This window comes from Anopheles moucheti, chromosome 3, assembly GCF_943734755.1.
Source record: "Anopheles moucheti chromosome 3, idAnoMoucSN_F20_07, whole genome shotgun sequence".
NCBI classification, from domain to species: domain Eukaryota; kingdom Metazoa; phylum Arthropoda; class Insecta; order Diptera; family Culicidae; genus Anopheles; species Anopheles moucheti.
In genome coordinates this window covers 69,368,764-69,472,447 of record NC_069141.1, presented here as the reverse complement: position 1 = coordinate 69,472,447, position 103,684 = coordinate 69,368,764, and the positions used below count along the sequence as shown (strand labels likewise).

The 103,684-nt window shown below is 44.8% G+C and overlaps 14 protein-coding genes across 17 annotated transcripts; 4 read left to right on the top strand and 10 right to left on the bottom strand.

Moving 5' to 3' along the window:
- Positions 1 to 1,181: 1,181 nt before the first annotated feature.
- On the bottom strand, positions 1,182 to 27,707 carry LOC128305082 (death-associated inhibitor of apoptosis 1). Of its 2 annotated transcripts, none has more exons than XM_053042370.1 (2): positions 27,547 to 27,707; positions 1,182 to 4,557 (listed from the first exon to the last, which is right to left on the bottom strand). In XM_053042370.1, the coding sequence occupies exon 2, from the start codon at positions 4,316 to 4,318 to the stop codon at positions 2,747 to 2,749; it is 1,572 nt and encodes a 523-aa protein (XP_052898330.1). In that variant the 5' UTR covers positions 4,319 to 4,557; positions 27,547 to 27,707; the 3' UTR covers positions 1,182 to 2,746. The 2 variants fall into 2 exon arrangements, with proteins under 2 accessions (XP_052898330.1, XP_052898331.1); XM_053042371.1 differs by lacking the exon at positions 27,547 to 27,707 and adding an exon at positions 8,349 to 9,236.
- Positions 27,708 to 27,916: 209 nt separating this feature from the next.
- On the bottom strand, positions 27,917 to 30,884 carry LOC128302221 (protein KRI1 homolog). 2 transcript variants are annotated; one of them, XM_053038992.1, is made up of 3 exons: positions 30,656 to 30,884; positions 30,439 to 30,573; positions 27,917 to 30,383 (listed from the first exon to the last, which is right to left on the bottom strand). In XM_053038992.1, the coding sequence occupies exons 2-3, from the start codon at positions 30,566 to 30,568 to the stop codon at positions 27,952 to 27,954; spliced, it is 2,562 nt and encodes an 853-aa protein (XP_052894952.1). In that variant the 5' UTR covers positions 30,569 to 30,573; positions 30,656 to 30,884; the 3' UTR covers positions 27,917 to 27,951. The 2 variants fall into 2 exon arrangements, with proteins under 2 accessions (XP_052894952.1, XP_052894951.1); XM_053038991.1 differs by lacking the exon at positions 30,656 to 30,884 and having other exon boundaries at positions 30,439 to 30,632.
- LOC128302224 (autophagy protein 12-like) lies at positions 30,749 to 31,456 on the top strand. Its single transcript, XM_053038994.1, has 3 exons — positions 30,749 to 30,924; positions 30,988 to 31,124; positions 31,191 to 31,456. The coding sequence occupies exons 1-3, from the start codon at positions 30,807 to 30,809 to the stop codon at positions 31,311 to 31,313; spliced, it is 378 nt and encodes a 125-aa protein (XP_052894954.1). The 5' UTR covers positions 30,749 to 30,806; the 3' UTR covers positions 31,314 to 31,456.
- Positions 31,420 to 32,236, bottom strand: LOC128302223 (NADH dehydrogenase [ubiquinone] 1 beta subcomplex subunit 5, mitochondrial). The gene is made up of 2 exons (XM_053038993.1): positions 32,127 to 32,236; positions 31,420 to 31,978 (listed from the first exon to the last, which is right to left on the bottom strand). Exons 1-2 carry the CDS (start codon positions 32,221 to 32,223, stop codon positions 31,506 to 31,508), a joined length of 570 nt encoding a protein of 189 aa, XP_052894953.1. The 5' UTR covers positions 32,224 to 32,236; the 3' UTR covers positions 31,420 to 31,505.
- A 3,526-nt stretch (positions 32,237 to 35,762) lies between these two features.
- LOC128306008 (rho GTPase-activating protein 68F) lies at positions 35,763 to 56,742 on the top strand. Of its 2 annotated transcripts, none has more exons than XM_053043674.1 (9): positions 35,763 to 35,812; positions 36,921 to 37,337; positions 50,421 to 50,585; positions 51,913 to 51,998; positions 52,074 to 52,219; positions 54,445 to 54,607; positions 54,683 to 54,837; positions 54,927 to 55,129; positions 55,454 to 56,742. In XM_053043674.1, exons 2-9 carry the CDS (start codon positions 37,280 to 37,282, stop codon positions 55,969 to 55,971), a joined length of 1,494 nt encoding a protein of 497 aa, XP_052899634.1. In that variant the 5' UTR covers positions 35,763 to 35,812; positions 36,921 to 37,279; the 3' UTR covers positions 55,972 to 56,742. The 2 variants fall into 2 exon arrangements, with proteins under 2 accessions (XP_052899634.1, XP_052899633.1); XM_053043673.1 differs by having other exon boundaries at positions 35,775 to 35,812; positions 37,139 to 37,337.
- Positions 56,743 to 58,578: 1,836 nt separating this feature from the next.
- LOC128301845 (importin-7) lies at positions 58,579 to 65,362 on the bottom strand. Its single transcript, XM_053038492.1, has 9 exons — positions 65,085 to 65,362; positions 61,847 to 63,796; positions 61,648 to 61,779; positions 61,390 to 61,566; positions 61,190 to 61,326; positions 60,786 to 61,107; positions 60,558 to 60,717; positions 60,341 to 60,484; positions 58,579 to 60,261 (listed from the first exon to the last, which is right to left on the bottom strand). The coding sequence occupies exons 1-9, from the start codon at positions 65,166 to 65,168 to the stop codon at positions 60,197 to 60,199; spliced, it is 3,171 nt and encodes a 1,056-aa protein (XP_052894452.1). The 5' UTR covers positions 65,169 to 65,362; the 3' UTR covers positions 58,579 to 60,196.
- Positions 65,363 to 66,038: 676 nt separating this feature from the next.
- Positions 66,039 to 68,448, bottom strand: LOC128302472 (membrane-bound alkaline phosphatase-like). Its single transcript, XM_053039301.1, has 3 exons — positions 68,060 to 68,448; positions 67,566 to 67,909; positions 66,039 to 67,310 (listed from the first exon to the last, which is right to left on the bottom strand). The coding sequence occupies exons 1-3, from the start codon at positions 68,220 to 68,222 to the stop codon at positions 66,093 to 66,095; spliced, it is 1,725 nt and encodes a 574-aa protein (XP_052895261.1). The 5' UTR covers positions 68,223 to 68,448; the 3' UTR covers positions 66,039 to 66,092.
- Positions 68,449 to 68,921: 473 nt separating this feature from the next.
- On the top strand, positions 68,922 to 88,516 carry LOC128302295 (uncharacterized). Its single transcript, XM_053039086.1, has 2 exons — positions 68,922 to 69,037; positions 88,209 to 88,516. The coding sequence occupies exon 2, from the start codon at positions 88,243 to 88,245 to the stop codon at positions 88,471 to 88,473; it is 231 nt and encodes a 76-aa protein (XP_052895046.1). The 5' UTR covers positions 68,922 to 69,037; positions 88,209 to 88,242; the 3' UTR covers positions 88,474 to 88,516.
- LOC128302293 (aromatic-L-amino-acid decarboxylase) lies at positions 69,392 to 74,838 on the bottom strand. Its single transcript, XM_053039084.1, has 6 exons — positions 74,347 to 74,838; positions 71,998 to 72,182; positions 70,932 to 71,854; positions 70,726 to 70,865; positions 70,193 to 70,376; positions 69,392 to 70,122 (listed from the first exon to the last, which is right to left on the bottom strand). Exons 1-6 carry the CDS (start codon positions 74,474 to 74,476, stop codon positions 69,975 to 69,977), a joined length of 1,710 nt encoding a protein of 569 aa, XP_052895044.1. The 5' UTR covers positions 74,477 to 74,838; the 3' UTR covers positions 69,392 to 69,974.
- LOC128302294 (uncharacterized) lies at positions 79,434 to 80,895 on the bottom strand. Its single transcript, XM_053039085.1, has 4 exons — positions 80,594 to 80,895; positions 80,354 to 80,517; positions 79,724 to 79,850; positions 79,434 to 79,647 (listed from the first exon to the last, which is right to left on the bottom strand). The coding sequence occupies exons 1-4, from the start codon at positions 80,893 to 80,895 to the stop codon at positions 79,527 to 79,529; spliced, it is 714 nt and encodes a 237-aa protein (XP_052895045.1). The 3' UTR covers positions 79,434 to 79,526.
- On the bottom strand, positions 83,676 to 84,660 carry LOC128302951 (uncharacterized). Its single transcript, XM_053039803.1, has 4 exons — positions 84,324 to 84,660; positions 84,089 to 84,249; positions 83,890 to 84,016; positions 83,676 to 83,826 (listed from the first exon to the last, which is right to left on the bottom strand). The coding sequence occupies exons 1-4, from the start codon at positions 84,599 to 84,601 to the stop codon at positions 83,676 to 83,678; spliced, it is 717 nt and encodes a 238-aa protein (XP_052895763.1). The 5' UTR covers positions 84,602 to 84,660.
- Positions 85,545 to 91,768, bottom strand: LOC128302292 (aromatic-L-amino-acid decarboxylase). Its single transcript, XM_053039083.1, has 7 exons — positions 91,402 to 91,768; positions 89,279 to 89,349; positions 88,959 to 89,195; positions 86,663 to 87,368; positions 86,331 to 86,583; positions 86,167 to 86,256; positions 85,545 to 86,088 (listed from the first exon to the last, which is right to left on the bottom strand). The coding sequence occupies exons 1-7, from the start codon at positions 91,766 to 91,768 to the stop codon at positions 85,890 to 85,892; spliced, it is 1,923 nt and encodes a 640-aa protein (XP_052895043.1). The 3' UTR covers positions 85,545 to 85,889.
- A 7,476-nt stretch (positions 91,769 to 99,244) lies between these two features.
- LOC128300389 (ribonuclease P protein subunit p25-like protein) lies at positions 99,245 to 100,794 on the top strand. The gene is made up of 2 exons (XM_053036424.1): positions 99,245 to 99,560; positions 99,622 to 100,794. The coding sequence occupies exons 1-2, from the start codon at positions 99,283 to 99,285 to the stop codon at positions 100,253 to 100,255; spliced, it is 912 nt and encodes a 303-aa protein (XP_052892384.1). The 5' UTR covers positions 99,245 to 99,282; the 3' UTR covers positions 100,256 to 100,794.
- A 26-nt stretch (positions 100,795 to 100,820) lies between these two features.
- On the bottom strand, positions 100,821 to 103,093 carry LOC128300390 (MOB kinase activator-like 4). The gene is made up of 4 exons (XM_053036425.1): positions 103,027 to 103,093; positions 102,623 to 102,786; positions 102,315 to 102,524; positions 100,821 to 102,241 (listed from the first exon to the last, which is right to left on the bottom strand). The coding sequence occupies exons 1-4, from the start codon at positions 103,084 to 103,086 to the stop codon at positions 102,007 to 102,009; spliced, it is 669 nt and encodes a 222-aa protein (XP_052892385.1). The 5' UTR covers positions 103,087 to 103,093; the 3' UTR covers positions 100,821 to 102,006.
- Between the last annotated feature and the right edge of the window lie 591 nt (positions 103,094 to 103,684).

Genomic DNA, 103,684 nt, shown 5'->3' with positions numbered 1-103,684 from the left:
TTCCAATTACCCGATAACACCTCACTTACAGAAAAAAGAGCGTACCGATTGCAAAATCTAACATCCGGCGCAGTACATTGATTTATGATGATGGCGCTATGAAGTTCTGACTCATCGGAAACGGACAAGAACGGACTAGTCTAGGCGGATGGCCAAAAGCAGCAAGGGTTCGTTCATAAACACGTTCTGCGTTCTTCTAACAAGCGTTCTGCCTGCGCTTGCTGGAAGATAAGCTGCCTTAAAGCTATTAAACCAGGGAAGGACAAACACGTGATAAGCTGTACACAGCCTACTATCGCTGTACAAAGAGCGAGCGAAGATTTTTAGGTTAATCCTCCCAGTGGCGCGCCAGTGTCCCGCTGTATCGCTGGGTACTGTGTGTACCAACATATTGTGTGTACTCGAACAAAAACAATCTAACTAACAAAAGAGCCGCAACTCAAAACAAATAATGCCATCTGACGACATTCTGCTACCCAAACATGACGCATGCACAATTCTAACAATCAATGAACTGTTGATTAGAGCCGGAAATGAATTCATCCTGGTGCGATCGTAGCCCAAGGGGCACACTCGAAAGTGTAATATGCTGTGCGGTTTGAGTGTCTGACTTGATTTCCCCCGGCCAGACAATATAAGTTCGCAGACACGTGAACTCTTTCTCCGGGTGTTTGATCTTCTTCATCGTCATCGCAACATTGCGGAAACTGCCGGCATTGCCTTTCAACCGCGGCCCCACCCAACCGGGTGCAGCGTGGGGGGAGGTACACTAAATATAGCAAAGGTTTAAAATAGTTTTCATCCCCGTTCCAGACAGCCAGCTTAGTAGAATTCGTCTGCGGAATCCAGACACCGTCTCGCCGACAAATGACGAATAATGCACAGCGCAACGACCATTAAAAGTGCGGTGTTCCCTTGTTTTGGCCTAATGATGGTGATATTTATGGACCGAATAGAAAGGGGAACCGCACCCAGACGGACCCAGAGTCTGGCCGGTTAGCCGAATATGCGCCAGCATGCGTGCACAGCGCAGCAAGTTCACCTTTCGCAAAGATGAAAATAAACTGCTTGATTTGCCATTTGCAGCCCCCACGACCACGTTACCCCCCCCGAATGGCCGTTGTCATCATGTGGGTTGGATATGGAAAGGAAAGCCTACCGGACACGGTACAATATGTGTATAGCAGTTTCAACATTATTCTTCACAATGCAATTTATTGTTACGTTAATATGACATTAGCTTAAACTATATCCACACTAGAATCTTCAAGGTTATTCGAAAGTCGCTATATTTTAGGTACTTCAATCATACACAGCTGTGTTCCTGTTTCGTCTGGAGAGATCGTTTTCGGTTCTGCTCGCATTAGTGTGAGTATGTGTTTATCCGTTAATGTTACTGAGAGATGGTTTTACTTGAAATCATTTCGTTTGCATAGTTTTTTGTATTTTTTTCCCCGTGTGTGTTTGGGTGTGTGTGTGTGTATATTTTATCACTGTGTCCTGTTACCTGTAACCTAACATTTCAAATACGAACTGGAGCAAAAGTTCTTATTAGTTCATTGTTCATCTACCGTTGCCATCTTCCTCTCCGAGGTGGGTGGAAAAAAGCTTAACCGCTAAATTAAAACACGCAGCCTAACTTTCAAGGATAATTTTTTTTTTGCTATACCTAAATATGTTCTTATCATCGTCAGTTATCTACCACAGTACACGGTACCGTTAACGCACCGCAAGTTGCCCCACCTTTAATAGTAAAGTACCAACACAAAAATGTCCTTCCCTCGAGGGCGGCTTCTTCAGGGAGCTATGGTTTTCACAGTTCGACTGTAAAAAAGTTCCAAACAAAAAGCCCCCCCAAAAGGAAAAGAGACATTTGATTGCAAAGTAAGCTTAATAAAAAGCTTACGATGTAGTAAAACATGAGAATTTGAAGAATGATTTCCACCAGGCAACCGAAGTACGTTCACGATCACATGCTTATGGTACAGTAACGCGTGCACATGCGGGTTCGTTTCTTTATAGTTTAATCTTCGTCCAATCGGATCAAAATTTCAACATTCAGTTACTTCCTATCTGTACAGACCCTGGCAATACCGATCGCGTGACTGCCAAACCGCATACGGAGTGTGTAAATGCTGTCTGGCATCAACCGATATACATCCAGAGCGAAATGTTGTTTGTTTGTTTTTTCCTTCCTTCCTTCACAAATATTTACCGCACTCCCTGATACCTCGTTCTCTTGCATATCCTTACTGTATAGGAAAATTTTATTTTCCTAGTAACACATATTCATCATCCTGTACCACGACCTCGATCTCATTCGATCTTTCTTTTTATGTCTGTTAAAGTTGTTACTCGGTGATAAAGGTGAGACGCACCTATTTGCCACTCATTTCATGCTTCTCCATCGCCCTATCCTTGTTGGCGACGGCAAAACTGTCGCAACCGTAGCAGAGATGGCGTTCTTTCAACTCCCAATGCGAACCACCCGAAGATCGATATTCCCGGCACGTAAAGGGGTGGTGTTAAGGGGTTTTACTGGTTAGACAATCTATTACACGCACGAGGTTAGTCAACCGTTCCCTCCTTATCGGGGAACAATTGGATCCGCAACCATCATACATAGGCACAGCCCAGGTAACAACGGTGGGGGATTGAAACGACGACAAACCAGGGATCGATTTTTCCCAAAATCTTTACCACACCCTATGGCTGATCGATGCCGATTTCGTTGCAATAAGGCTCCTTACGACAGGTACAGCCGTAGCACATTTATAAACGGTTGCTGACAGAGCGGACATTTGTTGACGGACGAGGCACACTTCGCGCAGGCCACCACATGTCCGCACGGCATGAACGCGGTGTTGTACTCGTTGACGAAGCAGATCTTACAGATCTTACCGTCCGACGGTACCTTCCGGTTGTTGCCGGTATCATCCTCACCCTCATCGCTACCGGACGAAAAGTGGTCACTGCAGCGCAGCGTGCGCTCCTCATCCGCGGCCGGCGTGGGTGAGCTGAAACCGCTGGACGAAGCGGGCGAGGTGCTCATAACCGACGACGACGCCGAGCTGATGCCGGACGTGGACGGTTGCGAGGAAGCGGACGACATCGACGACGAGGTGCCATTGTTAGCGGCGGCCGCATCCTTCTTTTCGTTGCAATGTTGAATGAACTCGCGGCCCTTCATTAGCTGCAGATAGTGACAGTTGCTGTACCAGATTGCGTGCTGCTCCCACGGCTCATCGTCCTGCTCCCAGTCCTTTAGGCCACCGCCACAGCTGAAGCACTTCACCCGGTCGCTTTTGCCGGTGTAGAAAAAGCCGGCATCGCTCAACTGTTGCGGCTTTTGCTTCAGTGACGTTGGCCAATCTTCGTACGTCTTCAGCCGGTCCGCTTCGATCGCGTAGTTCGGATACTCCGGACGACGCATTAGGCTGTGCTCACCCATCAGCACACCATTATTCCATTCGGCCGCCGTCATCGACGCCCGATCTTGCTGCAGTCCACTAGCTCCACCGGCCATCGGTTCCATCTCACCAGCCCCATTGCCGCTGCTGCCGCTGCTGCTGATACTAATGTCACTCGCTCCACTCCACGAGTCACCGCTCATGCGGTCCAGATCAATGCGTACCCGATCGTTAGCATTCTCGGCGTAGGAATGCTGTCGCACGCTAATGCCGCAGGTATCGAAGCTCGGTTCCGGTACCGCATCGAGGTAGTTCGCGTTCAGCGGCACATTGTTCGTGGGGCGCTTCTTCAGCAGCGGACAGAACGGCGACCAGCGCAGGTGTTCCTGTATCACATCGTCCTGCGGTTCCCACAGTCCGATCTCCACCCGGCAGAAGTAACACTTTACCGTGTCGTCCGTGCCGACGTAGTAAAACCCGTACCGGGCGAGCACGCTCGAGCTGACGAACGTTACCGGCCAGCGGGCAAATGTGCGTAACCGGTTCTCCTCGATGTGAAAGTATTCCGGGGACATGCAGGCCAGATCGTCATCTTTCTGCTTGTTGTCCGGTATGTCAATTGGCGCGGGTAGTGATAGTGCATGGGCCATCTCACGCATGTCGCCGCTGTCGGGCGCTTTCGGGTTGGACGATGCGACAGAATCCGCGCCGGTTTCGGCCAAACTTTCCTCAACACCTACTCCACCACCTCCGCCGCCACCACCACCACCACCTGCTTCTGTCGAGCGTTGCACGCAGGCTGCAACCACCTTCAGGTAATTCTGCGCCCAATGGAGCAGGAACGTGAGATTGTGGACAAAGATGGCCAGATACAGCAGGAAGCTACCTTGATCGTATTGCGCGTCCATGAAATGGGTTCACTCACACACGGTGCACAATTGGCTACTCCAACGCGCTTTCGTGGCAAACGATCAATTGCCCTCCGGGTGGTACTAGGGTGGTGATGTTATTGGTGTCGTGTACTAATACGTGCGTGAAAACACTATGGGCCACCGCGCGCAGTTGCAGTGGACAGAACAGTTTGTAGATTGAAGCAACTTGGGATATTCGTGTTTGCACAGCGTTATTGAGAACAGCAGATAACAATCTGAAAGGGTGATAAGATAGTGGGAAGAAGAAAGGAAAAAAAAACATTTAGAATTTTGTATTGACAACAGTAACCCACTATGCAATTAAGACAGGGGATCTTGGTGGCGCCAGTGACTGTCCCATATATTGTCAGTCACGTGGACTATAGATTTACGCGACCGGAAATAAAACCCCCCCTTACTGATAATTGTCATGACTCATGGAAAAAATATGTTCAATCTCTGACAGTGTAGTCGTATCGTGCAAAACCCACGCGTGTACCATCCGTACGTCACTCGGTCACGGGATTTGTTTATCCGGGCGCAGCTTTTTCGATGACACGATGAGTCGGATTGCGAAGTAAGTGCCCTACAAAACGCAGACCTCGACCCCATATGGCGTTGGCCGGATCGAATCGATCTAATCCTTCGCGGAAGGTGCACGCGTGCACAGAAAGGACCCAAAAGAGTGAGCCGTGCACAACAGCTGATGGCAGCGATAATCCTCTTTCCAAATAGGAAAAGGAATAATGTACGAGAGGACTATAATGAAACACAAATGTTCTACTGAGAACTGTCCGCCATCAGGCGAAGGGAACACGTGCCCTTCTTGCGCGCACTCGCTGTCTGAATTGACAGCCCAGCAAAGGCAAGCGAGGAGACATTTGTTCCTTTTCGGGTGTTGTTAACGGTGTGGTCCCGAAACTCGCTTTACCCTCAGCTGCTGCACTGCTGTGTGTGTGTAAGCGGTGCGTAACATGAAAGAAATTCTATTTAACGACCCTTTTCTTCTCTCCCTGCTTGTTCCGTTTCGCGTCGGACAAAAACACAAAGTTTCCAACAAATGTTTTCCAGCAGGCGGCAGCTGCAGGATGAAAGTGGTCGAATAAAAAGGATCACGGATCATTTGGACCGGTGTGTGTGTGTGTGTGCGACGCTCACAACCTGCCGTTTTTTTTTGTTTTGTTTCATCCCCTCGAGCTTCGCCTCTGCCCACATTATCCACCACCACCCCCCCCCACCTAACCAACGAACCAATGAGGGGAAATGGTTTTTCGGGGCTGCAGCAGCAGTACACAAAAACAGCACACACGCGAGCGAAAAACCTTCACGCAGAGCTGCAGAGGGGTAAGGATGAGGCTGGTTTAGCCTGTGCTGGGTTTTGACAAGCAGCTGCCCGGCGGAACGTTTTTCGGTTGTTCGGAATAAGTGAGGCAGATGTTTTCTGTGGGCACACGGCCAGATCATAAACACACACGGTGCTGATTGCTATTTGCTTGTTGAAGAGAACTTCGGTTTGGGCCTGATCGTACCGCATTTGGATGAATGTTGAACCGCAATGAAAAATGAGAGCTCCACGAGAGCAGCTGTGATATTCCAGCGTCTGGAAGATCTGTACTACATCATGACACGCGTGTCGAATTGAGTCGTAAAACCTGCTGTAAGTACTGCTGGAAGCCCTTTTTTTCGGCCTTTTTGTTGTTAAGACATTCCACGGTGGCTCCAACGATGCCCGCAGCACCTTCCTGAACGCTTACAACTTTCCGGAAACTTGGTACGACGAGTGCCCAGTGTGCGCCACCACCAATGGGGCGACCTTTCCAAACACCTTTTCCTCCTCTGCGTGTGCCACGGAGCCATCAAAAAGCGCCATTCTTTCTCTCTATTTATCTCTCTCTCTCTGTCTCGGTGTATGTTTGCCCTTCCTTGGCAAGCCTTCTCGCGGGTTAGGGCACGGCTAGAAACGCTCGGTTTGCGTCGTGACCGGTCGAAGTCCGCATTCCATTCCCACAGATCTCTCACGGTGTGTACCACCTCTCGGGGCCTTATACACCCCAGGGGAAGGGGGGGAACGGAGCGGGCACCGTTACCACCATTCACACTCACAGTGGGATAGTAAAACAAAGCGCAAAATCAGAGCACCGTGGTAGAGGTGTTTGGTGGTAACCGTAGGGCAAATCCCGGGGAGATGGATCTGTGGTGCGCTTCAGACAAGCATGATCGTAATTTTTTTCGTAATCGTAAGGTAGAAAGACAAGCAGCAGTGGGCCACATTCCGTGCAGATTGTGAGCCACCGTTCTACCAATCTTTCTTTCCTCAAACTCCGAAGGCGTGACAGAAAGGGGGACAGAAATAAATAATGAGTCCTTCCCCCCAGGCTAAGAGTCAAAAGTTGCAATGAAGCCAAAGCGCACGTCTATCGCAATGGTGATTGTCAAATAATATTTAATCTTTGACATCATTTCCTGCATTGCATTTATTTGTTCGAAACTTATCCGCCACGATAAGGCAAGGACATTGACTGACGACCTTTGGGACGTTGTGTGTGTATCTTAATTCTATTATATTTCTTATCAATTGTCAACGTGGATGACGTTCATTGATCAAATGTAAACCCCTTTAGCAACAGAGTTCCGATAAGCGATAAGCGACGAACCTTTCTGATGCTTTGCTGTTCCGTGACATTTTTAAACGTAATATACAGGGTTTCTTATCATATAAGGAATTTAGCAATTCACTGGATATTTGCAGTCGATGAAAAGAAATTTGCAATCATAAAGAAGAAAGGTACAAACGTACAGGGCTTTGGAGAGCTATCAGTCAATTTCCATCATTCATTTTCGGGATTGCTTAACTTTTGTCATTAATTTACTATATAAATATGTTTAGTTATATAATAAATAAATAGGTACATGAATTTCAAAATTCCCGTTGTATTGAAATGTTCCCTTATATGATTCGAAACCCCTGTATTACAGTAATACGAACGATCCCACCATGTTTGATAGTTTGAATGGAGGAAAGAAAATACTTTCGCCTTTCTCTATCTAATTCTTCCCGCATTGATAGTTTTGCTCAGCATAGGGCACCTCGCCCCCCTCCCTTTTCCCTCCCTTACGAAGGGGCCCAGCATATTTTTTTTATTTATTATTATGCAGGTCGTTCTTCCCTGCGTGTATGTGTGTGGCAAGCCAGGGCAGCAGCTGGGTGCATGCGCTGCACCCATCCTACTAGAGGGGGCGCCCCGGAAGTATCGTATCGGTAAATCGTTTTCGGCATCAGATGTGCCGTGTTCCCACCACCACCACCACAACCCCTCACCAGCCACCACATACACGTCTCGAGCACGACGTCGTTCGCTCATGCGTCCCAATGGGCTTCCGGTAAGTTCCCGAACGACCGAGGTGGCAAAGGAAGGGACAATTCTGCCCTGTGTCTTCTCCCTATTTTTTCCCCGTTTTGAGACGCACCCCAAATTACACGAGAGGCAATATAAAAACAGAATGAAAAGGTCCACACAGTGTGTAGAATGATGGCCCGCGCTTCCGGCGGATGTGCGTAAAAAGAAATCCCCCCCCCCCTCTGGGACAGTAGCAGCCATTTGCATTTCTGGATTACACACGAGCGTACCGGAGGCCAATGTTTGTTACCCTGGAACCGAAAAAAAAAACCGAGAAAAACCGTCTCCGTGGTGTATATTTTCGGTACGTTACACACTGCTGGGTAACAAACTTTGCATAAAAGACGGAATTATGCATGACGGTTCGGAGTATGTTTAGCGTACCGTAAAAGTCCGCCACAAACACACATACTCTTTCTCTCTATCTCTCTATCTCTCTCTCTCTCTATGTGCATTTTATTGTTTGCAATTGAAAGTAGAGTGTTTGAAACAATAAAAAAAATGCGGAGCACTCTCTAGACAGCAACGAATTGGCCCCATTCTGGTGCCGAATTGCACACCGCAGAATTTAATCAATTATCAAGCAAGATAACACATCACCCGCACCGCACCCCAAACAAGATGCTTACCTTGAGAAACGTCCGGAAAGGTGTCGCGACGTGTGGAAGGTTTTATCAATGATAGATGGATAGGACCTTCCAATAAATAACAGCTTGCCTCTATATAGATTAATCCTTTGGTGTTGTGACTGTGTGCATAAATACGGTTCCAGTTCCTTCGTGCTTTTTTTTTTCGTTTGTTTGTTTCCTCCCTTAAGCGCTTAGCATGATTGCAACACTCTTATCGTGTGCCGCGCTCTTCATCGTTATCAATATCACAAAACGCCTCCCTTATAAAAGGCTCCTGCTGCAAGCTTCGTGCAAGCAGTAAACACACACTACTCTCCACAGCTTGGATGGCGGCCTTCGACAAAACCACCGGCAGTCCTTACTACGCAGTTCTCAACCGTTTTTTCGGGGGAATATTGTACTTGAAAACCCGGGGGTTGTTCCACTTGGACGAGGGCCAATTGCGGTCCTCTAGCGCGCGGCTTTCTTCTATTCTCACCCTTACTCTGTGGGGCGGCTGCCTTTTACGCCACACCGGTTTTTGCGCACTATATTCTTTGCAACTAGCGTATACCGCTTATAACAACGTTAATTTTGGCACCAACACTATAGCCGTAATGCAGTGAGCATATTATGGGTGATCATTACGGGTTTTTCTTGTTTTTTTTTGCCCTACACACCACACTGGGCAGCTGGTTAATTCTCACTTCCGCCTTCCGGTAACGTTAATGTTATAACGCACTCTTTTTCCCATATAAGAACTCACACTTCCGCTTCAAGCATTAAAGTGAAAAACACTTAACGTTTTCACACATCTACTACCAAACATCGAGAGGGTGGGTGGGTTTGATGATTGCTTTTTACCATACCAACCCCACACTCTCGCAGCTGTGTTGTGTGCGGCGGCGTTCGCGTGTCGCGTGAAAATGGATGGAAACGACCTTTCCGAAGTACGTTCGACTCCGTACTAACCGCTCCGATCGATCGTACACTGCCACACCAAAGAGAGACCAGGGGCCTCTGAGGAGATTTTTTTTTCCCCCTGTTGTTTGCTTCTTCTTCTCAACCGTGCGTATGGAATGCGGCCCTTCAACCCCTGTGGTCGTACCGAAAGGGTCGTCGTCTCTTTGTCTCTCGCCTTTTCGCTCTCACTCGCACCCGTCCCAGTCGCACTGCCGTGCATCTAACAACAAACAGATGCGCCCCCTTAATGCACCCTATCTCACACACACACACGCACACTATTTTGAAGTACAACTAGGCCTGCGAGTGTGTGTTAGTGTGTTGGTGTGAGCATAGTCGAATGTAAACAGATCTCACAGCTGCGCATTGGAGTGGAAACCCGCAGCACGGTGGTGTGTGCTGTTCCATCGTAGTAGTGGTGGTGTTTGTTGGCAGGGAAAGAAAATTTTACACACATTCGTGAAAGGAATTTTCTCGTGTGAAAAAAAAAAATACTACCAAGCATTAAGCATTTTCCATTGCAGTCGCTACTAATTCCGATCTTTATTCGGTGCTTTTAGGAACGGGCATTTATAGCTTTATTTACCAATCTTTTGCACCACTCATTGATGCTTGTTGCTGACTTTACGTTCGGAATACTTTCGTAAAACCCCGGTTGAAGCGTCAGGAGGGTGGTATCGGTATAAATCTCCCAGTTTGGTAAAAACTGGTTACTTTAGCAGTGTGCCACAACTATAGCCAACTACAATCGCGACCACACGACAAACACACGGACGGTGTGTGTACACGGTCACCATTTGTGCAGGGCGCGCGCTTCGGTGCAAGTTGCACAACGCGAATGCCTTTTTACGGTCATGCGCAGCGCCTCGCGAATGTGTGACCCTACAGCAAGCAAGGGGAACCAACATCAAAAGTCCAGTAACAGTCCGCTCCGAGACAGTGGATGATATGTTGCTACCAATACTATCTACCGCCTTAACTAAGCGCCCCCAAAAAAGGCAAATCGAGTTCTTCTGCTTGGTTTGGGAAGATAACTGCTCCACCACACTGTGAAGCGAGCGAATCGAGCTGGAAACTCTGGAGCAATGCTAACGCTTATAATAACCTTATCATAAAACCAACAACTGATAACGCACACATACGCATGACAATATGTTTGCTAAATGTTGCAGATAGCAGCAGTACAATTACAAAAGCAATATGTGTAGTGCTTTGGCTTAGTGAAATGAAGAATTAAAAACACTTAAAAGTAAGACAAAAAAACACAGCATAAAACCCAGGCGCGTCCACTCGCCCCAGCAGTGAGCCCTTTTGAATGCTGCATTGCACAAAACGGGGATGAGATGATGATGATGGGGGCGCCTCTCGCATTCTTTGGTATTTCTTCTAAGAAACAGACAATTTATGTGGTGAGGTATGAATGAACTCATTCTACATCACGGTCGTCGTACCAACACACAAACACAGTGAAGACGGCGTCTATTGCTAACAACATTCTTTTCTAATGCACACACTCACACCGATGCACGGCTGCATTTATGTTTACGCCGAAGAATGCAGTCCGTACAACCCCCCCCCCCCCCCCCCCCCCCCCCTTTCGGGTGATTCCATCTGTTTCTTTTTCCTTCATTTGTTTGTTTTACTTTTACAAATGTATCCCCCCACGATACAACTTTTAATGCATTAAATTGCAAGTAAGAAAAGAATTGCGTAGCAAGAGTTGAGAAAAAAAAATACGAAAAATCACCATATTTGCATAAAACTTATTCCTGCCAGCTGCCACTGTGGTCAATTACCGGAATAAAAGTCGAAAAACCGTTGGTTAGTTATGTTGGATTACATTTGTTTTACTTCTTTTACAGGCTTTTTAAGACAATTCCAAAACATGGAACATCTTTTTCATTAAAAGTTTCTTTTCTAAAGATTTTAAAGTTGGATTTACGAAAAAAAATCTCAACAATAGTGTAATGCAATGTATTTTTTATTAATCTGTGAATTGTTGTAACTTGTTCTGAGTATTTGAGACATTTGGATAAACTCATATGATTTGAAAAAGCTTTAAGTTGTATATTATAGTAAAAAATTGACCAAGAGTATCGTGTGATTACATGAGAGATTATTACAATATTTTCGAATAATTTTATGCAAAATTTATATTAAATGTTACTTAGGATTGTGCAACTTGGCACACTTGAATTGTTAATTTTTTTGAATTTATAAAATATAAAAAAATTAGACGAAATATTTTACGAGAAAATTTTTAATACCAACGATTCTTAAAATGTTAATCGTACGTATATATATAAATACAGATATTAGTCAACGAGGAATGCGAATAATAAATCATATTTTCACTATGAAGTATGTACTAAAATCACCATCTTCACACAATTTTTCAATATAATTTACGATATAATAACAAATATAATAATAATCAAACAAAACAAAAAAAAAGAAATCATTTCAAAAAATTAAGAAACCCCCATTTAAATGTTAAAATAAAGAAATTCATACCTTTTATATATAACAGAAAAGAAAATGATCGTATAAACTGCAAGTGCACTGCTCTACCACAAATTTTCCACTGGTAACAGAGCGAAAGTACAACAACAAAATAACACACGCTCACACACCGAATCGAAGTTGGAATGTTTCAGCGAGCACTCCCGTCGTTAACTCGGGAGATTGTTCTGTATGTTGTGGGTGGTGGGTGCCTGGTGAGAACACGGCGCTGAACCACACCATTCAATAGCAAACATAATTAAAAAAAAGTAAATAAATGCGATTATGCGCCTCTCACTCACCCAGTCGTGCGATAAACAGGGATGAAACATAAAATGATCGTCTTACAGCCTTTTACGCAGGATGGTTGAAGGGACCCGCGGCCGGACCCGACCACACGCACCACCCAAACCGGAGGAGGAAGAGATCGAGAATGGAATTCTTTTGAAATTAACCCCCGAAACGAACGTGTGTGCGTCTGAGCGAAAGAGAGGGTGAGAGGAAAAAAAAGGAAGCCGACAAGCATAAAAGTGCTAACAATAAGATAGAGCAGTAAGCGAGAACGATAAAGCGCATATACGGGCGCAACATTTACAAAAAAATGAACAAGGGAAAAAACAAAGTGAGAAAAGAAGAAGAAAAAGAATAAGAAGAAGAGGATGGAACATAGGAATCAGGGCAACATGAGAAATACCAAATTTGTACGAGAGCATAACACAACCAAAACAACACACTGACGATGAAGAAGATCCTCCACATTCGTTTCATTTGCTCTCTCTCGCTCTCGCTCTCCCTCTGTGATTTCCTGCAATGGTGCTGCCTGTCGGTTTTTTATGTTTCATGTTGTTGTTCATTCTTCTTGCTATGTTACGGATTCATTCTGTTTTTCATTCCTCTCTGCCGCACTCTTTCATTCACTGTTGCCTTCCTGCTTTACTCTTTCACATTTCGTTCTCATGCTTTAATCTTCCTGCATTATGTGTGTGTATTATTTTTTTTTTCTTTATCTTTCATTTCCTTTTTGATGATATTTCATTCTTGATTACTCTCCCGTTCCCTTCGATCGCGTGTACTTTTCTCTATACGGTTCCCGTTTTTTGATACTTTGCTTGCTCCTTCTCTCTTTTTGCCTTTTCGTAAACTGCAGTTCATTTTCACATGATTTTTTTTTATGCTTTTCGCTGTGAAAGTTCCCTACTTTATGACCGATTGCCACAGGCGCACAGGAAAGACTATGGGTGCTGGCTTTTTTTCCCAAGGGAACTTTTCTCTCTCTCCCTTTAGTGACGATCATTGGTTTTGCAAACAGCAAAGGACCGGAGTTAAGTGGAAACCACATTTTCCGATACGTTATTGTTTTTCTTTATTTTACTTTTCCACACACAACATTAGTGTTGGGTAAATAAAAAATCCGCAAAGATTCATGAACTCTCAAGCTGCATGAATCCTCAAAGATGAACCTCTCAAAGATGAATGAATTTTCGAGCAACTGTTTTGTTTTGCCCTCGTCTGCGTTAATTAACGCCATCGTTAAACTTAAGGAATCAAATTTCCCAAGAGATTCATGAATTTTTGAGGAACCTCGTTAAAAATTTATACGAATAAGTCTTCGCAAAAGATGCATCAAGCACAACGCTACCCAAAACACACAACTTTTAAGCACCCGGAACGAATTGGTCAGCTTTCGTTTGGGCACCTTTACCCAAAAATTCGTGCGAACGCGATTAACTCGCATTTGCTTAAACGCTATATCCGCTTTCCGCGCGTGTTTCTCCTGCATTTGCTTGCTTTTTGTTCATTCTTTTTGGTGTTTGTTGTTTTGCTCTACTTGCGTACGTTCCCTAGAGAAAATTTTGAGTACGGAAAAGAGGATGATAAAATGGGAAGGAAGAAAGTATGGGAAACGTTTCAACAATCGTCATTTGAGTGCTTATCGAAGAATGGTATGTTTTTCTGATGAAAGATTATGACATTCTCACATGAAAAATTGTCATGAAATAACTCCAAGACGATCGATTAATAGAACAGTAGATAAACAAAATATCGATCGAAAATCATGAGCGGAAGTCAAAAAAAGAGATAGCAGTTATAGATTAGAACCCAACGTGTACACGAAGGTTAGCATACCAGAGGCATGATTAAGATGAAATAGAATATAATTATTTTAAAAACAATATTTAAATTCTATTAAAAAAGAAAGAATTTCAATCACTCATAAAGTCTACTTTTTTCAAGGTTAAATGTAATTTTTAATCGATAATTACAAATGACGCAGTGCCATTTATTGAGCACAGTTGCGAAAATGATAAGATAAATTGCTAAACTTATCTACCAAACCCCTTTATTTCCACACGAATATTTTTGATAGCGTCCAAAACAAGTCTATCGATCTTCATTGAACAACGACAAAGAAGGATGATGATGAGCAAATTTTTTGTTGTTGTTATCTATGCGATCATCAAAATTCTGCGTAAACAGAACCGACCTAAAAAATCAAAGCGTAATGACCCAACTTCCGGGACCGTCCTCCTTTGAGTTGCTTTGTTCCTCTTATCCGGCTAATAAATACTTCCGGGTCTGATATGGCAGCATTATGAAACCTATTTTGTTCCATCCACACATTCGTCACCTTTTTTGGGGCGGAAGTAAGCAATCATCGTTATGTCGCTTACCTCGTGCAATTCGTGGAAGGATTTGTTCATTCGGAATGGGCCGTGTTTTTACGCATGCATAGGAATTTTCTGAACTTCTTTGGAAATAACAATAAAAATGCACGATTTAAAATAATGCACCAATTGTCTTGGTCATAATTGTTCTAAATTATTTCCATTTTCTGGTTCGTTGCATTTGGAGTTTTATTTTTTGTTTTGAGATATAAACTATCCTTTAGCAGCCCACACATGCAACGTTGCCCTCGGGAGAGGCGTCGCCGTTGGTGGTTTATGATGTTTTTCGAGCATAGCTCGGATTACATCCTTCTTACATCTCGTTTCTCCATCCAAGCATTCGCCAGACGCCGGGGGCAGGGGACCAATCCAAACGCGATCGATGGGAACATTTTTTGTCAATCATCTCACACTTGAATAATCTCTCCGCAGGGAAAGGCGGTGGTAAAATATTGCAATCATACAACAACACGTAAAAAAAACATCCACCAGAACTTATCCATGAAGGTCTGCGACCGCATTCTGGTAAGCATCGGTTTCTGGTTGCATCCGCCGGGTGGCACAACAAACAAAGAATTCCATAGTACCGCGTGAGGAATGATGAAGGCGATGTGGAGAGAACAATCGACAATCAAAGAAAATTCCATAACCCAAACAAACTCATTCATCAGAAGGAAATTGGGTACTGAGAGGAGAATTAGAAAGAAGCAAAAAGCATTTATTTACGAATACGAATACATGCAGATCGCTTTACATTTTTAATGAATGAAGGCTCAAACACAACAAGCACCGGCGGCACCGATTTTTCTTTGTCAATTTTCTCGTTTGTCCAACTCGTACACACACGCAGACATTTAATACGTAAATTATCAATTCATAAATAAACAAATTTCGTGGGTACAACAACACAAAAACCTTTTTTCCCAACCATTCCTCGGTACCGTGTACCGTACCGATCATTAATGCTTCAATCGACGGAAAATGGTTTAAGCTGAATTTATTAGAAGCCAGATAAGGTTTCCCCACAACAACAACAAAGATTCAAGCGCGAGGATCATGAATGAAAAACAATGTGTGTTTGTGTCCGCAGGGCGTGTTCTCAGTCCGTGCACGAAACATGAATGAAATTAAAATGTTTGGTTTCCATCCAGCTTTCCCATCCCGGGTACTCCCGGGAACGCCGAGTGAACGCAACGCAGCAGCCACGTGAAAAGGACATCCCACTTGAAATCTTGGGCGTGGGAATCGGCATATGCTGCGTGAAAAAGCCATTTTTCCGTGGAGGACTGTCGCAGCCATATGGTTTCAATCATGCGTCTTACCCGCTCCAGCCTTATCGTGAGAATAAGCAGAGTGTCGCCGTCGTTGGGGACCACTTTAAAAACCGATCGATGAATGAATCGGAGAGCGCAAAAAAAACAGAAAACATAAACACGTCCAGGGCAGCAGTGTGAAGTGTTTTGGGCAATCCATAACTCAACCACTTGGGTAGTTATGCTTTTGTGTAAAAGGAAAAAAAACAGTCATCGGTAAGGAGATCATTGCAGTCGCGCATGCATTTACAACCAAAAAATATCTCAGAAAAAAATACAGCAAACGCGTATTCCAACAGGCAACTATTATTCTCCACACTTGTCAGCACCGGAAACGGACCAGAACCATTCATAAATTATACGACCAGAGAGCTCGTTGCTGCTCGGCGAACGGCTTCACCTCCCCCCTATGTGTGGGACACATAATTTGTTTGGAAGTGTTTTCGGTATGCATTGCTGTACTTTGTTGCTGTTATCGATGCAGCAATAGCGATGATCGAGATCGATCAAGTGGTGAGCGGTATGATTCAAATGAGATTCCCTCATGATCAACACATTACGTAACTGTACGATCTTGCGTTCAATTCTGGCAAACAATTTTCTGAAGAACTTTAGCACTCGTTTCTTTTTTTTCACTGGAAAACGATCAAAGACAAACAAACTCCCTAACACTGCTGAAGGATCCTTCCCAGAAGGACGGGTGTACCGGCAAAGAGGATGCGAAAGACAATAACCGGATAGCAGCGCAACATAAATCGGGATCGTTTCCTTCTGCTAACGGTATCCGCCGGTTCACCGAAGGGCGGAGGACCTTTTAGGTGATCTGTTTTGTTCTATTTTTTGTCGCAAAAAAATACGATCGTAAACAGTATTTGTTGGCTTATAAAAATAAAAAAGGACAGTATTAAATAGTTTTCTTTAGTTTGGCTGTTGTAAAAAAAAATATATTGATTATTATACAAAAAATACGTAAACAACTTGTGGATGAGTTTCACGTTAGCACGTTGCACAATGAGATTGGAAAATTGCAAAAATAAGTTAATAATGTTTCGCCTTAATCTATGCAATCGGAACGACAAATTGTTCGTTCGTTTGGAGCTGTCTAGTGATGGGCATAATAAATCATTTGAGAAGAATCATTCATATGAATCTTTTGAAAAGAATAATTCATATGAATCTTTTGAAAAGAGTAATTCGTATGAATCTTCTGAGAATAGTTATTCTAATGAATCTTCTGATAAGAGTCATTCATATGAATCTTTTGAGAAGAGTCGTTCATGTGAATCTTTAGCGATTATTCATTAGAATCAGGAGTCGACACTAACAAGATTGAAAAAAATATTGATCTATCAAATCAGTGGCGAATCGAGGGCGGTGGAGTGAGTGTTTCACTAGCCGAAAAGCTCCTTCGTTCATGAGGATGCATGAATCTGTGGAATAGAGATTCAGATTCATAAATTCCGCTCAAAGATCCATTCTGATTTCTGAATCTGAGCTGTCACACTACGAAAAGGCACCAATTCCAAGCTGCACTAAAACTCCCAAAGCTTGTAAATATTATGATCGTCCAATTTAAGGACAAAAGCAATATCATAATCATTTGTGGTTAACAAAAAGAAACCCACATTAGCATTTTGATTAGCTAGTTGATGCAACACATTTGGAATATCGAAAACATTTGAAGGAGATCCAAGGAACATATCGAAAAGGAACAATTTATAGCAATATTCCATAAATTGGAGAATATTCTAATCGTGTTCCTTTAGTATCTACCGGTTCCATAATCTCCAATCGATCCTTAATGGTTCGTTTAGCGTCAATCCTTCGCCTTCTTCAACGCGCGCCATCATCACCACCCACAGACGGTGATTTTCTTGTGCGTGGAGGCGTCACATTCGATGGGAAGAAGCGGAAAACCGATCGATAATGTCTAAATTTCACACTTCACACGGTCGCACACCCCGTCGTCTCCTGTGAGAACGAAAAAAAAAACACTAGAAGAAACATAAAATACAATCTTGCCTTGGCTGGTTCGTTCCGATTCTGCCCTTCGTCAAAATTGTAGAGCCTTCGAAAGGGAAAAGGCAATCATAAAACCAACCTTCGACCAAGAGCTGTTAAAAATCCCATGGTGGATCAAAAATGGAGAGGAGACGGTGACGATTGAGGTGGGGAAACGACAGAAGTAGCTGAGGAGACAGTAAAAAGAGGCGCCTTCGCAGGGAAATTCCCTCACATACCAAAACCACAACGACGTGCCGCATAACGAAAGGCAGACACAATTTGGCTTCGAGCGCTTCGACGAAACCCACGTAAAGCATGGAACGAGGCGGAGGTGCCAAACGCAAAGGGCGATATATCTTTGAGAGGATGCAACATAAAAGCCGAGCAGAATGCAATCGCGATGGAAGGCAGAAGATTATTTACTCCTTACCCGGGGCCCCGTTTTTCCCAACAGTTCCCACCTTCCCCGTTCACAGTGCTAAGAAAGAAATGGGTAAAAAGGGGGAAACAAATCGTACAAACAACAACAAAACCTTCTCGTTGGCTCCTCGGCGCACGTTTTTTCTTATCGATCTTCGTGGTCCAAAGATGTCGCTCGAAGTTAAGGCTCCGGGGCCGCGTCACCGAAGTCACCCTTTCTCCCTCGAACGCACTCTCTCGCTCAAGAGCCTTCCATAGTTTTTTAACACATGTCATATTGGCCGCTCAAAAGGAGCTAATCATAAATTTTTATGCATTCCCATAAACCGTCCAAAGATTTGATGAACGCGTCCGCCGGCCGTAGGCTTTTTGTTGTTGTTGTTGTGCGTCGGGGCGTTATATGTGGCCCTGGTTTATGGCGAGTGCTGTGGGTGGGCTGTTTATGGACGCCGGTGAGCTGAAGGAATGTGAGCCTTTTGCCGGTAAACGATGTCATCCTGCCGACCGTACTCTCCTCCAATTTCGATTAGTCTGCCGGCTATTTTCGATAACATGTACGAGAGATAGGACGACAGACCAGAGGCAGAAAACGATACAGACATATAATTAATATACGACCTCGGAAGATCTTCACACTGTATGTACAAAACTTTGTATAACGTATCCCATTGCATGAACTAAGAAGCTCTTTAGAGATGGGTAAAATCCACAAAAATCTGGAACTCTTTCCGAACGATTCCAAAAATTTGTAGACATAGTTCCAGAAGGTAAGCGCAATTAGAACCATTAGAATTCCTAGAATTCTAATTCTTTCGAAATCGTCGAAATTGTCTGGAATCCTCGGAATTGTCTGGAACTGGAATGGCCTCGACTTAAAAGATTCGATTGCTCTATACGATTCTAGACGAATGCGAAGATTCTTACGGTTCCGGAAGATTACGGACGGTTCCAGATGAATCCAGACGATTCCAAATGTTTCCGGACGGAACTTTCGGGTCTTTTGCTACGGAATCGAACGCTAGCTGGAACCGATTCGGAACCGTAGGTGCGTTCCAGAGTATCCATTTAATATCTGCGATAGATATCTTAATCCCTTAAAATATTCCTGAGATATTCTCAAAGTAATTAATATTTGGTGAACTTTTTTGCAATATCTCCGAAATTCCAATGCCGTGCACCAATTTGGTTTGATAAGATTACCGAAAAATATTTGTATGTTCCATAGCTTGTTTTCAAAAATAAACCATTATCGTCAAAGTACATGGGATTTTACCACCGCTCAAGCGCGTTTGATAAGATTTGACCGGACTTATGTCACGTACTTTAAACCATTAATACAAACTGATACGGTCTATCAAAGGGCCAAACAGTGTCATGACTTTCGGAAAGTATTTAAGCTCCTCCTACTAGTAGTCTGCTGGCTCACAAAGAAACAACCAAATTTCAGATCCATTGTTCCCCATATAGGCATTCCCAGCCCCAAGTTACGCCACTCTCGGACTACGTGACCGTTTGCAGACATCTTCACTGAGCTTTCCTTTCCACGCATGTGAAAGACGCATGGTAGAGTCGCAAGAATTCAAGATGAACAGATCTCGAACGAGAGAATGCGATCGAGGAAAGGCCCAGGAAACCACGGAGCTGGAGTGAAAAAGTAAACAAAATATCTTAAAATATTCCAACGTCTTGATACGTGTTCCGTTCGAGAGGCGAACAGTGCGTTGGCGAACGAAGCTGTGAGCCTGTGGCAAACGGCACAGAGAAACAGGCAGAGCCAATGGCAATCCACCCCGAACCGCCAGACAGATTTCCAGGAAGGACAGATTTAGCTTTGGCCGCGGTGGCGGCAGCGGCATCCGCTTTGGAGAGGCCACTTTATCACCGTCATGTGTGTGTGTGTGTGCCCCCTTCTTCGTCACTCGTTCTCGGCGAGTCCTTTTACGCTTACGTCTTCCTGTCTGGCCGACTGCCGATCCTCCGCTTGGTGTCTCCGGCCTGTGTGTCCTTAAAAGCTAGCGGGCGCACAAGAGTAACACACACAAACGGCAAGAACTGCTGCTGCTTATGTTCGCACCGGTTTCCCTTATGCCCTTGTCCTTCGGCAATGCTGGTGCTTTCTGCTTTTTTTTTTTTGGTCTCAGTTTCTTCCCGTCGATCACTAACGAGAGAAATACGGTGCGAGAGATGTGGAAACGAGAATCAAACATCGCGGCAGGTACACAACAAGATGATGCTGCACACACGTTCCACTGCTTTTCTCATCTGTTTTCGGTCTGCTGCTTCGTCTGCGGATGGTTCTTCGCAGAGATGTGCCTTTGTTGTTGCCCGGTGGATGGTGAAGGTGAACGGGGCCACTCCTGTGTGTTCCTGTGTCCGCCGCAGCGCCATTTTTTCCCACCGAATCAACACGTTCTGCCGCCACACAGCAAGACTGTAAATATGCCCAACATTTCTCATGTGAAACACGGTGGCGAGACGATGGAGGTGGCGTGCTGGACCAGGACGGTTGGTTTATACAGTGCATTCCAAAAAACCAGTTACCTTTCCCGTGTGCTTTCGCCGGACCAGAAGCGTTGAGCATGACCGGTCCATGGTTCTGCTTCTGGGAGTTCCCAAAACCGGTGCGCACCTTCTTCACGAGTCAATCGTGCCCTCAGAGAAACGTGCCTCAGCATATTCTGGCATCAAACTGCGGTTAGGAACAATCCTCAAGTTTCGGCAAGAAGCGAATTCCGTGTTTTTTAAGTAGAAAACTCCCGAATTTTATATGTAATGCTATTGCTATTACTTAGTTAATGCGCTAATAAATTAACAACATCTTCCAGAGCTCAGGGTGATGTACGAGTATAAGAAATAGTAGTCCAACACTTTTACATACCTACACCTTAGATTACCTCATGTTATAATGTGAGATACTACTATATAGCAGCAGCAGGAAGTAAAAAAACACTGAAATGCCCCATCAGCAAATAACTAAAAATAAAATCCCTCGTTCGAATACACCCGAGATCACCCATCGATCGAAGGACATTAATCTTCATCTCCTGGCGCGAGATCGAACCACACATCAAACGCCAACCGGCCGCCATCACCTTCAACGTCCCGGACGAAGTATAGGGCGCTGAAGAATAAGCCACCATCGTCATCCCACAAACAATAAACCCCGGGTCAGCAAAGAAGAGAGCTAGAAAGGCAGTGGCAAGCCCGATCGAAGCAGCCCGGTCAAAATATCGATCAACAGAGATCAGCGGTATTCGATCGAAAACGATCATAAAAACTTGAACCTTAACCGGCGATTAAGGTATCCCCCCCCCCCCCCCCCCCCCAACTTCCAGTTCACAAAGGGGTATACACGGACTGCTTGTTGGTAGAGAAAACACCTTTAAAAAGGGCGTGCTGAGATCGGTAATGGATCATCGGATCTCGATCGTGAGGAGCATTGCTATGGCACGTTGCAATAAATCGAATCGTCTTTCACGTTTGTGGCTGTGTTCGTACGGATGGATACTCGGGTTTTTGTTTAGGGTGCTGCAGTTTTTTTTCTCTCGCTCCATCCCGGAGTTTCCCGGCGTAGTAATCGATAAATGGTCACTGTTCCCGGAATCTGGATGGTGGCCACCCGAACCAACAAATTCTTTACCGCTTCCTATCCCATCTGACGAATGCCCCGGGAAAGATCATCAATCGATCGTAAAATAAGCGATCGAAGGGTGAGGAGTAATTAACCGATGGATTCCCATTCTGACTTTTATCAGCAGAACTTCTTCTATGTCTAGGAGGAGGCTGCTGTGGAAAGCACCGACATGGGAACGATCGGGAAAGGCTTTTATGGACGCGCAAGGGTTTTGAAGAAACATTCTGATAAGAATGTATTTAATGATGCATGGAATGAGATGGAATTCTCTCTGTATCGTTTTATGTTTCCTACGACATCACAATAAACTTGAACCGGCTTGCAATTAATGGCTCAATCCTAAGCATAAAAATCCTTTCGTTTATATTCATTTTAGTGCTCAGATTTCCGTATCTTCATATAACCAGCTGTACCCGACCTGATCGTTTGCAAAAAAAAAGGCTTTATACTTGCCTGAACCTGAACTAAATTCAGGTCTCCTAACGGACCATCAGTTCGAGTTTCGGCATTGAAAAGCGGTCTGCCTGCACACACCACTCAGTATCGACTTTTGCGCCGATATAGAAGAATGCTTCGTACCAGCGTACACAACAGCCTGACACGATCGAGGGTGACATTTAATGCAATCTGTTTTTTTTGTCTGTTTGTATCCCGTACTTTTTCTTTGCAATTCAATGGCTTGCGCGCATTCACTTCCTCTGCAAGTTAACCACTTTTTCATCTTTTATCCATTATTCCGACCGATCGACCCGATGAACGGGAAACGACGCGAATGGGACGCGATCGCGATTCGTACGCAGTGCGAGAAGCTCGGTGCACATGCACTTGGCAAACCGCTTCCAGTTCGGTTACTCGTTTGCCTGTCCTTCCCCTAGACCCCGCGCGAAGTGCCTTGTTGGCGCATGATCTTTCCAAGAAACGCGGCGAGTTTTGCTAAGCATTTTTTTCATAAAGGGCACTTGTGCCAGGGGGTTTTCCCTTCTATTTTATGCACCGCATCATTTGAAAGCGGAAAGCGATGAAATCAATTGATAAATTGCAATCCAGTACAATTGCATGAATAAATAAATATTAACGATCAAAATACGATCGGTATTTCAGCGGCAGAGAAAGGAAAAACATTCAATTCCACCCGGCCATCCATGGGGTTGTACAAAACGAGATGAGCCAACCGAGTCGTTTTGTTCGGAGGTGAATCCTACACGGGCGAGAACCACAAAAGCGGCAACGATCATCAATTCTCACCCCGCATGGCAAAATAAAATTGTTTACGGGGCGAAAAACGACGACGATGAGATCACCCACTTCTCTCTCTTATTTCCGAGAGTTCGGTTTGAAACGTGATGATGTATTTACGCGCCACAGACTGATGGCGCAGTTACGTGTGTTTTGTACGAAAAAAAAAATAAACGGACTTTTGTTAAACACAAAGTAAAACAATGTCCGAAGTGCAGCAAGCTAATCATTCGTTCCCATTTGCGCACAGTTCGATGGCGCCTATGTTTATGCAATTTGAGGGGTAAACTAACATTTTACTCAGTCTCAAGTCCAAACACACTGTACCATCATCGAAAGCGTTCTTCATTAGCCGAACAAACCCATTGATTGTGGAGCATTTTTACACGACCTCAATCATTAAACGATTCCACCGTGTACTGTTATTAAACAACGTATGAGCGAACAAACACAACCATACCGGGGCAGAACAGAACCATCATCACGTCATATTTTGATTGCCTGGCGCAATTATCACATTCCTTCGGACTGTTGTTAGCGCGCCCCACACACCACATCCACGGGGTGAGATCGTTGGGGAGATGACTAGGGGGGGGCTAACGGAAGCTTTTCCAAATGAAGGTGTGTTTGGGGAATGGCGGAATGAGGAAAATTAACAGTGGAAAAAAAAACCTCGCAATGGAATGTGCCACGCGTTGTCACGATTGGTGCGTGGTTGTGTACTGCGTGGAGCGGGCCATTCCCCAAAAAGCAATGTTTGTGAGCGGCCCGGGCCTCACAACCACTAGAAGAGCAAATGGTTCTTTTCCATTCACACGCTCGGGCTTGCACGAATACTGAATCAATGAAATGCGCTGCTGTTGCGTGTGGATTTCGCCTTGTTTCGCGCGCCTACTTCCAGGCGGTTTCGGTCTGCCTCCAGTATAATAAGGCAGCGGTGGTTCATTCGTTCGTTTATGCACGCGCATAGGGGTGTTTTAGCCACAGCACGAACAAGTATAGAACCAGATGACCTGGTATACTCCCCCGCTCTTTCCAGTGCTCCCTGACAGCGTGTGCCGTTTTGCACACATCTACCAGCTTTAAATCATTCCGCAGCGACGTAATTCCCATCCGGAAGTTGTACTTTATAGCAGACAAAGCACTAAAATGTTTATAAACAAATGTTATTAATAAGGAAAATCATGAACAAGTATATATCATGGCAATAACAACATAAAACATAAAAATATCTCTTCATTAACACAAAGATAATTTAATTAAAAAGGCCAACAGAAGGAAAAAACGATAATAACTCAAGTGATGTCACTTTCCGGGGTAAGAATGTGTAAACTCAGTTGTTTCGACAATAATTGAAATCATTATCGACTAGAAAATGGATAAATAATAATGTCAATCACGACACGATTATCAAAAAAATTGGGGTTTGTGTTTAAATCTCAACTGGAGCATACCTTCCATGCAACCATTCAACAAATAATGGGTAAGTGAAGTTACAGAAGGTTATTAGCCCATCATCAGAATCGTCATCAGACCACCACCACAAACCGTTTCTTATAACATTTTACCAACAGCAGCAAGCAAAAAAAAACAGTCCCTCAGTTAAGTAATAGGGTTTCCCAGCGTTATAGCTCACCAGGATAGTAACATCGATGCCAACGCTTTCCCAGACGCTTGTGGGCGAAAGGTTGGATCTCACACACCCACGAGGTATATTCGTTGCACAAAGCACAGTTTTACGACGGCAGCGTTCGCATCGTTAGGGCAATCCCTTTTCCAGTCATCTGTCTCCTTAAGCCTCGCGAACAAAGCCTACCACCCCAGTGAGACGAGGAGAGACAGAGACCTGGCCCATTGCATGATGCTGATGCGCCGGTTCGCTTGCAGAGCTCCACAGCGTTGAAAACAAGGGTTACCAGATGTAACAGAAGAGCCCCGCGGGGGTGAAACGACCAACGGATGTTTCTGGATTTTTTGTACCCTGCCCGCAGATGACGGGAGATGGCCGGGACCACCAGAAAATGGTAATCGAACGCCAAACGAAGAGGTCCTGTGCTGTTCGGTGTTCGGAAAGGCAAGAAAAGTCAATTTCCAGAGAAATAATAACAGTCGGCAAGTAGAAACGATGCGCCCTTTCGTGCCGGTGGACTGTGAGGACCACACACTGGCAGATGGGCGGGCTGCTGTCGGCTGGGGGCTGATTTGCCCAGGTCAAAACATGGCCAAACCATCATGCCGATCGGTTGGACGCAGAACAATAATCGCCAATTACCCGAACAATTTTGCACAGCTATAAACATGCAAGCAATTTGAGGTAGCGAGGTAGCAAAGGGATTTGTTAGTTTAAACATTTGCGCTAAAATGTTCACAGTTTTGGTGATACATATTAAAACATATTAAGCAATACGAACATTGCGATGCTTAATCTATACTGCAGGATCATACTTCTGACCTTTTATGCAATCTGCTGGGCTCGTCGTGGTTGGAAATCGTGTGCACCACCGCGAACTCCACACAAAAGGGCCCAATATAAAACCCTTTGCCCGCAGCAGAAATTCCACCACAGAGCAAATGAAAGAAGCCCAAAAGCAACATACAAGAAGCGGCGAAATAAAAACCTCCCGTCGACATTAACGAAACGGAGACGGATATTCCGTGGGTCGCTTGGAACAACGACCTAAAAGTCAGGAGGAACTGGAGCAAATGTGGGGAGGCTGGCCGCTTATGCTTCTTATGCTGCTGTACGTGTATAACCATACTAGCCGCGGACCTCGATGGCTGCTGGATGCTGCACATAGCCAGGCACACGGTGCACGAAATCGAGACCGTGAGAACGTTGGAATCTGTCTCGTTTGCAAAAGCATGCTGCCCTTCTGCTCCAACTCCCGCCGCGGTTTGTGTATCTTTTCGGTCAATGTTTTTGCCCCCTTTCACACACACACATACTCTGCTCGGGTTAGCAGTTGGTGGGCTTCGCGCGTTGGCTTTTCACTTTAAGGGCGCAGCAGACATGAGCTGTGGCGAGATTGCCAGGACGAGTTCCTGGTGGGACGATTACCGAGCGGTGGTATGAAAATAAAACGCCGAGTTCCATTTCTCGTTTGCAAAAAGCATAAGCCATCTTCGTCTGAACCCTTTTGCTCGTGTTCTTCAGTGCGCCTACGGGTGTAACCTTTTTGCATTTCCATACAATCCCGCGCGTTTTGCGGGGCGGTTGAGACATACTGCTGTCGCGTGAATGACTCAAATGTTATTTGTCGAAAGGGGCTACGCTGTTGTGGCAGCAAATTAACATTGAAGCGAGCTGCGAAATGTTGTCACAGGCCTTCAGATCAACCGCGGACGTAGGTTGCCAGACTTGGCCAGACTTTGCCAGGTTTTGTATGTATCCGTGATGGCTTTTAGCCTTCTCTTTCCGTTTGCAATGAATGTTTGACCGTCCAAGTATTCAATTCCCGAAGGTGGATCTAAAATTTGCTCAAAAAATTAACAACTCTTTCATCATTACGACGTTCATCATTTGGAGAAATTAAAAATAAATCTTTGTGAATAAAAGCCACAAAACAACAAACCTTAGACTTGTTGGAAACCATTGGTTCATTAAAGCAGAAGAGAAAGCTCATACATAACAGTAGAAATCAAACTTTCCCCAGTATGAGCTTGGATCGGAACTAGAATTGCGTTAATATTACCATTGAAAAATACATTTTATAAAATGCTTAAACGTTGGCTATACAATACAATTTTACAATTAACTCGTCGATTCGAGAATGCCTGGCCGTAAAGGCGCTAATGCAAAAAGCCGCCAGGCTGGCGTTTTTACTACGTTACTCACGTTAGGACTTTACGACACGATCGCAGAACCGGTTTAGGCATTTAAGTTCAAACGACCTTAAACGATACGTCATCATCGTATATAAAATCTGCCTCTCACACACACACACACACACACACACACATACGCATACGATGCGAGCTGGTATGCTAAATGATCGTGTGTGGTCATGCTGTTTGATCATGCATTATTCCCGGAAATAGCAGACGCTCTCGGTCATCCATTTTTGTTTTTGCGAAGCATCGAGTCCAAAAGTACAGAACAATTGGCCAACATGCTACTTCTATGCTGGATTTTTCTAACAAAATGCAAAAAATCAACGGGGCAATGACAACATCAACCCCTTCTTTATTGTGGTTGCCCCTGGGTGGATTGAAAGGGTGAGAAAATTGTACTCTCCCATTTGTGTTATCTTTGATCACATAACCATATCAGCAATTCTTCGAACAAAGACTGTACTAGTTACTAGAGGAACTACCTTAACAAATAGGAGAGTAATCAACTTTTGCAACATATTTCAATGTGAATACTTACGGAAACAAGCCAAGAAAATCGCTCATAGTTTGCAAGGTTTTGTTCTTTTTCCTAAAATAGCTACAAAAAAGGCCTTCCCTACTACCGCCACATGGGTAAATAAAGCACTTACCTTCGGTATTGTAGTTCAACCAAACAGCAAAGCTGTTAGCAAACCCCAAGATGGCCTCGTTCCACAACTGTTTTCATTTTGCAGAAATATAATTTTAACTTCACTGAGCAGAAACGAAACAATTTAGCACAGTTTCACCACCGATTACACTTTTGCGCACGTTGGAAATCCCTGGCACGAAAATGCAAATCGTTTTTGACACAACGTACCATTCGTTTATAACTTGCAGTTGAGCGATTGAATTTGCCCGTTCCGTTCAAAGTTCCTTGCACCACAGGATGTTCAACTCATCAGGTGGGAACAAATGAAACAAATAAATAAATGTTGCCACTAACGGAAAATAAGAACCATAATTAACATTCTTAAAACGGTTTATTTTAATTCTCGCACGAAGCTCATTTCGTTTTACTCAAACTTTATACGTTTATTCGCGGGTTCCGCATTTAGCGAGATCTTTGACGCTGATTTGCTGTAAACTTGCTTATTGCGGAACTTGGTAGGATTTATTCCGAACGCTCGCAGCCGCTGATCGGCAGCGTTTTCCACCTGCTTTGGTCTGCTTCCACCAGCACCATTTCCTCGACCCTTGCGGTCACCACTAGAGCCCACATGGTCAAAGCGAGCTTTTTTAGAACCATTCCAATGTCCGTTCTGCTTGCTGTTGTGGGTTCCTTCTCCGGACTGATCCCATTTCTGCTTTTGCTTTTGGTTGCGATTATTTTGAAATTTCGTTTTGTTGTTAGAGTTGTCTAGCTTTTTCTCTAAATTGGGTTTACTTTTCATCTCTTTCGTGTTGCTAGAACTGGTTGCTTCTTCCGGTGCAATGGTTCCACGAGTTTCCTTGATCTTTTTCGTCTTTTTCTTAGGACGCAAACTATTCTCTTCCTTTGTTTCGGTTTCAATGCTTGTTCCTTTATCTTCTGCATTAGATACTGATTCCGCTTTAGGCGTATGCTTATTATCATCTTCATTAGCGGATAATTTTTCTTTTTTAATTTTCGTTTTCTTCAATGGACTACCGTTTGCCGCATTTGTTTCACAGTCGCTGTGGTTTCCCGTCCACGCATTATCCTTTTCGACTTTTATCGCGACGTTTTTCTCTTTTTTGATCATTACGCCATTACCATTCTTCTCCGCAACCTTTTTCTTGCGGTTCTGAATTTCTTCATCCATCTGTTCGTCGTCTTCATCTTCGGCATAAAGGCTAGGCAATATTTTTCGCTTCATAAACTCATTTGCAGCTTTGCGGCGGTACATCTCTATTTCGTTCAGCTCCACGTGCTTCGGACGGAATTGAACCGCCTTCTTAACGCTTGCCCACTTGTTGAGATCTCTCGTGTTTGCCGTCAGTATTTCCTCTATAGTCAAACCGAAATCATTGGGTACGGTTTCAACGTACCGAAAGCGGCATGGTACATCGCCGATCTTGTCCTCGTAGTCTAGCTTGTAGTACTCATCGATGTACTCGCCATATGTTTTCTCATCTTCCGGGTCGAACAACGGTTTCTCGGCCTTTAACACCTCGCGGAACTTTGACTGCCGACGGCCCTTTTTCTTACTCTTACTCGTGGATTCCAACAGTTCTTGCTGAAGCGATTCTTTAGCACTCTTGCCGGATTGCATCTTTTCCTCATATTCACAATCCATCACGAAATCATCATCCTCACAGTGTGGACCCTCTTCTGCATAATCGTCATCCAAACGCTCGACGTCATAGTTTTCCACACCTAGCTCTTCATCGAGATCCGGGAATTCGGGCTTTTGATCACCTTCGTCAATCCCGTAGTACTCGTCGTTAAACATATCTTTCATGCGCCGATCGTGCTCCTCCGGATCAAACTCTGATACCAAATCTTCTTCGTTCATGGCCAATTTTTCGGTCGCTGCTATTTCCTTTAGGCGTTGAATTTTCTCACGAATTTCCTTCAACTTTATCGCCTTCAGTTCCTCGAGTTCTTGCCTTTGTTGCTCTTTTTCCTTCTGTTTTCGTTCTTTCAGCGCTTGCCGGGTTTCCTTGCGCTTGTTGCGTTCCACGCGCACGGAATCTTCAACCACGCGTGGAAATTGCTTGATGAAGTCGGAATCAGGTTCTTCAAACCGGAAATTATACTTTCGTTCGTACTCCTCCTGCTTATCCAGCTGCTCTTCATCTTCAGACGTAGCCACTATGTCATCATAGGTCGGCACCTCCCCACTGTTCTGTACAAACCGCTTGTTGAGAATATAATCCTTGAGAAAAGCATCTTCCTTCGACAGCTTTTCATTGCTCCAAAAGTGTTTTAATGGTTCCAGCACCTTCACTTCCTCGCTCGGTGGTTCCTTGGCTTTCTTATCCGCCAACCATTGGATGTAGTCCGACTGTTCTTTTTCGGTTTCGGCGACGGTTTTCTTCCGGTGCTTCAGCAAACCTCCCCCCTTTCCTTGCTGCAATTCCTCATCATCGCTTTCTTCATCACCTAGTTTGTTCAGGGCTTGCTTAATTTCGTCCTTAATCTTCATTTCTTCCTCCACTATTGTTGGGGAATCGGACCGGGGTTGTGGACGTTCGTCATCTTCATCCTCAAACATGCCCCCCTTTTCCAGCATCACCTTCCGCTCGTAATCCTTTACGGTCATTGGTTTTTCTTTGTGATGACGCTTCGCTAGTGCCACTTCCTCGATAGGCTTTACATTTTCGAAGAACGTCTGCTTTTCGGTGTATTTGTTCTTATCCTTACGCTTCAAAAAGGCCAGCGTCCGAAAGAACTCCTTGTCGAAATCCGGGTCAACTATCTCCTCATCAGTGGTCTCATCATCGCTCGAATCCGACGAACCGATTTCTTCCTTTAAGTTTTTCACTAAAATACGCAATGAATGAATGAATTGATCGAACAGGTTCTGGTGAGCACTTACGTTGACCGAGTATCTCTTTCTTGCGAAACTCTTCGTAATGTTTGGCGTAGCTTTTGTTGGTTCGAAATTCAAGCTCATTTAACTCGGTTTCTTGGTCAGATTCATCGAACAATATCCTTTTATTACTCATTTTACCTAAAATTGTGTGCAAATGCACCACAGGAAACAAACATGCGCTACCAACGTGTTTTTGTTATGCCCTGCACGATGTCATTACTGTCAGAAATGCACTGAAACCAGAGTTGCCAGACGCGTAGCCTACGGAAAGTTGATTGTAAACAAAGGCCACCATTCGCGTTTTTCACGGATACAATTTGATAAGGTTTTTGGTGCAAAGGAGCTCCGGTCTCAAAAACTCGCGAGAAACGATGGCAGAAGAACCGGAAACAACCGGTATCGATAACAGCAACGATAAAGATTTGGCGACAAATGTGGAAAATCTTTCTCTAGCTGGCCAGAAGGTTGAAAAACAGGAAGTAAAGAAAAGTGTGTATCCCTATCGCGAATTCTGCTTCTAGTGGTACTAATGATAATCACCCTTCATTTCAGTTGATATTGTACTTCATGCCACCGGTAGCGCTCCTATTTTGAAGCAAAAGAAATGGGCAGTAGATCAGGAAAAGCCCATCAGTGCTATTGTAAAATTTATACATAAGTATCTTAAGCTGGACCCGGAAGAACGATTGGTATGTCTGAAGGCAGTATAGTCCACGAACCGTATGATTGTATATATCATTTTTCTTTCTTCACAGTTTCTCTACATCAATCAAACGTTTGCACCGTCTCCGGACCAGATAATCAAAAATTTGTACGAATGTTATGGAACCAACGGAAAATTGATTCTCCATTACGCCAAAACTCAAGCCTGGGGTTAGAGTGGACGCTCCTCAGAATCCTTTCAACTTTGGCTTCATTCCGTCATACATATGCTACCACCAACGTTTAGTTCATAATCGATTTCTTGTAAGCTTATTCTGAACGGGAATAAAAATACGCCATAATTCGCTTCGCTGCAGCACCATTACGTCTATTTAGACAACATATTCTACATCGTTGCGGGTCGTGTTTTAATCACCACGCAGTGCCTCCAAATTTTCGGCAGCCTCCTTCGCCACCCGGTGATACTTGCCGATGGCCGGTCGGTAATAATACGACTGGTAATCGTTCCGTTCGGCCATTTTTGCGCGGACATCCTTCTCTAGCGCACGGATCTGTGCCTTTTCGTTTTCTTCGTAAATAATGTGCAGAATTTTTTCGTACTCTTGCTGTGGGTTGGGCAAAATGTACCTAGCGATGAAACGCGTAATCGGATGCCGATGGTACTCCCAGTGCTTTGGCGTGTAATCTTCCGGTGTTTCGGTGAGCGTTGCCGGGCCAACGAAAACGTTTGCATAGAAAACAACTGCACCGACTGGGATCAGCCCAACCATCACGTAATAGTGGAACATATCCTTGAACTTGTGCCACTGGAAGCGGGATGGCGTGATGGTAAAGTTCTTCGGTCCATGGCCACCAGACATCGGGCGCGTACCGGTGAGGGCTACAACAAACGCAAAGCAATGGCATGGAAATCATTTGTTTTGAAGTTGCATAACACACCACAGGCCAAGGGAAAGTTTACTATTGGGAGTTTTACAATCCAAGAAATACGTTCAACTCGCTGAATACTACAGTTAACAGTTTCTTACCATGTTTTCTAGCCTGCAACAATGCAGGATTGTTCACTAGGGCTCCCAAACGGGCCGAAATTTGCCCGGAACGAGCCAAGCAGCTGAAAATTGCCATCTTGTTTGGTATGTTTTCGTCCCAAATGACAATGTGACAGCATGAAAAACAGGGCAAAACTGACAGGATCGGATTTTGGTTCGCCTTGAATCAAAATCCGATCTTCTACCAGTGAGACGCGAGAGCGATATGATGAGATGAGAGCAATGAGAGCTTGAAATTGTGAGAACCAGAACAAGTGAGAAAAAAACTGGGAACGAAAAAAAAAGTCCGGGATATTGAATTTCTGTGGCCGTGCGTGTGTGTATCAATCATCGTTTGTTTTTTGGAGTCCTCCTTAGCATCGTAGAGATTTTATAGAAGAGAAGCCTGTAAAGAAGAGAGAAGAGATAATATATTTATTTTTATTTGAAGGGACTTACCTGTACATTATCGTCCGAACGAGGTACCATGAGCTTAGCATTCCAGTATCATTTACGCTAGACCACTCAGTCGCTTGATGGGCAAATCGTTAATAGCGTAATAAAAACTAGGAGCATCAGAGCCGCGCAAAATAATGAACATTAGAAGCATATGGAAGAAACTGCAATCGTTAGAATCGCCTTGATGATAAAAACAAATTTTAGCAAAGCAATTAGTATTTGCAAGAAAAAAAGAAATTTGCAATCATTATTGCAACTGCAGCAAGCCATCGAAGAAAAATAAAATTATATCTACAAGTTTTCGAAGAAATAATATGCAATGTTATTTGATTGCATTGAAAGCTGTTCAAGAAAATGCCCAGATGGTTTTAGAACGTTAAACGGTGCAACAGATTTAGACGAAGTTGATCGATAGATATATAAATAAAGCATAAAGTTTATGAATGGCTTTATGGCGATGTGAAAATAAAAAAACTGTATACACATTACACGTGGTAGGATCTTCTACCGAGAGGTATTTGGAGATTGACGCTAGAAACATGGTCTGTCTTCTATCCCAGATTCCAGTAGTGAGATTCCATGTGATGATTATCAAAAATCTATTAGAGCGTTTCCCTTCAATTTGCAGCAATTCATACAGTCAGGCCACCGAAAAGTACGAAGAAGAGCGAAATTTAACTTCGGTTCGTAAAGATTAGGTAATTTAAAAACTCACAAAGAAAATAAGCCAAAGGAATCCATATCTAAAATAATTTAGAGTGAGATGACGAATCTGTACACTTGCATCCTGCTTCATCCTTCTTGTATATAGTTACATTTATTTTCTTTCTCAATAGAACACTTACTTAGTATTTTTTAGAAAATTGTTTTCTGTTTGAAACATAAAACAAACATAGAGTACAAATAGGAACTGGTTTAAATAGATTTTTATTTTACTTACTTTAATTTTAGAATGATTGCTTGTTATGCCACTAGCTACAATTAAGTTACTTGATTTTTTGTAGTCATAATTATTTTTCGTATAAAAAGAAAGCCGTATTGGTTGCCATTTACCATAATAATTACAAAGTAATACCCTGACGATGAAAGCAAATGATATAAATCTTCTTCCTAACATTACCTATCAATCTTACATGATTGGCTGCAACTTATAATAATCTTAAGTAATCTATACATTAGGATTAATTCCGCTCCGATACCGAATAAAAACCGATTGTACCGATTCTGTCTGTTGAAAGATTCCACTAAAATTTCTTCTCTGCTACAAGCACATTGCTGAGAAATATACAAAAAATGTGAATATGATTAAAAATTACACACAACTATAAAGAAAGAAGTAGTTTACCGGAAATAATACAGCAACGATCTTTTCATTATTCACGATCTTAGTTCCTGTGAAAGAGATGGAAAAGAGGAAAGAGCAGATATAGAATTATTTTCTTAAACATTTTCAGGGTTTAAACACTTATCTTAATTACTATCATCGTTGAGGATGACGATGCTTCAACGCGGATAGAGTGGACATCGCCAATATCGTCTAAATACTCCTTTCAGACATATTCTTCTTGTAGATCGCGGTTTGCACAAACATTTACACCTAAAGGAAACAACATACTAATTAGTGAATTGTTGAAAGACCAATAATAACACTTTAAAATAATTACCTTATGAAATTTGTAAAGTTGTTGATTGGTTACTAGATTCGGCTAAATTAAACAGATGAGCCCACTCTTTTTAAAACTGCACCTTTAGAGCTTGCAAATAATAGCACCTTTATAAACTCTTAAAGAAACATTTATACGATTAACAGTTGTGCACTTTCTAGCTCAAAAAATGCAGGAAAAAACACTTTCTCGAAACTTTCATCTTCAAAACAATTAGGTCCGGCTAGTACTAATTTTTGGTATAGCTCACTGAAAATTTGTGCTAACATTACGATCATTTGATCGGGAAACGTTTTCTACCAAATCGGACGAACAATTACAATAACAAAATCGATATTTTTCACAAATTTTGTGATAATTATATCGCAACAATTCTTGCTCAGTCTAGAACCAAAACAAACTCGCAACTGATTGTCTCAGTTGTTCATACACACGCTACACATAGCCACACAAGGGGATCGTCCGTACAGCAAACAGCTCTACTCGCGTGAGCAAAATGTGGGGGTTGTCCACACACACGCAAGACAAAACCACACAAGGTGATCATACCGAAGAGCAAACAGTTCCACTCGCCTGAGCAAAATGTGGATGCAGATCACACACACGCTATACATAGCCACACACGGCGATCATACCGTACAGCTAACAGTACAGATGATGTGAGCAAGATCGGATGCCGATGCAAAATCCGATCTCACTACCGTGTGATAAAACAGGTCTGCGATTGAGAGAGTGGATTCTTATCGCCTCATGAGAGCATTTTTCGTTTGGCAGTTTGCTCCCATATAAACATTATCGTCTCACCATGGCGGAGAGAAACAGAATGCGTTCTCACTATGGAACATACAGCCAGTCGCAGCTGCTCAGTATGGAAACCTTCTGCTGTCATCACGCTCGCCATAGTGAGATGCTGTCAAATTGTCATTTGGGGTCGGATCGATTTTGACAGCAGACCAAGGTGGTTATAGATGTGGTTTCGCAGTTTGACATATGCATCCCAGAAGAAATCGTTTTGAGCACACAATGCTGGAAACCGATGTGAAATCCTTGTTGATAACCACCTGATAAAAAGTAAAAAAAATATTCATTGGAAAAAAACGTACAGAAATTTAAATTGCACATTTTCAGGTTTTATTCGCAGGTCATCGAAATAAAAACAGCGTCCGATCTGGAGATGATGTGTTGGATGCCAAGTCGGATTGTATTCCGACAGTAGCTAACCAACTGCAATTACAATTCTTTGTAATTGCTATTACTTTAGCTTGTATTTGTTTATTGTAAAAATGAATACTATCTTTTTTTGCTCATTTGCATTCATCATCAGTAACTTCTTCAAGTAAAATAAGAAATTAAAACCGAATTTTAAAAACTGTCCTCAGCCGTTGCTGTCAAAATAGAACGCCAATGTACTGACCCGCTCTACAGTCACGACGGTTCGTTCGCTCGTCGCGTTCCAAGGTTTGTTTGGTTGAATCACACGAAGAAAGAAACTGGCAAAAAGCGAACCATTTTAGCCAGCGTTTCCAGCGCGAGTGAGTGCATCTAGCTTGCATCCCGTTCATGGTGCGTTGTGCATAAAGGTTGCGGGTGTGATAAATGCGCTGTGTGTGTGTTGAACTTGATTGCTGTCCGCTTTTTTTGTTACCGCTATTAACACCAACCCCCTGTCGGAATCGTTCGAACCACCCCATCAGCGGGCGTGCAGGACAGTGCAGCAAAAGGTGAAAAGGGCCGAAAAGGCAAAGAATGCGTGTGCCCGCACGCACAATATGTGATTATCACGCAATTAAGATAACGCGCCATCGGACCAAATCCGTTGGCAAGATTGTATCGAAAGTGTACAGGGAATGCATAGAACTGAGGAAAAAGTTCTACCCATGCGTGGGGCGTTTTCTCAACCGAGGGAATCAACAATCGAACCGATAAGAAGGAAGGATAAGAACCAATAAAATAGAGTAATTTTGTGGTTATGAGATGATTCTAATTCTCAATTGTCTAGTAGAGAAGTTTGAGGAATAAAGAATGTTGTACCGTTGTACTATTGCGTCCTGCGACGAAGTTCTCCTAAAAGGACATTGATCCTGGAGCAAAGTTTATCTACCTTTTTTGAGCAAGATAAAATTTTGTACGTTAATTTGTATTACTCTAGATTAAATAAGTCAAATTTTTCCTCAAATGTTCCTCGAGTTCTGTGTTTCTGTGTCATTCGTTCGTGTCCGTGAAGAAGTAGAATTTTCGCATCCCAACTTCCACCACAGCATCGATTAATCGACCTTTTAATCTAACCAAATCTCCAGTCGCTTGCCTTCTTCGTCCAACCAGACGACCTTGCGTACATTCGCGGTGTTTGTGTATGTGTACCGACTGTACGTGTGTTTCGCGTTAAAAGTGCACGTCGGTTCGCGGGATCTGTGTGGTCGATGTTTACTACCAACGGTTAAGATGGTATTTACCAAAAAAGGCAACCTGTCAGCTCTGCAACGGGTGGGGCAACGAGTGAAAAGGGTCGGAATGGGAATGGCACGGTGAGGGGTGGCTTTTTTTAATAAAAACATTCTTCACGCGACCCTTGCAAGGGAAAGGGTGTGCACTTGTGTTTGTGTGAATGTGTGCGCGTGTCTTTACCCATCCCACATGCTTCATTTGTTTCTTCGTTGATCTTTGTTTGCAGCACTAATCAAAACAAGGATGTGAAGTGTTATCACAATGAGCGATCATTGTTGAATGGAAAAGTCTTCGATGTGCTGCGTAATATGTTCCAAAGGGCCTGAGTGTTGTGTGTGTGTTGAGTGTGTCTTTCTATGTGTGTTGTGTACCGTTCGGTCTCCCTGTTCCGCATTTTGAGCTAGTGCACGATCAGTGTATGATCCATGGTTCTCGTTCCTCCAGAAAAGCTTCACCCGTCAGCGAGTGATTTGATAGGACACGTTCTTATCAACTGTCGGCAGTAGTGTTCCGGTAAAGCAGAATACATTTGGTTCCGTGGTTCCGTATCGTCCGACAAACCCGCACAGGGCACCACCATTCACCATGGACACCACTGTCGTCGATCAAAAAGGCAACGCTGGTCTAGCAATGAAGCTGCCAGGTGAGTTGAAATTCCACTACCAAACCGGATTGACACGCGGATCACGACCAGGAAAAACCAATTGGGCCTTGTTGTTGTTCGAGCGAGAGGGAGATTTGCATTACAAAATGTTTTGTTGGGTGTGTGCGTGATTATGGTTTATGGAAGAAAGACATCGAATTCCCGTTCCGTAATCGAACTCACGATCGTGCATGTGTTCCTTTCACTACGCGCTTGGGCACAACGATTTGCCAAATAGATGGGGTGAATGTAAACAAGGTTTAACTACGAACGAATTCCCCGCCATGACCCATCCGATCAGATTGTTCCTTTGTCGAGCCAAAGAAGACTTGCTGATGACGTATCCTGCTCGCGAGAACCTTCACACGCGGCACAGATGACGAAGATGCGGACGATCATAATGATGATCGTGTCATGCGCTGCCGCCGTTTGTTGACGAGGCACACGTTTTGCAAATCGTCAGCGTCAATTGTGCAAACAACACGCGACAACATCCCAACCAAGCGAACGATCGTTTCTCACTGTGTATTTCTTATGACTTGTTTATTCACATAACAGAATATTTCATCCGCAATATAAAACAGTGACCACTGACCAAATGGTTTTAAAATATTATTCCATTTTTTTTTCAAGCAGAAGAATCCAAATGTTAATCGAAATCTAGCTTTATCTAATAAAAAAAATATAATATTAGAAATGCTCAAGCTTAGAACAATTCGACATTAAAACCACCGAGCACGTCCTGACGAACATATTTTGCGGTTGCATTGTTCCATTCCTTGGCAACTTTCCCGGCAAATCTTTGTAGCCCGGATAGGGTGGTAGTTGTAGGAATAGGGCTAATCGCTTAACAACACTTATAATTCATGCCAAACGGCGCATTGCGGAATGTTTGTGTTTTAGTTTCGCAAAAACCACGGTGAGAACAGAAAATTTACTATTTCGGCAGTATTTTGACGTTTAATCAACTCCCCGTGTACAAGTCGTGGACAGGATGGACCTGCTGAATTTGGTCTAAGTCTCAGTAACACACATTCATTCATAAGACTAGTAACACCCGGTTTTAATAATACAAAATTGGACTGATTTTGAATGTCGTTGAAAATACAGCCAATTAAGATAACTGTTTGCAACAAAGCTTGCTAGAATTCTAAGGGTTAATACAGCCGGACTGGCTTCGTACGAGTTTGCGGGAACTTTTAATCAAACGCCTAACTAATTGTTTTTGCTTGTAGTTCCATATTTTCGAAGACTTGATGATTGATCCTTTTGTCCTCCAAATTATTTGATGAGATCCTTGAAGTTCTAATCTGAGGACCTTTGGGAGTGTTGGTGCTCTTCAATATTATTATTCTCTAAACAACTCATGGGTGAGTCCAGTGAATTTTCTGCATCCTTACTGATTAATTTTGAGAAGAAAGTTGGCGGCTATATCTCACTTCGCAATCCTGAAGAAAAAATCCTTGTAGATGATCGTAAAGACCTCAAGGATTTCTTGTAGATTATGGAGCTGTGGAGTCACTTAACATTGCTTTATGGTGAAGGACGTAATGTTACTTCTATACGACGGATCGACACTAGAGCCAGACACTAGAGACAACTATGAAGCTGTGGGTCTGACACTCCAAAGGCGGTTTAAGATACATGAAATAAGTGACATCTTAAGCCTAGTTTTGTGCTTAATGTCTCTTTTAGGAAGAACCATTTATATGAATCTTAGTGAGGAATCGACTTCCAAAAGGATTCATGAATCCTCGGAGCAGTGGCGGATCAAATCCCTAGAGGCCTTCAGCGTAAAGGTAGTTGAGATCATGAAAGGTCCTTCGTGGATCTTTGAGGACAGCCGATGATGAGACGATGCTGATTCACATGTATAAATTATAAACAGTGTCGTGGTGAGAAGATTTTGTTTTGTTTGGAGAGGTCTCTCAAATTTTTCAATCTTGGGTAGTTAAAATCTATTGCCGGACCGGAATTGGCACGGTCGGCCGTACTTTGACGACTCCTCTTCTAGACGATTAATTGTAGTTAAGATCGTCAAGACTAACTCTTTCAGATAAAAATGTCGATCAACTTTTGGCCGGTTGATTCGATCTCCTGATGAAGTCACTTTTCATTCAAACTTCATCTTGAGTATTTGCTGCACCTTATGTTCGTTATGATGGACTTCAGCAACTCGTCTTAAAGATCGCTAAAATCAACCCATTTCTTTTCATGCATACATAATGCAAATAGATCGCACGTCCCCAATTTTCCCGGCAAAGTTCACCCCCGGCCATGAGCTATTGGCCAGCTCATCGTTTGAAACCCCTTAATCATCGACCAACAGCGCCATACACCCCGTGCCCTGTTGCGTGAATTTACCCGCGCACACATTAGATTAGTGTATCGTTGTGATCTATCGCTCCCCGGTGCACGAACACTCTGGGCCAAGCCTATTTTTTTGTTGTTGTTGTCTACCCAAACCGGAGTCCATTCGTTACGGTTACTCCGCTCCCAAGATAACTTTATGACCGATGCGAACGAACCATCGCTTCATCGTGCTTCACGCTTTAAACTTTTGCTCCCCGTGAAGGGGGAGGGGGGGGGGGGGGCAGTTCAAAACGGAGAAGAAAGCGTTTCCACTAGAGTAGTTCGAGGTCTACTTTAAGCCCTCTGCCTTACCTTTTGCCAGGTTGCGCACAGTGGAGTTCCCTATTTCCATTGCGCGAACCATTGTGTGGCGCAGGTGGCGAAGGTGAAATCGCTAATAGATAAGGCAGTCGAAGCAACCTTAATTGAAACGACGACGCTGAAGACGGTGGTGCTTTATTGTGCCATTGTGGAGGAAGGATTGGGGAACCCAGGGGGAGTAGTAGAGCCACGGTGTGTATGCTGGTGGATGCACCTGACATTGTACCGACAAACTCCCCCAAATGGCCAGGCAGATTGTGGTAATCGCGGTTGCATTTGGAGAGTTTTGTTCACCGCGATAGATGAAGTTCCCGTGACCATTTTGCTTAACTTTCCTTCCAGATACACCGGGGGTTTTACAGTATTCCGGTTTTTTTTGTTGCAATTTGTTATTGATTTATCTTAGACTTCAAGAAGCACTGTGGAGAAGAAAAAAAAAACCGTGATTACGGTAGCCGTTTGTTGGTTGGTTTTTTTGATGGCTTTAATTGTTAGCATTTTGTTTGGAGATTGCAGCAAAGCAACAAAAAAAAACATAATAATAATCATTTTACTAATGAGCGAAAGTTTATTAATTTTTTAAAATAACATTAGCAAGTAGACTTAGTTCGAGGTCTTCGATTTGCTTCTCATAAAGTGGTCCAATCATTAGTTATTTCTGTTAAAGAATTACCCCAGTTAGCACCTACGAATTGGCTTGCGCGTGGGACAAACGTGAGTCACCTTACCGCGTATTAGTCACAAACACTAAATTGGAGGTGTTCCCTTTGCTGTTCATACGCATAGCAAGTCTGGTTTTGATGATTTGCTGTCGTTTAATTTAATTTAGTAAAATTTATTCCACACGATTCATGAGGGGTTGGCCAATAAATGCTGGTAGTTGGGGGGGTGGCTTCATGTCGTCTATTATAAATGAACCAATGAAGGGAACTCGTACCTTTTGGAATTAAACATGTGCATTTAAATGGTTTGACAAAAATTAAATTAAATACGGGATGACGATTCAGTATGGTGATTAAATATAACGCCGGAACAAACACTGTAGCAGGGGGTTGATTTTTAAATGTGTGTCAGGGAATCCGCTCAAAGCTTCTGGCGTGTCGAAGGTTAAAAGCGGCTGATCATGTATACCATTGCCGGGAGGGTTAAGGTTGTACCGGAACCAGTATCACACTAACGGGTGTTTGGTGTACCATGTTCATCGGTACGCCATTCTTATCATCACGCGAAACTTTCGCGTGTGACCTCCGTACAGAAAGGAAGGTATCGCTTACTGCAGTGTGTGCAGCGTTTGCTGATGCAGAAATGCGCTTACAAAGCGGTCGGGCAACGTCTTGCGAGACAGATAAGCAATTATGATAGCAGCAACCTGTGATGAGGAAATGAAAACAGACTTGGAATCAAATAGGGGGGAAAACCTGAGGGAATATACTTCCCATTTTCTTGCCCCGTTGATCACACATACCAAGGGAAGATAATGAATTCTTCTTGCATGCGTTCCATCTAACACACACACACGGAATAACACGGGAAGAAATCCATCCGAGACGGTGGAAGGGGGGGAGGTTGGCTAATTTCTCATCCGAACACACAACCGGTAAGGAAAGGAACAGCAAAAAAATACAAAAACAAAATGACACTTGGTTTATTTCCTGCCGTACCGAATTCCAGAAGCGCGGTACCGGAGACACCTCTTCCTACGGGACTGCTGATTACCGTTGGGTCTTGTGTTTTTATGCTTTACTTCAATACGACAAAAAAACACTACGACCGTCGACTAATACACCGTACACACAACTGTCAACTGAGGGAAGAGGGGGGAGGGGGGGGGGAGGGGGCTGGTATGTTGGCCAACCGGAACGGTGCAAATTTCTTACTATATTGAAGAGACAAGAAAATTTCATGTGCTTATTACAGTGGGAACTGCGTGGAATTGATACAGGAGAGCAGAGGCAGGAGGAATGGAAGGAAAACGTGTGACACACATACGCACAACGACGTGACGATTTGTATCTCTGGAATGGAACCAAGACACGTGTGTGTGTATGAAGTGCCGTTTAATGCAAATTGATCTGTGGAGTTTAAGTGAGTAGGACTGATAAGAGATAACCACCTACCCCCCATTTGAGAAAATCTCATATCAAAAATATGATCGATGTTAAACCTATCATCATCCCTTCTCTCTTTAAATGAAGTTTCTCTCAAACCTGATTGGGATTCGAACTCACGTTCTCGGTTGCCGCTTACCTACGAATTAATGCGTTGCCCTATCGAAGCATACGCAACGGAGAACGTTAAAAGTTGATCATGTTCAACCGTTTATTTTTGTGTTTTTAAATACATATTTAAAATATTTATTTTATCGGAACTTTTTCCCGTGTTGTATGAGAAATAATAATTAATAATTAATAATCTTGCTTAAAAAAAACACACACACCGAATACAGGTGCGTTTTATCCCACCACGCTAGAAACATGAGTAAAAGTGAAATGTACAAGGTTACGAACACGTCATAAAATAAATGCCCCTCGATGCTTCTCCTTTTCGCTCCCTGTTAATTCCACCTGATACCGGGGTGCTGTGGGTGCGTTCCCCCTCCCACCAGAAGGTCAGATATGTTAATCGTCACACAATTTTTGGTTAACCTTGGCCACCTTCTTATACCCATACCGCCAGCAGCAGCTCCAAAACAGCTACAGTGCGCCTTGGAAAGTTCGACTGGGTGGTTTTCTCATACCTGGCTTTTGGGGGCATTTTTTGTTTGGCAAAAGAAAAAAAAGCTCGATACTATTACGGGTTAACATACACCTGCCGGTAAACTTGATGCGTTAATGGAGCCGACGGCGGTGAATGTCGGTGGTGATCGATAAAGTTCGTGTGTGCTGGAACACCACTTCTTCTGGAAAGGTTATAAGTTGGGGTTTTATTGTAAAATTTAATTATATTTGGTATTATTTTTCCCAAGCCATGGAAGAAGTTTCAAAACATTGCCTTTTCAAAACGGGGGAACTGTTAGCGTTCGTGTTGGCGAAACGTGTCCAATGCGTAACCTGATTGCGGATTCCTTATAATGGTTTTGTACGGGAAGAAATTAAACGCCAACAAAAAATCAAACTAGCTCCCGACTGCTTCGTTCCAAACATTCCATAAAGTTACGCGTTGTCATAAATATGCAACAGCTTACTGTACAGAAGGGGAAGACAAAATGTGAATGTGAACATGTGAATTCAACATGTGAAGTTGAATTGTTCCACCATCTGTACGCTACCGGGTTTTGATGCGAACGTGTCAATCCGTCGACAGACAGTTTGAATTCTTTGGAATCTTTTAAGCAGCTTCATTACGGGCGGCACGTTACGCCATTGGGAAGGAAGTTTTTGTGCTGTAAAAGAACAGCTTGGTGAATAGGTACAAACGAGATCGCTATTGCATGAATTTAGAGCATTCTTTATGTATTTATGCTTGTGTTTAGTTGGCTTAAATTTATATTCCAACAAGCTCAAAAATGATCTACCCAAGGTGGATAATAAATTAGAGTTGACGGTTGTTTGAATAACTTAATAAATTATCCAGCAGTTGCTTCAACGAAGCGAATAATTATTTCCAAAAATGTAATAATGCTGACATGAAAAAAAGAACACAAATATTGCACAATTATTCCCATGCGTTTCGGTGGAACTCACGAAATGCGTTTCACATTTCCTGTGCGAGGATGATCTACACAATTATTCGAATTTAATTTTTCACCATCACCTTCACCCCGTGTGGATGATGTCCACCAGATAATCGCACCTTAGTTTTCTCGATCGATTGATCCGTGGAAACCGGACATCACCACCACCGCTGCAGCCGGAAGGAAGATGATCCACCTTTAAACCTCCCCGAACGGATAGGGAACCGCAATCGTGCCCCATCATTGCATCGTGGAACTTCCAGCCGGAAATGAATGCTTACATGACGATTTGCTTTCGTTTGTGTTCGAAGAGACGGCGAGAAGTCTGCTAGTTTGCAGTTCCATCCCAGGGTATGGGAAAGCAGACACCGGACAAAGAATACCCTTCCCGTCCGTGGGGAAGCAATACCGAACCGGATGAGATGATGCAGGATGGTTTCTTTATTCTACGTGAGTTTGATGGGCAAAAAAATGGGAAAAATTGTGCCATCACGGGTATTGTTTGCAAGATGTCTGCTGCCATGGAGCCCCGGGGGTGGATGTGGAAACCGCGACAGAGTGACACGCGAGAAAATGGTTTTGTGACGCTTCCGAGTGGCGCGGTTATCTGGTACCATTTCTCGTCAACATGATTATCATCATTAGCATCATTAAGCTCATTTCTCGGTTTGATTCGGAAAGTCAAATACGGCTGTGCGTCGTGGAAAGTCGTCGCTTTATGATGGTCACATGATGCAGACGCATAGACGTGTTCATGCTGCTGGACGGTTCTAAAAGTACATAAATGTGGTATAGAAAACTAAAATACTTGAACAGCTCGTCTCTGAAATCTAAATCGTATTAGAAAATTGATTTAACTTCAGTCTGATCTTCATATCACTCCCCGGGGAGAATCAAAACGATTACCAAATTTATGTTTTGTACCCTGTACCCTGTAGGAATAACGCATACACTTGGGATAGGCTTTTCCGAATACAATCCTATCCCCTAATTTAATTCGCTCAAGCGTTGATTGAAATTGTTCTATTTTTCCCAGTTCCCTCTGCCCAAAATGGTTGTCCCCTCGTGTGTACAATTTTTCAACTCTCTCTTTGTTGTGCAAATGCAACATTTCATACAGCCTGTACAATCAGGGAAAAGATAAATGTATATTAGGTAGGAACTTGCTACACGTGTACTGGATGGTGTAAATTAGGGGATTTTTTTCGCGCACAAGGACGAAAGGAAAGGACAACGTAGTAATATATGGACATTCGTTGTTGGGTGCACCGCTAGCCGTGTTATTTGGTTAGGTAAAAATAAATAAATAATTTAATCACTTTGTCTGCAATGCTAGAAGTGAACGAACCCTAACGATACCTAACCGGCCAGAAGGATCAATGTCCGAACTCTCCATTACTGGTATTGAGGTGGGATTTGTCTGAGCTCTTGAGGGAGTGGTGACGAATTCGCCAAGGGTCGTAATAGGTTTGCAACATCAGCTTTTAGCGAATTCGTTAACGCGTTCATGTACAATGGACGATTCCATCAATGGACGAGAATTCCAGCTTGAAGTTCATGTGGTCTAAATTTGAAAAAGTCGTCCAATTAAAGAAAGATGTCTAATCTTGGAGATCTTGTGTTGAAGCGAACTATTTCAAGTGTCAGACATTAAAGACATCGAGGAAGATTATGTACAGTTCCAAGATGTCCACAGACTTAAGGTGTTAAAAGTTTTGGCTTTGTTTTTAGGATATTGTCGAATGTGATGTTCCTCCATTGTCTAAAACTAGTAATAGCTGTCTTATCATCTTCTCGGTTGCTTTGAAATAGCAAACTCTGCATAGATCAGCACAGAGCACTGAATGCAACTGCTTCAAAACAACCATTACGCGTTAGTTTGTACCAAATGTGTCAATAATAGCACCCAACCACCAGTTCTCACACCACATGGCGGTTATTGATGAGCTGTTTGAGAAAAACCAGCTCTCCTGGTACCGTGGAGCCGATTGAAGTGCCGATCAAAATGACGAGGGGATGGAAATCTCAGCAATTCCAGCGCCTTCTTACAAGAACAGTGGTCGGGCTGTGATGGATATTCGGAAATGTCAAGAGAGAGAAAGCACTCGAAAGCGAACTTTGGTCCCAAATCTAGTAGTCCACGAAGTTTCAAGTGCGTTTGGTGTCGATAGACGTTCAAGATATGATGACGTTCATGTTTGAATGATGATGATGATGATGAAGTGTCACGCCAAGGTTCACCCCCAAGTGCTTCCTCCACAAACACACATACTCACACACACAGACACTGTCACTTGATAAGTGATGGATGCCGGTTTGCCCTTCGCTGATGTGAAAATGACGTGACATTGGCATTTAGCATTTGACCCTGGGAAGATCACGGTGGTAGGATCCCTGCTAAGGGGTGGGGAATGCATTTTTGTATATTTTTTCACTAACTTTCCCACATTCAAAAACTATAGTGGGCTACAGAACAGCACTCACCGTAGGTCGTACGAAGGTTAACCACCAGCATTTGACTTTTGTTGATCGTGGGGGGCTAGAGGAGCGCAAATTCCACCGAACAGCAGTGTGTAAATCTGTCCGCAGCAATCGGCACTGTTTGCTTTCCTTGACTCCAGTTGATTCCGTTTCGCAGTTTACCATGTCGGGGGGTGTTGAAACCCAAACAGGTTGTTGTTTGCACGACACGGCTAGAATCACAACACACAAATGCAACAGATGCCCAAGAGCTGGATGGGTGTGTGTGTGTGTGTGTGTGTGCGCCCCTTTAAGATAAACATTCTCACCCCATGTGTGTGCGTGCTTGTTTTTTATTTCTTCTTCCGCCCACCCTCCATTGTGTGACACAATAAACCGTCATAACAACGTAATGCAGTAACGCGAGCGACGCACCCATCACGATCAGCAACATTCGCGCACGCACATTAGTGTCATCAGGTGTTTTCGGGGCGTCTTCTTTTATTATTAGCCAGTGGCGGGAGAATGCGTTATGTGATGCTTCTGTTTTCAACCACGAACCCCCTCGGAAGGTGTGTGGAGTGTAGAGGTGCGTCCATTAGAGAGATGGTAACAAAGAAGTGAATCCACAGCAACATAAGGTTGCATTTTTTGTTTGTTCGCTGCACGTTACTGTGGATCTGGTGCAGCTTATTTCCGCATTGTTTGCGCCAGTGCGAACATGACGCTTGAACAGGTCGCAGCACAGAAGCGCAAAAACACCGGCAAAAGATATAGAGCGGTCTGCGCATAATTAACATGTGCGCAGTCCCTCCCTCCCCTGCATCGTGTCGGTGGCCAGTGGGTTAAGTAATTGTAATTGTGCAGTATCTGCACAGTAAATCAATATCTAAACAGAACTTTACAATCGTTTCCCAAGTTACGCGAATCTAAAAATTCTGACAGTTTGTTTAATTTTGTATATTTGTCAAATTACAATTTTTCCCAAAATACGTTACATTTTTATATTCTAAACAATTTTTGCTAAATATTTAACCTAATTGTCGAAATAAATGTAAAAATGTCAATTATTAACGCGCTTTGCACCGTGAAAATAAGCGATCGATCTCTGAATACTTAATATAAACGAGAAACGAAAGGGAATTCGAGTTACGCGAATTGCTCTGGCACGCATCTAACTCGGGAAAAAGACTGTACATTTTGATTTAATTTGTTATCAAAATTCAAGTTTTCTAATTACATTCAACTGTCAATAATTTTAATAGTAAAATAGTTCAACATTAAGCTATCGAGCCTACCAAGTTTCGTTAGATTACCCCTAAATCACCCTTAGTTTACCGGATAATTTTAGGGCCAGTTAAGGCAAAATTAACAGTTTCAATTTATCCCTTTGAACAGTGTTGACATGTTCACATTGAGGCACGTTGATTTTCCTTTAATGTATCGCTTAATTAAACACTAAATTAAGGGAAAAATTTGCACCACGACAGGGAGTTTATGTTGTGAATCGTTTTAAATTCTTTCTAAAGGCATAAATATGGCACAAAAACACTTTTCTTTTTTTATTCTTTCTGCACTTTTTCTTCACTCGTTAACAGTACACGAGCGAATGATTAAGTCTGACAAAGAATACTGCCGAATGTCTGACAGGGTAAGAGTTACTAAAGCTGAAAAATTCTACCAGAAGTTAATCTTAATATAGGTCTTATTAAAAACGTTAAAACAGGGCTTTACATGAAATTCAACCCAAAAGCTTCGTAATACAATTCATAACTCAAGCGAAATTCAAACACACATAGCCCCATGTGTTGTGGACCAAATGCAAAAAACATGCATGCAGCCAACCTTTCCGCCAGCATGTTGCAGCAGACAATTATGCAACGGTGGTGGAGCAAGCCCAAACGCCCAGTCCCGGGCGCTTCTTTTAAACCAGCTGCCCAGCTGCATGTAACTAATGGTAGCTAATGGTGCAGCCCCCCCGCGCCGGCTGGAAGGCACCCACGGCCAATTTGCGATGGGCGATACATACGTGGGTAATCCACCGGTACGGAAAGGGGAAACCCCGCACCCGTTAAAAGCAAGTGTAAAACCAATGCACTTTCCCTTGCATCGTCGATCGCAACCACAGGTGCCCACACGACGGCCTTGCCGCCGGTTCGAACATGACGCAGCGCGCCCACTGTATCCCGTGTTTTACATGATGTTTCTTTTGACGCCCACTGATGCAGGGTGTGACGACGATGCAGGAAGTCCATAGGAACTCTGGGCGCATTTTGCCTTCGTTTTTTTATATTCCGACTTTTAATTAACAAATTAAGACTTCTACATTATGTTCTTCGTGGGTAAGTCACAGGAAATGGACATCCTTTGTCCAATGAGCGATAAAGGACGTTGTATCCTCACCGTACTATACGAAGGAAGGAAAAGTCTCGAAGGCACCATCACTCCACTCCAACACCGGGTGGTTTAGTAGTAATTGCAGCGAGCCAAGCAACATCACGACATTTCGTGGGAGGTACACCCACAGCAAGGACACTTGACGATAAGGCGACAAAAAAAAACGTACAATGTAGGTCAATTCGTCCCTTTGGATCCACGGGCGGTGGAAAGATTATCGCAGTCGGAGTTTGGAAACACTTTAGCCAGGCCGTGCGGTACTTAATGCTATCGGAACTTAATTATGTTTAACATGAAAGACATTATTGGCGGCGTGGATTCATTCCCCAGGCAGACGTTACACCATTATTTGACAAGCGATCTCTAAGCGTTGTTTGTTGCAGTACGGTTGGTAGTAGCCAGGGACGAGATGCTAAAAGCTTTCTATAAATAGTGGGTGCTATTGATTTTGTGGGAAAAAAAAAACACCAAGGAGCATCAAGTTTGGTGACATTTGAAATTTGATACTAGCTTCGGTGCGCTAATCGAATTAACTTATTTGGGAAATTATTTGGTGCAAAGTTCACTAATTAATGGATGGTTATTATTGGATTAGTGAGGTGTTTTTGTGCGTAAGATTGGTTTACTGTTGAGTCATAAAACATGTCAACGCACTTTCTACTAATACATGATACTTATTCTTAATACCGAACCATAATCATTCTACTAAATTTCCCTTTTTATTGTGAATTTTTTATTATTTTTTGGGACTCTCTCATATCTCTGTTTGATTTATGAATTGTTTCCATGTTTGCTCTACGTCAAATACAAAACAGAGATATGAAAACACGAAAGTCGTAGCTATATAAATCCAACACACTCAACAAATTTCCCCCAACTCTATTACCTTTCACCGGCACTGTATGGTCCTTCCAAAACCGATGCCGATGTGCAGAGCATGAACTGTTGCAGTCGTAAAGCAGGGAAATAACAAACATATAAATCTACCAGTTGCTGACTCTCGAAAGTCGAAGACGAACACCCCGAGAATTCGTTGGTTCGTTCGTGGCAGCAGTGCGTTTTATGCTATGCTTTACATAAAAACGTGTGCGGCTTGTTGTTGGACAAGAAATAAAAATCCCACCCACCATGTGGCGCGAGGTGCGCGAGACACCACCTTTTCGTGGTTGGTCGTGTGCCGTTGGGAAATGGTAAAATAGCCACCAACGATGATGGGGGAATTCTAACACCTTCGTCACGTTTTAAATCGTACCGTGGTCATTTAATGCCTTGGAATTCATTACGACACAGGTGGGATGGGAGTGTGTGCTAAGGGTAACTCCCACACATTTTAATAGCGAACAGCGTTGGGTGAATCTGATTCAGATTTAAGGAATCTAAATGTCCTACCACCTCCTCCTCTGTCTCAATGTGGACGACCTAAAAGGATTTTATGGGTCGTCCGGTGTCATTCTTATGACATAATCAACCCCACGAGTTCGTGAGTCCGTCGTACAGCTCTCGTAGATCTCGTAGTTGTAGTGGGTCCTCCTCCACATACGTGGTCAAATATCCTTCGTAGCCATCTTCCTCTAGAACTTGGCTTAGAGGGGGGTTTTGTCAGTTTTGGACAAAGTCTATGTAGATAGTTTCATGAATCCTACAATATTCATATAATCTTTATGATCTCCTCCTATGAGCTTGTCCAAGATCTAGATCAACCCTTGGTCCGACCTCCATTCCACTTTAGGCCTGCTACAAGAAGCATTGCTCAAAGGATCTTTTGAAAGTCGATTCATGATTTGAATGACTCCTCACTCCATAAATGAGTAACTTTTCTCAAAAGATGCATTAAGTATAACACAACTAACGAACATTTCTTTCCCTGTTTTTATTTTCAGGTGCACCATTAAATCCACCAATGATCGATTCAACTGAGGATCCACATCCGAGCTTGTCCGATTGGCATGACTACGAACCGAACCTGGAGTTTGACGACACCGAATTGTCCCACCCATCGCCAGAACCGGGAACGACAACCGTGTTCGATGATATCAACTATTCCGGTAAGAGCTCGGTGCAGAATTGGGACTGAACTGTAGAGCCTTACAACTCCCAGAGCCCCCGATAAAATTCGGGATGGTTTCATTTTTGGCAATCGTTCCGAGCTGTCAATTTAATGGCGTCGGTGGTTATACAGCAGACAAACGTCATTCAGAATAGAGCATCTCCCATTGCCTTCATATGGGGGAAGAACTTTCTATAGTTTTTTTTTCATACAGTATACCTGTTGAATGTTGTAGTAGAGCAGATCATCCACCATTGAGTTGATACGCAGACAAGTTTTTCGCTCTTTTTGGCCTTCAGGTGGCCAGTGGCTTATGCTCAATAATTCACCAGTTGGCATCGGTTCAAATGACAAATTATGTGCTGTTATGCTGTGCACGGCGTGGAAGGTTTTTCTGTAGCTGGGAAAGAAAAACTAACGCAAAAAGCTAAAAACTACTCTAACACACAACGTATACGAGCGTGAACCCTTGTTTAGATCCATTATGGTGAATTAGATGTTGATGCCAGGAGACTTTTGCCACCGTAAGTGGTAACCTCGTTTTTGTCTATGCGATGATTTAAATTGGCAAATTATTGCTCCACCCCATAAATTATCAAATTAAAATGTTTTGTTTTGTTTAAAATATTTGTCCTTGGGTATGGAAGTGTTAAGCCGCTCGGCTTATAGTTGAATAATGGGATGTACCTATATGTATCTATATCAGGCCAGAAGATCGTAGGGTCACTCCTTGAGGAAAATCTTCCCGTTGACGCACATTTCTTGGCAAACTTTGTAGGGTTCTGTAACTTTAATTCTTCCGGACATCAAAAATTGCCCTTGGCGGCATAGAACAATAGCCCCGGAGCAATGATGAGACATTAAACATTCGCCAGCATCTGATGGTGAAACGATTTTCCACATGTTTGCTCAAACTGTTTACGTGACGTTTTTTTTAAATTTGACACTTGAATGTTTTTCCCAATATTTGAAAATTTGACATTTCAATTGGCGTTTCAACCCTGATGGCATTTGATGTGGGACACCCTTTTACCAAAGTACAAGTTCCTCTTCGACTCCATCGACTGTTAAAACTCAGTCAATCGATACAATCACCCGGTTGTTATCTTTTCGGTTCCAACAACTGTCATGTGTAGCCCGCGTACTTCTTCTGCCTACTGATAAGAAACCCCCGAAGGCTTGTTCCAATAAAACCCTGACAACACCCCTGTGTAATGATGATGTACACTCGATACCTAGTGTCGTGTCATTACACGTCGTCGACGGACCTTTGCGGTCCGTAATACTGTGGTACTAATTTTATTCGTGCAAATTTTACATTCCAGCCGAGTTTGAAATCCCGTCAGAGGACGAAATCATCAAAACCACTCTCGAGGCGGACAACTACGAGGAACAGCTAACGATGGTTGGGGTAAGTGTCTGAACGGCGCCAATGTACAATGTACTTTTCACCCGGTGTACTAATATCCATTTGATGTCCTTCCAGCACGACGAGAACGCCATCCGGAAGGATTTCAAGCGGCGAAAATTCATCGAATTCATCGGCACGGATAAGCAGGGCCAACCGATCATAGCAATCTACGCCTGCAGGTTACCGGAACGGAAAGATCTGAACTCGAATATTTTTATTGAGTGAGTAGGTCGTTCGTGCGAAAGATGCGAACTAGCCAGATGCGTTGATGTAGGCCGCGTCGTGCACAAGGGCAAAGATGAGCGGAGGGGGAGATCGCAGCACAGCATATGTTATCGTGAAAGTGTGACTCAATCTGCCGTCCCGCATGCGAACCGGTGGTTGCTAAACCCATCGCTTGCAACGCGCCGCTTGAAATAGGTTGCTTCCTATCGATCAGTTCTTGCACGATAAACTCACTCACTGTTGAATCACATCGGTTGGAAAGCACAGTGTGTGTGTGTGTGTGACTGTGCCCGGGGGTGCGGAGTACACACGATGATGTAATGAGTGTCACCCCGAAGCGGTGTCATCGGATATAATTATAAGCAACAGCACGGCTAGCGAGAAAGAAGGAAGTAGAACCGGGAACGTTGGACTTACACGTCGGATAATGGTTTTCTCCTGTCGAATGTGTTACAGGGCGACACCCGTTTTGGGGTGATGTAAATTTGACCAGTGTTTTGAAAAGAGAGCAACACACCAGCAACACGTGCTGGCCAAATGTGTTCAGTTGCGTCCGTATTTACCAGCCGGGTGAATGTTTTTTTTTGTAATGGGGTTGAGAATTTCTATTTTATTTTCTCGACTCTTAAGAGGAAGCGACGAGTATATCTTGCTTCGTTTCGTCTTATCCGACCCAAATCACACTTCTCCGGGAAATTTGCACAATTTGACCCAAAAGTCATAAATTAAAGTTCACCAGAAAGTAGTTAAAATTAATCCCTTTTTTCACTGTACCCTGACCTACATTTTTTCGCACTGTGGACTATTTTCGTGCAAGAACAATTTTCCGGCCGTCGTGAATTCTCCGAACACAACGTTTTCTCGTGGATGAAATGGACATCCTTTTTTTTCTTCAATATTCAAAGAAAAGCATACAAACGACGCAGAAAATGATATATTGCTCGCACAACTCCGGTCCGCATAGACACAAGACGCAAAAGAGACGGTTGCCTGACCGGAGCAGATCGTTCTGAGAAAGTGGCGTGAAAACGAAATTTTCCGTCGTGCGAAATGGAAAAGCGTTTCAAGAAATGTCTGTTTTTATGTCCCTTTCTAAACGATGCGATCTTTATCCTGGAAAGTGAGTGAAAGATAAACATTGCTGATCGCGCCGATTGGATCGGCGGGAAGCGTAACGAGGCCGTGTGGACGAAAATAAAATACCCCTCGGGGTATTCCAACCGCTTGGTGGCGATGTTGCAATAGCCGAGGGAGACATCAAGGTTAGAACACAGGGCCCAGAGGCCGCATGTAGGTGACGAAAAGAACCCGTTCTTCCCAAAAACTATCGGCGAAAGGGCGCGCACTACCGGCGCATCCCGATCAATTAGCAACATTACCTAAAAGACGACCTCCACCGTGCGGCTGCCTCACGGCTTAACTGCTCAAATTTCTTTCTCCGAGGGTCGAGGTATGGCCGCTCCTTCGGTACACGCGATGCCCTGTGCCGTGAGTGTTAACATCTTGTTTACATTTGCGGTTGCAACGGGGGGAAAAAAGCAACACATTTCCGAGAGTTTGTTGCGCCACCAGATGGACCGGCGGCGGTGGCAGGTGCGGTGTCGAAGATGCGGCAATTCGGAGGACGCCTATGACGTCCGAACCGTGATGTTGCTGTTTTTGCGAGACACAACCGTGCCTCGCCCTTTCGCTCTCGGTGCAACGATAAATCTGTATTGCGTGTGGAGGAGAGGACCGCTCGTTCTGGGCCGCTTGTGTCCCTGCTTCCCGGGAGGTAATGTTTCGTCCCGTTGCTCACCCACACGGCGCACTTGACTTTGCCGTTGCTTATTTTTATTTGGTTCGCTTGACTTCACTTCTCTCCCACCGAGAACTACGGTTACGGGACCATTCGCTTCTTCGGCGCATCCGCTCATTATCCGTTGATGAGCGATTCGATCTCGTGTCTGTCTGAGGTCGTTAAACAAAATCACCCAGTAGCGCAGCAGTACATTAGAACGAACGCTAGCGTGAAGACGTGCACCAACGTGACGGCGGGACCGTTAAACAGTTGGGCCGTAAATAGGTAGTGCCGTACAGAGGCGTTGCATAGTGGTAGAAAGACATAAGTGCATAAGACTTTTTGTATGTAAACCATATCTTGTGAGTTTAAAGCCTTCCCACAGCGTGGCCGAAGCAGTGTTGTGATACCGGATACTTATATGAGCTCCATTTGTTGCAGTTTTATCATCAAATCGATGGAAGAATTCGTCCAGAATGACTACATCATCGCGTACTTCCACCAGGGCATGAAGGATAACAGCAAACCAGCGCTCCAGTTCCTGTGGAATTCCTACAAAGAGCTCGATCGAAGCTTTAAGAAGAATTTAAAGAAACTTTACGTGGTATGTAGTGCGCCAAATGGTTCCCGCGGCTTTGCTCCTGCATTTATTGGTAATTTCATTATCCTCTTCAACCAGGTCCATCCAACCACATTCATCAGAATGGTTTGGTTCTTCTTCAAACCGATCATCAGTGAAAAGTTCAAGAGCAAACTTATCTACACAAGCAGTCTGGACGAGCTGAAGCAATCGCTCGGGCTGAAGACGCTGAAGGTGCCGGATCCGGTGCGAGAGTAAGTAATGCGTATTGACAACCACAGCTGGACGTCTAATCGGCCAAGGGGTTCTGTTTACTTTCTTCCCCCTATTCCGTTCCGGACAGATTCGACGAAAAGATCAACAACGGCACCCGGTACACGCTGCGGGGCAGTAAATCTAGTCTGAAGAGCAGCCGGTCACTCGAGAACCTGCCCAAGTCGGCACAGTTCGGTGTGTCGCTGCGGTTCATCATCGAAAATAGCGCCTGCCTCAACTGTATACCGCCGATCGTGCGAAAGTGCGTCGACCATCTGTCACTGCCGGACGGTAAGATGAGTTGTATTTGTCAGATAGTTTATTCGCAACGCCTGAATGAAAACGTGTATTAATTAGTGCTTGTGAGTAATGGTCAATTTGAAGGAAGATTTGATGATGGTGTCAGTCAGTTCGTTGGCGCGATGATTAAGATGCATCTTAGAGGAATAATTTTAGTAGATGAGTTACATATATTGTGTAAATGAGTTTAATCATCACGGGTTTGTCTGTGGAGACATTAAGAAGTTCAGCTTAGCGGTTCATTAGACAGCATATAAGTGATCTTTAGGTTACACCTGCGCAACCTTCTAACTCATTCTCCTGTTACGCTTCCAGTGGTCGAAACGGAAGGTATTTTCCGCCGGTCCGGTAACTACGCACGAATAAAAGAGCTCCGCGCCAAGATCAACGCCGGCGAGGAGGTGCAACTATCCAACGAAGACACACACGTCGTCGCCTCGCTGCTGAAAACGTTCCTGCGCGAGCTCGAAGAACCGCTGCTCACCTACGAGCTGTACGAAGACATCACCCAATTTAGCGAGTGGAAAACGGAGGAGCAACGGTCACGCAACGTGAAGCAACTGTTGCGCGAGCGGCTACCCGAGGAAAACTACGAGCTGTTCAAGTACATCGTCGAGTTTCTGGGCAAAATAATGGAGCGCAAAGATTTCAACAAAATGACCTCCTCCAATCTGGCGATCGTGTTCGGCCCGAACCTGATCTGGCCAAAGCAGGAACAGATGTCGCTGGACGAGATTGGCCCGATCAATGCGTTCATTGACTACGTGCTGCAGCACCAGGACGACATCTACTTTGTGGATATCAACAAAAAGGATCGGGGTGCGTACGATTAACAGCGGCTGATCTAAGACGGTTCTCACGGGGAACCATCTTATGGCGGACGTGGCGAAAACGCCAAAAAAAAACACACACACACAAACACACAAACACTGGAACGGAAACATTCTATTTCACAAGCGATAAGTACCAAGTATATCATAGCTGTTTTTTTGTGTAGCGGGGTGTGGCGTTGTGAGTGAGCATCTTGCGCTCGCAGAGGAGCCACTCCCCAGCCAATTTATCTAGTGTTGGTCAAGTAATAAGTAGTGTTAGCAGAATGTGTTAGCTTTAAGGGATTCTTGAGCGGAAGAATGAGACTGTGTATAGGCGAGATTGTGTTTGATATAGTTGTAGCGCAAAATGGGACACGAGGAAGCAGCAAATCAGGGAGCGATCGTTTGGAAAGGCACGAAACTAAAGGGAAGCTGCTTGGTGTATAGGTGGATTCCTTTTCGTTCTCTTTCTTTTCCTTCCATTTGTTCTAGTTGTGTAAGCGTGTAAGATGATTTTAAATGCAATTGAAACAGAGAGTGTAATACAGTTAGGTAGCTAGTGTGTAATGGGGTTCGGTTGGAATTGAGGTTACGCAGTGGAAAAGGGCAGAACGCAGATGGACCGATCTGGGTCTGCTGGTCCGCTGTGGTATTTGTGCAAGTTTGTGGTAAGATGATGGTAACATGTATAAAGTAGCACCGTTGGTAGGCGTATATTGGCAAGAGAGATAGTCAGAGAAATATGAATTGTTGATCATTTATTATTATTATTATTTTTTTAGCGCAATAAATTCTAACGAGCAGAGCAAAGGAATGGAGGTGGAAAAGTAACGAAAAAGCAAAGTTAACCATAACAAAAAAAAAACCCAGAGTGTCTGATTTTAGCACCAGATGCATATCCTCGAAGAGGGACTACCAAAGAAACAAAACACGGTAAACACAAACAGTCAAGATAACCAGCACAAAACTTAGGGGAATTCACTTCCTCCCGTACGTACAACGCCAACATTCGTAGTAGGTTCATAGAGTGATGAAGTCAGCGAAAATAGCGTTTCCATTACTAATTCATTAGGGCAAAATTCATGCAATAGTAGCGAGCACAACACGATAGCAAGAAAGCGAAAGGGAAATTAACTGACGAAGGCCAAAACCACACAATTTTAATCGAGAATTTTAATATAGTATACATAACAGTAATGTGAGCGAGCAAAGGAAATGTGTTTTGGGTTGGAACAAGAAACCGAAGTGCCGGATGCTGTTACACGACTCAATACTTCAAAGTTTGTTTGCTTGGCACTTTGCGTCGTGTAACCACACCCAGTAAAAGGCGATTGGGTATCATTCAAATACGGAATGAAAGATTCGTTATTGTCCGGGACACACCACCCCCCCTAACTAAAAGACACGTTACGGGGGGAAAAAGATACAAGTATTAACACTCAAACTCAATTATTCAATGATAGCGAGGTGAAGAAGGGCGTAGAATGTTATCAAAAACCATCCAATCGATCAAGTAAAACATATACTATTCCCTACCCCTTCTCGGCGCATACACGGCGGGGTTGCATGCCCTGGTGGCACATTTCCCACGGAGGATTCATGAAGCGTAACAAAATCATGTGAGATTCAAAACAACAACAGCAAAAATCAATAAATTTACACGTGTAATGAAAATAGCTTTTGGCGATTGTTTCTGTCTTCATTGTTTGCGTGAGACGAATTTTCGAATGAACTGAGAGAGGAGTTTCTAAACTGCTTTCTTTTTTCCAAATTGACATTCTTGTGGATTAGATTCTAATTTCGTTATCATTCGCATGACGTGACCAGACCAATTATTTGATCCTTTCCATTCTCAATCCTTTTTATACCACGTAACCGTAAGCAGATGGGCGAAACCCGTATCGTTTATAATCAATATATATTTTTTTCATCCGACAATCTTTACTCTTACAGTGCGCGCTTCTTTCGTTTAGTATGTTTTCGTTTGTTTGTTTGTTTGTTTGTTTTTTCTTTCTTTGCATCATACTCTTTTACCGTTACTGGTTTCTTTTCTTGTATGTTCGGTAAGTCGTGTTTTATCTCTTGCATGTGATACCTGCTAGTTAATCGTCACTTTTTAATTCCTGCCGTTTGTGTATTACGTTCTATTGTTTGCTGAGCTTTGCTGCTCGTTAAAATGGGACCTCTGGCGTACTTATCTATTGTTTTATGGAAAAAGGGGGGAGGTGGTTGGGATGATGGTATATATTCACAATGATGATTTTACTGCCCTTTCAGTATCTCACAACAAGTAGCTGGCTGTATGTATGTCTGTGTCTCCATTTTGAATTTGACCGTCTGACCGTTTAGTATGAGCTCTGTTGCGTTAGCTTTAGTTGATCGTGTTGAGTTAATTTGGATCCTATCGAAGAAATCCTTCGGTAGACGTTTGGTTTTGTTTCCCTCCCCTTAAGGGTACCTTCTCCTTAAGCGGAAACAACCGAGTGAGAAAGGTTCAAACACTATTGCAAAATTCTATTCGTCTTCAAGTTGGTTGTGAGTTCTTCCTTCTGTCGTTCGTATTATTCCGGAACGCAAATATTGTAAATTTCACTGTTTGCACAACATGCTGTTCGGTATAAACGAAGCTGGATGCATCATATAATGGATAATGTTCGTTTCCAATTGTTTGATACTTCTTCTAACACAATAATAATTGATTTTAATCTTTTTTTTTTTGGGTGTGCGTGTGCGATTGTGACATTTTATTGTTGCCCTTTTTGATGTTCTCTCCCTATCTTCAATTGAGTGCCTTTCCAGCTTAGAAAAAAGGCCACCGATAACATCATACGTGTCCCCCCCTAGGGCAGATTACGAATTTTGCATTTACATTTTTTTTTTGCTCCTAAAGCTTCAATTATAAACAAAAACAATCGATTCGTTTTCCACCATATCCTGGCTGTACTGTCGCGTGCGTTTCCCCTTCCCCGCTTTTCCCCCCTAATTAAACAACCACAAAAAATAGGAAAAATTAAATATCGAGCCTAGTACAGTACTCTGTTCTCGCCAAGAAACTCTTCTCCGCGATGTGGGACTATCTACAGAACTTGCCCCCCTGGCATCGCGGTAGACAAGAGTTGGGATCAATATATCACAGTTGGATCCAGAACTAAGCAGGGACGTGGTGTGCGAACGAGCGCGCCCTCACTACTTCTGTTCAAAATTTTACGTCGGAAGTCGCCAGCGAAGCGTTTCGGACTAAGTCGCTACGCTATGCGATTTGGCGGGTTTTGCGCTTCCTAATCGCGCGCTCCTACCTTTCCATTCAAAGCGAGGAACAAACGATCGTATGTTGTGAATTGTTGCCAGCCTTTGGTCATGAGTAATGAAGGCACGGCGAAACATTCGGACACAACGCTTTCCGCGACTTTCAACAAATATGTAAATAACAATTACGCACAGTACACCTTCGTATGCTAGAAGCAGCTGTATATTGGAGCTGTTAATAAGTTTCTCAATGCTAAATAACGACGACAGAATGATAGCAATAGCTCTATCGCTACGCAGGTTTAGCAATTGGGTGTGCAATGGTTTCGCTTGCCTCGGGAAACAAATTCCATTCAATACCTGCTTCGGGAATATAAGACATCCCTGATCTTCGTCCCACTTTCTGATTCTGATGCTGAATCGATCGAGTAAAACGTTGCTAGAGTTCGTTCCATCCTATCTACTCCCACAAACACACACGCACACTTGTTTTCTCCGTGTTGATACAATATAATTGGTAAATGTTGATACCGTCGAGATAAAGCATTCCAAGCGGGAATCAATATCGGATGTTTGACTGCGCCCGGATAGCAAACAAAATTGATAGTACAAAACATAGAACATTATAAGCGTACTAATATGCATACTCGCACACACACAAAAAAAAATCCGGGCTCCTTTCCTTCGCGTCCGGTTCACCACCATTCACGCGAGCAGGCAGCGTTGAAGGAGAGGATATTGGGATAGAATGAGATGAGAGAACCAGTCACTGAGTGAAGAAACAAGCGAGAAACGACGCGGAATGACCACGAATCTCGTATGCATCAAAATGAGGTGTGTTTGTTGCCGCTCAGCTTAAGCGGACGGTAGCTGTAGTAATAGTAGTAGCAGTAGTAGTTATAGCGATTACTGTAAGCACTAGTAGTGCATGTTGAATGCATCGACTAGAGCGTGCACAACACTGGTTTGGCTAATGCATTTCCTCGCTACCAAAGCTCTATTACTGTTGTTGCTGTCCCGTAAAGCTAAAGCTGGTTGGTATCTGATGCTGCGTGAACTGATAACCTAAAACAAAACAAAACGAAAACAGACGATATTGTAGTTATGATCCCAAAATGTGTGTATGCGGTGTGATGGTTTTTACCTCCACTCTTTTCAATTTCTTTCGAGCGTTTCGTTTCCTTTTTCTGACCGGCCAACACTAACACTTCTTGTAAGTTCTTTCGCTCGGATGCATTCAAATTTCTGGTAAGCATCGTATACCAGTTCGGGTCAGTGCTGGGAAGATCTGCATCAGGGTGAGAAAGTAAGTGTTATTCACATTCCCAGTCGAATGTAGCTAGCTGTGCGGGTAAACTTACTGTTCATAATGTCTTGGAACATAATGTACTCATCAACCGTGTTCGGATTTTCTTCATCGTCCAGTGGTGTTGTGTAGCTTTCCAGTGCAGTTTCATCGATTTCATCACCATCGTCATCATCGTCGTCGTCATCATCGTCTTCTTCATCGGAATCAGCATCCTACAAGCATACGCAAGCAACCACATTAGAACTTCCATTGCACCTCCGGGCAAACCTTTACCACGTACCTGAATCGATGCAGTAACTTCGAAACCGGCTTCCGCTCCTCTTTCCTGCACCATCTTCGACATGTTCTTGAAGTATGGATTAATTTCATCCGCATCATCCTCGTCGCTCGACAATCCATCTTCCAGATCTTCGCTTTCGTCCTCACTCTCCTCCTCTTCGCCCTCGGCTGCACGGGCGGCATAGGCACGCTTCAGTCCGTCGAAAACCATCAGCATCGTTGGAATGATTTTGTCCGGCAGCTCACTCAGTACGGCCGGTTTGCGTTCGCCCAGCGACAGCAACGTGCACAGGCCAATAATGCACAGCTTACGATCGTGAATGCTGGGTGTAAAAGTTCGAGGACATTATTAGTACACAGTTTTATTCGATCCAAACAACCCGACTCGGCAGCGGCGATCCATACCCAAGGAAACAATCGTAATCGTGCAGCCATTGTCGGATGAAGTGAGCTGTAATACACGAATCCGGTACCGGTATGGGAATTTTTTCCAAAATTTCTAACAGCAGGGTAGGATTGTAATAGATAGCTGCAATAACCACCTGCAATATAAAGTATACAATTAGCAATAATCAGTTTTTTCCATGTTTTAGCTTTCCACTAACCTGTAAACACATCGTTCGCAGCTCGGACGTTTTCACTTCTCTCGTCAACCGCATCAATGCCAGCTCAACGAAGCTCGGTATGAATTCATCAATGAGCCCCTTGCACTGTAGAACAATTACTTCTAGCAATTTGGCAGCACTACACTCCGACTCTTCCGTAGCAGTACTGGTGAGGATCTTCAAGATAAAAATGCGCATTTAGTATTCACCCGTATTGCATTCAGCAAGTTACACCAGCAGAAAAGAGAGCATTCTTACCGACTTGCACATGTTGTACATCGCGATGACGTGATTCGGGTTTGAAAGGAAAGCGCGCGTATCAACCGTTATGTAGTTGTGCAGAGCTGGCATCATATCGACAAAGTATTCGGCTCCATTTTTCTGGAAAAGCTGCACGAACAAAGACAAAGATAGTTGTACTTTTCAGAACAGAAAGTTGAATTGCCACTAATTATACCTCATAAATGATTTGCAGCATCTTCCACATGTCCGGGGAGATACTCTTCGATGTCAAATCGCACACTAGCCCGAACGCTTCCTCGTAAAACTCGACCACATTCTGCTGCAGCACATGCCCGATCACCTGCAGCACGATCGGATGCAGTGCTGCCAGCACCTGCGGATGTTCTTCCATTACGGCCAACAGTGTTTCCATCGTGCTCAGCAGTCCCATCGCAGTAATCGCCTTCTCGTCATTGTTTTCCTCCGTTTCCAACACCTGGCTAAACGTGGTGGCCAAATGCTGACAGATGTCAAGCGCTATCGGCGGCAGCTGATCTGAGTACGTGCAAACGATCTTTTGCAGAACGGTCGTCAGTTCTTCGTTCTCCGTCTCGCGAATGATCCTTAGCAGCTCCATCGTGATGTCCTTTATCTGACTCTCCAGAAACGGGGCGGCATCGTCCTGCGAGATGAGGAACATCTGCATGGACATGGCCGATTCCACCTTCACCGGGAGATCTTTGTCGGTGAGCAGCGCGTTACTCAAGTAACGCATGATCTGTTCCAGCACTTGCGGGTTCTTCAGCTTGATATCGCTGAAATAATGCATCACCCAGCAGGCCCGCGCACGCAGATGCCCGTGCGGACTGGCAAACTCCGGAAAGACGTACTGCATCAACAGCTGCTCCACTTGCTCCTTGAAGATTTTCTTCCTCAGCAACACTTCCGCCAGCGAACCAACCATGTGCAAAGCGCCATCCTTCTCCTTGTGATCCAGCCCGGGCGTGTTGATGATTTGCATAATGATTTGCATCACCTGCGTCAGGATGCCTTTGCGCGTTTTGCAACAGTTGTGCAGTAGCGTTTCGGCCGACTGTACCGGCGACACGAAATCATCAAACACGTCGAACTTCTTGCGGATGTACTCGATCGGATCGTTCTCCCACAGCTCCTCGTCCGCGTCGGTGTACGACATCAGCGGGAAGATCACGTCCCGGATGATTTCGATCATGTGCGGTTTCAGCATCTTCCACGAGAACGCGTGCGAAACGGCCGTCTTGATGTAGTCGAGCGTGTTCGTCATGACGCGCGGCGACACGTAGATCTTGTTGCGATACTGATCCAGAATCTTCAGCAACACCATCAGCAGACCGCTGGTGAACGTTTGCAGGAACCAGGTGGAAAATTCTTTGTACTCCTTCGAGATGACATTGCCGGGGCTGCCGTACCTTTCGAACATTCGCAGTATGATATGGGAGGCCCACTTTTTCGTTTTCCACGCAGGATGCTGTGGCCGTTCCTCTTCCTCAATGTGCGAGGCATCCGGTGCCGGCCGTTCCAGGACCTGGCGGCAGATTTCCATCCAGCACGAAAACACATCCTTCGTGATCACCTCCAGCGGTAGCGAGTACTGCGTGAGCGCGTAGAATATCTTCAGTATTTGCTTCTGCAACAGCACACTCTGCTCCGACGGCTCGTTGATCACGTTCATCATGATGGTGTAGATCTGTGGCAGCAGCAGATTCATCGCCTCGGTAAGCGGGCCACGTTCGGCTGACTTCTTGTATTCGTAGTGCTTCACCAGCTGGTACATGCAGAGCAGTGCACCGTGCCACGCGTTCGGATCGCTGTTCTGCAGGCACAGGCTCACCTTGTCCACTACCTGCGTCCACCGGCCCGGAAAATCGTTCTTGATGATGTGGCTCAGGCAGAAGCACAGCTGCACCTTGATCACCTCAGCTGGCACGTGCACGATCGCTTCGACGACCGTGTCACGAATCATGGCGCGATCCTGCTCGTGAATGGCGAACGGGATCGGATTGCCACATTCCACCTCGCGGTCCTGCCAGCTGCTGTTGATCAGGTTCTTCATGTAGATGGCACCCGCCAATCGGACCGGTATTTCCAGCTCATTTTGCATAATCACCTGCATCAGGCTGGGCAGGAAACCGATGATCTTGTGTACCTACATGTGCAACACATGCGCACGTGGATGTATGAACCGTACGTATGGTGGAAGATAGGAAGAACAAACGAAATCATGAGTCAGCATGCTAATTTCGAACTTACCGCCACCGTGGACTCTGCGAACATCACGATTCTGGCGTGTATTGGTAGATCATTTATATTGTTACGTGCCGTGATTTTGAAATTGGGAATGCGTGTCCCAATTGCAGCCCGATCATGTTATATGCTAGAACACCTACAAACCACGTGATTTTATAAGCTTGTTATAATCCGGTGGATCGGAATATTGTTTATCGATGGATATAAATTGCAATTTGAAATAATCGATTTCATTGATAAAATATTATGCTTTGTCTTATGTTTTTTTTATCACAACCTCAAGAGAAAACATATTTTCGTGCTACATTTACACTACTACCGCAAATATTGCAATTGCCTTTATGACAACCGGGTGAAACTGGGGAATTGGATTTTATTTTGTTTCATTTACTACACCAGAGGCTTTAAAAACGAATGAAACATTCATTCAATATTTGCACAGATTTCATCATTATTCTCACGATTCCATACGACTAGAAAACAGCTCGAGCTGGACTATTCTAGAAGAAAGATATGCCTTCAAACGCCCAGTGACTAACGCATTTCGCATTGCTCCTCTTTTTATATAAATGAAACAAGGTTAAAGATATCTCTGGAATAAGCACCGAGCATAATCCAATAGAACCGCCTCGTCGTACAATGTATAGCTCCGAACGGATGGATTTATTTCAACTTGAACCGTTGTAATGGCAACATCCCTGGAATGAGGAGCTTTTAGTGTTTGGTCAATGAATTCGTTCGCATCCACAGGTAGGAGCAGCTACCCCGGTGGGTGGTAGCCGTATGAATGGGAGGGTGGTTTAATAAAAACACCACCACGTTGACTGTGCTGTGCTCCGCCAAAGAGCAAATTTCAGTGAAGTTTGATTTTTCAAGGGTAATCCAAGGGTTAATCATTTTTAGTCCAATTTGTTTACAACGATACGAACTTATGCGGCGGCGAGAATCATCATTTCTTGACATTGAAAGAAAAACATAACCATTGCAACCAACTACGGCTCGTTCCAGTGTTATGCACTTGTAAATATTTTCCTCCACCGATGCGGCCACCCTCCGCCGGTCCGACCGATCTCCGCATCCACGTCGCGAACACCGCGTCACAGATGCTCGACACGGAACGAATCTTCCAGATTACGATAGTTTTCATGCGCGTCCGGTTTCGCAAGGGGATTGTTTCGCATTATCACCTGATTTAGCTGCTCCTCGGCCTGCAATCGTTGCGTTGGGTCGATGGTGGCACGAAGCAATTCGCTTATCTTGACGGTATCCATGTTCGGGGCGGATTACGGATGCAATGCACAGGTGTACCACAGACGAAGACCGCTTCCTTCAATCACACTTCCACTATACAGCAACGCTCCAGCAAGACACTTTGTGACGGCAGCTGCGATTGGCGGGTCGCAGCCGATGCACGCAGATTTACGTATTTCCCGGCCGGTAAAAAGATTTTGCAATAGCAGCACAAATGGAATTCACCGCAATTTGCAGACACGCGGTTTTAGCGCCGATCGTCGGAACGTCAAATGCTTCTGTACGAATGTCAGTGGTATTTTTTAACGAAACTCCTGTCGGCCAAATTGCTTGATTTCAGGTAATACACGAGAAATTTTCTTGCCACATTTATTCGTTATGGAAGACGGAGAAAATTAGCAGGAAATTGATAAAACATTTAGGAATTTCAATTAACACCATTTTAAATATCGTTTATTACTTCGCTCAGCGGCTAATAAAAAAACAGGCTTTTCAATTCAAGCATGCACAGTGACACAAAATCTTCGGAATTGAAAATCACAATTGAATCCCATGAGAATTATCTGCTAACATGTTTGGGATAATACATCGATATTGGAAATTATTTAGCGTTAGGTTGATTCTATTTGAAACGCAGATGCGTCTACAGCATTAAGGTACTCTCGCGTTTTTGTCGATCTGCCGATATTCTGCTGTGTAGGTCTGATAAGAGATTTTCGTTAGGCCATGTCTATAAGCGGGTTTTCATGTATGAATGCTGGACAATAAGCGTTCTCCAAAGACTCTAACTTTATTTCCTACAACAGACGTATTTACCATAACGTACTGCGGTCGGATAATGTAGCATAAACAGTAATGACAAAACCGATCGGTTACTTAAAAACACAGGAATTTTATTTACAAACATGCTACGACACGACAAATTAAAAAGCGATCCACGCTGTTTACAAACCACCAACCGTCGAACACGCGTGCTCACCGTTCCCAATGCACGCTGCATAGCCTATCAAGTGTGGTATAACATTCTGTTCGTACATTCCGCCAAACAGGTGCGACCAGGGTCCGTACGCAAACAGCGCCACATCGTCACCGCCGTGCGTTTCGTACTTCATCGGGACCACCTTCGGGAACTGGAACTCATGGTCCTTTATCATCGACTCGGTAATGTTTGGTCTCTGGCCCTTGGGACCCGGTTGTGGCCCACCCGGTCCATTCGCGTACGTTAGCGTCGTGTACGGTTTCTGGTCACCATCGCTGATCTGGCTGTTTAGGCCGAGAATATCGTTACCACGTGCCGCATAGCCCGATAGCGTCATCGTATGCGAATGGTCCGCCGTCACCACGAGCAGTGTGTCGTCCGGGCTGGTGAGCTGACGTGCCACCTGCACCGCTTCGGACAGCTGCACCGTCTCATCCAGCGATTTACGTGCCTTGGTAAAATGATGTGCCAGATCAATTTTGCCACCCTCCACAAACAGCACATAGCCCTCGGGGTATTTCTGCAGCGTTCTTATCGCGGCATATGTTAAGTCGCCCAGAGTTGGATCCACTTCCGGGCGGGCGTCTAGATGGAACTTCAGGTGGTCCGCACTGAACAGCCCTAGCAGATAGTCGACCTCGGTGAGGTTGAGAGCCATCAGGTCCTGCCTGTTTGACACGTACCGTGCGGTACCGAGTGGTTTTCCGTAATACCACTGTGATATCAAATTGGCCCCATCTTGCCGCTGGCCGCGGTAACCTTCTTCATCCTTCATGGTGCGTGGAAGAAACTTACGGCGGCCACCGCCAAGAATGACGCGCAAGTTTTTGCCCGTATCGCCGTAGATCAGTTGCGTCGCTATGTCTGGACATTGAGCCGGATCGCCACCAGTCCGCGCTACATCGGCATCGCACTCCCAATCGCGGCTGGCCGTGTGTGCGTAGGTGCCGGCGGGACTAGCGTGCGTTACACGTGTTGTCGTTACGATACCGGTCGCTTTCCCTGCTGCCTGCGCCCAGGCCATGATCGATTGGACGTGGTTGCGCGGATCATTGCTGGCGGCACAGTTACCATAGTTGACGGCTGCCGTTACACCGATCGTTGCATAGTTGGCCTTCACGCCACACAAATAAGCCGTCGCGGTGCAAGCCGAATCCGCCACCTGCTTGTCCACACAGTAGGTCTTGTAAAGAAAAAATATGAACATAATCCAACAGGTTACACATCAGCAATGTAAATTTGAATCTATTGTCACGTTCGAGTTGTTGTACACTTGTTGTTACACATCTGAAGATCATTTGTATGATCGACTACATTTTTCCTTCTTGCATGAATACTTCTCTGCTCATTAATTTGCAATAACCCTTAAGTTCACAAATCAGTATACGGTATCACAACAACATTATTTGCATTCCCACCTCATACATATGGTGCTCACCTTCACAAGGCCAACGTCGGGAAACTCTTCAAACGACAGTTGGCTTTCTTCGCCCGTATGGCCTTGCTGTTGACCGAGATACATACGACTAGCAGCAAGTGTCGGTATTGACATACCATCGCCGAGAAAGAGGATCACATTTTTGGCAATGTTTAGGTTAGGCTGCCTCATTACATGTTCCTTCAGCTTGAGCTGAGCGCCTATGTTCCAGTACTGAGCCGTTTGCTCATATTCACCCGCCGATATGAGACGCTTCTGTCGATGCCGTGCTTCATTGGTGGCTCCATCTGTTGCTTCCGGGGTGGGACGTTCCCCGCCAAAGGTTGCTGCCGGTGGCGGATGAACTGCAATGAGCAAACACCCAACATTATCATTTGTTACCGATCGCATTGATCGCTTCACTTATAATGGGATCAAACGCCAAGCGTACGCACTGCCGCATTTGCTAAATTGCCCGTCATGCTAATGGAAACCGCACCATCGCCCATACGTACCACTTTCACTTTCAGTAACATTTGTACTGGCGGCACTTGGCTGTAAGTGAAGAGAATCCGCTGTATCGAGAAGTTCCAGTGCGATCGGATGATGAAGCTGGTGTGCGCACACGATCACGATTAGTACCGCTAGGGTATTAAAGTACACAATTCTCCCCCTCATAGTGGACTAGAACAATATGGCAGGATGTTTTCAATCGATCAACAAACAAAAATGCCCAACCGCAAGGATCACGACCCACTGGGGCAGGATTACTAGCGTAACTAAACAGCGTATCGCGGATTGTCCACTAGACCACTAAACTTGGTTAAACAGCAACGTGCTCGACGGTTGGCCTCGCGGATACAAATTACGCTACGGCCGTGATCAGCTAGCTGCTGCGGTCCATCTGCTACTCACTAAGCTCCCGTAATGATATCGACTCGTCAGTCAAAAGGCACGTATATATGCAGAGCTGTGTGCGGTTGCCGCGAATAATGATGCTACAATTTAAAGGATCAGGGAAGTATATGAGGGAAAATCCCTGAACTAGTTACAAGACTTAACCCATACCAGCATTTTTAATGAATTTAAATTCGTTGCCAAAATTGAAATAAGTAATTGTGCAATGCAGGAGTTGGTTTTCCCCCTAGAGGTTTCTTTGTTAATTACTATAGAGGATAAGCTTTTCCGGCATGTATTCGATACTATGGCTAATCAAGTTCTTGAATTTATTGTAATCGGTTTATAAAGAACCGAACAGTACAAATTTACAAAGAGAATAACGTTCTGATCGTATAATTTGCGAAATTTTCAAAAGTTTGACCATGTGTATTAATTTCAAGCCCACTGTTGGTCGTTTTGACAAATGACAGTTGTGAAGGAAACTTGGATTTGTTTTGAACGGAAGCAAACTCGTGGTTTTGTGAAATATACGCGAAAAACACTTTTATTGAAGCCACAAATAACACAAACGTGTTTAAAATACAGCATTGGGGGTAAGTATTGAACATTTAAAAGTTAAAGGACATATTAAACTCGATCCGATACGCCATTCAAGGTACTGAAACGGCGGCAAAGTGCGTTTGAATTCATTCGTATAAAGGATGTGAAACACTCTTTTATTTTATTCGATTAACGTATTAAAACTTCAATCAAAGATTAATATCATCATTCAACGTGAATTGAGGTGCTTTAAAACAATTTTCATATCAGTTTTGCACCATTCTGATGTGTGCCCTGCGTTATGCCGGCACGCGCTTTTCTTTCGACTGAGAACGTAAACAATTAACTCTTAAAGCATCAACACCAAACATTCATACATAAGACAATTTATTTGAAGTGTTTGCAGTACACAAAACATTACATTAGATCTAAACTTGTAGCGTAAAGCATGCCGTGGGATTTCTTCTGGGAACTTTTCGTTATTCGAGTGGCACGCCGTTGAAAATTAATTTCGTCATGGTCAGTAAGGAATACAACTTACATGCTAAACTGGTCCGCGATGGGAAGATTCTAATGCTACATTCTGCCTAGCGTTTAGTATAAAATAAATAATACTTGTTTTCAGTCGGTACAGTGTGGTTACCGTACCAGGCATCTTCTGTCGATGTCATCGATAAAAGGTAAATGCTTGCCAAAAACTGATGGCGGCACAAACCGCGCGACCGCTCCCGATTGAATCACGGTTTATCACAACTGCTTAATGTTCGAGCAACTTTTCGACTTGGTTGGTCTCGGATCCGGTTCATGTGGCTGTTGTCCGTGCAGCCGACTGTACCCGTTGTCTTTAGCGCATGATCGCTTGACCGAATCGCATCGGTTGATGGTCGTGCCCGTACTTCCTTCCGTCGCCTCCCCATCCGGAGACTCATCAGCAGAGGAGGACGAAGTGGGCGGGGACGTGCGGGAAATACAGGAGTTTGCTCGGCTTAGTCAATTGCTGGCCTCGTCCGTGCTGTCTGTGTCGTACGTGTCGTTCGAACTTCGCTCACCGTTCATCCTCGAGGCGCGCTGTAAACTCTCCAGGATGTCATCGGTGTCGATGATGACGATCGGTGTGCATCCATCCGTAAGTTGAGAGCTGACCGTATAAGGACATACATAATTAGTGCTCTGTTTTACTTTTGTAGTGTACAAAATTATCCACTTACCGGCTGTTTTGTCGTTCGAAGATCTCCCGTGAAACACTGCGCGTGAAGGAGAAGCGCGTGGACATGCTGCGGGTAAGCTTCTTCGGAGGCTTTTTCGTCGCTGGAACAGGTTCAGTGATGTCTTCCGGACATTCGGCAGTAAGCGTTTCTTCGGCGTAGTTTTTAATTTCCTCCCATGCGTAATCTGTTGGCAGTAACGGAAATTGAAGGGGAAGGATGAGTATTTATCGTAAACAGTGCGACATAATTTATACCATCGCGCGTTATCATTAAAGGGTGTTACTTTTGCTGATAACATCGCTTCGGTACGATTGCATCATGCGAAGGGATTCCTTCATCGAACGTTAACGAACACCTTTACAAACGCTTATCGCGAAACGGGCAAAAATCAATATCGAACAATTATGCTAATAGTGGGTGCAACAGTACGGAAACGACATCATGTCTTTTTACGAGTGAAGCATACAACCGGCAGACACGTGTTGCGGCTACAATACATGCGTTTGTTTATCCCTGCCCTTCGCAAAACTTACCTATATGCTCCTCGGTCGCGTGTTCGTATGTTACACAGAAACGAATGATGTATTTGCCCCGTACCATCGCGGGAGTCATGTGGAATTTGCCTGACTGGTTAATTCTCGCCAATAGATCCCGGTTGATGCGATCCTGTTGTCTGGAGGGTTGAAAGAATACCGTTAGAAAATGGGATTATGGGAAAGTGCGACGGCAAACTTCTTACTTTAGTCGGAAACAGACGAGTCCCAGGTTTACGTCGTTGCGCACCTCAAACCGATCGTCCGAGCTAACCAGTGACTCGAAGCGTTTGGCCAGTGCTATGTGGTTGCGAATGTATTTCTGCAGCCCGACGATACCGTACGAACGGAACACGAACCACAACTTCAATGCCCGGAAGCGTCTGCTGAGAGGAATTCCATAATGCCGGTAGTCGATGGCACTGCTATGATCATGCTGCAGATAGAGCGGATCGACGGCCAGTGCCGTCGTGAGGGATTTGACGTCCTTCACCCACATGGCCGAGCAGTCGAAGTTTGTCAGCAGCAGCTTGTTTGGGTTGGTGTTGAACGAATCGGCATACTCCAGACCCTCCTTGAAGCGGCGCATCTCGGGCAGGATGAAGGAATTGCCCGCATACGCACCATCGACGTGGAACCAGATGCTGCGCACCTCGCGACACACCTGCCCGATCTCGACGAGATTGTCAAAGACGCATGCGGACGTGGTGCCGACGGTCGCAACCACAAAGAACGGTGTCAAACCCTGGGCCAAATCTTCCTGGATCGCTTGGCGCAGTGTATCGCCCCGGAACACGCCCCGGCTGTCGGTGTCCAGTGCGCGCAGCTTCACGATCGCCATCTTGGCCGCCTTCTCGATCGATGAGTGTGCCTCCTTGGAGGCGTACGCGACCAGCTGCGGCAGATAGACGCTGTCGTGCACATCGACGTGATTTCCCTTGAGCTCTTTGATGGCACGGGCCCGTGCCGCCATCATGCAAACGAGTGCACACTCGGACGCTGATCCTTGCAGTACGCCACCGCCCCGTGAACCTTTCGCGTCGCTACGGAAGAAGCACGGCAGATCGAGTGCTTTCGCGTACCAATCGAGGACGATCGTTTCGAGCTCGGTTGCGGCCGGACTGGATGCCTGGCGGGGTGGGGGAAGAAATCGCAACAAAACAAATGCAAGATGAAGAACCGATTGACGACGCACTGTCACGCATGATGAGAGCTGGGCAAATACAGCTCGTACAGATGCCTTAAGACGGAGGTTTTTGATTTTCCACTTACCCACGAGAACCCTATTGACCCGATGGCACTGCTCAGCATGTCACCGAGAATCGAAGGATACGAGTTGCCGGCCGGGAAGTAGGCGAAAAAGCGCGGATGATTCCAGTGCACCATATTGGGCATGATCTTCGTCTCGACGTCATCCAGCATACGCTTGAAATCTTCACCCTTCTGCGGCGCTTCGTCTGTGTTCGGAATGGAAGAAAATGGTGCAACCCAGCACGAACGTGAATTCACGCACGCACCGGCCATCACCGAGACGATGATCTTTCGTTAGTGAGGCGTAATTAACGACGCTTGTATGTTTACTCCCGATCGGATCGGATTGTAATTTTAGCTGGTGTGTATGATATAGCGAGCGTACGAATCGCGAACCTCCAAAAGGGAGACGCTGAAAGGAAGAAACCTTAAGGGACTAGTTGCGGTGCGGTTGTTGTTCGAGCTATCGATGCATAAAATCGTACTCGGGAGTATTAATTCTGCCCAGCACAGCATTTGGCTTTTGACCACTTTCACCAGGTTTATGTGTTTTGGCATCCGTTGCTGGCGGTAGTAAACATGGCTTAGCTTAGGTAAATTCAAATGTTATTTCGATTTGCAACCTTAAAATGCGCAATTTCTAACAATTCTGCTACCGACATCAATCTTTAATGTGCTTTAAGCGATGTGTTAATTTATTCACATTTATTAACACTACTGTATCAAAAAGAAATTGGACGTGAAGAGTAAGACAAGTGGCAGGAGCTGATGAGTATCTTATAGGAAATTCATGCGCTTTTAAAAGTGCTTTGACGAAGTTGCTAAAAAACTGTTTGAAAAATAGCGGATCGTAAATTGGACACACATGCACTGTGTCTGTCTTGCCGATGTGTGTTACTCTTCAAATATTTAGACTCCGTCGTGGGGAGGAGGTTCAAATGGGTTTGGATGCCGTGTGAATCCCCGGGGTCTGTCAAGATATCCGGGACATTTCCCAGACTACCGAGCTGCTTCATTGAAGTATTCCCTACTCCGTTACACCGTGTCGCAAACCAGCGTCTAATCCCTAATGCGATGCCTAACACACACGGCACTAATCCATTCACTAGCACTTCCCTCGAAGCTCATCAACTCTGCTCGCTCGAGCGTTAAATCAATAAACTCTATCGAGAACTCTGATGTAATCCGTCGGTTCACAGCTACCGTTTATCCGCCCCAGAACCGCATCAAACCGGCGACGGATAATGCAAAACGCGCTAGCGAAACCGTTTATTTGAGGTAATGCTTGTTATTGTTTCACCTGTGACAGGCTCTCGCCCGCCGAAGTGCCAACGAATGGGTCGGCTTTTCGACCATTTCCAAACTCGGTTGCAAAATTGTCTGCCGTAAGCGTTATTTTTAACCACCTTGGGGTGGGAAAGAATTCCACCCTCTTTCTCTCTCTCGTGTCGGGAAGTGTCGAGCATTTCCTTCCTCTCGAAGGTGTCACTTTCGGCACATACGTCACATACGGTCTGGTATGTGTTCCGATCAGTACCCATCAGCGCGATCAGTGTCCATTGAAGGATCTGCTTTTAAAAATCGTTCAAGGTTGGCCGGTCTACGGTGAGTCAGGCACAGTTTCGATCACGCGCGCTGCACTGTGAAACGTGACCGCTAAAACTAGACGTGAGCGGCAGGTTACCGGCCGTTCCGGCTTGTTGAAGAGTTGACAGGCAGGGCTCGTGGCTTCATGTTGGGCTTTCTTCTTCCCCTTATTTTTTGGGTTGCTAAAATGGATTACCGTGAATGGGTTAATCTTATCCGAGCGGTGTCGCAAAACGGTGGGCTTTTGGACGTCATCAACAATGGACCGATCCCCTGTCGCGTTGAGCTGGTGGATGGCACGATGTGAAACAAGAGGCCATACCAGGTCAACAGGCACTCGTGCCACAGCGTTATTGGCTTTTGGAAGTGAAACAACAAGGTTCAAATAGTTGGAGGACGATCACTACAGAAAGTGACGTTATCTTTGGGTGCAGATCATCGATTGGATCGCGCTTGTTGTCAACCGAGACGATCACTTGGAACATCTTGGTTTTAAAAATTACCTCCATCCAACCATTGAACACTAACAATTATCCAATTGCCGTCACAAACTTACGAAACCTGGCTGTACTGCGAGAGAGTTGTTAATTGAGCGTGATGTTTGTTGACACGGATCTCATCATCCGGACATTCCGGTGGCGTGTTCTGTACTGCCACCCGCAGCTTAAGCTTGTTAGGAAGCCGTTTGGAAGGCGACACCACTAACCAGCACTAAGTATTCGGTGTTTTTGCAGCACGCTAATTGTGTTTTGTGTTAAAACTAATGTGAAGAATTGGCATTACCTGGCAATAGTTGACGCAGGAAACCAGGATCCACCGTTGGGGCGACATCTCGCGTATCGATCGTCTGCCCGTAGTCGCAGATGTAGTCGATCATCTGTTTCCCGTACTTCCGAAACTCCTCCGTATTCATACTGTGCGATGTTTTGGAACACTTTTTACCACTGAAGTTGCGTGCTTCACTATCTCTAATCGTACTATACTCCTTTAATTTTAGTACCGATTCGTTCACTTACACGTAAAAGCCCTTCTCCTGTCTTTTGGCGAAGGATAATATTTAGCAGTGACGGTACTGTGCGGTGTTTGAACTTTATCAACCGGGGGTTTGTGTTTGGGTGTTTGCATAAATTTTGCACACTTCGCTTGTTCTTGTCGCTTGTCACACCTTGTTAAGGCACACACACACACACACAAACGTGCACACACGCACCTTCCTTGCTCGGTGCGGGAGTAATCCTTTTCGCGATTCCGATACTCTACTCGTTTACTCGCACGCGTTTTCGCGTCTGTCCGTGACTTGAACGTTTGGACAACTACAAAAGATCACTCTGGCTATCTCGCGGTACGCCGTTTTTCGCGAGGTCCTCCTACTCCTCCTTTTGTTCTGTGTGTGCTGCGGACGCTTTCGTTTCACGATCGTGACTGACCGTGTTCGGATCTGGCGGAAAGCTTTTTATCGCGTTGCGAATGCGTTGAGGAACTCCCTCGGCTGTAGTTACGAACCAGCGCAAACAGTGCGTGCGTGTGAGTGAACGAGAGAGTGTGTTTGGTGCGTTTGTGGATAGCGATGACGTGTGAACCCCGTCCGAATCGGTTCCGACGAATCCGCGAGCCGTGTGGAGGTTTGGTTTTGCCTTCGGGTTTCGGCTTCCCGTTCGGGGCACTGGCAACCCTCAAGAAAGTAGAGGGGTGGGATGGAGGGGACTGTTTGTACGCATGACGCGCCCTTCATGGATTGGGGTTTGTCGGGCCACACGTGTGCGGACGGAAGTACCCAAACCCGCCGCCACGCTTTCAGTAGCTGCATGGATCGCGCATAATTTGGTGGTCGCGTATCAGCAACAAGTGCGTGATCAGTTTCACATCTAAAAGTTGATTTTAACCCCCAAAAAACCCGGTTGCTTGCATTGCGAAAGGTAAGTCTAAGGGACGGAACAGCCATACGTGGTGGGAAAATATGAAGTTGTTCATTTCGATAACGTTCAGCCCCACCTGCCCGTGGCCATCGGCTGCCGGCCGTCGCCAGTGACAGTTTCATGACATGGCGAAATTAAATTATTTCCAACTACTCTCTTCTCACATTTCGACCACTTTTCGGTGAGGACCAATGGGGCTTTATCAGGTCGGAGCCGTTTATTGCAATTGATGAATGTTCGTTCGTTCGACATCTCCATTATCAGTGCACATTGGGCGTAACGGCGTTTGGTAGCAGTTTTGGTGTTAAGATAATACAGATAATTAATATAAGGATGCAGGAAATGCTGTGCACAGGAAGACCATTACAAGGCAATTGCTGACGTAAATGTCCTAACGGGCCATCCGGTTCCGAGGCTTGAGGAGTTGTTAGTCTGTAGGCGCTTCGGCGAATCGGGCAGTGTCCTGCTGGAGCAGGCTTCCCTGGCAAGGAAGTGGGTTCCCCTATGAAGATTCTCTCCTCTGACAATCCAAAAAGAAGCCCATTAGAAGGCAAGAAGCCTTTAATGGAGCTGCTGCATTCTCCAAACTATTCTGCTTGGAATTCCCACGGCATCCGCATTGTCTACACTCCATGCCATGATTCACATCCTTGCAGTGACTTCATCTCCATGCGTCCTTCTTGGCCTTTTTTTTTGTTTGGTACGCTTCTTAAGATCTCCACCGATACGATCCGTTACTCATGCCGTAGCAATTCCAGCTCAATATTATAGGTTTACGTATGTCATTACTTACATTTGTAAAAAAAAAAACAAAACGAAAATCAAACGAAACGCCGTTTCCAGCCGTGATCTACTTCTTCTACTTCTAGGCCAATAGGTAGACATCTGTGGCTTGTGGCGGATGTTTGGATAACGTGTGGTTGCGCATCCCACGCACGTCAGACGCAAAAATGCGTATTTTTACCCAAGTTTATCTCACATTTCATTCATAAAAGTCGGAACCGTTTATGGGTACGCGGGTTCTTTCAGCACGCCACTACTGCGCCTGGCAGGATTCCTGACATACCTCTTTTAATTGGTTCTTGTTTTTTCAGATAACTGAATCAGATATTGCTGATAAGTATGTTGCTATCTATCACCTTGTACTGTCGTATCAACGAGTGTTTCACGAATTCCAAATATGGACGAAATTGGACTAGTCCCTTTGGTGGTTGTGATTCCCCTTTATGGTAATACATATTACAGCTTAAAGATCTTTCTTGAATTTGGACCCGTTTGTGCTGGTGTGTTTGGAGCTGATCAGATGGAGTTCCTGCACGTGGTTGTCTAACTTTCAAAACGACCCAAAGCTCCTAACTCTCCTAGCTGACGTCATGCCGTCTTTGGCCCCTCTTAGTGTCCACTCCTCCACTACCTATTGCTCGCGAAACCACTTGTACTTTGAACGCACCTCGCTGGTCAGTTTGGGAGGTTTCCTGTAGTGGAACGAATCATCGTATCGAATGACCAAGCATAAACAGTGCCGTGGTCGTAAGTTCCGCGCCCTATCTACACCTGTTGCGCTAACGGCATTCGGGCCCCAAACAAGCCACCGTGTTCGCCAATTAGCACGAGCGGTCTAAGTAAATTTCAACGGTCTCACTCGCTGCTGCTGTCAGTGGCCGCATCTACCTAGACGACGGTGGCTTGCGGTAGCTGCCACTTGTGCTCAAGTGGACATCTTTATGTTTGAGGGCAAATTGACGAATCGCGCGATTAATTATGTGTCAGTTTGATATCGCTGCTTTATCGCATCACCCTACGCACGCCGGTCGAGGGAGGGTTTGTTTGAGTGCAATATTTTGCCGTGACGTCGAATATCTCGTTGAGCATCTGTTATTTTTCTAAAGAGTAAACTTAGGTGCAAAGCAATCCATAAAACAAACATCCACCGGCACAAGCAGCTGAGCCGAGCGGGGTCGGGTTGGTTCGCTTGGTTGCCTTTAAGCAGCCGTATGCCGTGAGAGTGGTTGAAAATTTATCGTTTGTTTGACAGTAGCGCGCAACCCGGGCGCTGTATGCTGTTTGCGGATGTTTGGCAGTGGACGAATGTGGCGGGATGCGTAAAACATCTGCATGAATGGGACGCACGGTTGAAAAACTGCCCACCCGGGTCGGGAATGCTGATGGAAATCGTAGGGAAGCTCGTGGTAATATTCATTGAGCAAACCACAGCTCAGATGTTGTGTTTCGATAGCAATGCGTGGGGGGTCTGCTGATGGATGAGAATGTTCTTTGGGTTGAAATGCACATTTGCTGGGCGTCCGGAATGCTAGCTCTTGCCCCTTTGCTAGTATGAATCATTCGTGGCTTAAACGGATGATCAGGCGGGTCGCGTTGGATTCGTTCCGTTCTATTCCTCCGCAAGCCAAACAAACACAGTATCCATTCGCTTGATAAAGAATGATAATTAGTACCCCTGTTTTATCACCCTGCGCCGTTATATCACAGCAACTTATTGCTGTGTTGATAAAGATTACAATCAAAAAAAGATTATTCGTTTGATTACATTTGCTTTATGTTTGCGTTGCGTTGTGGCGTTATTATTTGGACAAAATTCTGTACCGCCTCCGGCAATGGGGACGCCTGGTACTATTGAATAGTACGATCGTTAGCTAGCTACCGGATGCCATAAATGCACCTTCAACAGGAATATTCATGACCCTCGAATGAGGTAAGATTATTTTGGGTGTATATGCGGCATCGTGCCTTCCTCCCCAATAAAAAACTCATGTGCAAACTTCGCCGTTGTCAACCATATATACCGATCCTTATCTTTCGCCTGCACGGGGTGATGATGTACGAAAAAACACCAACAGAGCGCAGACTTAAAAATGTGCTGCTTCACATAAATCCGACGCAAACGCCGCGTACGTCTACAGCTGGAGCAGATAAATGCTACGATAAAAGCCGCTCACACCGGTGGAACATCAATCACGAGCCCATGAAGTGATGTGTAGTGATTCATTCCTGCTCATAAACGTGCCCTCCCATTCCTGTGCTCCACCCGCAGCAGAAGAAGGGCACTGTGTATACAAAAGGTCCACATTGATTCATATCGGTTTGGCCTGTTTGGTCTGATCGTGGCTTCAATTTTGATCGATGTCGCGGTAAGCACTACTTTACCCCTTATACTGTCTACTTCACACTTATCGTGTCGCGGATGGGCGCGAGAGCCCCACCGCGCACCGGTGTTGATTATCCGTTTTGTTGGTTTTTTGATAAACGTAATGCGTCTTCCGCACTGTGCGAAAAGTCGTCCAGTATGAAACAGGAGGTACGATTGTACACCGATATTGAAGTTGAATTTCGCATCAAATAATGATGCACTGTGTGTGTGTGAGGTTAAGCACATGTCTGTGATATGAAAGTGTGGCACGATGCAACACTTTTGCCTTTTTTTTGCGCAGAACTCGTAATGCGTGTGTTTGCTAATTGCATTTTCAACATCATTTTGTTGCGATTTTTTTACGAGACTCATGAGACATACCTGCACGTGGTATGATAAAGCTCGTAAGTGATACCGATCGAGCCGGCGGGATGGGAAGATAGGGAGAAAGGGAGTTGGGTGCAATGGAAAAATGATGAACGATGAACAGAACTGTTTAATATGAGTGACGGTGGTCTTCGGCTCGTTTAAAGCGTTTATCGAATGTATCGCTGATTGGCGCTGTTTGATAACCGCTCCAAGCCGCCCACACGCATTGAAGGTATTGGCTCCGTGTTGGGAATTTTGTACATTCCACGCATTTTACATCACTTAGTAATAAGAAGGAAAGGGTATTCCCTTTGCGAATTCGTTGTGGGGCGCCTTCTTCGGGAGGTCATGTACTGGGAACTCCAGATGCATCGGTAGATAACACATGTGGAATCGCTCGTGAGTCACTTCCAGTGGAAACATTGTAAGACACAGTATTTATTGGTTTGTGCAAAAGGAGAACGTTGCACCTGGGGTTGATTAGACATGAACGACCTAGTGTCGCAAGAAAGACCACGATGGGCAATTGACTATTTGCATGGCGTCAGTGCGAGCAGTTTCCGGTAGAATAGTATGAAGAAGTCCATATAGCCCGTTGCTCCACACTCGGTAATTCGGCGGGTGAAGCAGTCCCTCATGCTGTAGATGTCTCTGGAAATGGCAATTCAAGTTGTACTTGCTTTGGAACAAAGGTTTACTGGAAGAATTCCTTGGGAACTGTACTCACTTGCACTGCTTTTCGGTATACTGGGAAAAGGGAAGGCTTTCCATACTATCGGGAAGTTCGCTCGTACACTCCTCTATCATTGGTGGTAACTCCATGGCGCAAGACCGATACGCCTGTTCCGTAAATTCTATGTCAAGACGTAAAAAGAAGCTTTAAATGTCTGTATCTCTACCACCCTACTAGTGCTGGGAACTCCGACTTCGACATCGAAAACCCGGATTCCACTGAAGAAGAAAACCGAGTGGAGCTCTTGAATATTTTGAAGTTCTCTTCGGATTACGCCGGAGTCATGTAATGTCTGTATCTCTACTAATGTGACGTTCTACTAGTATATAGAAGCCAGTGAGCTCTTGAATATTTTGAAGTTCTCTTCGGATTACGCCGGAGTCATGTAATGTCTGTATCTCTACTAAAGTGACGTTCTACTAGTGCTGGGAACTCCGACTTCTGCATCGAAAACCTTAATTCCACTCAAGAAAAAACTGAGCGGAGCTCCAGCATATTTTGAAGTTCTCCTCGGATTAATCCGGAGTCGCCTCCGGAGTTAACTCCGGATTAATCCAAAGTAAACTTCAGAATATTCTGGAGTTTCGGAAAAAAAATTGGACTATACTTTTTTGGACAACATACTTTGCAACAAAGCGCCACTGTTGGTACACGCCATATTTAATGCCTCCGGTATGGTTGCAACCACCTGCTCCATGATCTTCACATCCTCCTCATCCAGGCAGGGTGTCAGCTTTGCCTTTACCGGTGTTAGGCAGGAAACCGAGTCATTGATCTGCTCGCAAATTCTATAAAACGAACACAATAAAGCGAAGATAACGTCAACAAAGGGATAACACCGCACACAAACACACGCGGACACACTTTTCAAAGAGTTTCTTCTTTTCGTTCTCCCCCAACTTTGAGGTGTCCGTTTTCAGCTGATCCATATTGACGTGGGCCATGAAGCATTTGGGCAGATCGGTTGAGATGTGTTCCTTCAGCTCGTAGAACGTACGATCGTCTCCGGTCGTGTTACGGCACTGGTAACGCAGATCCGCCAGAAACGGTGGACCGTCGAGCGTTTCCGCATCGGTTGCTTCCGGCATGTCTTTCGGTAGGGCGCTGCATGTGGTCACCAGCAGCAAGAAGCCACCAATAGCAATACCACTGTATTGAAATTTCATTTCGGATGCTGGACGCGCACAGAGAGAAGCAAACACCGTGCACCGTACAATCACTTCGATCGAGCGCAATGTACTGACTGTGGGTCAGAGTGACCACTCGGAATAGGTCTAAATTGATGGAAATGATGTCCAACACCCAGGCGTTGGACTGTACTGGTACTTGTGATCCAGGGAACGTCAAGGTTTGTGCCGTGTTACGTGCCCGACGCTGGGTGTTGATCTAAGCAGGGTTTGGCCACAGTCGGGCCACCATTAACGGGCACCCAGTACGCGACAATCATTATCGAATTAAGGCAAATAACTGGGCTGGCTTAACTCAATCGCAGGGGCGATGGCACGGGATTGCATTTTTTTGTTGTTATTCGGTAACACACACACGTACGATCACGGTATGGTGCACGATCACGAGCTGCTTTCCTCGCCGTACACTCGCCGCCATCAGATCGAGTGCATTGTAGTAGTTTGGTGGAGATGAAGCTTTTACGACAGAGTACGAAATGTACAACAAAAAATCGAACGTATACTACCTGTTAGCTGTGTTACAGGTGAGTGGTTCCCTGAACGAATTCGCCCGTACACTGGCAGCATGACATTTGTTCTATTGTGAGTATCGAAACAAATGGTGTCACAGTTCGGTGGGGGTGGAAGGTTTTTATGTTTCACGTGCCGTAATCATTAAAGGTCGCTTTAAGAATGGCAAGGTGATATTAAGGGTAGATGATAACATTGTAATATTTTTTTAAATAAGTGTGACACATACGGTTTTAAAAAAATACAGCCATTCCCCGCCATACGCTATTATAGCGGAAAATTAACCCAGCGGTCTACAGGCACTGAACATTGCACACAAATGTTCGATGAGCAAAACTGGATTTGGTCTACGCGCTCTTTGAACAACGAGCAAGGCTCACCTGTCAAACTAACGTAATTTGAGTGGCAATCAAGCTAAATTTTAAACAATTTGATACTTTAAGTATGTATCAAATAAACTTTACATAAAAATAGTCATAAACTCGTGATAATTTCATCACTGGAGTTGTTTACTGTATATCCTTGATTACTAAACAATATTTTGACAGTTCAAAATCATCTTCGAAATACGTTCGAATTTCGTTTATACTTCAAAGTCACAAAGTCGACTCCCTTCTCTGCACTTAATTTATTCATCGAATCAGGCGATTTTTAGAAATATTACATTAAAATAAGTTAAGAAGAAAACGTAAGAAATGTTTTATATGATAAGAAAGGTATTTTCGATCAATTTTTCACATTTTCGGCTTAGATTTTGTGCTATAAACTAACTCACCTGTCAAACCTCCAAAAAACCACATATCCTCGAAGCCGCGTATAGGAGGAACCGCATATTTCGGGGACAGCCTGTATTTCAATCGGACACTCTCACCCGCAAGCATTATTCATGCTAAACTTATTTAAATATACACTCAGTCATAAATTCTGGGCACGTGAAATATGTCGAACTCTCCTCATCTCCTCTCTCAAAACATTCTGTCCTGTCATGGCTTTCGACATCCTTTCTAGTCATTGTTGCGGTATTTGATATTGCCGTGACTGAAAAGACTTGTTACACGTATCGTACGGTGTTCTGCTAGCAAAAGGTATGGAAACACATAGCAAGAAGTAAACCTCATATCCGTGTACATTCCAAAGTCCAACCTTACCACGACTGGAGCGCGTGGATCCACCGACTGACGACAAAGTTTTGGCAAACTAACCGCACGCTAAAGAGGTGTAAATGGGGTGGGTTCAAGCATAAAAAAACCTCTGTAGTGCAAACAACAACTCGATGGGAGTTTCTCTCTGCACGGTGCAGACAATTCAAACTCTGCAACCCGGCTGCTTTGATTGAGCGGGGCCTACGTTATGCCGGGTCTTAAAAAGATGTGTTCAAATAATTGCTACGTCATGATGGATGCGTCATTCACACCTGAACACCGACGATCGAACTCCGTACCGGATGGATTTATGTACGGCCAGGGGCACGGTACAAAGCTTAAAGATCAATTACCACCGCCTCTGCGAGAGCAATCGAGTTATTTTTTTTTTGTGAATGGAATTTTTAGAAGCTGCACAAAAAAAAAAAAGACGACGCGAATTGGACACCGAGAGGGGCCAAAGAATAGAGTTTGCGAGACACATTCAGGAAATTCCCGCAAGTTACCGGGTTTTTTTTTCCTGAAGAGGAGGAGTCTGACAATCCGCGTGATGGATGTTCCAATTTTGGTGGTGGTTGCACGCCGCGGCCACGAAGAGATAGAGTACCGATTGAGTAATAGCATTGGTGAGTTTCGTCATCAAACTCAGTAGGACGTGTATCGCGCGAGTGGCCTATCTGGAGTGGGAAACGTGAGATACGGGTGATATAGACGAGACGATAAGGTATTGAGACGTCACCGGAGCAATCTGTCTCGTGTGAACCACCATAAGGTCATTGGCAACAGCGACCACGATCAATTAACCGGTTGTGGCCTTTTTTTTTTGCTCCTGCACATAATTAACCTCCCAAAAAGGTGTGATCGTGCGTTGCCATGTGCGCGGAGGCACGTGCCGCTCGGAAGGAACTCCGAACTGTTGGAACCGGTTTCGAGCGTGACGTTAAAAATGGAAACGATCATGCGATGATTCATGTGGCTAAATTTCGCTACAATTTCACCATTTTCTGTCACTTTTGAGTGTCATCGATTTCGCACGTGATGCGATTCAGGTATGTGAAGAACAGTACAAAAAGGTGGATTCAGCTCTTTGGGTGGGGAAGCGCTCCTTTATTTTCGTTCCGTGGTCCCTTCCGTTGCGGTGTAATTTTTGCACGACGTAATCTGAATGAAATTTTCGTAGAACAATCTCGCGCCGTTCGCAAAGACGCCACAGCTCTTCAGCTTTTCCAGCAGACAATCCTTTGCCGTTGCGAGTGCACTGAAAAATGGATGGAATGTTGGGATTACGACGGGCGGGAGCTTTTTAACCTAAATTACATACTTGCAGTTCGCTTCGGAGAGCGTTTTACGATTAACCTCCGGAGTGGCGATCAAGTTCTCCGCCGCACAGGTAATGATGTACTTGTTAACCTCACGCGTACAGGCGTCATGCTTCTCATTATCGTACTCTTGAAAGGTAGATAAGGGTTACACAAGTTACACTAAACTCGCCAGATGTTCTCCAATAGAGTAAGACCTACCAATGTTGGCGCCATTGTTTTCGCAAAGATACTCCAGAATGTCGTGGAACCAGTTGTGCAAAGCTTGGAAGATCTCGTAGCTCTCCTCGGTTACGCATCCCTTCACCATGTCCAGGAAGGGATTGAAACACTTAACACCCTCGAACAGCTTCGGACAGTGGCTTTGGACGGTGGGAATGATAGATTACACCAGCAGTATAGTTGCGCTACCGGGGCGCATGTGAGAAAACCTTACCGGCCTAAAATTTCCTCCTGGTTGCCAAGATCTAACCGCATCGAGTCTTCATTCAGCCGCACCACGTCCAGCGTGTCCCTGAGACATCGACGCACCCCCAGCCAGGAGTGCGTGAATGCGGTCGGTGTGATACCTTTCAAGCTGCACTGTTGCTGTGCGTAACGCCAGAGTCGTGCGTATGAAAAGTCGAGCGCATCCGGCGCATCCACTTGGTTCGATTCTTCGGCGTGGGCAGCGACAGCAACCGCCAGGAAGATCGCAAGGATTTTCTCACGCATTTCTTTACTCTTCACAATTATAGCAAAACATGCAAACCAATACGCCGGAAAGGTACTTGTGTACTGAAACTCCAAAAACGCAAACCAAGTTGTGACGCTGAGGAATCGGGGAAAGAAAAAACTGTAGCATTGATAGTGAGGATTCCTCGATAACCTTGCTGATCGCAGCTGTCTTCCCGTTTGACCGGTCCACGATTGTCTCGGTGACCTCTTGTGTGCGATAGGACGGGCGTTAGTTAGATTGATTTGGTCTTACTTTTGAAACACACCCCAAAAATGAATTTGCCAACATAATTGTGAGTGCCGTTTAGTTTCGCTGGTCGAGGGCAGCCATTCGGAGAGTGTCGTCGTTATCTTCAATTACGCAGTGAGGTACACCAGCTACGCGTGGAATGTTGTGCAAATTGAAGTGCTAAATTTGGAGTTCATTGAGGTAAATGAACGGCCGAACGAATTCTTATAGTCGCACGAAATGCAAGTGCCGGTAGGAAGAAAGTTTGTTCACTCTTCAGACGTGTGACGTCTTTCATTGACGCTGGTAGGAATGGACGTCCTACAAGTCCTGACCTATCTCGAATGGAATGTGGAGTTGCGTTTCAAGCATCTCCAAATAGTTATTCCAAATAGGAATATACCACCAGAACGGTCAACGGTGTATTTGGGAGGTAAACATTATTATGATCACTTCATTCGGTTGCGTGGTAAACATTCCGAGCAGTACGTTTTGTTGGGTAAGTAATGTACTTACCTTTTAAACGAGATCGAATACCAAGAAAACAGTTCACCCCGATCTGTAGCTTATAGCCACACAAGTCTTTGTCATAACAGAGAAGTGTGTCGGGGCGAATATTACCTCTCCACACATGTCCACACGGGTTCCATCTGATTGTCGTCATTGTGGAGCAGATATTCGAGATTCGATCAGTTGTGTTTATTTGTGCGCTTGGGAATAAATACAGCAACGTTTAGTTCAACATTTTGTCTACGTCTAGAGAGGATCCACCTCCGCCCCAGGTTTACAATTTCATTCATTCGAGTGTGAATTCCTGCTCGCGTGTCTGATCCTTTTTGGATTGTATCGGATTGTATCGGAGCTATCTTCATGTTTAAGTGTTTACGAGTTTCATTTAAGCAGCTGCAGAACAGGTCAGCTTCGTTAAAATAGTTGTATCATCCAGAATATAGTGCTTGATTTTTTTTGGGTGTTTCAAGTCAAGAGAAAGCTAGCTTTTCATAATTTCTTTTCCCATTTTATACAGCGAACAGAGTGGGCAGGTGGATTATGGTTTTACTTGGTGGAACCATTGTTCGTACCTGCCGCCGGTGGATTTGGCGATGAGCCACGTTTTCGCAACAGTATTGGGGACTTTTTGGGCGACTTCAGCAGGGTAATGCCGTTCTCACCTTCCGGCGACGGAGACGAACCTCCGGTGGCGGAGTTGCGGCGCGAAGCCGATAGCCGCATCATGGTGTCAAGGTGGCGGAATCTGTGTTTGCAAAGTGAGAGTTATTAATGCCGAGCGTTAGTGCACTTTTGTGGCCAAGATGGTCGGCGTGACCATTACCTCAGTGTGACATCATTTTTCGTACCATCATCGGCGGATGCGAACAGGAATGCCAACGGCCAACTAATCCAAGTCGCGGAACCGGGAGTCCTGAAGTTGTACGGGCAGCGTAAGAGGCGGATAGTGAATGATACAGACCGGATGTTTGTATAGGAGATACATACTTGGGTGACTGTACGGTGACCACAGTACCATCGTGCCCCGGTGACGTTAACTCGGTGGACATGCGGTGCGGTGTCTGGGCCTTGTTGATGGCCGGATTGTAGATCTTCGGATCGCTAACCATGCGTACGAAGAAGGAACGCTTTTGGGCGAGCGTGTGCGTCTTGCGTCGATCGACGATCTCGCTCACTTCGTCCGCTTGTTCCTTCTCCAGTATTTCCGACGCGAAGTCCGTTATGACGTCCCACGCATAATCTGGAAAAGGGGAGCGATGTAAACGAATCAGCCGAAAGCGAACCACGCTGGAGCATTCTGCAGACGACTCCATGCTTACCAATGTCCTCCAGCTTAGCATTCTGCGCAACGGCACAGAACCGTATGACGTACGTATCGTTTACGGATGCCGGCACCATGTGTAGCTTGCCCGAAGCATTGATACTGCTGAGCAGCTTCTCGTTGATCCGATCCGTGCCCTTCAGCCGGAAGCATACCAACCCTAGCCGGACATCGTTACACACCTCGAACCGATTGTCCTTCAGCACCAGCGTCTCGAACCGCTTCGCCAGCTCGATGTGATGGCGGATGTAGGACTGCAGTCCGGAGATGCCGTAGCTGCGCAGCACGAACCACAGCTTCAGCGAGCGAAACCGGCGGCTCAACGGTACGCCCCAGTGCCGGTAGTCGATCGCGGAATCGGTGTAACCGTGCTGCAGATAAAGCGGATCGACGACCAGTGCCGACGTCAGGCGGATGCGATCGCGCACCCACAGCGTCGAGCAGTCGAAATTCGTCAGCAGCCACTTGTTCGGGTTGGTATTGAACGAATCCGCATACTGGATGCCCTTCAGCAGGTACTTGAGCTCCGGGCAGATGAACGCATTGCCGGCGTAGGCGGCATCGACGTGCAGCCAAACGCTTGGGAACCGTTGCAGTGCCTCACCGATCTCGGCGAGATCGTCGAACGCGCACGAACCGGTGGTGCCGAGCGTGGTCGATACGAAGAACGGTATCAAACCTTGCTGTTCGTCTTCCTCCATTGCCTGGTGAATGCAGGTTTTGCAGGAAAAGGACATACGAGAGCATGAGGAACCGAGCAGGTGCGTGGAGAGTTCTTGTTGGAATCCGGCATGCCCGGGTCGTAACCTTGACAGTTATGATGCTTCTGTTAAGCTATGGCATCCATTGTGTGGCGGAAAATTATACGTTAGCGGAACAGCGCGGTCGTTTAAAAATATCCGCGCTGTATGAGACGTAAACTGACGGGCCGGCTGTGGTAATTGAGCAGTCGTAAGAAGCGATTCTTCCAGTATTGATCCAACCGATACGAAACCGGACAGCGGGAATCGTAAAGGCTCTTGGGGGTGCTAAGTAAATTTATGATTACATCCGACGTTACCGCTATTAACCTTTCCTGTTGACCTGATGCTTGCCCGTTCGCGTATCGGGCAATGCTGGTTTTGGTTCTATCGGCACGTATTTCTTTATCATCACGCCTTGTTGTACATTTGATGGATTGGGGGTTTATTTATTACGTGTCTCGCAGGGAAGTAGTTATGGAAGGTAAATGAGCTGTGCTCAAAATTTAATCAAAACAACGGGTTGTTAAACTCAAAAAGTCTCACAACAAAACAAACAATCTGTGGAGCTGCTCCGTTGGATGTCTTTTGTGACCTTTTGTGGCGATTTGAATTCTCAACCGTAATTAATCATCCAAAGGGTTTGATTTTGTTGTTAATAATGACAGCCCAAAGGCGCTAGAAGGAACACACCGCTCTTGGGAACAAAAGCAATCGCCTGTGTGCGTTCGGTTGATTGAAAGTATGCTTTAATCACAATCCTCCCATCGATCTTTCCTTTCTTTTCACTACGCCTTCAAACAGGCTCAACAATCACCCCCGAAAGTAAAGGGCCACAATGGAACGGGAGGAGGAGTTTGAGATATCGCGACGGGATGCGAAACGGCTGGCGGAACCACTGATGAAGGCCGCGTACGCGGATGGCATCGACACCGGGCGGCAAGTGCACTATCAGCGCAACTTTGACGAGGGCTACCGGAAAGGGTTCGCTGCCGGATTCGTGCACGGTCAGCAACAGGCACGCCGTGCACTGGACGAGCACCGGAAGGCGTCGGCTGAAGCTGAATGAAGTGCCGTGTTTTGTGGCACGTTTTAATCGATTAAGAGGACAGGCATTGTAATGATTTCGGTGCGTTAACACACAAATATACTTAACGAAGGGATAGAGAGAGAGAAAGAGAGAGAGAGTATAGATGTTTTGAAGATTTCTGTAAACCGATAGGGGTTAGAGTTACGCTTTGTGCTGCTGTGAGTCACCACGCTGCTAGTGTTTACAGGATATACGCCAACGATTACATCCCGGCCGCTAGTTACGAGAAAAACATTTTCCGCGGTTTGCGTGAAACCTGATCCAAAAATCACGCCGTGCGTTAACATCTCTATCTTCGTGCGCTTCGGTTTACCGCAGCCGATGAATGGTGTGTCATGGGCACGGTTTTGGATGCGCTACGTAAGCGTCGATGATGGGTAAATGTTTTCCTTCCTCAAACCGCATCGATTCCATTGGTGGATAGTAGTGTGCGCGGTTGCCAAACCGTGTTGCCAAACACTCACCTTTATCAGTGTGTCCGCCCGGAGGCAACACTTTTCGTCCGGCTCGAGGATGCGCAACTTCACGAAGCTAATCATGGCCGCCTTTTCCACGCAGCTGTGCGCCTCCTTCGAGCAGTAAGCCATCAGCTTGGACAACAGGTGGCCCTCCTCGACGAACGGGTGCTGCTGCTTCAGATACTTGATGGCCTGGGCCCGGGCGGCCAACATCGTTACCAGCACGCACTCGGAAGCGGACGTCTTTTTGCGATAGAAGAAAATTTAAACCGTCTCGATACAGAAGTGTTCGATTAAGCAGCGGGAATTGGTGACCGCTTGCTTACCTGTATCACGCCACCACCACGGCTGCCTGGTTTGAGGGCAAGAAATGAATCGGGTAGTCCAATTGCTTTACCTATGGTGGAAGACAAGATGGATAAACTATTAAGTGGTCATTCTCGAGAGTTCCCGAGTGGAGTGCCCTCCCGAAGGTGCATCAGTAACTGCGGGAGAGTTTATACGTCAACTAACCCTTTAACTACTTTGCTAATTAGTGTTTATTGCGGGTGAGCATCGTAGAGCATGATTCAATTTTAGCTTCTTCTCCACGCTGGTAAACGCCAGCAGAAGAACTGACTGCCCGAAATAGGTTTACGAGGTGACATCGGCCTCAAGGTTTCAACCGAGAGTCGCAGCAAAAATGAAAAACTCCCAACGCTTAGATCTAATTAAAACGTAATTTATCATCCTCGGGACGACCACCAACACGATAGATGCTGATGTTAATGGAGTAACAAGTGGTTAAAATTTCATCACTCTTGCAAGCGCGCGTAACGGAGCTTCTGGGAAGTTTTATTTTGTCCCGGTACTCCATCATGAAAAATCCCATCCGTGGCAAACGCGCGGACCAATATTTGGGGGGGGATTTACATGTGGGGAACGCACCGCGCCTAGAAGTCGCATTAAAAGCAAAATAATAGTAACTTTTACCTCGCACCGCACGGGGGTCGATTCGCATTCGGCGCTACACTCTATCATCGATTATTTATGGTAATGAGATGATGGCAAACCGATGATGGCGCGAGACGCACACACAACACTGTACGGCGTCTCGGTGTCTTTTGAGCGTCTCGAACGGTTGCCAGTTCCTGGAATGAGGGATGGGTTTTGGTTGAACATTCCGAGACGTCAGCGCCGGATGGTTCTTCGTTTTTTCCGTGGTACAGTATCCGACGATCTGAATGGGTTCTGCTATCACTCTACGGATGTGGGCGTTTACGGCTGTGCGTGCTCTATGAATCATGTGCGAAGAATTTCAATTACTTTCCAAATGTACTATTTTATATGGGGTTCCGCGAATGCAAGCCAACGGGGGTACGTCGAGAAACGTGTGACCTTCTGGGAGATATGAGGAGATAGTTTACATCCAATATTCTTGATACGGACCTTCTGCGAATGGTACAACTTACTAAAGAGCTAAATTTCTCCAAGGTTCTTCACATGAGTAGCCTCAAGAAAAGATCATCCATCAAAACTGCCATCTTTCTAGCGCTACCAAGTGGTTAATTTACATGAACCTGATAACTCTCCGCTCTCTGCACCCAATGAAACCGCATCTGTTGCTTATTAATTAGTGCTAATTTGCCACAAACAGTCTTTATTTAAACATGTCCCAAACAGTCTCGTCGACTATAAATTGATTCCCTCCCTCATACGGTGGTAAATATACTGACGCTGGGTGGGTCCGCTTTATTTGTTGATCTTCGTCATCGCTTCGGCATCGATACTAAGAGATGAGAGGTTTCTTCAAACGTCACGAGATACGGTGCAACGGCAACCGGGCAATCGTAGACTGGATCATCAACCAAATAAAAAAGCTCCGCACTCGGGGGAGTTTGTTTAAATAATTGGTGCGAATGATGCGAAGGCCCCCTTATAGCGCAACGTTGTTCCTTCCCGTTTTGCATCACGGGAGCTATTTTTGGCCCCGCAAGTTGGGTCTATAAATATTCGATTCCTTGCAGCTGACCTTGCTAACCCTTTCACACCAAGCCCTACGCCCGGGCGCTCTGCTCCTCCGACACACCCTCCCGATCGCCGGAAGCTATCGTGTTTTCCCACACGAACGAGGTGTTGGTGAAATGTGTATGATTTATTTTGATTCGCATGCGTTCGTCTCTGTGTGGTTTGTAAATACGCACACCCTCCCCCCAATTAAGGGAGATCGTCATATCGACGACGGGTTACTAAGCATTGGCCGAAACGTCATTCGTCTTCGGACGTCACTTTCTGTTGTGACGTGTGCCGAGCGAAATTAAACGATAAACGCTTGCACATCTCGAACGCCGTACAGAGGGTAAACGCTTCGTTATGATCTGCTGCACTTGATCTTATTCGCGATCGCGTTTCGGTTGTGTGGCAAAGGAGCAAAGGAGGTTAATTGATGTGTCATTGCGTACAAACTTACCCAACCAATCGAGCACGATCGTCTCCAGCTCGGTACAGGCCGGGCTGGCCGCCCAGGAAAACCCGATACAGCCGATCCCATCGCTCAGCATGTCACCCAGTATCGAGGGGAACGAGTTCCCGGACGGAAAGTACGCGTGGAAGCGCGGATGCTGCCAGTGCGTAACACCGGGCATAATCTTATCCTCCACGTCCTGCATGATCTTTTCCCACGGTTCCGGTTCCTCCGGTGCCTCGTCCGGCAGCTGATGGCGCAGATAGCCCGGCTCCACGCACGGCGTAACACGCCGCTGCTCGAGCGTTTCCAGATAGTTGCAGATGTACTCGACCATCTCGGTACCGCGGCGTCGGAACTCTTTACTATCCATTGGTGGCGCGTCGCTCTCGGAATCTGCGAAAGTAATCAAGCGTCAAAAGGGCACTGCATTTCGGCGGTTTCTGGCCGTTGTGGCCACGGTTCGTTGCCATGCTCCCAATGGGTTTTTGCCAGCGATCGAATTACACAACCAGAGATTATTCTGCGCGCTGTGTAAATCACCAAGCTGCCCAGGCAGCGGTTAGCAATTAATCGTGCTACGGTTGCTGCCAAACGGTGCTAAAGATCCTATAAAATATCGCCGGGCATCGCAACCAGGCCACAATTTACACATCTGGAATTGGTAGTCACTACGACAATTCTACGAACCAGTTCGGCGGAACATTTTATTGGCCAACTACAGTAACTTAACTGCCGAATTTGACGGATTCTATGCTTCCTCCGTAACCACCGACGAGTGCGTCACGGTGGAAACATTCCAAAAGGTCAAGAAATTCAATTGTTTAATTATATCTTTTACTACCAGGTGGAGATGATACACTACTGTTAGTGAAGCGTTCGTCAGAACGGGGGTTTATTGCTGTTGCACGTAAAATTGCCGTCAAATCATTACGGCTCATCAGTGTGCATGCTTGTGGTGAATTAATTTGGGGGAGAAAAATAGTTCTATCACTTTATCGACAACACTTCACATAATGCTTGGTAATGTCCAGATACGATGATGTGATTTTATAGTAATAACATTTATGATATTTGTTAGAAAATTTTTATCTAATTTCATTTTCAAATCAATTTGTTTTAATTTTTTTTTAGAAGAAACAATGTTAGTTTTGCTTTACACTAAAACTACCGGACCAGTCATTTTGACTGAAACGCTTCATTTTCATGGCATTAAAAGAATTCTACCATAGCTGATGCTTGACTTTTACTTATCTTTTCTGTAGTATGGACTCAAAAAATCATATTAAAACATAATCCAGATCTTCGAAATTGTTTGTAAAGTCGCCATCAATAAAAAAAAACGCTTAAAACGCTTAAACAATTAACGCTTTGTTGTTTCAACTATTTATATATGCAATATGCATAATTATTCACATTATTTGAACATTTGTCCATATTTTTTTGCCGTTCTTCATCCAAATTTCATAATTCACTTTCTGTCACATGAGTAACGTAACGTAATTTCACATACCACACACACACACACACTCACAAAACCTTTGCGACAAAATGCACTTGCAAACGCTTCACTTCCCGGAGCAAAAGATTCGACACTATCGCGCACAAATCGGCTGAATCGCCTCGGGCTTTTAATTAGCGGTTTTTCAGTGGCACCCAGAACCCACTGCGGTGGGGGATCCTATTTGGCCGGCCTTGTTGATGGAACCGAACGCTACGACTTCCCGCTGGTAACTGAGCCGTTAGCCGTTCTGTCGGTCAGGATAGATCCTTTTTGCTCTTTGTGCAGAATTTTTCATCCCGCAACGCCTTTTTCTCCACTCTGCCATCATCATCACCATCATCATTATTGCCGTCGTCATTATCATGGGCTCTCGTGGAAATGCAAGATTGGTGCGGGGATTCGAAAGGATTCTAGCAAGCTTCCAAGCCACCCAAACCGGTAAGGATGAATAAGGATGTAAGGATAATGCGAAACGCATTCTAATTGTGAAACACTTCAGGGAGGGAAAAAAAAATACCGAAATGGAGCCATCTCGTTCACGGCCCGCTGTACGTTTCTTTCGCACCATCGGTGCGACGCAGGGGGTGCCCTTTGGGCAGGGTTCGCAAACGGTGCCACATTCCAGTGCGTAGCACATTCTGGTGTTGAAGCTTGGCACACTGACGACGCGCGCGCAACAGTTTGGTTTTGCGGTGCAGGATGGCTTCATCGGGAGAATCGGATGATGAGTGAAGGAATTTCAGCCTCTTTACCATTGGACAGAGGCGCAATATCGACCGGTTCTTTCTCCACATTCAACCACATGACCAGGTTGGAGGTTTAGTTTGCGAAGGAAAGTGATGTGTGCTGTAGAGAAAGATGATTTTTTTTTCATCGATTGAACCTTTATTAAGTGAGTTATGCCTTCATCATCTGCATATAAAAGGGAATAGCGTTCATTCAGCAACTCCCGTAACACCTACTACGATCAATGAAAAAATAGCCTGCTCATCGCAGATCGAAAGCTTTGCTTGTATTGTGGCGCGTGAGTGCTTTGATCCGTATTTCTCTATCCCGTTGACGTCATTACAGCTCCCTGTCGGTGGACGGAAAGGATGCTTAGCCACCGGGAGGACACAATCCGTACGCAGACGCGTTAGACACATCGGGGTTAGAATTTTAGAACATCCTTTTCATCCTTTTCTATCTCGCGTTGTCGAACGAATGGAATGTGATTGTATGATGCACACACCGTAGTTCAGTGAAGTGTGGACTTTTAGTGGTGGTTTTGGCGTAACAGTAGTGTCCCTGTGCAACCTGTTGATTGTTGCTTCTTGGGTGAATAAATTAAAAACGTAAAGTAGATCATACATGTTAGCTTTTCAGCCGCTTTAAGCTCTATTAAACCGTTTTCTCTCTGCGAGTTGCATACTTTTAGGCGTTTATAATATACATGTTATATCTTAATAATTGGAAGATGAAATGAATAATTTTTTTTTCTCTTTTAAGCATCTTTTTTCTAGAGAACGAAACTCCTTTTATCGCCTTGAACTCGTTTTACTGGCTTATACCTGTTGGCAGCATGGAGAAAGTGAGCCTGCTTAATTAAAACCATACTCTCCGCACTGATGCATTGTCCGCAAAACTATTGAACACTTTTTTGGGGCCTCTGATGCACAATGTTCTCCGCTTTCCGCCAGGCAACAGGCAAAGGCATTGCAAACGGCGGCCTTTTTTTGTATGTCCAGCGATGTTGGGTTGAAAAATTGGCAACAACAGAAAAAAAACAAAACGCGCGACATGATTGCGGTTCAAAACCGAACCATCCCGCCAGACACGTTCCACGATTTTTACATCGAATCAATTAACTTTCAATCACCGGCCACCATTCACTACGGCCCACGGAGAGGAACGGGGTGTCACAACACGGCACGCTGCTCGTAAATCATCGGCCGGGTGGTGGGTAAATGATAGAGGAACACAGGCAGGGAACGCTTATTGGTGAAAATTTGTTGCACCCCACCGTTTGAGTTCTTTTTTAATGGACACGTGAACACTCATTAAAACACACTAAAAACGGTGGTGGTAATGGCTTTGCGAAGCCGGTCGTGTGTTTGATGGTTGCTTTCTGTTTGCTTGATATTGACAGATTATCATCGAGCTGGACTTTTTTTTTTTAAAAAAGGGAACAATAGATGAAGTTCGGAAACTGAAATTATACTTTTTATTGTCTTGATAATTACTGTGCAGTGGAAGTGGTAACACTTATTATTGATAGTTAATTACGCCCATCAATTCGACATGGTGTGTTGCATTGTATTGCACCATATTTATTCATTTAAATTTTGAATGTGAATACAAAATTCATTCTTTTCTTTGACTGCTGTACATATCAGTGCGTATTAGCACGTTATTTTAAAAGAATACGTTCTTCGTCTATGTTTCGTTTAAGTTACTCCTTTCCTTCCAGATATTGCAACAGTATTTTCAGTCACTTTAGTGTGTAACAGTCGAAGGAAAACTACATTGACGTCACAGAAGTCTTCCTTCAGCCGGGTTAGGACGATATGTAATGCGTTGTTAGTAGTTGCCACAAAACGGTTCAAGCTTGAGTAGATTCTAGATAATGTCTTACCGATATCGCACACTCGGTAGCAGACAATTATGAGCAACAAAGTTCGTTTGTTTTTTTTCTCTCCACATCCAGATCTTTACCCAATCGATTTCAATTCGTAAGCGTCTCGTTTCTTGACTTCCACGCATCGTCTCACCATTAGCCGCAGCCAACACTCACATCAGCAGCAAACTCCACTAGAATGGGGCGAGATATTTCTGAATGAAATTCTTTCACGCCCGTGGCATAACTTTGACAAAGCAGTGTGAAGAAACCGCACCGCAGTACGAACACGAAAACCCCACACGCATTTCAACGGGATAACCGAACCCGACAGATCCACCCAGCGCGTCATCCGTATGAATATAAAGCGTTTCGGAACACGGGACGGAAGGGGGGAAAAGTGATCGAAAATAAAACACGAACCGCACACAACAATGCTGTTGCTTGCTGCCATCCACATTTACAGTGGCCCCGCCCGCTGGGAGGGTGAACAAAACACGGACTCGAATCGAGATGCTGTCGTTGCGCCTCGAAGCGAATATGATGAAAGTTGTCGATGGGAAAATTAATTCATCCACTCCAAGTGCGGCAGCCTCCACCGCTTCCACCGGGTCTTGGGTCTGCTTCCGTTTTCAGCGTTCGAATCGATTGAATACGCCGGAGATCCTCTGGTGACCGCAATACCGGTAAAATGGAAGCACCACGCGAGTACGGCGGAGAGCATCGACGGCAGGATCGCGATTCTATCCTACCCAACTGTGGCGTTACACGGAAAATCGGGTTTTACGGGGATACATTCGTCACACATACCCCGGTTTTCCAATCCGCTTCTAGCCCACGGTCGAAGCAGGGTAATTTATTTATCCTTTATTAGAGCACAAGCGAAAACTATGCTGGTGCCTGGTCGGTGGGAAAAAAACTCTCCCCATACTCGTGGCTGACGGTGGTGTTGTCAGCCACAGCCAAGACACCCGTCAACGGTTGAAGATGGTGGCGTCAATTGCCTTAGAAATGGAGAAAATGCTATCGCTCGGTTGTTAATTTTTATCTTCACTTTCTTCACCTCCCCGAGGTTGAGACGATGAAGTTCTCGGCCGGTGAAGAGACCGGTATCGTGCGATTGTGGCGCTGAGGATCAATTAAATTACGCATCAACTGCAAGAACACTTGTGGCAAGCGTAAGGGTGGCTATTCGGGTGGAGTGTCCTTCGAGGGTGAAGCAAACCTTGGGCAAGAAAATGTAGATGGAAGTGTAATGGTCAGTAAGATTACTATAATGACTTTTTTCCCCCTGCCGAAGGGTTCATCACTTGCAATCGGAATGTCGTTAGACGAGAAAAGGTTCAATTGTTGGGTAACAGCGGTGGTCAGGATTTGTTGGCAAAAAATAGTCGGAAGATTATCAGATTACTTGATTTAAGCATAATTATCGAAGTTAAAATTTAAAGTGATCGTAAAATTAATGTTTTCATATCAAAATCGGTTTTAGTTGCTTCACCTTTAGCTCATAATATTTAATCTCTACATGATCCCACCATATCGAGGGTTTGAATTTCACCTATATAAAGGCTTATCGGTGGAATATTGGTAGGGGTGCCGGTCTTCACGTGACAGGACCGGCATAAAATCCCATCCTGATCAGGACGGGCTAAAAAAGCCAGAAACGGGAAGACTTCTAGACCTCTTGAAGGTTATTGTGCCAATAAAGAAAAAGAAGTAGTATAAAGGCTTCGTAATTTAAGAACAGTATGTATACGTATGCATTACTTGTGAGCATTCCAAGTGCGCAAATATGTAAATAGTAGATCTCTCTTTCTCTCGTTGATCTACTCACGATGGAGCACGTCGTCGTGATATGGACCGGTCAACCTCCAGGATGCTCGATCCCTGGCTGCAACTTCCCATCCATGAAGGCTCTCGGTTTCTGACAGGTTTTGCATCACCAGATCCATCCAACGAACTCGCTGTGCACCCCTGTGCCTTGCGCCGAACACCTTCTTGATGGGGTAAGATTCCGGATTCCACATTAATTATCCCCGTTATCGGCTGGTACAACATACAGCTCAAAAAGCTCCAAGACTCGTGTCCTTAGTGGAACCACTGGGCAAATTAATGTGTGATATATCATACATTTTGTGCGGTCTCGAAGTCTCCTGGATCTCAGTAGCCAGTGAAGCCCGTAGTATGCACGATTTCCCTGCATAATGCGTCTTCGGATTTCGCTGATGATGTCGTTGATAGATCAAGATAGCAAGATAGCAAGATAGCAGAACTCCTCTACCACCTCGAGGTTGTCACCGTCAACTGATACGTTGCTTCCCAATTGGACCCTATCACGGGCTGAGTCTCCAGCAAGCAGGTATTTCGTCTTGGGCAGGTCGTATTGATTCTCAATCGAATTCTTACTGCCCTTCACGTATCAGTCTGGTGTATGCTTCAAACACCTTCACTATCGTCTTGCCAATTATGTCAATGTCTAGCATCACGCTCCGAATGATACCTTCCATGGGGATATTGAAGAGTAGACAGGAGAGTCCGTCACCTTGCCTCGGACCCCAGTGAGATTCGAACGATTTCGACTATATATTCGATACTCTCACTTTTCACTGCACTCCGTTCATGATGTGCAGTACCTCTACTTCAACTTCCCAGGAAAGTGGTTCCGCTGCATGGTATTCCATAGGTTGGTCGATCGTAGGCCACCTTGAAGTTGATGAACTGGTGGTGTGTAGGAATCTCAGCTGGTACTCTCGGCAGTCCTGCAGGACTTTCCCTGAGGTGGATTTGCACCACCAACAAACCCACCTCCCTGATAGTAGATCTTCTTTTTTATCGGCACAACAACCTCAAGAGGCCTCTAGAGGCCAGCCAATTCAGGCTTTCTGTGACTTTATTTACTCGTAGCGGGATAATCAGTCGTGCGTACGTGGAGTTGGTCCGGATGTGATTCTACACCGATCCTGTCGTATGAAGCCAAGGTCCAGTACCCAAAAAGGTCTGAAATTTATATGTAATTATATCAGAACATGTATTACAAAACGCCACGAAGTAATTTACGTATTTCATACTTAGCCATCGGACAAATACTTATAGTACAAATTAATATAAGTTCACTCTCTTTAAAACTGATCCAAATGCAATAGGCCCAATTTAAATGCGATAAACATTACAATGACGCAGCTATCTTCCGGGCATCCTACCCAATAAAGAGCTTCCTCCCTGCGTGAGTAGGATTTTGAATTGAATAACCTAATCGAGCCTCAATAGCGTCAAAATGTAATCATCAGTTGACGTGAAATTAAGTCTTCCCATTCTGTGTCTGCTTCCATCGTTGCAAACGATCAATTTACTCCCGATGACGCAAAATGACAATTGTTGTACGTCATCATATGTTAGCTTAAAGGCGATACTTAAGCGCGGTTTTGCTAAAATTAATTTGAAACATACAACAACGCGCCTCAAGGGTGAGAACGCCCGTTCGATATTTCGACCACGTTCGACGACCGGCAGCATCATCATTTCACTGTGAAAAGGGTTCAGCGGCATGCCCATTGTTGGAATGTAGAAAGCATTCCTCGCAAACATTCCGACAGTCCACTGCACTGATGGCAGCGGGAACCTGTTGTCTAGCGGTATTCAATCGCTCGAGCTCATCAAACCGTTGCAACCCATCCGACGTGACCGGTGTCCTGGGATTTTAGATGTTAATGGAGGGTTTTTGTTTTTATTTTCTTCATTCCAGTGTAGTCTCGCGCGGAAAAGGCGAGCCCTCTTTGCAGTGGGAAAAATGATGCACTACAAGAAGGGCAAGAATGTGGAGGAAGAACTATCACAGGAGCAGATTCCGATCGAGGTGTTACCGGAGCAGTTTCTCTGGATGCACGTCAAGGGTGGTTCGGCGGTAACGAATCTGGTCGAGTATGCGAAGAAAGCGCTCGAGGAGGGATCGCATCGTTCCGTTGTGTGGAGTGGTTCGGATGGCGGTGTTGGGAAGACGATAAGCTGTGCGGAAATCTTAAAGCGACACTTCGAGCTGCACCAGGTGACACGGATATGCTACAGAAAGTATGTAACACGTGCTGCGAATGGTTGCCTTTTTATTCAAAGGTTTTTACTTTCTTTTTAGAGTTGAAGAATACTGGGACCCGCAGGAGGATGGTTTGGAGCAGATCGTTGCCAAGCGGAATATTCCCTGTGTGCACATACTAACGTCGTTGGATGAGATCGACTCGACGGTACCAGGCTACCAGCATTCCAAAACACACGGTGGTTTCTGGACGGGTTCGGGTCTCAGCTCGTCCGAGAGCCCTCGCAAACGCCCACAAGGACAGCGGCCCAAAGAGGCAGGTGACAAGAAGGGTAACTATTTTACCGGACCTCAGCTCAAAAAGAAAGCGAACCGACACTATTCCAATGGTGATGATAACTCCGGGCCTAGTAATGGTGGAAATCGGCAGCAGAATAATTCCCATAAAGGGAAAACCACCCAAAGACCCCCCAAAGATGCTGGAGGTGACGGTGCTGGATGTTCGCGTAGCAAAGGTAAACCTAGGGATCTCGACAAACGGAGAAACCCGAACGTTAACAAGAAGGTTGGTGAAAGTGGTGATGGAACCTTCAAAAAGGGGTCAGAGGGCGAAGGAGGAGGACGGAGAGATAGAAAGAAATCGGAAAAGGAAGGGAAAGATTATCAAGGGAATGTCGTTAAGATGGACACGGGTAACGATACTGCGAAGGATAATGCTGGCGGAAATTCCTAATAATGATCCCATCATTGTAAGAGATATCGCATTCTGTATAAATGAGTAAAATTACATAACGTTTACACAACATTTCTTGCTATTTATAACATGACTTTCTACGTACAACACACACACACTTTTCTTCGTGAAAGTATTAGATAAATGAATTTTTATTATCTTCTATTCACGTATTGTTCCTTCGTGTAATTGTGTAGAGCTGTATTTAAACTTTTTTTCTGCTTAATGTTTCGCTTTACCGTAGTAGTTTTGTGTAATGATTAACGAGTTTTGTTTGCCTTTATGTTGCATTTTCGTGATCGTTTATCTGGCCGTTTAACGCTTCTGGTGATTGATGGGTGGTGTTGCTCCTAGTGGCATCCATGCATTACTTGTTGTTCCGAACTGTTATCATATCGGGAATATATGTATAGATGGACAGAAGGTAGAGTTTCATACGAAGTGGCGCGAAATGAAGTGAATTTTTGTGATTAGGTTATTAAAAAATAACTGATTAACTTCGATTGTCGAACAAAACCAAACAAGGCCTTTCAAATCCTAGCTCGGAAATACACGCGTTCCGTACATTGCGTTATATCTCGTTTTACCTTCTTCATTTAGTATATATTTTGTTTGTTTTTTTTTTTGTTGAAACACTATGCAACTCGTCCTTTTCCACTCGAAAGTGTGGCTTTCATTATTGCTTTGAACATGAGGATCGGTGTGTGTTATATGCTTAACTTCAATCGTATGGAAATAAAACCGTGATTTTGACGGTTTTCATGCATTTAGACTTTTTTTCTATTCATATGATACTTTTGGTTCACGTTGACCGTACAGGCAACGATTTCAAAGATACCGTTTTCCGTTCCTCATACTGAACCACCCTTTTGCTTCTTTTTGTATTGTGTGTGTTTTGTGTTTTTGTTCAATTTGTTCAATTAAATAATAGCTTCACTATTTATACACGTATATATATATAGGTATGTTCATTACATTATGAGTGTTCCTTTATGTAAATGTTTTGCTTTTGTTTTAATATCTTTTGCTATAAAGTTGCTGGATTTTGTTCATTATATATTCGCACACATGATCAACTACCACCGTTTACGACGTGCCGCCTAGTTTTCACCGTTTTTTTTTGTAGTACTCACACAAACACATTGAATACTATTAAAAAAATGTTGCAATCCATCTTAGGACTTCACAGTTTTGCTATATTCAACAAATACTGTTTCGCTCGATAGGGGTTTCGCCGTTGGCTAGTGGTTTTGGTTGAGGAAATCGCACCGACGCTCTCTGGGGCTCAGTTGCACAGTTTGGAACAAAACAATCGTATTCAGAAAGATAAGCAATGATTTCCTGAATGTACGGTACAAACATAATCGTTAAAAAGCATGTATATCTAACAGAGAGAACTATAAATAATTTATGTTTAAGCTAGCAAGATTGAAAAAGTAAAATTTTGCAACTAATATAAACGATGTGCGTGCGATCTCGGTTACAGTAGTTTCTCTGTTCGGCAGCATTCGATCGCTGCACAGCGTTCTCTACAACGGAGTTCGGCCCACTCGCATCTCTGTACCGTTTCGTTCTTCAGCTGCGAGAGCTGCATATTATGGGCGCACTTATGCAGGAGTATACGACGATTCGAACGATAAACACGTGCTTGGGAGGGTAGTGATAGCTACATTCTGTTTTACCACATCGAATAGTCGCACGAAAATGACGAATAATGACACTACTGACGTCCCTAAAGCCGGGTGTTTGTTTTAGGCTTCACTTTCACCGGGAGTAAGCTCACATTCCGGAATGGGAACGATCAAATTTTCCTTCGACATGAGCGTGTACTTCGTGACGAAGTTGGTAAACCGGAGACACAGCGATGTCTCCTCCTCGAACTCGTTAAATATTCGTCGATGGTGGAAGTAGGCGTGCGAGAAAATTCGATACACCCGGCGACACACCGAACCTAGCTTTGCTACCGACGAATCTTTGATGGACACCCTGCCGGGAAAATAAAAACAGCTGTAAGCAACTCAACTGGGAAACATCTGGGCCCACCCACGTGGAAGCTTACCTGCTAGGGAAATACTTATTACTATTCAACAAGCACGCAGCACCATCGAGCGTGTGTCGGGTGTAATCAATTGCCGGACACTCTTTGGGTGTTTTGTGTGCAGCACACAGGAAAATCCACTGCTCGGTCGCGGTCATCTGGGTGCAAGTGGCCGGAAAGCACTGCGTCTGTAGTCTCACCGCCAGTCCGTTTAATTCCATGCAAAATTGTCTGTAACACAAAACAATCCATCACCCAACCGGGGGTGAGGAATAGCGTTAACGTAACGAATAATTGCGAAACATGGACCGTGTTTCCACCACTCCTACCTGAGGTGCTCATACTTCCACACGCCCTCGTCCTGCCCGTCTGGCATGGTTAGAATTTGGTCCACATTCGAGGGGTCCTTCTTGATCATCTGCTGGATGTACTGCTGCACGGCAAGCGTGCTATCCATTTCCTCGAACACTTCATCGGCCCAGTTCGAAAAGTCCTACAACCAGAAACATAACGAAAGCATTTAACGCGTTCCTGCTGAAAGCACAGCCCACCGATCGATCCTATATGTGGGAAGGGGTAGTTCACTTTCTCATCACAACAACGGAAGTGTAGCGAAAGCAGACCGATGGATTAAGGGTGTTTCTGGGCAGTAGATGGAATATCCCACTACTCCCCGGTTGAGAACCGATTCTCGTGTAGTTGCTTGTGCACTCGAACCAATAATTGTACATACCTTTGCCTTTGTTCCGGGTCTGTTTCGTCGCAAAATTGTGGAACCGTCAGCCATCTTCATGATTGAAAATTCTCTTCTTTCTCTTGTTCTTATTGTTGTTGTTGGTTGATGGATAGTTGGAACTGTCAATTTGACAGCGGGTTTGGCGGTATGTTTAATAGCAATGATTCACTTCTGAATGTAAATGCCTTTTCATTGTTTAGAAATGATTGCTTTTTTATGTGTTTTGGAGGTGTTGTTATTTTATTCTGTTGTAGATTTATTGGAAAACAAATTAATTTGTTTATTGGCAATTTATTTATCAGTATTTTACGGAAAGAAGTCGCGTATATGCTGCGTGTAAAATTGAAGCGTTTCTCAAGCATTTGGAAGGAGCTTTTCGTATATGCGAGTGTGTGAGTGAGAAGCCAAGTTGTGTTGTGGCGGGAAAAGGGGTTCAGCAGAGAATATTGAATCAACAATATTTTATATGGCCGAGATTCACTTTAGAACTCTGATTGTATTTGATTTGTTGAATTGAACATACATTCCTAATCATTTCTGTACATGGTATATCAAATTACTCTTACGATTTCTTATAGATCCAACCCCTGTTCAGTAGAACTGTTCTAAAAAAAACACATTCTATCTTAACATAGTACAAAACCTTTCCTCTCGA

Excerpts from the sequence above, each read along its gene's own strand:
- LOC128305082 (XM_053042370.1), bottom strand. The coding sequence starts at position 4,318 with ATGGACGCGCAATACGATCAAGGTAGCTTCCTGCTGTATCTGGCCATC.
- LOC128302221 (XM_053038992.1), bottom strand. The coding sequence starts at position 30,568 with ATGAGTAATAAAAGGATATTGTTCGATGAATCTGACCAAGAAACCGAG. Across the intron at positions 30,384-30,438 it reads GAAAGAGATACTCGGTCAAC|TGAAAAACTTAAAGGAAGAA; the intron begins GTAAGTGCTCAC and ends TGCGTATTTTAG.
- LOC128302224 (XM_053038994.1), top strand. The coding sequence starts at position 30,807 with ATGGCAGAAGAACCGGAAACAACCGGTATCGATAACAGCAACGATAAA. Across the intron at positions 30,925-30,987 it reads AAAACAGGAAGTAAAGAAAA|TTGATATTGTACTTCATGCC; the intron begins GTGTGTATCCCT and ends CCTTCATTTCAG. Across the intron at positions 31,125-31,190 it reads TGGACCCGGAAGAACGATTG|TTTCTCTACATCAATCAAAC; the intron begins GTATGTCTGAAG and ends CTTTCTTCACAG.
- LOC128302223 (XM_053038993.1), bottom strand. The coding sequence starts at position 32,223 with ATGGCAATTTTCAGCTGCTTGGCTCGTTCCGGGCAAATTTCGGCCCGT. Across the intron at positions 31,979-32,126 it reads GTTGCAGGCTAGAAAACATG|CCCTCACCGGTACGCGCCCG; the intron begins GTAAGAAACTGT and ends CGTTTGTTGTAG.
- LOC128306008 (XM_053043674.1), top strand. The coding sequence starts at position 37,280 with ATGGACACCACTGTCGTCGATCAAAAAGGCAACGCTGGTCTAGCAATG. Across the intron at positions 37,338-50,420 it reads TCTAGCAATGAAGCTGCCAG|GTGCACCATTAAATCCACCA; the intron begins GTGAGTTGAAAT and ends TTTTATTTTCAG. Across the intron at positions 51,999-52,073 it reads AACAGCTAACGATGGTTGGG|CACGACGAGAACGCCATCCG; the intron begins GTAAGTGTCTGA and ends ATGTCCTTCCAG.
- LOC128301845 (XM_053038492.1), bottom strand. The coding sequence starts at position 65,168 with ATGGATACCGTCAAGATAAGCGAATTGCTTCGTGCCACCATCGACCCA. Across the intron at positions 63,797-65,084 it reads CCGAGGAGCAGCTAAATCAG|GTACACAAGATCATCGGTTT; the intron begins GTGATAATGCGA and ends TTGCACATGTAG. Across the intron at positions 60,718-60,785 it reads AAGTTACTGCATCGATTCAG|GATGCTGATTCCGATGAAGA; the intron begins GTACGTGGTAAA and ends GTATGCTTGTAG.
- LOC128302472 (XM_053039301.1), bottom strand. The coding sequence starts at position 68,222 with ATGAGGGGGAGAATTGTGTACTTTAATACCCTAGCGGTACTAATCGTG. Across the intron at positions 67,910-68,059 it reads TGTTACTGAAAGTGAAAGTG|TTCATCCGCCACCGGCAGCA; the intron begins GTACGTATGGGC and ends TGCTCATTGCAG. Across the intron at positions 67,311-67,565 it reads CCGACGTTGGCCTTGTGAAG|ACCTACTGTGTGGACAAGCA; the intron begins GTGAGCACCATA and ends TTTCTTTACAAG.
- LOC128302293 (XM_053039084.1), bottom strand. The coding sequence starts at position 74,476 with ATGAATACGGAGGAGTTTCGGAAGTACGGGAAACAGATGATCGACTAC. Across the intron at positions 70,866-70,931 it reads CTCGTCTGTTTCCGACTAAA|ACAACAGGATCGCATCAACC; the intron begins GTAAGAAGTTTG and ends TCAACCCTCCAG. Across the intron at positions 70,377-70,725 it reads CGCGACCGAGGAGCATATAG|ATTACGCATGGGAGGAAATT; the intron begins GTAAGTTTTGCG and ends TACTGCCAACAG.
- LOC128302294 (XM_053039085.1), bottom strand. The coding sequence starts at position 80,895 with ATGAAATTTCAATACAGTGGTATTGCTATTGGTGGCTTCTTGCTGCTG. Across the intron at positions 79,851-80,353 it reads CAGTGGCGCTTTGTTGCAAA|AATTTACGGAACAGGCGTAT; the intron begins GTATGTTGTCCA and ends GTCTTGACATAG. Across the intron at positions 79,648-79,723 it reads TATACCGAAAAGCAGTGCAA|AGACATCTACAGCATGAGGG; the intron begins GTGAGTACAGTT and ends TGCCATTTCCAG.
- LOC128302951 (XM_053039803.1), bottom strand. The coding sequence starts at position 84,601 with ATGCGTGAGAAAATCCTTGCGATCTTCCTGGCGGTTGCTGTCGCTGCC. Across the intron at positions 84,250-84,323 it reads CAGGAGGAAATTTTAGGCCG|CCACTGTCCGAAGCTGTTCG; the intron begins GTAAGGTTTTCT and ends CACCGTCCAAAG. Across the intron at positions 84,017-84,088 it reads AAACAATGGCGCCAACATTG|AGTACGATAATGAGAAGCAT; the intron begins GTAGGTCTTACT and ends CTACCTTTCAAG.
- LOC128302295 (XM_053039086.1), top strand. The coding sequence starts at position 88,243 with ATGGAACGGGAGGAGGAGTTTGAGATATCGCGACGGGATGCGAAACGG.
- LOC128302292 (XM_053039083.1), bottom strand. The coding sequence starts at position 91,768 with ATGGATAGTAAAGAGTTCCGACGCCGCGGTACCGAGATGGTCGAGTAC. Across the intron at positions 87,369-88,958 it reads GGGCGGACACACTGATAAAG|GCAATGGAGGAAGACGAACA; the intron begins GTGAGTGTTTGG and ends TGCATTCACCAG. Across the intron at positions 86,089-86,166 it reads AAAAATGATGTCACACTGAG|ATTCCGCCACCTTGACACCA; the intron begins GTAATGGTCACG and ends TTGCAAACACAG.
- LOC128300389 (XM_053036424.1), top strand. The coding sequence starts at position 99,283 with ATGATGCACTACAAGAAGGGCAAGAATGTGGAGGAAGAACTATCACAG. Across the intron at positions 99,561-99,621 it reads ACACGGATATGCTACAGAAA|AGTTGAAGAATACTGGGACC; the intron begins GTATGTAACACG and ends CTTTCTTTTTAG.
- LOC128300390 (XM_053036425.1), bottom strand. The coding sequence starts at position 103,086 with ATGAAGATGGCTGACGGTTCCACAATTTTGCGACGAAACAGACCCGGA. Across the intron at positions 102,787-103,026 it reads GACCCGGAACAAAGGCAAAG|GACTTTTCGAACTGGGCCGA; the intron begins GTATGTACAATT and ends TTCTGGTTGTAG. Across the intron at positions 102,242-102,314 it reads AATAAGTATTTCCCTAGCAG|GGTGTCCATCAAAGATTCGT; the intron begins GTAAGCTTCCAC and ends TTTTCCCGGCAG.